Source organism: Zingiber officinale, chromosome 8A, assembly GCF_018446385.1.
Source record: "Zingiber officinale cultivar Zhangliang chromosome 8A, Zo_v1.1, whole genome shotgun sequence".
NCBI lineage: Eukaryota > Viridiplantae > Streptophyta > Magnoliopsida > Zingiberales > Zingiberaceae > Zingiber > Zingiber officinale.
The window spans coordinates 69,536,061-69,652,059 of NC_056000.1; the positions used below are offsets into that span (position 1 = coordinate 69,536,061).

The 115,999-nt window shown below is 38.3% G+C and overlaps 8 protein-coding genes across 21 annotated transcripts; 4 read left to right on the forward strand and 4 right to left on the reverse strand.

Annotated features, from left to right (window-relative positions):
* Positions 1-36,122: 36,122 nt before the first annotated feature.
* On the forward strand, positions 36,123-47,446 carry LOC122009420 (flowering time control protein FPA-like). Of its 2 annotated transcripts, XM_042565567.1 has the most exons (7): positions 36,123-36,602; positions 37,239-37,484; positions 40,602-40,718; positions 40,824-41,100; positions 41,167-41,764; positions 41,845-43,276; positions 47,149-47,446. In XM_042565567.1, the coding sequence occupies exons 1-6, from the start codon at positions 36,297-36,299 to the stop codon at positions 43,256-43,258; spliced, it is 2,958 nt and encodes a 985-aa protein (XP_042421501.1). In that variant the 5' UTR covers positions 36,123-36,296; the 3' UTR covers positions 43,259-43,276; positions 47,149-47,446. The 2 variants fall into 2 exon arrangements, with proteins under 2 accessions (XP_042421501.1, XP_042421500.1); XM_042565566.1 differs by having other exon boundaries at positions 40,824-41,764.
* Positions 47,447-49,891: 2,445 nt separating this feature from the next.
* On the forward strand, positions 49,892-62,488 carry LOC122009422 (putative RNA-binding protein Luc7-like 2). 6 transcript variants are annotated; one of them, XR_006119562.1, is made up of 13 exons: positions 49,892-50,144; positions 50,743-50,795; positions 51,921-52,089; positions 52,167-52,230; positions 53,912-53,991; positions 54,142-54,298; positions 56,114-56,175; positions 56,351-56,413; positions 59,008-59,066; positions 59,268-59,349; positions 59,562-59,618; positions 59,698-59,805; positions 61,161-61,202. XR_006119562.1 is itself a non-coding variant. In XM_042565568.1 (13 exons), the coding sequence occupies exons 1-13, from the start codon at positions 49,998-50,000 to the stop codon at positions 62,112-62,114; spliced, it is 1,251 nt and encodes a 416-aa protein (XP_042421502.1). In that variant the 5' UTR covers positions 49,892-49,997; the 3' UTR covers positions 62,115-62,488. The 6 variants fall into 6 exon arrangements, 4 of the variants coding, with proteins under 4 accessions (XP_042421502.1, XP_042421504.1, XP_042421505.1 ...); XM_042565568.1 differs by lacking the exons at positions 59,562-59,618; positions 59,698-59,805 and adding exons at positions 61,294-61,539; positions 62,096-62,488 and having other exon boundaries at positions 61,161-61,210; XR_006119560.1 differs by having other exon boundaries at positions 59,562-59,805.
* A 610-nt stretch (positions 62,489-63,098) lies between these two features.
* On the reverse strand, positions 63,099-70,539 carry LOC122009425 (protein-L-isoaspartate O-methyltransferase-like). 6 transcript variants are annotated; one of them, XM_042565576.1, is made up of 5 exons: positions 69,952-70,204; positions 67,898-68,012; positions 67,742-67,804; positions 66,692-66,856; positions 64,957-65,467 (listed from the first exon to the last, which is right to left on the reverse strand). In XM_042565576.1, the coding sequence occupies exons 1-5, from the start codon at positions 70,129-70,131 to the stop codon at positions 65,217-65,219; spliced, it is 774 nt and encodes a 257-aa protein (XP_042421510.1). In that variant the 5' UTR covers positions 70,132-70,204; the 3' UTR covers positions 64,957-65,216. The 6 variants fall into 6 exon arrangements, with proteins under 6 accessions (XP_042421508.1, XP_042421510.1, XP_042421514.1 ...); XM_042565574.1 differs by having other exon boundaries at positions 63,099-65,467; positions 67,742-68,012; positions 69,952-70,222; XM_042565580.1 differs by lacking the exon at positions 69,952-70,204 and adding an exon at positions 70,232-70,539 and having other exon boundaries at positions 67,742-68,012.
* Positions 70,540-70,706: 167 nt separating this feature from the next.
* LOC122009423 (two-component response regulator ORR26-like) lies at positions 70,707-73,256 on the reverse strand. 2 transcript variants are annotated; one of them, XM_042565573.1, is made up of 5 exons: positions 72,928-73,256; positions 72,346-72,498; positions 71,879-72,268; positions 71,737-71,810; positions 70,707-71,584 (listed from the first exon to the last, which is right to left on the reverse strand). In XM_042565573.1, the coding sequence occupies exons 1-5, from the start codon at positions 73,052-73,054 to the stop codon at positions 70,877-70,879; spliced, it is 1,452 nt and encodes a 483-aa protein (XP_042421507.1). In that variant the 5' UTR covers positions 73,055-73,256; the 3' UTR covers positions 70,707-70,876. The 2 variants fall into 2 exon arrangements, with proteins under 2 accessions (XP_042421507.1, XP_042421506.1); XM_042565572.1 differs by having other exon boundaries at positions 71,737-71,813; positions 72,928-73,231.
* Positions 73,257-78,457: 5,201 nt separating this feature from the next.
* On the reverse strand, positions 78,458-80,951 carry LOC122009426 (glycosyltransferase family 92 protein Os08g0121900). The gene is made up of 2 exons (XM_042565581.1): positions 80,560-80,951; positions 78,458-80,178 (listed from the first exon to the last, which is right to left on the reverse strand). The coding sequence occupies exons 1-2, from the start codon at positions 80,705-80,707 to the stop codon at positions 78,575-78,577; spliced, it is 1,752 nt and encodes a 583-aa protein (XP_042421515.1). The 5' UTR covers positions 80,708-80,951; the 3' UTR covers positions 78,458-78,574.
* A 1,694-nt stretch (positions 80,952-82,645) lies between these two features.
* LOC122009428 (uncharacterized protein slr0889-like) lies at positions 82,646-99,875 on the forward strand. Its single transcript, XM_042565584.1, has 12 exons — positions 82,646-82,968; positions 84,719-84,847; positions 85,815-86,009; positions 90,753-90,800; positions 90,878-91,006; positions 91,829-91,953; positions 94,617-94,727; positions 96,580-96,688; positions 96,826-96,944; positions 97,187-97,340; positions 99,010-99,154; positions 99,574-99,875. The coding sequence occupies exons 1-12, from the start codon at positions 82,849-82,851 to the stop codon at positions 99,627-99,629; spliced, it is 1,440 nt and encodes a 479-aa protein (XP_042421518.1). The 5' UTR covers positions 82,646-82,848; the 3' UTR covers positions 99,630-99,875.
* A 742-nt stretch (positions 99,876-100,617) lies between these two features.
* Positions 100,618-103,825, reverse strand: LOC122009427 (serine/threonine protein phosphatase 2A 57 kDa regulatory subunit B' theta isoform-like). 2 transcript variants are annotated; one of them, XM_042565583.1, is made up of 4 exons: positions 103,637-103,825; positions 103,372-103,460; positions 101,852-103,253; positions 100,618-101,271 (listed from the first exon to the last, which is right to left on the reverse strand). In XM_042565583.1, exons 3-4 carry the CDS (start codon positions 103,037-103,039, stop codon positions 100,921-100,923), a joined length of 1,539 nt encoding a protein of 512 aa, XP_042421517.1. In that variant the 5' UTR covers positions 103,040-103,253; positions 103,372-103,460; positions 103,637-103,825; the 3' UTR covers positions 100,618-100,920. The 2 variants fall into 2 exon arrangements, with proteins under 2 accessions (XP_042421517.1, XP_042421516.1); XM_042565582.1 differs by having other exon boundaries at positions 103,372-103,539.
* Positions 103,826-104,839: 1,014 nt separating this feature from the next.
* On the forward strand, positions 104,840-111,933 carry LOC122009429 (guanine nucleotide-binding protein-like NSN1). Its single transcript, XM_042565585.1, has 10 exons — positions 104,840-105,032; positions 105,873-105,911; positions 105,988-106,232; positions 107,479-107,572; positions 107,661-107,834; positions 107,943-108,166; positions 109,768-110,032; positions 110,788-110,967; positions 111,039-111,253; positions 111,377-111,933. Exons 2-10 carry the CDS (start codon positions 105,893-105,895, stop codon positions 111,734-111,736), a joined length of 1,776 nt encoding a protein of 591 aa, XP_042421519.1. The 5' UTR covers positions 104,840-105,032; positions 105,873-105,892; the 3' UTR covers positions 111,737-111,933.
* Positions 111,934-115,999: the final 4,066 nt, after the last annotated feature.

Here is a 115,999-nt window from a genome sequence, read left to right on the forward strand (position 1 = left end):
AGGTGTTGGATGCTTAATTTGATGTTTAGATTGCTACTTCTATTCTATGTTGATGTGAATGAATTCTTGAAATGGTTGTTGAAGTGATTGAAATTAAGGATTGTATGTAGTTTGGTCAATTAATGATTTTATGATTCTTGATTGATGAGAATGCCTAATAACTTTGTTAATGTGAGAAATCAATTTTGAATCAAATCTAGAGTTCACACACATTTTGCTAGTAACCCTTGGAAAAAAATACGACTTGGGACTCGTTGCTACAAGGCTTGTATTAATTTTAATGAGTTTCAATTTTAATTAATTTGATGTGCCACGTGACATGCAAATGGCTAACACCAAATTTTGACGTCGTTGCCGGGGAACATAACTAGCAATGTGTGTTTATTTTGGATTTGTGTGATTTTAATTGGTTAGCATTTTTCTTGGTTGATTTGATTGCTTATTCTTTTTGTATTTTCATGTTGATTTGTTCTTGAATTTTTAAGTGCCTTTACGGTTTATGTTTTCATGTGATTGAAACTTTATGCTCTTGAATCTTCTAATTTTGATTGTTAGTGTATAGTGTGAAGAACAGGAGATTTCTTTAGCATGGATCCATATTTTCAGAATTTTGGAGGTGGAATGGAGAGTTATCAGTGTTTTCAACCTGAGTACCAGTTTTACCCAAATTTGGATCAACAAAATAGGTATGAATCATTTACAAATGGTTTTAATGCTAATTGGGTGGATAATTCATGTTTCAGGTATGAAAGTGCACAAGGACCATTCATTGAGCCATATCCAGCTTTCTAGAGTTCATATGGATTTCAAGAAGTTTCAACATCATTTGAACCATATTCTTTTCAACAAGACAATTCTCAGATGGATGAATTAACATGGAAACTCAAGGAGATCATGCAACAAATGAGTGAGCATCAAGAGCAACAATTTTCAAGGATTCAGAACATACAGAGTCAGATAGATCAAATTGCATCAACCATCAATCAGCTGCAAGCACAAAACTCTAGTGGAGAGATGGAAAGTAGCGATTCTGTCAGGCCTTACCCTACTTCCATTAATTCACATGATTTTTCTAATATTTTTTGTGATAATGATGTAATTATGCAAATTTCTGATCCTAATGATTTTATTTTTGAGGATGTTGTTAGTGAATCAGGTTCTAAACATTATTTTGAAGATGATTTAAGTGTAGGGGAGTGTTTACTGGAAGCATTACCTCAAGAATCACCAAGAGTTGAAGATGTAAGTGTAGGGACTTGTGCTATGGAGTCAAGCACCCAAGAATCACTACATGAGGATGAACATTCACCAGAACTAGAGCTTGAGCCATATATTGATGAAGAGGAGGTAATAAACACCACTCCAGGTACCTTTCAAGATGACAAGGTAAATATTTTGTATAATTTGTCAGAAAATTTTATAGAGGTACCAATTGTTGATTTCATTAGTTGTGATTCATTTCATGATATATTTTATACCCACACTAACATTCTCCTATTTTCTTTTTACCCCACATGCGTGTGGGAGGTATTTTCTTTTATTGATGTTGTAGGAGAACATGAGCTTCCGGAGTGGGTGCTTAAATTGAACCGATTAAGACCTCCAGAGAGAATTTTGAAAGGAAAAATGATTAATAAAAAGAATTTAAGTGGAACCACAATTACTCATTTTCCGGGGTGGCTACTACTTCTAAACCTTCTTCAACCACCGGGAATGAAAGGGGAGTTGGTTTCAATTTTGTTTTCTCTTGCATTTTAATTCATGCTTTGTGTTTAGTTTTTCTCTAATAAATTAGTTATACATTTCTTTGGTTCTATACTTTGCATTTGCACTTTGTTTTTACATTTTGCATTTTATTTTGCATTTTACTTTCATACATTGCATTTAGTTTGGTATACATAGCATTTCATTTAAATAAAATTCTCCATGAGAATTTTTTTAAGTAATACTTTTAAGATGGTAAAAGTCTCTTAAATTTGATCATCAAATTTAGGTCACTTGGAATGATTGGATGTTTTTTCTTACATGAAATTGGTTAAAATGGTGGTGTATTTCAATTTGATTAATTGAGCTTGTTTGCATGAATATTACCTAGTGAGGTCCACTTTAAGCCTAATCACTATTTTATTTTTGTGTGGCATGCACTCATAGCAATTGAAACTCTAGAACTTGCTTAGTTTCTTTTCAAAGTCATAATAGCATATGTATGCATGGAAAGGAAGGATATTTGTCATTTTTTGTTCCATCATATTTTCCATTTCTTTCCCCACAATTTTCTTGAACATTTTCCTCTAGTATTTTAACCTTTGATTACCTTTGCTTGGTCCATTTCAATGAGGGTTTTGGTTGACTATCTTGATGAGTTAGATTGATCGATGATGGACAAAATTTTTAGGTTAGGGTGCTACTGTTTTAGAAAATGTTGAAAATATATTGCAATGAATGAGTGCTCTTAAGATTGTATGCTAAATGAATTAATTTCTTGAATTTTATCATGTCAAGAGCAAGTTACAATTGCTTTGGATTTAGAGGCTTGATACTATCTTGATACATTCAAGACTATGTGGCAAGAAAGTGTTGAAAATGCTAAATTTGCAAATTCTGTTGGAGTTGCTGATCAAGAGCTTTGTTATAGCTTTTGGAGAATGTGGATATTGGGAATCCTCAACTGAGATAGGAGATTTGAAGCAAGGAAGTTGAGGAAATTGTATGACAATGATTCTTTGTTGGATGCTGAAAATTAGAAGTCTGCAACTTGCTGTCTTGATGGAGATTACTGCATTTGATGAACTCAAGGATTCAACTTCAATTTTGAAATTCTTTGGCAGTGTCAATGATCTGAATTAGATCAGGTCTTATTATGAAGTTCTTTAAGCTCCATTGGATTCAATTTACAATTCTTGAATCTTATTGAATGTCATTGAAGCTGTACACAGAATCTGATTTCAGAGATGATCAAAAGATGCAGAATTCTAAGGAAGCAGGATGTAGGAGCTTGTATAAAAGCACCTTAATGAAGCTGTTGTGCCAATTTTGAAGCTGATTTGTAGGAATCAGAAATGGAAGTTGAATCATTGATATGAATTCAATGTTATTATCAGAGGATAAAGCTATATAGCAGTAAAAGCATTTCTTTGATCAGTGAAACTCGTTACTAATCTGATGGTAGTTGTCATGTGAAGAGTAAGTGGCACACAAAGAGATGTAAGTAAATTCAATTTGGCTCTATTTAGAGGTATGAATTTATGAATTGCTCTCAGTAAAAGTGTCCAACAAACTGAAACAGAACACAGAAATGCTGTAAATAGAAGCTAGACAAGAACAGAAGCTAGACAAGAAACTAGAAGCAAAAAAGAATTAGTGCCAGGCAGTACCATATTATTAAGTCCATACCTCTTTAGATGAAATCTTTGTTCAGCTGAATTCCCCACACTTAGAATACCAAGTTGAGAAAAATCATGGATGTTTGAATTATCTACAATTCTGTCTTATATACAGTACAGAAAAACCAGGAAGTTAGTGTGGCATTTTTGTGCCAAATTTGGAAGAGATGCTGGAATTGGGAACAGAATTACTTGGCTAGAATTAGAAATATGCAGTGGTGGAATTCTACTGCAGCAAGGAGTTTGGAATTATGAATCACTGCCGGTTTGTGCCGAGCTTCCTATCAAAAAGTGAATCAACACCAATTGCATTTTGTAGTGGCACAAAGAAAGTATATCAAGTTGAGAACCTAGTACACGTGGCAAATTCAATTTGCAACTTTTGATCTTTGGCAAATTCTTTTGATGTGAAACATGAACTCCTTGGAATCTAAAATCAGATGACTATTGTTCACTCTTTGAATTCTTGAACCTGTGGTAATGTTAAATGATGTTTGCAGTTTGTTCTCTTCTAAGCTAAATTTTTCATGGATTACAATGAGATATCTTTGGATCATCAACACTGAAGTTGAAGCTTAAAAAAAAAAAAATTAAAATGCAGTTTTGTTTTGTGTTCAAACATGATTTATGGAATTGATTCTGAATTCAGTTCCTTGCTCGAATGTTCACTGCTGATGAGGTAAGGAATGCTGAAATTCTGGAAATGAAGTCAGCTGAATTAAAGTATTTCATTGTAATGCACTGGTGCATAATTTGAACTGAACAGATTCTAGTGTCTGAAATTGAATTTCTGGAAAGTTGATAGCTGTGCCAATGAGTCTCTGAACATAATCTGTTACAGAAATCGAATTCAAGTTCAATGTCTGTTTTGCAATGCTATTTGATGTTATTTATTCAAAAGTTTGGAAGAATGCAGTTGTTATTCTTGAAACTGCACAACTGGATTAGCACAGAATTGTTAAAGTTCCATTTCCATATTAATCCGGTTGTGAACCATTGAGATACTAATCAAAATTCAAGAAGATTGTAAAGGATAGGTGTCAGCTATGATTGTTGCTGACTTTGTTTTCTTTAGACATGCATGAACAATGAAAGATATTGCTGAGCAAAAGAGTGAGCCTAATTGTGGTTGCAAGTTCTTTATTAGCAGGAAATTTATGCACAACATTTAATATCTTGGTATATTTGGTGTTGTCTTCTCTTCATGACCTTTATGATTCAAAACAGGACATTTCAGTTGCCATATCAGATTGACACAGAAACAGAGTAAGAATGGACAAGAATCTGCAATATAAAAAAAATGGCTAGAGGTATCAAGTCATTGGATAGCATATTGAGTTTCATTGTCCGAGACGGCAAAATTTTAGGTGTGGGGGAGGGGATTCTTGTTGATTAATTATTGTGAGATGGTTTTAGCTTTGAAGTGATAGAATTGAAGTGAAAATTCAGTAAACACAGTGAAGGAAAGGAAAAATGGCACATCCAAAGAGTGTATCAAAAGAGTATCAAGATTCTTTGTTTGCCATCAAATTGAAGGGGAGGTTAGCTTGATATGTTGAATTGTTAAAAACAAATGGTATTCATCTCTTTTCACATCAAATGGTCAACTCATCAAGTATATTCCTCCCATACTCTCATTCTCTCATTTTCTTCATTTAAGCATTTTCCTTTGCCACTTCATTCACTTAAATTGTTCTTATTGCTCCATTTTCAATTCTTCATGATAAATTCCTTTTGATTCATGTATTCTATGTTTATAGTGGTGGAGAATTAGAAAATAAGCAAGCTTATGGTAGTGAAATGTTGTGAGTTGCATTGAGTGAGCTCCACTAATACATATTTTGAGTGTGAGAGCTAGAATAGGTAAATCCCTTATGAGATTGCAACTTGCTTAATTCTTCAATTGGATTGAAACCACCATACCTACTGATTATTGTTTGAATTGTATTCATGAATGTTTGTGATCTTTAAGATGATCTTAGTTAAATTCTTTTTACTATTTTTTTTAGGTATTGCTAGAGAATTTTCTATGGAGATGATTTTTAGTTTTCTTTACTTCCACGGGACGTTCAAGAGTAAGTGTGGGGGAATTTGATAACCATGATTTTACTATACTATTTTCATTCATATAATCATGGTTTGATGTAGTTTTCATATATAGAACTCATATTTACATTACATGTTTATACAATGTATCAATTTTGGACTAAATTGCAAATTATGTTATTATGGCTTAATTTGATGCTAATATTTGATCCTTATTTTGTAGGCATCAAAAGGATCATGGACCCGATCAGATCAGGCTGCATTTGAGCTCAAATCAAGGGCTAATCAAGTCGATCAAGCCTCGGAGCATTATAGGCCGTTCATCCAAGATTAAGCAGATCTGAGCCATCCGTTGAAGATCTGGCCGATCCAACTTAATGGGGAGCAGATCTGAGCTATTTATGAAGATCCAGAAGTTTTGATCCAGATCTGAGTTCATTCAGCCATTGATCCAGCCGGATTAATCTGGACCGTTCATTGAAGACTGGTCGGATCTGGACCATCCAGTGATGATCTGATCGATCCGACCTACAGGAGAGTAGATCCAGACCCTAAATCAACATCAGTACCTTCAGATCATATTTTGGATGACTTTTCACCGTTGATTTAGCCCGGAATCATCTCAGCCGTCTGTTCAGATCCAGATCTGATTTAAATCTGAGAAGCTACAGTGTTTTCCAGTGGACTCGGCTCGCGATTTTCTCCACAGTGTCGTCTTCTTCGTCGCGCGACAGCCGCAGTTCCCATTCCTCAATTCAAGATCTGAGAGCATCATTCTTCACCGACGGTGATCTCCAAGCTTCGGCGTTCACCTTACGAGATCAAAGAGTGGCCGAGGGGAGGTTTCTTCAGCTGCGTTTGGGATTCTGTTTCATCGCCGCAATCTTGGCAGAGGGAGTTTTCTCGACCAGCGATTTCCGCAATCAACAGATGCTTCAAGGGAGGTTTCTTGATGTTTCTGAGTCCGTTCCGATCTCCATTCCACAGCGAAGCTAAGTAGATCTGATCAATTGAATTAGTTTCGCAATTCATAGGATTTTAGCTTTGTTCTTCGGTTGATGAGATTACCAATCGGGCGTGAGCTTAAGGGGAGGTTTCCAAGAGCTGTGAACGTCACCTGGTAATAGTTGGAGCTTGTACATTGTTCGTTGGGTGTTGAGGGGAGGTTTCCGATGCACCTCTGTTTCACAGCAGGGTGAATGAAGATTGGTTTCGGTTTTGGGATGTGGAGTGTTTAGGGTTTTATTTTTTTTTCTTTGTTGTGTCTTTGAATTGTTCTCAAACTCTGATCAGATCTTCGGATCTGAAACCTTCATTTGCAATTTCAATTTCTATTTGAGAGTTTATGTGTTTGATTTCAATTTCTTGCTTTTAAAACCCCAAATCTTAGATCTAATTCTAATTAGTTTAGTGATTCTGATACTAACAGGTTGTAGAGTTTTGTGATTTAGTTAGCAATTTAATCTTTGTGACTATGATCTTGTTTAGGTGTTGGATGCTTAATTTGATGTTTAGATTGCTACTTCTATTCTATGTTGATGTGAATGAATTCTTAAAATGGTTGTTGAAGTGATTGAAATTAAGGATTGTATGTAGTTTGGTCAATTAATGATTTTATGATTCTTGATTGATGAGAATGCCTAATAACTTTGTTAATGTGAGAAATCAATTTTGAATCAAATCTAGAGTTCACACACACATTTTGCTAGTAACCCTTGGAAAAAAATACGACTTGGGATTCATTGCTACAACGCTTGTATTAATTTTAATAAGTTTCAATTTTAATTAATTTGATGTGCCACGTGACATGCAAATGGCTAACACCACCCGACTTCCTTGCAGGTTCGCCGGAGGTCCGTACGACCAGTCGGGGATCTACATCAGCAACGCGGAGAGCGCCACGTGCCCAGCGTCTGTTGATTCAGCGTTCGGACAGGATCAATTTGGCGCCGTCTGTGGGAACGCTCCTGTATCCGATCGGAAGCAATGGATGAGGCTGGACGACCGCACTCGGTGATGCTCTCCACAGAGGAGCTCGACGCTTTGATCGAGACAAGAGCCGCTAAGCTTGTGGAACAGAGACAAAAGTCGCAAGCCGAGCGGGTTGAACAGCAAGCAACCTCAGCATCAGGGGGCCGAGCGGAAGCACCTCATGCCACGGTTCCATTTCATCGGGCCTTATTCCGCACGCCCCCTGAAGTCGCAGCAGTGAATCGTGATCGAGGATCTTCGTCAGATGAAATACCAATACGGGACAACAGAAAAGGCAAGGCCCCCCGAGCGGACGCTTTTCCCGAGCGGATCAATCGGCAATTCTCGGAGGTCATTCTACGAGACCCTCTGCCAAAGCACTATGTGCCCCCGGCGATCGGTGAATACAATGGAACCACCGACCCTGATGATCATTTGGGTAAGTTCGACAACACGGCTACCCTTCATCAATACACAGATGGGGTGAAGTGTCAGGTTTTTCTAACCACCCTCTCGGGATCGGCTCAACGGTGGTTTCGGAGACTGCCGGACGGATCTATCTCAAGTTTCAAAGACTTCCGAACGGCCTTCCTCCACCATTTTGCAAGCAGTCGGCGCTACCAGAAAATTAGCGTGAGCTTATTCGCCATCAAGCAAGAGCCCAGAGAGTCGCTCAGAGCTTATATCCAGCGATTCAACCAAGTGGCCATGGACATTCCAACGGCCACCTCCGAGACAATGATGAACACATTTACGCAAGGCCTCGTGGACGGGGACTTCTTCCGCTCGCTCATTCGGAAGCCGCCCCGAGACTACGAAGGAAGGAAACTCCAACCGAGCGAGCTCCCATTGCCGAGCGAAAGCCGCACACGGCACATCAGCCACCCAGAGGACCGCGAGCTGAAGCAGCTCGCCCCCTGCAACATGTAAGATCCCACGCCATTCAAGAAGTGTCTGCCGAGCGGTCCAGGCCTAAAAAGAAATGGACACCTATGTTCTGCTCATTCCACCGGACGGACACGCACAATACAAGAGATTGTCGGAGTCTTCCTCTGATCGCCCACCTCCCCGGAGTGGCGGTCGTCGATCGCCATCATCCGACAGGCGACAACGCCCTCGTGAAGCCGATCGGATGATATCTGATAGACGACAAAGACAGACTCCCGAGCGGCACCATACTCCGAGGCGTGAGGACAATTCCCGGAGGTCTAGGGAGCAGCCTAGGCCGTCGGCTCGGGAAGAAGAAAATAGAAACAACACCTCCCGAGGCGAAATCAACATTATTGCTAGTGGGCCGACCGGAGGCGACTTCAACAGGGCAAGGAAGGCGAGCGTCATACAGCTGCAGATCCATGTGGTCAGCTGCAGCCAAGAAAGGGCGAGCGGACCCGAAATCAGCTTCGGGCCCCGGGATTTGGAGGGAGTCGAAGTGCCACATGATGACGCTCTCCTCATCAAAGCGGTAATAGCCAATTACACTATTCACCGCGTTTTCATTGATACAGGAAGCTCGGTCAACATCATATTCAAAAAGGCCTTCGACCAATTGCAAATTGATCGAGCTGAGTTGCTGCCCATGACAACCCCCCTCTATGGGTTTACGGGCAACGAAGTTCTGCCGGTCGGACAGATCCGGCTGGCCATTTCGTTGGGAGAGGAGCCGCTCAGAAAGACAAGGACTGCAAACTTCGTCGTGGTGGACTCTTCGTCGGCATACAACGTAATATTGGGACGACCGGCTCTCAGTGAATTCCGAGCGGTCATCTCCACTTTCCACCAGAAGATCAAGTTCCCGGTCAAAGACAAAGTGGGAGAAGTACGAGGAGATCAACTGGCAGCTCGGCGATGCTACGTCGAGATGGTACGAGCAGAAGCCAATTCTGCTCGGAAGGCGCCCCGGATTGAGGTAAATGCCATAACTAAAAAACCTCCCTCTTTGGTGTATGAAGAAAAAGAGGAAGTACATATCCATCCAACCTGATCGGAGGCCACCACATTCATTGCGGCCGATCTGGAGGCAAGCCAGAAAGAGGAAGTGGTCAAATGCCTCCAGAGAAACTGTGATGTCTTCGTCTGGTCGACGCATGAGCTGCCTGGAATTTCACCGAGTATAGCACAGCACGAGCTCCACGTCCGACCGGACGCTCGGCCGGTGAAGCAAAGGAAGAGGGACTTCAGCGCCGAACAAAATGCAATCATCCGAGCGGAGGTCGAGAAACTCCTGGAGGCCGGCCATATACGCGAAGTCCAGTTCCCGAGCTGGTTGGCGAACGTGGTACTAGTCTCCAAGCCGGGCAACAAGTGGAGAGTGTGCATCGATTTCCGGGATCTTAACAAGGCGTGCCCAAAGGATTTTTATCCCCTGCCCCGGATCGATCAACTGGTGGACTCCACAGCCGGCTGCGAGTTGATATCGCTCGCCCGAGAAGATCAAGAGAAGGTTAGCTTTGTTACAGCTGACGGCGCGTACTGCTACAATGTGATGCCGTTTGGACTGAAGAATGCGGGAGCAACTTACCAGCGCTTGATGAACAAACTGTTCAAGGAGCAGATCGGGCGAAATCTGGAAGTATATGTGGATGACATTCTCATCAAGTCGGTCCGAGCGGCCGATCTCTTTAAAGACATGGAGGAGACTTTCCGAACGCTGAGGAGGTATGGAGTTAAGCTGAACCCTCAGAAGTGTCTGTTCGGAGCAAAAGGCGGGCGTTTCTTGGGATACATAGTGACCGAGCGGGGCATCGAGGCAAATCCCAGCAAAGTGAAAGCACTACAAGATATGACGCCCCCAAGAAATCTGAGGGAAGTGCTGCGCTTGACCGGTCGGATAACTGCTTTGTCCAGATTCATCTCCAAGACTGCCGACCAGAGCCTACCTTTTTTCAAAATCTTGCGCAAAGCCACTAAGTTTCACTGGGACGAAGAATGCGATCGGGCGTTCGAAGATCTGAAAACATACTTGAACTCTCTGCGTGTGCTAGCCAAACCAGCTATGGGTGAGCCACTTTGTATCTATTTATCTTCAACTGAGCATGCAGTCGGCTCGGCATTAGTAAGGGCGAGCAGAGAAGAACCCGTGTATTTCTTAAGTCATATTTTAAAGGACGCAGAATCTCGCTACACTGGGCTCGAGAAGCTGGCTTTTGCTTTGGTCCTCGCCGCTCGGCGCCTCCGTCCCTATTTCTTGGCCCATACTATCATCGTCCGGACAAATAGCCCATTGGGGAGAGTGCTGTTTGTTAGGATCGTTCGTACTCGGCTAGAGAGGGGGGGGTGTGAATAGCCGCCCCAAATTCTCGCGTTCTTCCTATAGTTAGGGTTAGTCGCAGCGGAAATACAAGGAAGAAACTGAGGAGAAGAAAAACAAACCGATGTAACGAGGTTCGGAGATTAGGGCTCCTACTCCTCGACGTGTCCGTAAGGTGGACGAGTCCAGTCAATCCGTCGGTGGATGAGTCCCCGGAAAACCGGCTAATATGAACTCCTTCTGGGTGGAGAAACCTCGCCACAAAACTTGCAACAACAAGAAATACAAGTAGAAAGACAAGAACAATGTACAAACACTAACTCGTCTTCTCGTCGACTGCCTGTGAAGCCGACGACTGGAAGCTCACGCGAAGCTTTGGAAGCGAGCTCAACAAAGCTCAGAACCTCAGAGCACAGAAGCAGAAGCTTCAATCCAAGGAAGAAGAAGTAGTTCTCAATGTAGAAGCTCTCAGCCTCCTTTTATACCTGCAGAGAAAGAAGCACAGAAGAAATCTAGCCGTTGCGTCGCAACGGCTAGTGCCCTGATCGGTCTGTGGACCGATCAGGGAACCCACTGATCGGTCCCCAGACCGATCAGGCTTTGTGCTGATCGGTCCCCAGACCGATCAGCCCCTCTTGCGCCTCGCTCCTGTTCGGCTTCTGATCGACTCCTGATCGGTCACCAGACTGATCCAGGTTTAGAGCTCCCAGCCCTAAATCCTACCTGGTCCTGAGACCGAGCTACCGAGCTACCGAGCTCCCGAGCTACCGAGCTCCCGAGCTCTCTCCGACTTCGTCCGGAGACCGAGCTACCGAGCTACGAGCTCCCGAGCTCCCGAGCTACCGAGCTACCGAGCTACCGACCTACCGAGCTCCCAAGCTACCGAGCTCTCTCCGACTTCGTCCGGAGACCGAGCTACCGAGCTACCGAGCTCCCGAGCTACTGAGCTACCGAGCTCCCGAGCTACCGAGCTCTCTCCGACTTCCCGTGCCAAGTCTCCAACTTGGTCTTCTCCGTGCCAAGTCTCCATACTTGGACTTTTCCCGTGCCAAGCTCCCTGCTTGGACTTTTCACTAGATGTCTGGTCAACCTTGACCCATCTGGATTTCCCTTGCCTGGCTTCACTCACCAGGACTTCCACCTGGCTTCACTCACTAGGATTTCCACACTGCCTAACATCCCAGTTAGGACTTTCTCACTGCCTGGCTTCACTCACCAGGACTTTCCAACTGCCTAACATCCCAGTTAGGACTTTTCCACTGTCTGGCTTCACTCACCAGGACTTCCACACTGCCTAACATCCCAGTTAGGACTTTCTCACTGCCTGGCTTCACTCACCAGGACTTTCCAACTGCCTAACATCCCAGTTAGGACTTTCCCACTGCCTGGCTTCACTCACCAGGACTTTCCACACTGCCTAACATCCCAGTTAGGACTTTCCCACTGCCTGGCTTCACTCACCAGGACTTTCCAGCTGCCTAACATCCCAGTTAGGACTTCTCCGTGCCAAGTCTCCATACTTGGACTCTTTCCCGAATCAGGTCAACCATGTCAACCTTGACCTACGTTGCACCAATAATCTCCCAAACATTTGTTCCATATCAAGAATACAACTCTTCCACGAGTGTCAAACATCAAAATACAATTCAACTAGGTCAACCTTGACCTAAGGTTGCACCAACAATCTTCCTAAGTCAAACATCAAAATACAATTCGAGTCAGGTCAACTCGAGTCAGGTCAACCAGATCAACCTTGACCTAAGGTTGCACCAACAATCTCCCCCTTTTTGATGTTTGACAAAACCATAATCAAGTTTGGTTAATCCGATAACCTAACTTAGGTTTCCCAATGTTCTTCAATGTTCTTCCTTGAACATTATCTAGAACATTCTCCCATTCTCCAACACTCTCCCCCTTTCTAACACACATCAAAAAGAGAGAATCAAGGTCAAGAGTTTCCTCCTAATGAAAGTCCCATACCTTTCATTGAAACTCTTAATTTCCCCCTTTGATACTAAACTCAACAGTCAACTTAGTGACAATCCTATGTCACTAATCCTCAAAAGTCTTAAGGAGTAAAAACTCCCCCTAAGAGTCAACTCCCCTTGACAATTAGGTAAAAACTCCCCCTAAAGGTCAACTCCCCCTTGACCATTGCACCAACAATGTCTTGGAGAGTTTCAAACCTTTAGAAACTCGAAACTCAACTCCCAAAAGCTGAAATTTCAGACACCTGCTGAAATCAGAAACTGGCACGCACTGATCGGTCCTAAGACCGATCAAAAAACCCCCTGGATCGGTCCCCAAACTGATCCATGCTTCATTGATCGCACTGGATCGTCACTGATCGGTCACCAGACCGATCAGGCCTTCACCAGATCACACCAAGCTCTCTGGATCTTACTGGATCGGTCTGCAGACCGATCCATGCTTCACTGGATCGGTCCGTAGACCGATCAGGACTTCCCTGGATCGGTCCCCAGACCGATCCAGACTCTGACAGGAGATTTCTGAAATTTCCTTCCCGAAATTCAGAAACTCCTAGAAAATTCCAGAAAATTCGAAAAATTGTGAAATTTTGAGGATACATTCCTCATAACATATACTATCATGGAAAAATAGTTTTCTATGAAAATAACTTCCATTTTTCAATCTTGATACAAAGTTCAAAAACTTTGAAATAGTTCAAGTTTAACTCAACTTTGTATCACAATGTTCAATGATGAATGCAATCACTAAGATGGCTTCATCAAGGTTTTCCAAATCAATTTCAAAATGATTTTAAACCTTTTAATTTAGGACCATAATCTTAGGGTTGAATGTACATGACTTGTACACAAGCTTTCCCTATGATCCTCCATTTCTTGAATTAGGCTCATCTAGGTACAAGAACTATGCACCTTGATCCTAATTCATGATCCTAATATCTCACACACATCTAAAGTGTATCAAACACATCCATGGCAATTTTAATGTGAGATATGGGTTTAGGTATCTTAGACTAAGGTCTCATGCATTTTCTAAACACAAATTTGATCTCAATATCAAAATGTGTTTTTCATCCTTAAATCAATTCAATTGATTATTAATGCAAGAGATGATGACATGGCATAAAATGGTATCATAAATGAAAACATGTGCCAATGTCATGATGTCATGGCATAAAGTTTGAAACTTAAATAAACATGACATAAAAACTAGCCTAAGCATTATCATGACTTTTCAAATGATAACAAAACTAAACATGATGTCATGACATGTGAGGGCAAACAATCATGGCAAGATTTAGCATAAATAAATATACCTAGATTACCTATCTAAGTATTCTTAACCACTTGGCTAACTTCAAATTTAATCCTAGATTGCCCCAAAATGCCAAAAACCTAATTTTGACACTTCTTGAACTCTAGATTAATTCATGCCACTTAAAGATCAAATTTATCCTCAAAACTTGGCATGTTTCATTTTTTTTTCGAGAGTTCTCTAGATTTTCCCAAATTGTGCCAATTGAAATTAAAAATGAAATTTCCAATCTTTAGGTACATTTAACTCTTCAAAGGAGTAAATGATAATTCCATTTCATTTTCAAAAGTTCTCAAAACCTTGAAAATGCTCCTTGAGTGTCAATTTCCTCAAAGTTGGATTAACTACCCTTCTAATCAGAGTTGACACTCTCTAACCCATCTATGGGGTAGAGAAGATGCTCCTAGGAACCCAATACCTATTAGAGCTCATTGGGTTCACTAAATATTCACTAGGGATAACTTCCCTAGCAACCCTCCTAATGACCCTCCTAGGCTTTAAAGCCTTGATCATTTGGGACTCATCAGGATCAACTCTAGGGGTGACTCCCCTTGTGACCTTGGTGGTGGTCTCCCTAGCCCTAGTTTTTGTTCCATAATCGAATGGAACATTATGATAGGTGGGCTTGACCATTTGAGACTTAGGTTTGTGACCCAAACCTTTCTTGTCCTTGGGCTTTGAAATTTGACCCTTAGACCCTAGAGTCAAATCCTTAAGAGCCTTTTCTAGAGAATCAAGTCTTGACCTCAAGACTTGATTTTCTTTCTCTAATACCTCAAGTTTTGATTTATCATTTTTCTTTGAGGTATTCCTAGGCATGTGTCTAGATGATTTGGGATTTCTATCTAGATTTTCCTTAGCCTTAGATGAGTTAATTCTAGGGTTAGCATTTCTAGAATTGTTCTTATCTAGGCTAACATGCTTGGCTCCTAAGCACATGTATCGATTTCTAGTGTTAACATGCTTATCATTATTGACAATGGCAATAAGACTACTAGAATGCATCCTACTAGAATTGCAAGAATGAGCTTTAAATGTTACCTTAGGGTTTGCCTTAGCTCCCCCTTTACATGTGTTTGGCCTCTTGTCCTTGTGAGGTTGCCTCCCCCTTGGACATTGACTCCTATAGTGTCCCCGTTGCTTGCATTGGAAGCACACCACGTGCTTCTTGCTCTTGCATGTCGGGACTCTGGCTTCCTTGACCTTTGGTGTCGGTGGAGTCTTTCTAACCCTCTTTGGACACTTACTCTTGTAGTGCCCAAACTTCCTACACTCAAAACACATTATGTGTAATTTGCTTGAAATCACAGTGTTTGAGTTACCTAGGGTTGTGGATGTAGATGAGCTTTCTTCTTCATCCCTTCCGGAGGTAGATGCCTCTTCTTGCTCCGATCTTGAACAAGAGCTCTCCTCCTCTTCTTCCTTGGATGTTGAGTAGCCCTCAACTCCCAATTCGCTTCCTCCATGATGTGAGCTACTTGGCTCACTAGGCTCCTCTTCATGGAATTTTGCCAAATTGTTCCACAATTCCTTGGCGTTGTTGTACCTATCTATCTTGCACAAAACACTATTAGGTAAAGCAAATTCAATAATTTTTATTACCTCGTCATTGATTTCGGATTGTCGGATTTGCTCTTTCGTTCAGTCCTTCTTCTTGATAGGTTTTCCTTCCTCATCCATCGGAGGGGAAAACCCTTCTTGTACACAAAACCAATTTAACATATTAGTCCTAAGAAAATACATCATCCTTACCTTCCAATATGTGAAGTTGTCGTGAGACTCGTAGAAGGGTTGAATCGTGACATCTTCTCCATAGAGATCCATCTCTAGCCCGTGCTCCCCCGGGTGTTGATCCGTCGAAGAGCGGCCTCGCTCTGATACCACTTGTTAGGATCGTTCGTACTCGGCTAGAGAGGGGGGTGTGAATAGCCGCCCCAAATTCTCGCGTTCTTCCTACAGTTAGGGTTAGTCGCAGCGGAAATACAAGGAAGAAACTGAGGAGAAGAAAAACAAACCGATGTAACGATGTTCGGAGATTATGGCTCCTACTCCTCGACGTGTCCGTAAGGTGGACGAGTCCAGTCAATCCGTCGGTGGATGAGTCCCCGGAAAACTGGCTAATATAAACTCCTTCTGGGTGGAGAAACCTCGCCACAAAACTTGCAACAACAAGAAGGAGTACAAGAAATACAAGTAGAAAGACAAGAACAATGTACAAACACTAACTCGCCTTCTCATCGACTGCCTGTGAAGCAACAACTTCTCGGACAACAGCAGCAGCTGACCGTCGACTGGAAGCTCAACAAAGCTCAGAACCTCAGAGCACAGAAGCAGAAGCTTCAATCCAAGGAAGAAGAAGTAGTTCTCAATGTAGAAGCTCTCAGCCTCCTTTTATACCTGCGGAGAAAGAAGCACAGAAGAAATCTAGCCGTTGCGTCGCAACGGCTAGTGCCCTGATCGGTCTGTGGACCGATCAGGGAACCCACTGATCGGTCCACCGATCAGGCTTTGTGCTCATCGGTCCCCAGACCGATCAGCCCCTCTTGCGCCTCGCTCCTGTTCGGCTTCTGATCGACTCCTGATCGGTCACCAGACTGATCCAGGTTTAGAGCTCCCAGCCCTAAATCCTACCTGGTCCTGAGACAGAGCTACCGAGCTCCCGAGCTACTGAGCTACCGAGCTCTCTCCGACTTCGTCCGGAGACCGAGCTACCGAGCTACGAGCTCCCGAGCTCCCGAGCTACCGAGCTACCGAGCTCCCGAGCTCCCGAGCTCCCGAGCTCCCGAGCTACCGAGCTACCGAGCTACCGAGCTCTCTCCGACTTCCCGTGCCAAGTCTCCAACTTGGTCTTCTCCGTGCCAAGTCTCCATACTTGGACTTTTCCCGTGCCAAGCTCCCTGCTTGGACTTTTCACCAGATGTCTGGTCAACCTTGACCCATCTGGATTTCCCTTGCCTGGCTTCACTCACCAGGACTTCCACCTGGCTTCACTCACTAGGATTTCCACACTGCCTAACATCCCAGTTAGGACTTTCTCATTGCCTGGCTTCACTCACCAGGACTTTCCAACTGTCTAACATCCCAGTTAGGACTTTCCCACTGCCTGGCTTCACTCACCAGGACTTCCACACTGCCTAACATCCCAGTTAGGACTTTCTCACTGCCTGGCTTCACTCACCAAGACTTTCCAACTGCCTAACATCCCAGTTAGGACTTTCCCACTGCCTGGCTTCACTCACCAGGACTTTCCACACTGCCTAACATCCCAGTTAGGACTTTCTCACTGCCTGGCTTCACTCACCAGGACTTTCCACCTGCCTAACATCCCAGTTAGGACTTCTCCGTGCCAAGTCTCCATACTTGGACTCTTTCCCGAATCAGGTCAACCATGTCAACCTTGACCTATGTTGCACCAATAATCTCCCAAACATTTGTCCCATATCAAGAATACAACTCTTCCACGAGTGTCAAACGTCAAAATACAACTCAACTAGGTCAACCTTGACCTAAGATTGCACCAACAATCTTCCTAAGTCAAACATCAAAATACAACTCGAGTCAGGTCAACTCGAGTCAGGTCAACCAGATCAACCTTGACCTAAGGTTGCACCAACACTGTTGAATCCAGAAGCGTCCGGACGGCTCATTAAATGGACCACGGAGTTGAGCGAATTTGATATTCAGTATCAACCCCGCTCGGCGATTAAGGCGAGTCCTTAGCAGATTTTATCACCGAAGTACAAAAGCCAGAGCCTGAAGCCATGTGGAAAATATTTGTGGATGGATCCTCTACTCGGCTCGGAAGCGAAATTAGGGTATTATTACTTTCTCCACAAGAAGAACGAATGCATCTGTCCGTTCGGCTGGATTACAAAGCCATAAACAACGAAGTGGATTATGAGGCACTTATAGCCGACTTATAGGCCACCCGGCATGTGGGGGCCGGACGGGTGACACTGCACTCAAATTCGCAGCTTGCCGCTCAGCAACTCTCAGGCACTTTTGAAATTAACAACGCTCGGTTCAAACTCTACGCTGAAACCTTCGAAAAGCTCAAAGCCAATTTCAGAGAAGTCATTATCCAGAAGATACCCCGAGCAGAAAATCAGGCGGCAGATGAGTTAGCCAAACTCGCAAGTTCAATAACGTCGGTTGTCATCCAGCAGCCAATTGAACAAGTATCTTTGGTGGCGCACGTCGACCGGATGGAAGGCCTCGCGTTTCCGAGCGATTGGAGGACACCCATCATGGAGTTTCTCCGCTCGGGTGCTACACCGTCCGATCGGGATGAAGCCCAGCTGTTAAGAAGGAGAGCCGGTCGGTTCACGCTTATCGGAGACCAACTCTACAAGAAGGCTTTCTCTTGCCCGCTTTTGAAATGCGTGAGCTCGAAAGACGCGGCGTACATCCTCCAAGAAGTACATCAAGGATCGTGCGGAGGGCATCCGGGCGGACGGTCGTTGGCTAGGAAGATTTTGTTGGCCAGATACTTTTGGCCAACCCTGCAAGCAGACGCCGCTCGGACCTTCACGACGTGCCTTTCCTGCCAAAAGTATCACAACTTCTCCCACCGACCGGCATAGGAAATGAAAGCTGCTACCGTCTCATGTCCGTTCGACCAATGGGGGATGGATATTGTGGGTCCATTTCCTATGGCGACCGGTCAGCGGAAGTTTCTACTGGTGGCTGTCGACTATTTTTCCAAATGGGTGGAGGTCGAGCCACTGGCCAGGATCACCGAGCATATGGTCAAAAACTTTATATGGCAACACATCATCTGCCGGTTCGGCATCCCCCGTCGACTTGTTTCCGATAACGGGCGGCAATTCGCAGGAAAGTTGCTCGAAGATTGGTGCAAAAGCTACGGCATCGAGCAACACTTCACGTCCGTGGCATATCCCCAAAGCAATGGTCAAGCCGAAGTAGCCAACCGGGAAATTCTTCGCATTCTGCGAGCTGGCTCGACAATTTGGGAGGAAGCTGGGTGGATGAAGTACCAGGTGTTAGGATCTTTGGATGGCTAGAGAGAGGGGGTGTGAATAGACTCCTCTAAAAGCTTAAAGAATTTCTTCCTACAAGTCATTAGCGCAGCGGAAATATGCAAACGAAAATATAATACAAGAAAAAGAGACAAATACCACTAACACCAGTATGTACGAGGTTCGGGGGTAACTTGCCCCTACTCCTCGGCGTGTCCGTAAGGTGGACGATCCCTTGATCTTTCGGTAGATCACACCCCAGATAGATTCAGGCTAAAGATTTCCTCCTTCTCGGTGGAGTAACCTCTCCACAAAGTCTCAGAAGATATGTAAATAAAGCACAAGACTTACAATGATCAGTGGCTAAAGAGAATGAAGAATATGCTCACAGCCACACGAAGACGACAGTGAAAGCAGAGCGCAAGAAGGAAGCAGCTTCTCAGCCAAGAGCTCAAAGCTTAGCACACATTCGCTTGATCGACAGAGAGTTTTTTTTTCCTTCTTCTTATGCCTCTGCTTTTCCACTGCGTTCAGCCTGTACCGAATCGCTGTCAACCTGCACCGAATCGCTGCTGCAAGCTAAGGCGTCGCCAATCACTCTTCCTCCTCATCTGGTTCTCTGAACTCACACCAATAGAACCCATGGTCTTCACAGGTGTCTCTGAGCTCGAACCAATAAGCAGGAGTCAAGCTGATTGCCAGCTGATCGCAGCCAGTAAACGTTGATGCTCCAATTGCACCATTTGCAGCGAAACACAGTAGAAAGAACACTTTGTCTTATTCTTCTGACGGAGCTTGATTTGAATTTAAGCATTGGCATGATACCTGCAACCTGCAGATTTAAAAAGCTCACAGCAGATGGTTAAATCAGACGAATCAGAAGTTGCAGAGAAACAGCAGAAACTACAGACATTATTGTGGATCGGTCGGTGGGCGATCCACGCCTGACCAATCGGGCTACGATCGGTCGAGAGGGCTCGATCGGTGCGTGGACCGATCGAGCTATAGGTGGATCGGTCTACAAACCGATCCCCTATCCTTTCTCCCGAACTCCGTTGCCTCCGATCGATCTACGGATCGATCGGTCGTGAGTTCACGAGAGTTCTTGATTGTTCTTGATCGGTCGGCGACCGATCGAATAACCATAGTATCCGGATCATCCGGCACCGATCCAATGCCTATGTAGGTTTAGAGCTTCCCAGCCCTAAACCCTAAAGCCTTCCTGGTCTAGAGAACGAGCTACCGAGCCCTCTTTGACATAATCCGGAGAACGAGCTACCGAGCCCTCTTTGACCTAGTCCGGAGAACGAGCTACCGAGCCCTCTCCGACTTCGTCCGGTCCAGAGAACGAGCTACCAAGCCCTCTCTGACCTAGTCCGGAGAATGAGCTACTGAGCCCTCTCCGACTTCATCAGGTCTAGAGAACGAGCTACCGAGCCCTCTCTGACCTAGTCCGGTGAACGAGCTACCGAGCCCTCTCCGACTTCGTCCGGTCCAGAGAACGAGCTACCGAGCCCTCTCCGACTTCGCGTGCCAAGTTTCCATACTTGGACTTTTCCCTTCCACCTGATCAACCTTGATCAGTAATCAATCTAAGTTTAATTAATATCTGATACAAACTTAAATCAGTGTCAACATCAAAACAACAGCTAGGTCAGACTGTATCAACAATCTCCCCCTTTTTGTTGTTTGACAACACGATTTAAGTTTAGATCAGAAATGCTCATATTTCCATAGTTTTAGGGGAATCAAGATCCTCCCCCTAAGACGGATACAACACTATGTAAGGAAGTCAATAATCCTCAAGGTTATCCTCTCCCCTAAAATCAAAACTTCATTCATCTCTAAACTTAGTCATCTTCTCCCCCTTTGTCAAACACCGAAAAGGTGCGAATTAGGTAATAAGACTTAAAGGACCCCCCCCCTTAACTCATATTGTCTCTTTCTTAATCCACATAGAATTCCCTCTAAGTGTATTATCGGACAGTAAGTAAGAGACATACAAGATATGGCATATGAAAAGCATATAAATAGTCAATAAGAACTGAAACATAAAGAGAAGCAAGTAATAGAAAAATGAGTAGCATAAATATATGAAAACAACTAATATCCATGTCAGACACATGTATCTATCAAACAGTATCCGAAATATAGGCAATCAAAATAACCAACATAAAACAAGGTGTATCAATCAACATCCTCAATATGAGGGGCATCATCATCATCAGCTGGAGGAATGAGTCCCTGAGGCGGCATGCTGCTGCTCGAGGGTGGATAGCACGAGTAATACTACGGAGGTGGGTAGCTGGCCATCCATCGCAGAAGCACCTGCTGCGTCGCCAAATGCTGACTGCGTAGATCATCGTAACGCTGGTCAATCCGAACGCGCAGCCCATGGAGCTCAGCAGCCAGCAGCTCATTGTGCTGATCGATGCGGCTCTCCAGCTCAGCGATCTGCCAGCGCAGATCAGGATCTGCCTCTCCATACTCAGCAGCAGCAGCAGGAGGAGCAGCATCAACCTGTCGTGGAGGTGCCCGTGGTAACTCACCTAGTGCTCTCCCGTCCTTCCAACGAACCGCCCCATACTGTCCTATGATGCCAGATTTGGAAAATGCACGTTTTCCAAGTCTGCAGTCCTGCCTCACCATCTGGACTATCCTTCCCTTGGAGACATCAATCTGTAGGGTCTCGAGTCAATCCATAATTATATGCCCATAAGGCATATAAACGGTGAAACTGTTAGGCTCACTATAGGAGATGATAGACGAATAAATGCTCGACATGATGTCAAAATCAAGACGCCGTCGCAATCCATAAAGCATCAGGCAGTGATATGGTCGGATCTCTGACAAGAGTTTAGATGTGATTGGCAGAAGATAATTTGTGACAATCTTAAAGAGAATGTAATCTGGGGCAGATAGTCTTAGGGCTGCAAAGGTAGGAAAATCAACATCTAACTCATCTTGTCCACCCGGTCTAGGATGTCCGAAGAAATACTCATAAATGGAGTTAGATGAGACATCAAAGGGAGAAGGTAAGGGGTCTGGTAAATCAGGATATATGGAAAAGACATTTTCTGAACACCTCCGGCAAGCTAGATAATCAAAGAAGGCCGAGAAAGGGAAATCAATAGTTTGCTTAGCAACTCTAGTTCTATAATTAACATCATTAGTTTGATGAAGATTATTATAAAACTCAGATACTAAGTCATAATTAATGTCCCGTTCTAAATAAACTAGAGAATCAAGTTTGTAATAGGCAAGTATTTCCGACACAGATGGACAAAATTCATCCATGAATTTTTGATCCACAGACCTACAAGGAAGCAGTTTGAAGGTTCTTTGTTGAAAAGCTTGTTCAAAGTGATGGTTTGGAAATCTTCCAGAAACGGATGGTTGAGGTCGGGAGAGAGCCTTAGATTTAGATTTCTCAGTTGACGACTTAGAGGTTCCCTCACTAACTTGTTTCTTCCTAAAGGTTAAAAATGTGACACGAACGGGGCAAATAGGTGAGCACGGAAGCCACCAACAACCGAGAACCAAGCCAAATTAAAAAGATACGGTGAGAAATGAAAATGAAGTGCCAAAATGAGTAGAGCTCGGGGAGAATGGAGTTACCTTGGTGCAATTTATGTATCTTTCGGATAAAGGAGAGAAGAGTTGAGGCGTAGGAGGGTGTTGGCTAGGGCTTCGGCGTGCAATGGGAAGAGAAAGGATCGAGAAGAGTTAAGAGGGATGGGTGATCGATCCAGGTGTTGATATGATCGGACGGCTGTCCGATCAGGAGAGATCCTGACCGATCAGGGAACCTCCTGATCGGTCAGGGAATACCCTGATCGGTCGGTGGACCGATCAGGGAACCTCCTGATCGGTCCCTGGACCGATCAGTAAACAAACAGAGAGTTATGGATCGGTCGACAGACCGATCCAGCCTCTCCTGATCGGGTTGTAGACCGATCAGTGTCTGACAAATTAAAGATTCTCCATTCAGTAACTAAAATTCATGGAAGTTTTCTATCGAAAATTCTGAAGATTCAGAACTCAAGAAGTTCATAAACTTCCAAATTCAGAACCTAGAACCTGAAGAATCTACAAACATAAATATTTCCGAAAGATGAGCTCTTACGGTCTGAAATTGTTCAGAACCGAAAGGTTCCAAACATTAAAAAAAAACTCAGGCCAACTCCAAACGCATAGAGTTCAGACGTTTTGAACTTTAAGGTTTCAAAACCAGAAAAACTTCTGAAACTATGATCTATAGTGAACCAAGATATTAATCAAGACTCAGGCTATTTATTACCTGGTTCAAAACACATCCTTGCTATGATCAGTTTCGAGTTTGTTAAAATATATTCAAATTGCTATCATTACTTCAACAACTTGTCCTATTTTCAATCAAAATCATGAAAGGTATCGATCAAAGGTATCAATCAACACATCAACCAAAGTTAGTTAATTTCTAGGTAAAGGTCCAACCAAGTTTTCTTGGTTGGAATATATGAGTAAGATCTAGGAACCAAATACAGATGAATTATGTAATGGTCTTCCCCATACTCGATTTATGTCTCTTCAACCTAATTATTCAAGGGATGCATGATACATTTTGAATAATTTGGCTGATCCTAGCATCTCACCCCATTTCTAGCAAACAAAAATAATTTGTTAAACCTTATAGTTTGTGTGAGATGTCCCCAAGTTGCCCAAATTAATTTTCCAATTTCTCTTGTCGTTTTAATTGTCCTTATTGATCATGATGAAGTCCTAATGGCCTATTGAGCCAAACACATTCCCAATTCTCTCCTTAAATGACTAAATTCATTCTCCGGAAGGGGTTTGGTGAAAATATCGGCTAGGTTTGATTTTGACTCAACATATGTGAGTGCAATGTCTCCCCTAGCTACGTGATCTCTAATGAAGTGATGACGCACTTCAATGTGTTTGGTCCTTGAATGATGGACTGGATTTTTCGTTAGGTTTATTGTGCTGATGTTGTCACACAACACTTACACTCCCTTATACGAAAGCCCATAATCTTCTAGGGTGTAGATCATCCACAACAATTGTGATACACTCTCTCCCATGGCAATGTATTCAGCTTCGGTCGCGGAGAGAGCAACGCAATGTTGCTTCCGACTTGACCAACTAACCAATGATGAACCTAAAAATTGGCAACCCCCACTAGTGCTTTTCCGATCCAATTTGCACCTAGCATAATCGGAGTCGGTATAGCCTATCAAATCAAAAGACTCAGTACGAGGGTACCAGAGACCTACTCTAATTGTGCCCTTAAGGTATCTCAGGATTCTCTTAACTGCAATTAAATGAGATTCCTTGGCACATACTTGATATCTAGCGTACATGCCCACAGCAAAAAGTATGTCCGGTCGACTAGCTGTGAGATATAGAAGACTACCGATCATGCTTCTATATTGCGTTAGATCAACTGATTTTCCATCCTCATCATTGTCAAGGCGAGTGTTTGTCGCCATTAGAGTGGATACTTCCTTAGAATAACTCATTTTGAATTTCTTGAGTATCTCTTGAGTGTATTTCGTCTGATGGACATAAATGTCATCTTGAGTTTGTTTGATTTCAAGTCCAAGGAAGAATGTCAATTCTCCCACCAGACTCATCTCAAACTCACTTTCTATGTGAGTGATAAATTCATTCAAATAGCCCTTGTTATTTGAGCCACAAATTATGTCATCGACATACACCTGGGCTACAAATATGTTTTCACAATCTCTACGCAGAAATAGTGTTGGATCTATTTGACCTCTTACAAAATCCTTTCCTAGTAAGTAAGTTGACAACCTTTCGTACCAAGCTTGAGGTGCTTGTTTAAGCCCATAAAGAGCTTTCTTGAGCTTGTACACGTGGTTTGGAGCTTCGGTATTCACAAACCCCAATGGTTGTTCAACAAAGACCTCTTCTTTAATGAAACCGTTTAAGAAGGCCGATTTAACGTCCATTTGATAGAGCTTGAAGCCTCTATGTGCAGCAAAAGCTAGCATTAAACGAATGGACTCTAATCGGGCCACGGGAGCATAAGTCTCATCATAATCGAGGCCTTCGACTTGACTATAGCCCTTGGCTATAAGTCTTGCCTTGTTTCTTACGACTTCTCCCTTTTGGTTTAACTTATTTTTGAAGACCCATTTGGTTCCAATAATGGTGGTCTTCTTAGGTCTAGGAACTAAGTCCCACACTTGGCTCCTTTCAAATTGACCTAACTTATCTTGCATAGCTATGATCCAGTCAGGATCGTGCAATGCCTCACCAACTAATTTTGGTTCGATTTCTGAGATCAAGGCGACCTCATTAGACTCATTTCTAAAGAATGATCTAGTCCTAACCCCTTGTTGGAGTATCCAACAATCTGGTCTTGGGGATGACTAGAGGCTATCCTAGATTGCCTTGGTGTTGGCGGTGTCTCATGAGTGGTCTCACTAGGCACAGGCAAGGACTCAGTATTAGGCAAAGGATCAGCCTGAGCCCTTTGTTGCCTTTGCTCATCATCATCGGAGTCAACTTCGACTCTTTCTATGTTTTGATCATTCAAACTTAGACTTCTAGGTTCAAATTGAATTTCTCCTACATCCCTCGATTGATCATTTGATTTAGGGATTTCTTCAAATGCTACATCCGAGGACTCTTCAATCAATTTAGTCCTATTGTTGTAGACTCGATAGGCTTTGCTGATGAGAGAGTACCCGACCAGTATCCCTTCATCAGCCTTAGCCGTGAACTTTCCAAGATGATCCTTGGTGTTCAAGATAAACACCTTACAACCAAACACCCTAAGATGTTTAATTGTAGGGGGTTTCCCAAACCAAAGTTCATGGGGAGTCTTTCCTAAAAACCTATGTATCAAGACTCGGTTTTGCACATAGCAAGCTGTATTTACAGCTTCAGCCCATAGGTAGCTCGGTAGTGAGTACTCATTGAGCATGCTTCATGCAGCCTCTTGCAAGACTCGGTTCTTTCTCTCCATAACCCCATTTTACTGTGGGGTCCTTGGAGTAGAGAACTCATGCATATATCCTTTTTCTTGACAAAATTCTAAAAATCTATGGTTTTGAAATTCTCCATCATGATCACTTCTAATTGTTTTAATTGTTATTGATTTTTCATTTTCAGTTCTTCTACAAAAAGAAACAAAAATATCTATGGTTTGATCCTTATTTTTCAAAAAGAAAGTCCATGTATATCTAGTAAAATCATCAATGATCACTAAGCAGTATCTACTTCCATTCAATGAAATGACATTACTGCAATCAAATAAATCCATATGCAATAAATCTAAAGCAGTAGATGTACTTACAGCGCTTTTACCTTTATGAGACGCTTTTGTTTGCTTACCCTTTTGACATGCATCACATAATTTTGTCTTTTGGTACTTGATGCTTGGTAGGCCTCGCACTAATCCTTTGTTGGCCAGCTTTCGAATATTCTTCATGTTCACATGGGCCAACCTCCTATGCCAAAGCCATGATTCTTCTTCTTTTGACATGAAACACTTAGCATAGGCATTAGTAGCACTTTTAAAAGATACTTGATAAATGTTATCTACCCTTGTGCCTACTAGTACCGTGTCAAGTGTGTCAATGTGTTTGACCAGACATTGACTTGAATGAAACTCAATTGTGTAACCCATATCACATAATTGGCTGACACTTAGGAGATTAAATGTCATCCCCTTGACTAGAAGGGCATTCTTGATTTGGAGAAATTCGGATATATGAATGTCTCCAACTCCTATAACCTTAAGGCTACCATTATTACCAAACGACACATTACCTCTATTTTTGTTTTGAAGGGTAGTAAAAAGAAACCCTAAACCCTAAACCCTAAACCCTAAACCCCGGTCATGTGCTTGGAGCATCCACTATCAACAAACCAAGTTGATAGATGCTCCCCCTTGACCAATGCCTACAAGACATGAAGATAGACGTTTTAGGTACCCAAATCTTGGGACCTAATGCATCTACAATGAAAGACCTAGGAACCCATGCCTTGGTCACAATCTTCCTAGTCTCATGAACCCTAGAAGCATGTGATCTATGAAATTGGGTTCTAGACACTAGCGAAATGAAACTAGACTCCTTAGGTTTATATCTTAATCCAGCCTTGTTGTAGACCGCCCTTTGGGCATTTAGAATCATATCTAAGGTCTTAGAGCTAGTTGAGAATTTTTCAAGCATTTTCTTGAGTTTCTCAACTTCATCCTTTAAGGCTTTGTTTTCATTCTCAAGGGCCTCTTGATGTAGGTCATCAACCTCATCTTCCCTAAGGGCCCTCAAGTGCTCTACTTCATCTTTTAATGATTTAATTTGAGTTTTTGATTTCTTAAGTAAAGTAGATAAATGTGCAATGGTTTTATAACATTTTTCTAAATGAGGAGAAGTTACCTCTTCATCATCCGAAGATGATGAACCCGCGGCTGAGGTATCACTCGTGTCACCATCACTCCCGGAATCCGATTCCTCCCTTGCCATGAACGCTAATTGACGTGTGCTTTTCTCCTTCTTCTCTTCCGCCGATGAGCTTGAGGAGGATTCATCCCAAGTAGCTTTGAGAGCTTTCTTCTTATTGGCCCTTTCCTCTTTCTTCTTGAGTTTTGGACACTCGCTCCGATAGTGTCCTTTCTTGCTACACTCAAAACAAGTGACATTAGTTTTATCAACATTTTGATCGATAGATTTACCTTTCCCTTTGTATCTCCGACTCCTTCTCATGATTCTCCTTACAAAGTTGGCCATCTCGCTTGATGATGATCCACCTTCATCATCGGACTCGGAGGAGGATGAGGATGAAGGAATCTCTTTTTCCTTCTTCTTTTCTTTCTTCCTTCTTCCATCTTTGCTCTTTTCTCCTGCAACTAAGGCAATACCTTTCTCTTTTTGACACTTGTTAGCAAATTCATGGATCTCCATTTCATAAAAAAATTCATCTAATTTAACAATTGAAAGGTCCTTGGAGACCTTGCAGGCATCTACCATAGATGACCACAAGGCATTCCTCGGAAAGGCTGTGAGAACATACCTTACAAGATCGCGATTCTCTACGCGTTCATCTACGGAATGAAGACCATTGATAATTTCTTTGAACCTTCCGTGTAGTTCACTTACCGTCTCGTTCTCCTTCATGGTGAGGTTTTGTAATTGATTTAAGAATAAATCTCTCTTGGCGATCCGAGAGTCTCGAGTTCCTTCTTGGAGCTCGATGAACTTGTTCCACAAGTCTTTTGTGCTCATGAATGGACCTACCTTGATGAGTTGATCCTTGGCTATCCCACATTGTAGAGTGGCCACTGCCTTGGCATCGGCTTGCCCTTTGCAAGTTTGCTCGGCGGACCACCTTGATGAGTCTAGTTCCTTACCTTCTTCGTCCTTAAGAGGTGTAAACCCTTCCTTGACGGAGAACCACATTGAGATGTCGGTCTTGATATAATATTCCATGCGGCTCTTCCAATATTGAAAGTCCGCTCCGTCGAAGTAGGGTGGACGATTGATGCTAAACCCTTCCTTCATAGCCATCTTCTTGCTCTTTAGGGTGTTAATCCGGATGAAGAGAACCTTGCTCTGATACCACTTGTTAGGATCTTCGGATGGCTAGAGAGGGGGGGTGTGAATAACCTCCTCTAAAAGCTTAAAGAATTTCTTCCTACAAGTCGTTAGCGCAGCGGAAATATGCAAACGAAAATATAATACAAGAAAAAGAGACAAACACCACTAACACCAGTATGTATGAGGTTCGGGGGTAACTTGCCCCTACTCCTCGGCGTGTCCGTAAGGTGGATGATCCCTTGATCTTTCGGTAGATCACACCCCGGATAGATTCCGGCTAAAGATTTCCTCCTTCTCGGTGGAGTAACCTCTCCACAAAGTCTCAGAAGATATGTAAATAAAGCATAAGACTTACAATGATCAGTGGCTAAAGAGAATGAAGAATATGCTCACAGCCACGCGAAGATGACAGTGAAAGCAGAGCGCAAGAAGGAAGCAGCTTCTCAGCTAAGAGCTCAAAGCTTAGCACACACTCGCTTGATCGACAGAGAGTTTTTTCTTCTTTTTTTTTCGAACAACTCTTCATCCTTCTTCTTATGCCTCTTCTTTTCCACTGCGTTCAGCCTGTACCGAATCGCTGTCAACCTGCACCGAATCGCTGTTGCAAGCTAAGGCGTCGCCAATCACTCTTCCTCCTCATCTGGTTCTCTGAACTCACACCAATAGAACCCATGGTCTTCACAGGTGTCTCTGAGCTCGAACCAATAAGCAGGAGTCAAGCTGATTGCCAGCTGATCGTAGCCAGTAAACGTTGATGCTCCAATTGCACCATTTGCAGCGAAACACAGTAGAAAGAACACTTTGTCTTATTCTTCTGACGGAGCTTGATTTGAATTTAAGCATTGACATGATACCTGCAATCTGCAGATTTAAAAAGCTCACAGCAGATGGTTAAATCAGACGAATCAGAAGTTGCAGAGAAACAACAGAAACTACAGACATTATTGTGGATCGGTCAGCAGACCGATCCACAGCCTTTTGACCGATCAGGCTACAGCCTGATCGGTCCAGGAGGGCTCTGATCGGTCTGTGGACCGATCAGGCTATAGGTGGATCGGTCCACAGACCGATCCCCCTATCCTTTCTCCAGAACTCCGTTGCCTCTTGATCGATCTAGAGACCGATCAGTAATTCTCGGTGAGTTCACAGAGAGTTACTGATTGGTTACTGATCGGTCTGGTGACCGATCAGATAACCATAGTATCACTGGATCGGTCAACAGACCGATCCAATGCCTATGTAGGTTTAGAGCTTCCCAGCCCTAAACCCTAAAGCCTTTCTGGTCTAGAGAACGAGCTACCGAGCCCTCTTTGACCTAGTCCGGAGAACGAGCTACCGAGCCTCTCCGACTTCGTCCGGTCTAGAGAACGAGCTACCGAGCCCTCTCTGACCTAGTCCGGAGAACGAGCTACCGAGCCCTCTCTGACTTCGTCCGATCTAGAGAACGAGCTACCGAGCCCTCTCTGACCTAGTCCGGTGAACGAGCTACCGAGCCCTCTCCGACTTCGTCCGGTCCAGAGAACGAGCTACCGAGCCCTCTCCGACTTCGCGTGCCAAGTTTCCATACTTGGACTTTTCCCTTCCACCTGATCAACCTTGATCAGTAATCAATCTGAGTTTAATTAATATCTGATACAAACTTAAATCAGTGTCAACATCAAAACAACAGCCAGGTCAGACTGTATCAACACCAGGCGTCTTATGGGCCATCTGAACGACCCCAAAGGAGGGAACGGACGTCACGCCTTTCCATTTGGTGTATGGCGGCGAAGAGGTTATTCCTGTCGAAGTCGGCGTCGAGTCCGTCCAGATCCAGAATTATGATGATGATAATAATGCCGAGCGGAGGAACATGGAGCTTGATTTGGTCGACGAAGAGCGAGCCAAGGTGTCCGTCCGGCTGATGGCGTATCGGCAACGGATGAAGCAAAACTACAACCGGCGCGTAATCCCCAGAGCATTTCAGGTTGGCGATCTTGTCTGGAAGAAAGTAAAGCCGGTCGGCGACGTTGGCAAGCTGGAAGCTCCTTGGGCGGGCCCCTTCAAAGTCATCGAGAAGCTCCGCTCGGGTGCTTATTATTTGGAGGATGAAGACGGACGGCGGCTGGACCGACAATGGAGCGCAAATCATCTCCAGTCGTACCGAGCTGGATGAGAGGTGCGTTAAATGTAATTTTATATATGTTGTGGGTCGTCCATGTCCTTGTAATGCATGAAGCAAAATGATATAAAGGATGGCAAATAGCTTCGCCGAACGGCAGTGTCAAAATTAGCCTTAAAGGCCGTCGAGCTCCGACGTTAAAAATCGAGAGACGAACCGACATCTATAAACCCTCCGAGCGGAAGACTGTCGAGCTCCGACGTTAAAAACCGAGAGACGAGCCGACGTCTATAAACCCTCCGAGCGGAAGACCGTTGAGCTCCGACGTTAAAAATCGAGAGACGAGCTGGCGTCTATAAACCCTCCGAGCGGAAGACCGTCGAGCTCCGACGTTAAAAATCGAGAGACGAGCCGGCGTCTATAAACCTTCCAAGCGGGAGACCGTCGAGCTCCGACGTTAAAAATCGAGAGACGAGCCGGCGTCTATAAATATTCCGAGCGGAATACCGTCGAGCTCCGACGTTAAATATCAAGTCGCATTGACTAAGACAATAAAGTCGACTGAGGGATAGTTTTGCCGAGCTGCCAAGTAACCAAAGGTACTTGGCGAATAGCTTGCGAAAAATTCCATTTGCGAAAAAGTATACCTTCAGCCGAGCAAACTAGTCACGCGAAATACTTCGTAAAAACCCCTTTCGAACACAAGAAAGGTGGGATGAAGGGAAAACTACGAGGTGAAGCAGGCGAATATAAACGGTAGTTAGCGAGCCGAGCGGACAACATGCATATGGATTAGCAAAGGGAAAGGCAGCGTTATAGAAAATAAGGCCGAACGACCTAGTTACAAAAAGTGATAGTTTTTTAGCCGAGCGGCTAGATTACATATAAACTACTCCAAATAATCATAAAGCGTCGTCGGGATGTTGTTGAGAAGTGTTGCCTGGTCCTTAGCCGGGATGACATGCGGACTCGAGAAGTTGCCCCTTGGACTTCAAGTATTCCGTCGTGGCATTCATGGCAAGCTCGAAGGCCATGTACATCCGCTCGCAGACCTTCTTCGAAAATTCGGCCGAACGGATGTATTTCTGTTTCAGGATGGCAACCCGGCTTGGTTCGGCCTCCTGGTACTCTTTAAAGGCCGCTCGGGAAGCATCGGCGGCTGCCATGTGTTCTTGTACAGCAGTCTCGAGCTTTGCCACCTCGTTTGTTCGGGCAACCTTCTCGTTAGCCAGTTGGTCCATCAGCTCTTTAACCTTCTCCTCCAAGCCCCGAGCCTCAACATTCTTCTTCTCCAGGTCGGAGATAGTTGTGTTCTTCCGCTCGGTCGCCAGGCTTATCTTGCGATCTAGAGATTTATTCATGCGCTCGAACTCGGCCAAAGCGTGGGCCTGATCGACCGTCTTCTTCTGCTCGGCCGCCAACAAATCTTGAGCCTTTTTGAGCTCTTTTTGCAGCTCGGCGTATGATGGACCTTGTGAGCCGGACGGACCGGCTGCAGCCTTCAGTATCCTTAATTCTTCGTCCACCATCGCCAGGCGGTTGGAGACAGCTATCTCCTCCACCCATCTCTGACGAAAAAGAAAGAAAATAGAAGTTGTTAGTGACCGATCGGAAGAAATGCATACAAAACTTGGAAGAAAACGAACTTACCCCCGTGGCCTCTTGCATATGGCTGTTAGCCAAATTGCGGAGGGGGATCATCGGGAAGCGCGCCCGAGCGTCGGCCCACATCTCGGCTAGGGGCCCCTTCAGGGTGATTGTGTGCTCGGGCGTGGTTGGACGATCGGCCTCGGGTAGCAATTCTTCAGTCGGAAGGTGAAGTGTAACCCTAACAGTGCGGCCATGACCAGGGGTCGTCCGGGCGGAGGTTGGAAGAGGATCGGAGGTCGGCGCCGAAAATTGAGATAAAATTGTTGAACGCTGGACTCGGTGGGGAGCGGGTGGAAGAACGCTGACAGGGACGGCCTCAAGAGGATCTGCCGGTGCGTCCAATTGAGATGGGGTCCGGTCAGACGAAATAGCCTCGACCTCTGCAGCCTTTCCGCGAGCGCTTGTAGTGGGTCGGGCGGACGGCTGAACCGCAGACGTGGCTGACCGAAGAGGAGTCTCCACTCGGCGCCTCTTTTGTTGGAGAGGTCGCTCTTCTTCTGGAACGGAGTCCTCTCCCCGCGCAGAAGGCTCTTGGCTAGCACTTGCGCCAGCCGCTGTCTCTGGGAGAGAAGCCTGAGCGGCCGACTCCCCAGCATTTGTCCCGCTCTCTTCTTCGTTAGAGCCGACCGGCTGGATGCCGAGCGTCTCCATTTCCTTGGCCGCCGCGGCTTCAAGTGCCACCACCTTCTTTTTCAGAATTCCAGCCATCACCGACTCCATGACAATGTTTGCTGCAAAGGAAAAAGGAGGAAATCAGTTAGCAATCAAAGCGAATGCACAAGTAAAATTTTTACCGAAGCCGCTCGGAAGGGGGGTTCTGATCGGACTCAAGCCGAATATGTACATAACCCCTTCTGGGAGGAATTTGTTGATGTCAAACCGAAGACCGGCAAGCATATTGGCAGCGTGTAGATAATCTGGCCGGGTCTTGAATCTTTTGAGCTCTGGGGAGGTTGGTGGTCCGATCTGCCACTTCGTCAGGAAGGGGGCCCGCTCGGGCATGCGGAGGTAGAAATAAAATTCTTTCCAATGCTTATTGGAAGAAGGAAGTTTATTGAAGAAAATTAGACCGGGCCGAGCCTGGAACATATAGGTGCCCAGCTCGGACTGTTTAGGGTAATAAAAATAATATAAAACCTCCGGTCGGAGGGGGATATTATGGATTTTGAACAGGACAACGACGCCGCATAAAAGGCGGAAGGTATTGGGGACTAGGCTTCCGAGCGGAATGCCGAAAAAGTTACAGACGTCAACGATGAAAGGATGAATGGGAAATCGCAGACCGGCTGTGAACTGGTCGCGGAAAACACAAAAGGCTCCGCGCGGCGGTTTATGAGGCCGAGCGGAGGGACCGGGTAAAATGATTTCGAAATCAGAAGGGATGTCAAAATTTTCTATCAAAAGATCGGCGTTGCGCCGATCGAAGCGCGACTCCATGGTAGTATACCATGGACCGAGGGCTTGGTCTTGTGGTTGGGAAGAGCTAGCCATGGTCCGATCGGATGAAGTCAAAAAAGGCGAAGAAAGAAAGTGGATAAAAGGAAGATGGCAACGAAACAATACTTCGCGGGCGAAAAATTGGGAAAGAAATGCAAAGAAAATGCTAGAACCAAAGAGAGAAAGAAGAAGAACCTTATAACGCTGAGGAGGATCGAGGGAAGAGCACCGGAGATCGTCGGAAATAGAAGCGCAAGATCGCCGGAAGTCTTGAACGCAAGAGGAATCGGGAGGCACGCGACAGCAGATGTGAGGCGAAGGAAAGAAAATGAAGCTTTTATAGGGTGGAGCCCGAGCGGCCTCCACCGTTGGATCCAGGTCGCGAGAATCGGAGCACGCATCGCGCCGTTCATTTCGAACCGCCTCGATCCCATCAGAACACCACGCCGCCGCCGTACGATGACGGCAGCACCGCCACGTGGCATTCAACCACTGGAACGCATTTAATGAGCGCGTGCTAGACCTTAATGATGGAGATTGGCGGAAAATTCGAAGAGATGCTGAGTAATGGTGGCGTTGACTGGCATTTTGGCTGCCCCTGGTTTCCGAGCGGATGGTAGTTGCAGCACGTCGCTCGGCTCAACTGATGGTCCAGTCAGTCAGATTAATCGCCTCCTTCGACTAGACTTGAAGGGGAGGCAAGTGATCCGGCGGTAAGAACAGGGACCCCCCTTGGGGGGAAGTCAACGTCACATGGAAGTCAAAGGGTCGAATGGCCGACCGGAGAAGGGGAGACCGGTCAGCCGAATGGGGTCTCATCGGAGTCAAAGGCACCCGGCGAGAAGTCAGGGTTCCGACGCTCATGTTGAACAGGGTCGTATGGCCGAGCGGGTGGCCTGCTCGGCCGAAGGCATAAAATAACAATACTGCGAACAGTCTCCACAGAGTACACTACCAGGAATCTCCTAAGTGGACCAACACATATGACCGGCCGGATGAAAGGGGACTGCGACCGGCCGGACACTCGGCATGGAGTGAGGAGACAAAAGGACAAGGGAACATCTTCTGACAACGGGTATGTTCGATGATTGGGCCATACGCAGAATCTTATGACAGAGGGTTCCCTTATCACATCAGAGACGTGCTCGGACTATAGCAGTATGGTGTCAGGTAAGCTTGTCTGACAAGCACATACCGAGGTATGGGCTGAGGACACGTATTCACCTCGGTATGTGTGCGTGAGCTCCTTCACAGCTCTATATAAGGAGTCTTATACTTCGCCGGAGGTACGCATTCTACGATATTCGGAGCCACTTCTTTGTTGTCCACTTACCTGACTTGAGCATTGGAGGGTCGTCGCCGGAAACCCCTTCCCGGCCCGACTTCCTTGCAGATTTGCCGGAAGTCCGTACGACTAATCGGGGATCTACATCAGCAACTCGGAGAGCATCACGTGCCCAGCGTCCGTTGATTCAGCATTCAGACAGGATCAAACACTAATAAATTATGTATAACAACTATAAACTATAATTACTATAATATGTGTACTTTATTTATAAATCCTGGTAGTATTATATTATAGCAATACTTTAACTCTATCAACATTGATAATATTATTTTGTAACACCTATAATTTATAACTCTTATAAAATGGATGCAACATCTTTAATCAACATAGTCAATATAGGGCAACATAATATTATAACAGTTACAAAATATAATTGTTATAATATAGATAATTTATTTATGATCAATATTAGTCTACTATATTGTAACAACTATAAAATTATAGTGCTATAAATATAAAATTAGTTTTGTAAAATATGTATGAACAAACCTTTGATAATAAATGAAACAAAACCCTTTACCTATTTTTAATAAAAAAAGACATCCTTTTATTTTTTTCAGAATTTAAAACTACTAAAAATATTTTTTAAAAAATATTAAAATGATATTTTATTTATAATTTAATATTTGAAATAGCTTTCGATACTTCACTTTAGCACTGCTTTAATTTTAAATAAGTTATTATTTCAATAAATTTTAAAAGAAAGTCGTTCTAGGAATTTTGTCATTTTTATTTAATCTTATAATTAAATAGCTTTCTAATTATATCTCAGAATACTTGCATTTTGATTCAAATAGTTTCATCATTTTCTAATTTTGGCCCTTTATTTATTTATTTTTTATTTTCTCATTTATACAAATAAATTTATAAAATTAGCTCAAATCGAAAATATATGAATCCATGTGAATAGTTGCTTTTCCAATTTTGTATTAAACTATTTATGAATTCTAAAAAACAAGAACGTAAAAAGAGAATATTTAGGGGGTGTTTATGTAATAAATTAAAAGTTGGAGACGCAAAAGATAATTTCCAACTGTACCGTTCTATCTACTTTATATAGGCCGCGACGCGTAAGGAATGCTTCTCCCCCGAAGCTTTAGGGTTTCTTTTGCGTTCTTCTCCGCCTGTTTGTAGATCCGCTCTGCGATCGATTTCTGCGAGCGAATTTGTTTTATCCTTTTTGTTGTTGACTTGTTGTGGATTTCCTTCTGTCCCTCTCGTGTATCTGCCAGAAATCGTTTGGGATTCAGGCGGAGCCGGCGATGCCGATCAACAAGTCTGCCGGTGTTTCTTCCGACCACCGGCGCCCATCGTCCTCCAAGGATCCGGAGAGCAGTGAGTCTGCCTCGAATACTCTCTGGGTGGGGCAACTCTCCGCTGAAACCACCGATTCAGATCTGATGGATGTCTTCTCCAAGCACGGCGCCTTGGATTGCACCACGATGCAATCGGCGAGAAACTATACCTTCGTGTACTTCCGGCAAGTCGAGGAAGCCAAGGCTGCGAAGGAAGCCCTCCAAGGGAACTTGATCCATGGGAGCGCGATCAGGATTGAGTTTGCCAGACCGGTTAGTACAACCACTTCTACCTCTGCGTAGATTGATATGGATGCTATATGGGATAATGAAATAGGAAGATCTGGTTAATTTCTGGTTTGTTTGTTTTGGCTCGTTGTTTTGTCTTTGCTCGTTGAATGTTCAGTTAGACCTTTCGTGTAATATAGGTTCCAATGCACACTATCACTAAGATAAGGAAACGATGGGCAAAGATTTGTGAGCTAGACGTCTTTAAGTTGTTGGATCATGTGGTTGATTCAAACCTGGCATTCCCTCTGCCACACGATTTTTTCTAAGGAAACAATACTGCCATACCTGAATCATCGTTTCACTGTATAAGTGAAAAAAACTGAAGCGTTTATATTTGTTATTTTACCAATAACATTAGATTTAGTTTCGGTGAACAAACATATGTTAGAACTTTGTCTTCCCTTTAAGATTAGAAGGATAAATAGATCAACTCATCCTCTTATGTTTCAACGTGCTGAATTCATTGTTTACTGATAACATTGTTTAACTGTTTTTTAACTATTTTCCCCCTTTATTTAGTTAGTGTTTTGCTTTGTTTTTTGAAAAGCTAAAGTATTGGGATCAAATTCTTGAAAGTATAGTAATCAAATTAATGCTGTGTTCAATTTTCTCATGCAGCCAAGAGCTGCTAAGCAGATATGGGTTGGTGGGTTTGATTCATCTGTAAGTAAGGAGCAACTTAAAGAAGAGTTTTTGCAGTTTGGTAAGATTGAAGAGTACAGATTTTTCAGGGATCGAAATTCAGCTATTATTGAATATTATAAGTTGGAAGATGCCATTGCGGCTCATAAAAATATGAATGGGAAGAAGTTTTCTGGTCAACAACTACGTGTTGATTTTCTGCGCTCCCAACCTCCTAAAAGGGTATCTTTCCTTACACCTACATCTGTTTATTTTTTCGCTCATTCCTTGTTAGTTATATTGATCAAGGTTTGTCTAGGATTTTCCACGGCACCCAAGGCTATTAAAGTATATTTGGGGGTATGAAGTTAAGCTATTGCATCATGCACATGCAGCATGCTAATGTGTATGCTGTCCATTTCTTCTTTTTTAAAAAACCAACATTAGTTATTATGTGCAATAATGGTGATCATCAATGTTGAAAGATATAAGTTTTATCTTCAATATAATATGTCATCTCCAACAACCTAATCAATCAATATAGACCAAATTATTATTTATCACTTAATAATTAATTAGCTTTCTTAAGCATTATATAAATGGATATGAGACCTACATTATGCTATGAATGATCTGAAAAATTGATATATGGTACATCAGGAATCTCACAATATACTATGTAAAACGATTAAATTTAATTCCATGCAATCAATTAAAAAAAAAAATCAGATGACTCTTTACTAATATTATCTTGCATCTTAGGAGTACAACTTTATTTTACAAATTAAATATTTTATAAAATTCCTACAAATTAATATTCTATATCAAATGATTTTCTGTGAAAAGAAATATGACATTGTATGAAGACTGATAAAATGCTGCAAATATCTTCTCTATCAACCAGTATCACCAATTTTGACAAAAAAAAATCACCCTTAATAATCAGATTGAAATCCTAAATCTTGAATCAACATCATCAAAACAACCAAGCTGGTGAAAAAGTAATAGAGGTTGTTCATTCCAATTTGTTTTTAGAGAAAAAAATTATAGAGGAAATACCTTTTTGAGCTGCATGGATAATAAGTTGAATCCAATGACCCAGCGCCAATGTTAATCATGTCGAGGACACCTTTCCCAGTGCATTTTAATATGGGATCTGACGATCACTACACAGAGCTTGAGGGTTACTGGTGATCATAGAGGCTCTGCTAGTTTTGTACATCCCTATAATGAAAACACAATTAGGGAAAAAATCAATGTTTATAGGTGCATCTGGATGCTCTTCAATCTTCCACCAAGGCATCACTGCCCTGTGTATCCCTTTTCATCACCACTGCTATCATTAAACGGGCCCCTTGGTTACCAGGACATCTATCTTTGTCCTCCACCTTGGCTTAGTCTTTTTCATTGACCAAAAAACTTACTGCAATTCCCGTGCAACCTACTTTGTCTCCTTGTCCTGGTTTTACCTCTATCTCCATTTGGTGGCTTTGCATCCCTAGTAATGCATGCTTCCCTCACCTCCATAACTAGTTGTCTCTTGGAGTGCTGTTTTTCATCCAGCAGAAGTGGGATTAGCTGATTTTGATTTTTGTCACTTTTGTTTCTCACAGTGATCCTAGATTAAGCTATTTGATTTGTGCCATTTCTTAAATTGATCTTGTGCAGGACACCAAGGAGGTGCCATCTCTTTCTAAGAATTTTTAAACTGACACATGACTATAACTCATCAAGTTATTTCCATTAATAAACACCAATAAGCATTACATGTGGATTTATGGGACTATCAGAAAGATTTGAGTAAAAATATTCTTTGGAGCACTCAGATGCCTTCAAAACGCTCAAAATATTATAAAGTAGATAGATTTCAGCAGGAATTTGAGCTCTAATTGAGAGCATCTAGGGAAGCCACTTTTTGTACCCCTTGACTCTTCTAGGGGATGTGAGAAATATATTGATGATTCTCTTTTGAAAGCCATTTGAGGTAGAATCTTTTCCAATTGGTAATTCTCTTCTTCTAGAACTATATCTCTAACGATATTGATAATCACACAAGGTTCATTTGTTTTGTGTAAATTGTTTTGCTTGTGTGAAATATTTTTGGAGAAAATTTCTTGTGGTGGAATGAGAAAGTATAAGAAAAAGTGAAAGAACAACAAATAGCGTATAAGAAATTGTATATTTGTAAGAACGAGAAAAATTTAAAAAAATATACAATAGCTAAGAAAGAGACTAAGAAAGTTGTAAATGAAGTAAAGAATGAAACTTTTGAACAATTATATCAAAAATTGGATATAAAAGAAGGGGAAAAAGACATTTATAAAATAACTAGTGAGAGAACGGAAGACAAAAGATTTTATCCAACTAAACTGTATTAAAGATGAATGTAATAGGATATTAGTAGACAATGGAGAAATAAAAAAGCGGTGGAAGAGGTATTTTCATCAAGTTTGTAATAAAGGTTTATGTGACCAACTTAACTTAGATAATTTAAGTAGGTCAAATGAGTATAGAAATTTAATTTTTTACCATAGAATTCAAATTTCAAAAGTAGAACAAACTTTAAATGGGATGCACAATGAAAAAGTTGACCGGATGATATTTCGATAGAGGTATGGAAGTGCACAATGAAATAAGGTATTGAATGACTTACAAAATTATTTAATATAGTATTTAATATGACCTTGCAGACCCACTCTTCCGTTTCTTTATTGCTGCCTATGTGCTCTAACAAATACCTAGGCTTTTTATCACCATTTATAATATCACTTTCACTCTAGATCTTTACACAACAATTATTTCACCTTGGGTTTATATCTTAGTGGTTACTTTGAGGAAGCTAACTTAAGTCACCTTTTTGATAGATGGTGTGCTAATTTGACCATATATTAATAGTGGTGTCCAGATAAATATATAGGTATAAGATTCATAACAAGAGATGTATGAGTACCAACATACAAATCATCAATCAGGGATGGAGGAATTAGACTATCAATCTTTATCTTTTGAAAACTTGTTATCCAATTAATCTGTCCATATAAAATAAAAATGATATGTAGATTCAAGCAGTACTAGAAAATGCTTCTTGTTTTTCCATTACATGAAAACTTTTTTGAACAAAATCACAATTATCTTGAAAATGTTTTAGAATTCTGACAACCCAGGGACTGATATATAGCCCTTGTAAACTTATTTGGTTGATTTTCATGCTTCTTGAGAGTACTTATGCTTCCCAGACTGATACTGTTTTAATCTCCATGAAGTGGCATGCACAAGCAATATTTTGTTGTTTTGTACCTTTTTCATTCATCATTAAGATTATCTAGTTATTGCCTCTAACTGATGCTTTCAATGAAATAGGAGTGGCCTGACCGCCATGATTTGAGGAATGGGCATCTGGGCAACCTAAGATCTTTGCCATCTGACAGCTTGAGAAATTTTCATAATTCTTCTTCCCTCGGGTCTAAGTGGGATATGGTATATTTTTCGTCAATTGCAACTTTACTATTGTTTTTTTTCCACTTCACCAATGTAGATTTTATGAATCTTGTCTCAAACTTCTTTGCTTTCTTGAAATTTCAGCTTCATGGGGTGCTTCAAGATGGTCCTCCAAGCAATGTTCTTTGCATAAGATATCCACCTCCGGTTCAGATTGATCAGAAGATGCTTCACAATGCCATGATTCTCTTTGGTGAAATTGAAATGATAAAATCATTTCCAGCTAGACACTATTCTTTTGTGGTGTTCAGAAGCATTGATGAAGCTAGGCGTGCAAAAGATGGTCTGCAGGGTCGCCTCTTTAATGATCCTAGGATACAGATTCTCTACTCCAATGATGAACTTTTAGCATCTGTTTCAGGTAATTCACTTTCCTTCTATCAATTCAAAGTTATAGCACAGCGATCTGATATATTTTTCAATATAGGCCCATTTGGACCTCTTGAATTGTTAGGTCATGGTCATCTGATCCCACCAAATAATTTACTTGGCTCCCTGCATGCTGGTATTCTGCCTGGAACAAATATGGTATCAAGGCCATTTGGGCCACAAGGATTAGATCCCCGCCATGCTGGTGCTGGGCTCCATGAACTTGGTATTCTTCATCCAAATCTCCTTGAGGTTGATACTGGTAAATCTATGCCAAGGATACGTCGGTCTCCTTCAGCTCCAGGAATTCTTCCTTCTCCTCCAGGTATTTTTCAAGGTGTCCGTTCCATGCCTGATGCATGGGATGGAGTTGATATGAGAGACCCTAAGAGGGTTAGGTTAGATAGTCCTCCCAGCAATGATGATTTTCGTCAAAGAAAATCTGCTAGCAGCAGTATGGAGGAGCAGCGTTTTTTGTTATCTCATCCAGATAGAGGTGTTTCTAGTCGCACTCGAGTTGGTTCTGCTCCTCACCACCGCCCTAACTTGCATTCTCCTGATAGAGACTATATTTGGCGTGGTGTTATTGCTAAAGGAGGAGCGCATGTTTGTTATGCTCGCTGTGTACCAATAGGAAAGGGCATCGATTCACCAATGTAGGTTTTAGTTTCTTGCACTTTGCTGGTTTTAATAGATTGATATTTGTTCTAACTAATGTTATCTGACATTTTGCCAGGCCTAGTGTTGTCAACTGCTCGGCTAGAACTGGATTGGATATGCTCACAAAACACTATGCTGAGGCAATTGGTTTTGAGATAGTTTTCTTTTTACCAGATAGTGAAGAGGATTTTGCTTCTTACACTGAGTTTTTAAGGTACCTTGGCCTAAAGAATCGTGCTGGAGTTGCAAAGCTTGAAGATGGCACAACTTTATTTTTGGTACCTCCATCGGATTTCTTAACCAGTGTATTGAATGTGAACGGCCCTGAACGTCTGTATGGTGTTGTTCTGAATATGCAGCAGCAGTCACCTGCTGCTCAACAATCGCAAATAGCTATTCCTCAACCACCCCGTCAGCTTGATCGCCGGGAAGAACCTTTGGAGAAAGGGTATAATTTTGTTCGCCACAATGAAGAGCAAATACTAAGAGGTGATTATAACAATGCTTTACACGAGGAAGTGGTGCGACATTCTGCTGTTGAAAATTTTCCATCAGCTCACAGGGATGAACAACATATGGCACAATTAGCACCACTTGACCAAGATGACAATTCTTCTTCTGCTGCTGCTTCTCAGTTGAAAGCTACCTTAACTCCAGAACTAATAGCAACTTTAGCTTCTCTTATACCCAGCAACAATCAATCATCAGCTTCTGCTGCTCAGCTGCCATCTAACTCAGCTGCGAGACCTACTTCATCCTATACCCCTGCAATGCCTGATGGATCAGCTCCATTTCAGAGTTGGAGGCAAGAGAATCAGATGGCTCTTTCTCTTAATTCCATGGATCAACAGAAGCTGCCACCGCCTTTAGGTCAAGATTTCAATAGCCAGGGGCCTTCGGTCACAAATACGGCGATTCCATTTCAGTTTCCACCATTCACAAATACGACAAGTGGGACTGATCCTGCCACACAACCATTTTATGGTGGCCTTCAGATTCAAAATCCGATTCTTACGATGCAACAAGCACCTGCAGTTTCAACAAATCAGTTGAATAACTATGAAACATCACAACGTGGACAGTTTTCTGTCACGCAAAACAATCAACTTTATCAGTTTGATAACACCTATGGTAATCGTGACAACTATGGAAGTTCAACAAGTGTTACGGATCCATTTCCTTCTTTGGTTCAGCAGCAACCAAGACTTGGTTCTTCATCTGCTCATAGTCCATTTGGAAATGTATCTCAGCACCAACCTGCCATGTCAATGCCAAATAACAAAGGGAATCTGGAGTTTACTAACCAAGGGCAGCGGCTAGAAAACATATTACCGGGTTCAAGCCAGGGAACAACCCAAGGTGATGCTGACAAGAACCAGCGATATCAGTCAACCCTACAATTTGCTGCTAATTTGCTTCTCCAAATTCAACAGCAGCAGCAACAACAAACAAATGCTAACACTGCACCTGGATCTGGAAACCATCAGTGAGACTGACTTTGGTATCAGGTACTACTTGCCTTTCATTAGAATCTTTTATTGATATGCTGAGTTTTCTTGCTTAGTTTGGTCCAAGCATCTACTATTTTAAAGGTTCACCCTCACTAGAATGCATGGCCTCGTAGGATTTTCATGTCACTTTGTAAGTTAACAATCAAAGTCTTATTTAGATCCACAAGTACAAGAAGGTAAAATTGTAAATTAAAAAACATATTCTAGAGCTCTCTTAATGGATGGAGCAAAAAATTGAAATTCATCACTCATTAGACTGGCCTATAGATTTTAGACTAAAGAGAACTTCTAGTTGACTGTGTTGAAAGTATAGTGACAATATTGCTTAGGGTTGAATGAAGGGATTAGATCCAGGTACCTAAAATAGTTGGAACTAACTTGGGTGATCAAAGTTGGATTAGGACTATGATCGTGTTTACATCCACACCAATCCTTTTCTTTATTGGTCGCAATTAGATTCTACCTCTGCTACAGAAGTAGGAGAATTAATATCCATCAACTATAAATTTCAGTAGCTGATTTAGAAACTATTAAGAAAATTAGAAAACCAAGGGAATTGTGTATGCTAAAGGGCATTTTCTTGTTGTAACAGAAAATATAAGATACCTTGGATCATACCTTGTAGTTGTATACTTAAGTAGTTGTATTTAGGATATGATTATTAATTTTCATGGACGCATGTTAAAATAATTAGTTAGTCATGTTGTATTTTAAAGATTTTTGCAGGTATTAATGTGCGGCAATTATTTTATTTTGGTTAATATTTAAGTGCAAATTTTCTTTCATGGTTTGGTGTAGTTTTAGAATACAGCTATAGTAGTAACTAGAAATTTTGAATAATTGTTACTTAATCCAACTTTGATTTGAAATTTTATATTATTATTAACTTTGAAAGGAACAAACTAGAAAATTCCTCCCAGTCTAGTCATGGCGAAAAAACAAAAGAAGAAAAGAACAAAGAATAGGAACCCCGACTCCTACTTCTTTTCTTTCCTCATCAAAAGAAGCCAATCCCAGGCAGCTTCTGTAACATCCTGGCCTTCCTTTGACCATCCTCCTTTCTTCCAATAGCTAATTCACCACATCACTTCATATTTCACCTAGAAAAATGAATATAACAAATGTATATGACCTAAAATGTTGTGCAAGAGCTAAAATGGCGAAGAATTGAGTCGCAAACCCATGAATGAGTAGCTGGAAATTCTGCACCCCTTAGGAAGTGGTTACAGTAGTGGCAAACTAAAAGATGAAACATATTAAAAGCTTCAGATTCCTTCCTGCATTACTTGACATTCACACGTCTTTTTTGATTGTGTCATGCATGCTCACTGTATGAACAAACATGAGCAATGTCACATCTTGTTTCGTTGTCATTTTTTTGTCTGAAATTTTAGAACTTATATTACAGTTCACATTTATGATCTGAGTTAGCCTAGACCTTGATGAATATTTATGTTGACCCTGCACTTGATATTATTCAAATATATTTAGGGCGGTACTTATTCTTTGTAAAGCGAATTATCCATTCTTAAATTATCATCACAATATCGAAAGTATTCTTATTCAAGTACGGCGTCTGTTCTGATTGCCTAGAACGTCAATACCAGAACGTCAAATACCAAAAGGCCTAAAGTGAACGAAGTGGAACTTTGTCAAGGAGCTAAAATTAATTTAGTAATCCTTCAAACATGTGAAAGGAAATGAACTTCCCTTTCGAATGCGTTTACGCCTCTAAATACCTATTCTATCCTCAGAAAGCTGAATTTCCCTGTCGCTATTTTGGATGAAAAGCTAAGGCATTTTAGAGGTTTATAATTCGATTTCTCCAATTTGATGAAACAAATTGAGGGGTTGCTTTAAAATTCTGGAACTTAACATGTCTATATAAATAAGTGGATAATCAGGATTGTGGGTTGCCATTCGCTGTAGAAACACAATCTCTAGTACTAAAATAATGCAATTTTTTCATCCCTTCCACCCAATACCTTCCTGCTGTCAATTCTTGCAAATATTGGATTTCTAGTATTTTTGCAAAGCAAATAAACTTGTATAGCATATTTTCATTGTAGATGTTTGAACTACGAGGAATCCGAGCCAAACATTCTTTAACAAGTAATGACACCACTCGCTTGTAGTTAGATCAAATGACTCATTTAGAAATGGCAATGACAAGCTTGTAGTATCGTGAAAATCAATGTGAATTGATCGGCTAGATTTTAACTTAATACAAATTGCTATGTTTTTAGAAATTTAAAACTGCCAATAATGTAGGTCGACGATCAACTCAGGCCTACATCATGTCTATGTAGATTAGAATTCTACTCGCGCTCTTAGCTAGCAGATTTTGATTGGTCTCATCTTTAGGAATTTAAACCTCTAAATTGATGTTGTTATGGCTTGCTAATTTGTTTTTCCTAATATTTAATATCAGTACATTGGTTTCCAATGGGAAGGAAAGATTTCGAAAATGAATGATTGGTAGAGATGCTTACATGGTGAAACAACTAGTAAACGCAAATATTTTTTTCCCTAAAATTCTTTCGACAAGTTACTTCGTCTGAACCCAGTGTTCTATTGTCATTTGGAAATTATATGCTTCCTTTATTTGTTCCCACCTGACACAAGTTAGTAGCGTGCATATACTTCGAAAACTGCTCCTCGTTTCAGTGTTCATTTCACCGCCTAGAAATTTCTTTAAGTTGTGTTATGGCTGCCATTTTTTGCGCACGAGTACGTTTTCATACCCTGATCTATGAATTTCTGGCACTCTCGGTAGTTTCTATGCGTACAAACGGTGTTAATTTTTCTTGCAAAAGCACCCAAATAAGTTCCTATTTGGATTCGAGATGTACTCAGTGCTTCGTCCTTGTCACTATAATGGCATTCGATTGGCTCATCAGTCTTGCCCAATTTTCCTCCTGATGAGTAGCAAGCCATGGAGCATGTGATAATGTAGGAGGTAGGAATGATACAGTTGAAAATAAAATAGAATGCGTTGCGTTTGTTAATGGTTGATGTGCTGAAGTAGGGTACAATGAGCGGGTGAGTTAGACGTGGCGAGAGCTCGAATTCTGGCACGTGAATTAAGGTTATGAACTAGATTTTTTCTGGTGAAGAGGTTTCTGAAGCCACCTTGGAGTTTAAGATCTATATAATATTCCTTAATTGATCAAACATCATTTTTTAAATTCAAATTGATGCATTTAAATTACAGAATCATTTCGATAGAGAATGGCCAATCAGTTTGGGAGGCCTCATGAATGGTTACTAAGTGCTATTGAAGACCTATCTTTAGTATGGCTGTTGGATGCCAAGTAGGCACTCAATGGTTGGTGGCCAGGTGAGATTCATTGTGCAAGTTGCAGCATTCATACTGTGGCAGGGCCTGATGGTTCTCGTTCGGTAGGCAATGCCATAATTAGCGAAGCCAGTCTCGCGACAGATGAGTTTGTTAGATAGATCTGATGGTCTCGTTCGGCAGACAATGCCATAGTGAGTGATACCAGTCTCGTGACAGATGAGCTTGTTAGATGAGTTAATCTGAACAAAATCTCCTTTTCCCCTCTTCCCATGCCAGTTACTTTTCCTCTCCACCCGCTTATCCTGCACCTGCAGATAATCATTCTGTTAGACGTTACAGAATTGAAACACTGAAATTATAACTAGAAAGAAATCAGTTATTCGTTTTTGTTTTTTTTTTTTTGGGTATTTTCCCTTCTTATTCGTAAATGACAGTAAGCTATTTAAGTCTACGCTTGTCAAACGCAGCGTGTCTCCTCTCTTTTACCGATTAAATTAATTGCTGATAAGCCTTTACCGATAAAATCTTAAGTTTTTGTAAATCACTCCTTATTCTGCCCATGCTGTAGGTTGGTCGTCATCGATACGCTGCTTATCGAGGGGCAAACAAGCTATTTGTTCGTGCGACGCGATACCTTTGCCGAAGGTTGTTTATGCAACGAACGAGATTGAAAAAAATTAACTTCTTTTGTTAAAGAAATAAAGTTCTGTATTTCGTGTTACTGAACCGTCGGGGACTCGTGAATCTGTGGCTGTTAAAATTTGGAACCATTTTATCCCTGTTTTTTTACCCCTCCAAAACATGTTATGGAAATGTTAACGTGGCATCGAAAAACCTTGTCGATGCTCTTTGTTGCTTGCCAATTACGCCGATTGACTATGGAGTAACCGACGACTGAGTTTTATTTTAAAGATTTTTATGAAGGAGATACGTGAGTCCAAGAAAACTAAGAACCATATTTTTGCAAAATATTTATAATAAATTTTCTTTGCGGTATTTGAGATCAATGATAAAAAAAAAAAACATTCACCTCGTCAAATATGATGTTTCGAAATAAACAAGAACAGAAAGAATGAAGCTTGGTAAGCCATAGGACGACTTACGATTTAAATGACTTCCAATTTAAAAAAAAACATGTTGGCATAAATTTAATAGAATTATTAAATTGAAAGTTTAACTTGTAATTCTTATAATTCAGTATGTTCACCCTGGTGATGCTCATGAACGGCTAGCCATTAATCTATTCTTCAAATGCCTTATCACAAGTTTGTTACGGGGAAAAGGTTGGCTTCATATGTAACAAAACAAGGGATAACTATCTACGAGAAAGTTCAGAGTCTTGGTACAGTAGACTAAGACTATTAAATTTTAGCTAGGGATGGACATTTAATTATGGCACGTATAATTCATCATGTGGATAACTAAGAACAAATATACTTGGGACAATGATGTGATAGTTAAACGTTCCAACGGATAATTAAGGAATTTAAAATATAGGAATTTTTTCTTAATGAGAAGCAGGCCTAAGAATTAGGATCTAAATGACTTTCAATTTAAAATAAACAAGTTGGAAAAAATTTAATAGAATTATTAAATTGAAAGCTAACTTCTTATTCTTATAATTTAGTATATTCACCCTAACTAATGATGCTCATGAAGGACTAGCCATTAAGTCATTTATTCTTCAAATGTATTCATCTTATCAGTGAATATCGACGAGTGAATTATTATTAGATTGATTTTATCATCAATTTAATTATCAATCGCACGATAACTACAATAATAATGGTATAATTTGAGGAGCCTGAATGAAAATAAGTTAAAAGAAAAAAAAAGTTAGAATGATGGTCAAGGGTTTCGAGCATAGCTACTTCAACTCTCAAGTCAAAGAACGAAGAAGAAGATGAATATTAGAATTTTGATATATGTATATGTGCATATGTACCTTAGATGTCAGGAATGACTATCTTTTATAAAGAGACATAAGTCTTTTTCCACTCATCTCAATGTACACGTTATCATTATTTAAATATATAATACAAGGCTTATTTATAAATACACGTTTTTTTCCTAAAATAATCTGAGATTTATGTGATGATTATCTTTTTTATGAGATGACCCTTATTTCACATCCAATCACCAAAGAGACAAGAGATCAAGGAGTCAGAGGGCCTAGAAGCTGGGATGCTAAGAAATTGAAAGGCCAAGAAGCTGAAGGTCCCAGGAGCCAAGAGACGACTCGACTTCCTATTTATTGGAACCACTTTAGTAAATTTATCAATCTTTCTTTATCCATGTGACACCCGCTAATCACCCTAGGATCACACCTTATCTCTAGTTTGTTAGGAGAAAAAGTTGGCAAGTTGGCTTCATAGGTAACAAGGGATAATTATCTAAGAGAAAGTTCAGAGTTGTACTAAGACAATTAAATTTTAGCAGGGCTAGACATTTGATTATGACACGTATAATTCATCATATATAAAAATTCAACTATATATATATAGTGATTTTTTTAATCCTTAATAATATCAGCGTATATTTTCTAGAATTTAAGCCATAGAACTAATTGGATAATTGACTCATTGTATATTTAATACTTTGTGAAATAAAATCTTATGACAAATGGCTAATTAAGAAACATGTATTTTTCATAAACACTTTAAAATAGTTATTAAATGTGAAAAAGTAATTGATGTTTTTTTTTACAATGAGCAAATTTATTCATGAATTTTATTAATCTATCTATTTTATCAAATTAATTATAGAGATCTTTTGGTTGTGTAGTTTGGAAAAATCAATCTATTTTTTACTTTTCATATAAAATCTGAGTATTAAAAAGAAAAAATAAATAAAATATTTTTTTAAAAAATATTTTTATTCAAAAAAAAGAAGAAAACAATAGTTCGAGGAGATTGAATTAATTTTTTTATTTTTAAAACCACTACTAATAATTTTTTTGAGAAAAAAAAAATACCTTTTTAAATAAAATGTTAAAATAATACTTCAACATACTTCCCACTCTTTATTTATACACTTCTTATATTAAATCAATTTAACTTAATTAAAATTATTATATTAAAAATACTTTTATAAATATTAACTATGATAAGAAATTTTAATTAAGTTTAAATAATTTTCATTAAGTTAATAAAAAAGTATTTTAATATAATAACGATATAATAAGTATTAGTTTTATTTTATTTTTAAATGTGTTTTTTTTCTTAAGTTGGGCCATAATTTTTAAAATTATAATCTTTATAATATATTAAAAAAATAAAATTTAAATATATCATAGAGAGAGAAGAAGAGAGAGAGAGAGATTTTATCTGTCCTTCGAACTCGAACGACCCCAAAACAAAATTGTTCGGGAAGAGCCGGAGAAAACCTCGCCAAACCCTAACCCTAGTGGAGGTGAGGATGGACGCCATACGGAAGCAGCTCGACGTTCTCATGGGGGCCAATCGCAACGGGGACGTCAGGGAGGTGAACCGCAAGTACCATGACCGCGACGTCTGCCGCCTCTTCTTGTCCGGGCTTTGCCCCCACGACCTCTTCCAACTCACGGTGCTTTAGCTGAACTCCAGACCAATCTATTACTTTGGACTCTGTCTGTTCGGTTTTACGATCTGTGATTTAATTCTAGGGTGTTTTTTTTGGGTCAATTTACACTTGCTGTTTTGGGGCCTCGTAGGGGCGTCAAAATCTTGTCTTATTTTTGATTAGTTTTGGTGCTTGGCTCATATCTTTTGGTACTACGACATGTTGCCTTACCTCAAGAGTCCATTTTTGTTAGTACTTTGAGCTTGGTTTTTTGGTTTTATCCTCTATGTTTTGAATATCATTAATGTGATTAACTCGGTGAAGAAAACTCATAATTTATGTTCTGATATTGGAAGGGAACTATGCTGGGCGTATTAGGTTTTTCCTCTGTGTGAACTGTTGACTGTGCAGTTTCGTATTTTCTACCTTGTTAATTCTTTTGAGCTCTCATTTTTGTGTTTATTTTCCTGCTCTATGAAATTCCTTTGTTCAGATACAATATCTTCTTTAATACATTAGCTTGTTTTGGCTCTTGTATTCCAACCTTTTACCTTCAAATTTTATCTTTGGTCATTTGCATTTCCACTTTCCACACTGATATCATGGGATTGGTTCGTAACAGAAAATGGACATGGGTCCTTGTCCGAAGATTCATTCCTTGCAGCTGAGAAAAGAGTATCCTTTGTGCTTGCAGAATAATGATCTCTTTAATTTGTTTAATCTCCGCGGTATGAAATTTTTTGATTTGGATTTCTAGCAAAAGATTACAGCATCACAAACAAATAGATTACTGAATCACTGTTGCTGTATATATAATCATGGGGTAGATTTTACTTGATGTGCATGCATGGTATCATTCATATCTACCTTTTCTGCATCTGACACTTCTAGCTAGGTACTTTCCAGATCAAAAGCAACTGAAAGTCTGAAATCATGATTTTGAAATGATTCATGTTATGGGCTGATTGCAGATTTCTTATTTTTTACTAGTATACATTGTATGATTATCAATCATCAGATATCTCTCCTATTTTTTCTATTCAATTCTCGTCTGTGTTATCAGTCAGGCACTTCAATATTGGTTTTGTGCTAAGTTGGTGGATTTTGAAGTGAAATAAAGGATACTTACAAATTTTATTGACATGTAATTTCAAATTCAATTATCTAATCTTGATGCAATGCGGTATAATATAATGTATAAAAGTTTTGAATTTTGGAAATACATGAGATCTTTTTGACAAGTTGTTGTAGTTGAGTCATATGCTAGGGAATGTTCTAAAACTGGAGTAGATTGATAGGCTCGATTGGTCAACTAGGAATTAGCCCAAAGTCGAGTTTTAGCAGAAAAATAACATTTTATGGTTGAACCAGTGATGATGGGAATCAGGGTGACAATTGTATGGTTTTCAAAAATATTGATACTAGATAAATAATTATATGAAAGTGCTCTCATGGTTAAAGTTTCTATCTATTCTTAAGCACATTCACTCACTTCTTGTTTTGGTTAGAAAGACATCAATGGAATCAGGTACACATGGTCTTTTAATATAGCAGTTGCTTCTACAAAGATAATTGCTCGTTTGTTAATTTCTTTAGATAGACCTGGTGAAAGTATATTTTTACAACTTTTCCCTTCATTTTTTGTATAATTCATGAATTTCTCTAGTTTATATTGTGAGGTTTGGTTTCTTTCTTATACATGCATCAATACATGAATTCTATTTACATAATACAATTCTTTGATTTCTCTCCTTTTTGCTTCTATAGTACAAGATTCTTTTCTTCCTAAACTTTTCCTAGCTATGAAGAAGCAAAAGCAAAAGGTGATCACAATTTTGATAGAGAACTTGAAGATATGATAGAACGGCTTATTGTTGAGTGTGAACGAAAAATTCAAAGAGCCCTCAAGCGTCTTGAAGATGAGGATGCTAAGGCTGCTGTGGCAATATCTGTATCCATGGTCACACAGGTACGCGCTTCATTGTTTAGTATCTAGTAATCTAATCCGACAGCTGGAATAAACCTATGTAATGTTTTCTTATGTAGTCACCTGAAATTATGGAACTTTCAAAGCAAATAAAAGAGAAACTCAAAGAAGCTGATGCATTTGGTAACTTCTTTTCATTCTCATTAATTTGTAATATTAAGCTGATTGTTGTACTTGTGATGAGGATGCTATGATCAGAAATGAATTCATATTTATCAGTATTTTTGCTGGCACAAATATGCTGGTTGATAATTTGTAAGAACATAAAAATTAAGTCATGGATGACAAGATGTTGCCACACTTGTGAACACAATTTCTTTTTTTGATAGTTTTCTCCTAGAGATGACTAGACTAATTGCTATTTGTTGCAATTTGTCAATATGAATTTATGAATTTCATGGCTTTACTTATAGCTCATATGATTGTGTGCATTTTGTTGTGTACTTTGTGCATTTTGTTGTGGTTAGTGATTCCTTGCAAGTTGTGGTGTGAAATATGATGTGTTTTGTTGCTGTTGTTATTTTCTTATTAATTTCCGCTTGTGTACTTATGATTGTTATCTTGTTTTGATTGATTAATATATTTTGTTAGATGTATACTTAGTCATTTTAATGTTAATATCACTTTGTCAACATAAATCAATTATATCCCCCCATCTATTGCCTATGCGCTATGCGGTGAGGGATCATGTACCATATGAAACATTATGACTCCAAGGCAAGATTCAAAGTTTGAATTTAGAGTTGTCTCACAGCTTGCACCAAGCAATGACTGAGATGCAGCTTCATGAAAGCAACTTCAAGAGCTATGCTGACCAAATGTATATGCATACCAATTCTAGGCACATTGTCAATCACTTAAATTATGTAAAAATGCCTAAAGAAGCTTGGATATTGTTAAAAATGGCTAAAGAAGCTTGGATATTGTTAATAAGTCTTTGACTGACCTGCTTCTTGATTTGTGCTTTGATAAAAAAAATCCAGGGCAAATTGACAAGTTAAATCAATCTGGGTTTATGGAATGTAAATCTACTTGACATAATTGTGACTCAAATAAAGATCTAGATATTAGTTTCTAGTTTTACATAGAGTTCAATGGCAAATAAGATCTCTCTGTATAGCAGGTCCCAAGTATTTTGAATTCATGGTTTGTTATTCTTGTTGGTAAAAAAAAATTTCAAAAAGTGGTAGTTAAATCTTTGCAAAGATTTCCTAGATGAAGATAAAAATGGGAAGGAGAGGGGAACCTTACCTGACAAGATGATGAGGGGCCATTTTCTCACATGTTTTAATACTAGAAATGTTGTTGATGTCCCTTTTCTTTATCCTTGTCAGTATTAGTTTATTGTCGTTGTCTTATTTATGTAATTTAGTCACTTATGCCTTTTGTTTTAAGTAGATCCAGTCTTCTGTTTAGTTTGAGAAGATTTTTCATCAGGTGTAAAATCTGTTTAGATTCTGTAAAATGACTGAGGCATATTGATTCATTTTACTGTTGGACAAAGTAACAGAATTTTTTATTGTCCTGTTTTGGTTAATACTGGTCGTGTATCCTTGTATATTGGAAAATTGTGATCTTACGCATCAAAATTGGTAGAAACCTTAGTTTCAATTGCTGACTCACACTCAATGAATCCAAAGAACTCTTCTGCCTGAAAGCCCTTATGTATCTATAACAATTCTTTCTTCAGTTATAGGTGCATTTTATCATGTTAGAATGATCCTCAGTTCATGCGCTGTGCAAATAGCTGCTTACTTGGATGCTCTGGTTTTCTATAGGTTAAACTTTGGGTGTGTTATTGCAGATTTTGAAGGAAAGACTGATAGTAAAATACGAGTTCTAGAAGTGGTGGAAGAGCTCAAAGCTCAAAGAGCTGACAAACAGGTACCAGTTTCCATGGTTGTTGTTTCATAGTTTCACTGCAACTTTTCTTCAGACTAAATATCTTGAATTTATGAAATTCAACCATTAAATACTAAATTCTCTTTACCTACGCCAATGTCTAGTTCTTTATTATTTTTTTTTTTTCTGCAGTCAGTTCTTCTTCTTGACGCTTTCAACAAAGATAGGGCTTCTCTGTCACTTCCTATTCAGAATCCTACTCAACTACCATCCTTGCCTGTTGTCAATCCTCCAGATCCTCGGACACAAGAAATGATAAATGAAAAACTTAAGAAAGCAGAGGATCTTGGTATGAACCTATCCTTCTCATACTCTATTTCTACTGTATCTTGTGGTTATAATCTGATTTTCTACCTTTACTTTACAATTTTATTTACACGAGGATATTTCAGGTAATCTAAAGCTTTGTATCAGTTTTATTATTATTTCTCATTTTATTTATCATGATGTATGCTGGCTCATTGCATTCACAGATGGAACCAGCATGGTAAGCATAATCTGGATCTTGAAGCATGATGCATCATTTGAGTTTTAAGGGATATTATTGTACGGTCTTTGATTTGTGGGATCCACCTCTTGTTCAATCCTATATTTAAGATCATACATCATTGAATTTTTCTTTATTGTAAATGACAGAGTAGGGTATCTCACTCTTTGGTTGACTTTATGTTTCTGTTGGCAGTATAGTTTCAAATCTTTTGGTGACTGTCCAAGAAGGGCTAGGTTGGAGGAAAATATTTTCCTTACAAAGTATCCTAGAGCCATCTTGATATTAAACTATTCTAGGGATTATTAGTACAATATAAAATAAACTAGTTTATCACTTCTTTTCAAGTTGAAGCTTAGATATCCATCATAGCTTAATTGTGAGCATAATGAACGAGAAACCTAAAAAACTTAGTGAAGTTATCAGATGCATTTTAAATTCCAAGTTCATAAAAAGTTGCATGATCATTGCCTGTCAACAAAAATATAATTAACATGATTACTATGTCAAAGATAGATAAAATGACAAGCACTCCTTGATATATATATATATATATATATATATATATATCTTTGGTAATATGGTAGAGTTTTCATGCTAGGTTGGGATTTTGCTTCAGTCCGTGAATTCTCTTCCAAATTAATACCTGTCTGTCTATGTGAGCAACATTTGAAGAGATTGCTCCAAGTAAATAGCTCTGACCAACTCACCATAGAGGAAGCCATTAGTAAAGTCTATTTGATATTTTTGCCAACCTTGAATAATCCTTTTCAAATTGACACTTCCTTGTAGTATAAATGTTAGGTAATTCACCGCTAACATTTGTTCATCATTTAACTACTAGTCTTGCCTTGCAATGATCTACAGTGCCGTCAAGATTAAATTTGACAAACTCGTCCACAAACTAATTGGTGGAATAACCATATCCTGACCATTAACAATCAAGGCAATCATCTCTGAAACAATACCTGTTTTCATCTGGTTCTAGAACTTCTAGGTGTAGAAATTAAGGAGAGGAACATGATATCCACCTAAACGACCATATGGCAAAAAAGAAACATGAGACAAAGTAAGATGTGTCATGCATTTACTCCACATGAGTTCAGCCACAATAATGCAAAATTAAGATTATAAAGATACTTAGGAGTCTCATTATATGAAAAATCATCTTTGGATAACAACAATGTTGGTGGAAGAGATGATGATGTGAAATGAAAATGGAAGGTCTAGAATGACTTGGTTCTTTTTGGTTTTTATTTCAACTGTGTAATTGATCACCCTAATTGGTACTGGGTATAGGATATGGAGATGGTATATCAAAATAGCACATGTGATATCTGATCAACGCGGATGTAGAGCTTCAACAACACTTCTGTCTTTGCTTATGGAGATCCTGAAAACACAATGGTAGAGCAACAAGTAACACTAGTTTATTGATTTTGTTAGAACTGCTTACTAAAGGAAACCGTTCAAAAAATTATGCAAAAGAGGTGGGTGATAGACATGCTAACTTTGGTTGGTTTATTTATTAAATATGTGAACTTTTGCATTCTTGAACGTACCACCATTATTTATTTATTTTTTTGAAACTTATCTTTTCCTTTTCAAAATTGACAGGTGAGAGGGGAATGATAGATGAAGCTCAAAAAGCTCTAGAAGAAGCAGAAGCTCTGAAAAAGGTTATTCCTCTTTTGCCACTCTCATTTGTTGTCCAGACTAAGCATGTTTTGCTATTATCATCATGATTACAGTATATCTTGCTTTATTCACAACATTGCATCATGTGACAGTATATTTTGTTTATTGTGAATTTGTCTCATAACATCGCTGGTTTTCTCTCCTCTTTTTGTTCAGCTGGGTGCTCGACAAGAGCCAGTCCTAGAATCCTCAAAGTATAGTGCTGCTGACGTTCGAATTGTAAGTTTGGTTGCCTCTGAGAAATTTATTTGATATACTCTTTGTAACATGAGTTTTTCATTTAATATAATTGAGAATTTTGACTATTAAAGATGCTTTCATGTCTAACTATGATACTTTCAAGGGTGGTTATAGGTTCTAGTTTGTGTATTTTTGTTAGTAATCTTAATATTTTAGTTATCTAATTAGGCCTGTCTATGGAGATAGTTCTATGCAAATACCAGCTTACATGCTATCCTCAAAGTCCTGCTAAAACCCTCTCATAAAAGACCTTCCCTTCGTTTCCTTTTGGTGGAAAAAGAGGGCGGGGAGGAATGAATTGGGAAATCTTTCCCCTGTTCTCTATTTTGCTTCTGTCCAATCTGTGCAAAACACTCACTATGCTTTATGCAATTATTTGTGGTTGTTTAACACTCCTATTTCCATGGAGATAATATGGCATCAAAATGGTTTAGATTGGTAACATAGTCTTGCAGTGCAACTTATTATGAAAACTTTATTGGTTTTCATTAATTATTTAATCAGTTAAAGGATATGGCTTCACTAAGTTCCAGGAAAATAGTTTGGAAGCCTAATTTGAGTTGGGCCCATTTTAAAGGGAATGAAACTTCTGTTTGGATAAATAAATTTTAAGCAGTTTCATGCTTAGTTTGATGTTTTGATAATGCTGAACACAAAGAGGAGAGAATTTATAAATGATTCACTGTCTATTAAGCAGTACCTTTGACATAGCCTGTTGAGGGAATTAGTGGTCTTTTGCTGGCGATCTCATCAGGTCTCATGCTTTAGTTGGCAGTCTTGTGCCAGGGAAAACATCTCTTGTATGAGAATGTGGCATTGTATAATAATTGAATATTCGAAACAATAGTAGAGGCTTTTTTTATAGGCCTTACATTATCCTAAGCTCCCAACAGTTGGTGTTTTATTTACCAGGTTGTTGCTAGAACAGTCAAATAAAAACAATATATATGTGTGTATATATATATATATATACTTAAATAGGGATTTTATTTGCATCTTTGACCTTCATCAAGAATAACTCAACTCCTAACAGGTTGTCATCATCTTCCTTGGATGCCCCTTCCAATGTACAAGGAAAAATTGCGTCATCATTTCCTTCTTGGTCATCCATCTCAATGAATGAGGAAAATTCTGCATATTCCTAGTTTGAGTTATTAATGGCTCTTTTGGAGGCCCGGTTATGGTCTTTAGTGTCAAAATGTGGATCACTAAATGAGGTTGCAGATTTAGTTATGTGATTTGTAGCATGTTGAATGTTTCTTTAACAAGGTATGTTAATAGGGAGGCTGGATTCTTTCGCCTCAAGAGAGGGATCATTGAGGCAAGGTCTATCTCTTGGGTGTTAATGTTGGTTCCATCCCTAGGTATCTAATTTTGTCCTCTAATTGAGTTTGAGGCTAGTCATCAAGTAACTTATCTAATGACTTTTCTAGAGTTCTCTTGAGGCTGATTTAAAAGTTCTTTAATGTAATAGGGGGATATGTTGTTGAATTAGGATGAAATTTCTAGATGTGTTTAAGATAGAGTGGTAGAGGAAATACAATCTGAGGAAGAGATTGGCTGATCATTGTCCCTGGATTGCTGCCTCATCCATTGCTGCACCTGCATAGACAGTTAACTGTTGTGGCATTAACTCATGTCTGAGTTGGTGATAACCTTGCTCACATCTTTTATTATTTTCATGTTTGTATCTAGTTTTCACTTTCCATGCTGCCATTGCTTTTCCTTTTATTGCCTATTTCTCTCACTATAATTTTCTTTTGACTGGTACTTTGCCAGCATATCTTACATTGATTTGTTGGTGGTAATCTGCCTTTTTATTCATTCTTGATTGGTATTGATTTCACACTGACACTATCATTCTTGCACCTGGCTAATGTTGATTGTAAATTTACTTTCTGCATTAGAAAATGAAAAGGCTCCTCTTTCATGTATTTATTTAGAATGTATCATGTGAAAATTCAAATTATTTCTAGACTACTTGATTGATTATTTCTCAAGGTAAATGTTTCTTCCAAGCAGAAGAATAAAAACATTGACATTTCAGCTTAAAGGTCAAACAAGATACCAATGAGAAATTGATTGATTTTGTGTTTGAAACCTATATCTGGGAACTGAAGTGGAAGAAAAGTGTTTGGCTATAGATCTTTGTTGTTTGATGAAAGCAATGGAAAACAGGTTGAACAGGAAGAAAACAAATCCATGCTACTGTTTCTGTTTGAATACTTACTTTTTAAAATAACCAGTTTATTTATTTTTTTGGGAGAAAGCTTCCATAAAATAGGTTTTTTTAACACTCATCAAAGTTTTTAAAGATGACATTAGAAATAAAATGTTATCTTGGAAATAAAAGGTATTTACAGAAGGTTTAAGTCTCAGTTCACTGTTTAACCCTACAGAATAGTTGTTGGTTTCAGATTCTTAGCAAAGCAAAGTTCAGATGCCTGTTTTTTGTTGCTATTATTTTAAGATTTAGCTGCAAATGATCATTAAATAGATAATCTTTTTTAAAAACCAAAAGAAGTTAGCTGTACATGTCATGTATGTTAATGCAATCTGGGATTATTTTGCAGACTGATCAGAAATTGCGTGTTTGTGACATTTGTGGAGCATTCTTGAGTGTCTATGACAAGTAATTCTCTCACATGAAATTTATGCTTATGTTCCTCGTGAATATTTATGTTAGCCATTGTCGGTATTGGCATTTTACTGAGTTTTATGTTCTCATTCTTGTAAGTTATGAAGTGATAGCATGCCCACAAACCTGCAAGAAAGTTTGGGAGTTATTGCCTTTCTAATCAATTTGTTAAATTCTCATTGTTGTGTTACCTAGTGATCGTCGTTTAGCGGATCATTTTGGAGGAAAACTTCACCTTGGATATATGCAAATCCGTGAAAAACTAGCAGAACTCCAGGTAATCTTGGGAACTTCTCTACTGGTACACTTGTTTTCTGAACTATTGTTCTGTTAGTACTTGGTCCTTTCTACCTTGTTTTACTAAATAATACACACTATGTACACTTGAGAATTTGTTTTTTTTCTCTTCACAATCTTAGCTGTATTGTATATTCAGTTTGTCCTTTTACTAAATTTCTTTGAAGTTCAAACTTTGAAAATGTTGGTCAGGTGATGGTATAATGTTTGACATTCTGCAATAAAGAGTTTCGCTTATTTTTGGCATCTGTGAGTTTCCTTATCTCAGTTGAAAGATCACCATGTAGTTTTGTTGAGTTTGTGCTTCACTTGTTTAATTGGCTAGTAGACTGATTTGGGAGGGGACCATTGAAGTAGCGAAGGGTGGTCATATATGGAATCAAGATTACTTATGGTGGTACCCTCATGAACAACTGCTATTCCTAAGTCAAAAGCTGTAAGCTGATGAATAGTATCATAAAGCATATTAAAATTGGTAGCAAACAATTGTGTTATTTTTGTTTCATGTCCTTCATTTGTTCTTCAACGATTTAATTTTAATTTTAGGTTTGATACTAGTAACTAATAAATTAACAACTTTTGTTAGGTTAATTATGATCATTCTAACAATACAGCATTTCCCTATTTATTTGAAGCACCTATTTTGTGCATTGAAAAATCTTTTTGGAATTTTCATTTTCGAATGGCATTTTTTATTTTTAGAATATCAAAGTCTGCTAGGAAAGGTAAGAAATCATTTTGTATGTCATATTATGAATATGTTGAAAACTCATTGTTGTGCTGGGAATATTTTCTGTGAAGCAACAAATGGCTAGATTTACTTGGACAATTGTTAATAATGGCAATCTAACAGCATTCTCAAGATCAACAAACTAGTTTCTTGATGAACTCATCATCTGGTGTTCTTGTATTCTCTCTGAAAGAACCAGTTGCCTGTTAGATCTGTTTTCATTTGAATGACTGGGTTTGAGATCTATTTTGCAAGCAGTTTTAGAAGGTGATTATTTTGTCTTTGCCACATGAAGATTGTGAAATGTGCCCTTTAAATTGTAATTGGAAATATTTTGTAGGCCTAAATATTCTTCACCGCCTTTCTTTTCTTTATCCATTTTTTTTTGTTTTCCATGATTTTTTCCCGAAGTTCCTATTACAGTATCTCAGTGTAGCACATTAAGTTATCAGTTGAAAAATTGGTCATGCTGTTGCACATTATTTTTATCTTCATTTGGTTTTCCCTAGACAGAAGTAGTTTACTAGTCTTGTCCAACATTTTGTTTTTTGGAATAAATTGTTCATGAAAAGAGGTCGCACCATATGTTTTGGGAATTTAGATGCACAATGTTCGAGTGCTCCAGTGCTGCCTCAACCAAGTAGAAGCTCGAGATTCAGTTATACTGTATCAGAATATGATCAAATGGAGTGAGTTATATGTAAAGCTTATGAGCATTGATGCTTCTTAATGGTGATTGTCCATTCACCCATTAATGTAGCCTTTTTCATAAACACCATGAGTAAAAAAGGATACTATAATTTCTAATAATGATCTTATAGATATTGTATATGCACTCATATGCGCTATGTGCAATGCCATTGCTGGTCGCCACTTGCCTGTTTCAAAATCTTGATTTTAGCTTGTGCAAAAGAGTACCGTGGGCCTTTTACCTGTTCTTTACTCTCAATTCTTTTTAACTTGTTAAAGTTTTGTTAGTTTGACCTTTCTGGAAATGAATCAAATGTGAAGATTTTTTTTTTCATTTTTAAACCCATGCTTCTTCACGATGTATTTGCCAGGAAGAGAGAAACAGGAAGCGAAAGGTTGATCGGACTGAAGATGATACAAGGTATTCTTTTTCTTTGCCATTTTCTTTCCTGGATAACTTAGATCATTACTAATTGGCATATTGTTTCTCAATTTGTGCTTTAGATCGAAAGAAAGAAGTAGGGATCGTAACAGGTCTGGAAGCAGGGATCGAGATGCAGAGAGAGATGCTCGCATTGATAGCCGAGATAGAGGCAGAGAACATGACCGTCGGAGCAGGGACCAGGATCGGCATGATAGAGATCGTAGGGATCGAGATAGAGAATCAGATCGATCTCGAAACTATGATTCAAGGAATAGAAGATCACGTTCTCGCTCAAAGGATCGTTCTAGAGATTATGACCGGCATAGGTAATTACATGGCCTTTCTTTCAAGTTTTGGATGTCATGGTTTTAGTGCTTCATTAGCATCATACATCCTATAAATACTTTTTGGGAGTGGTTTTTAAAGAAAACATGTGGCAAATAGAGATCATTTTGATGTCTCTCATTCTAATAAACATTTTTTTAAAATAATCATATGAAGGTTTTTCCCTTTTTTTCCGTGTTAAAAAGTGATCGAAGATGAAGATTTTTCTGTTCTAGTCAAACCTCCTCCATGCCAATCTCCAATGTACTTGAATTTTCTGTTCGCTTTACTCTTTGATCGACTAGGCTATTGTTTTTTAACTCGAAATAGATTTTTTGTAGCACATACCGTAAGTTGGATGACTTCGTGTGATGTGTTGGAGCTGGGTTATATTTGCCACGCCTCGTTACCTTTCGGTTTTGCAATTTCCTACTCGCGTTGTTCACGATCAGCTTTTTGTATGTCTCAAGGGCAGAAGGAATGGTGTTTTAGTCAAATCCAATGCCTTTTTCCCTCTACTTATGATAAGAATGTAATATCTTCTTCTACTTGTTGCAGGCGTCATGGAAGGTACTGAGAATTCGAGAAACTCAGTTTTCCGCTGTGGACCGCGTAGGATCTGGATGAGTCAACAGGGTTGCAATGGTGATACACTACTATATCTTGTTCTCGCTGCAATGATCAATGTTCTGAGATCAGGTGAAATATCGAATGTCTAGTATTCAGAATTTGTTAACTGATTAGGAGGCAAATGAAACCGAAGAACACTGTTCTAGTTTTTTTTTTTTTCCTTTTGTTGTTTAAAAGTCTAGTTTAGATTTGGCATGAAATGTGGTTGCGGCACACATTTGTGATGTTTAGGGTACCAGTGGGGTTTGCTATATACTCAGTTATGACCTAAAAAGCTTATGCATTTCCTACCTTTTGTGAATTCATGGGGTTATTTACAAATGAACGCTGTTAAATATTTCTAAGTTTATTTATTCGTTTACTTGAAAGTTTTGGATCCAAAAGTTTAAAATTGTATTTGTTTTCGTCCGAGTTTGTTCATTTTGTCGGCGTGTGGATTTCAATTTAGAAGCTTGATTATCCGGTCGCACTTGTTTGCTTTGAGGTAGGTCATCAAACAAGATGGGTTAATCAATTTGGACCAACTGATTGACTTCGTCGTCGTGTGTTGATTGAATTAGGTAGTTTGGGTTGGTCTTGTACTAGTTGGTTTTGTAGGATGGTTGGTTGGGTATCGATTCATCTTGTAAGGTTGACTTGCCCAAGATCAGTTTGGCGGCTGAGTACTATAGGTTGTTAAGTCGTGGGTTGGTCGGTCGGATGGGTCGGATGGACCGATCCAAGTGGGTTGGTTGGTTTGACGAGCGGCTCGAGTTAGCGGGTCTGGTAAGACTTGTTGGTTGAGATATGTTACGAGAAATTAGAGACGAATTAGAACTTGGTTTTGCTCAAGTAATACATGTACAGCATGGAAGTGCTCTGTCCATAGTTCATTTACAGTGCTGCTTGTATTCATTTTTTGGAACGAAACGTCGAGCCCAGAGGTGTTTGCCTTCTATCACAAACTTCACCTTGACATTGCCATTGCCATTAAGAACTCGCACCAGGGTGGCCGGCGAGCAAAATGTTACGTGAGCGTAAAGCGGAGGCTTGTTATCGGCTCGCTCTGGAGCATATACCCTTTCAACATCTCCGAAGTGCCTGTGTATCGAATAATCATAAGAAGTCTATAATCAGAGTTTTCTCAACTACTGCATAACACTCAGTACCTCATGAAAAATGCTTGAAGCTGTTCTTCACTTAGTGGATGCCCGTTAGAGAATGTCACGAATAACGTTCGCTCGTCGCGTGGGATCTTACGGTTTGTCGATGATGATACATTGGAAGAGAGGCTAGAGTTTGCTACATCCTTCGTGGTAGAATGATACTGCACTAGATCTTTGCACCTCGGAAAATCGTCGTTTGTGTGAAAACTATTTCGCATATTATCAAAGAATCGATTCCGTGCTTTGATCTTGTTCAAGTCCAGAGGTGTTAACTCCTTCTGCATCATATAGGAATTACCTTCTTTGATTCTACTACCATCAGTAAAATTTTTGATCCGAATGTGAGAGCATCCGGTCTTCCTGACAGACTCAGAGCCAAAATGAACTCGACCCATTTCTTGGACTAACTTCTCGATGTACGATTGATGGACTTGCTTACGGATGTCTAGTAAAACCTTATGGCACACATTATCGAGATAGTAGTTGATACCGCAAATAGCAACATCTCGAAAAGCTTGTTTGAAGTGGCCTTCACAAGGATAGGCATGATCCATAGACGAATAACTAAGTTGAAGGGAATCCAAAAATGAGTTGGCGACATCACAAACGCTAAGAAGATACCTATCGTCTAGGGAGTTAAGCCTTTGGACGACATCTTTACATTTGTTTTCTTCTAACCACAACCAAAAAGCTATGATCTTCATCGATAAATTTGGTTCCAAGCCAAGGATGAACACCATGCGGGAGAAAATCCGACGTTCTTCGTCATGGTAAGCATGAAGGAGATCGACGGGGATGGAGTCCATGAAGAGTTGAGGATCGAGAGATGCAACAAAAGGTAATATAGATAAATTTTTTTTTTTGGTCTCAAATTCGAATAAGGAAAATTGAAGAGATACACTCTGGGGTTCATTTTTTTGCTTTATTTTGGAAAGAAATAATGGAAAATTTTGAGAAGATATTGCCAGATACATTGGAAGGTTGTTTGTCTCTCTTTAGCTTTAAAGATAAAAGATGCATGAATCTTTTACTGTATTCCGAAAAAGATTTTATTATACGTGTTTTTTTGGGAAAAAGTATTTGACTTGAGCGTCGGAAGACCTGATCCGGGGATTTTTTTCTTGATTTCTGGTCTCTAACGATTGGTGGACTCGTCTGAGTGTGCGCAGAGTCGTAGTGTCATCATCCTAGTCATCTCCCTTCATCATCCGCCCATACGAATCTTTCCGAGGGGTGCCAAGTAGATCCGACGCCGCGGCAACTTTCCGTCAACTTCCAGTACATCAAAGTTCGTCTTCATCCGACTCAGCTTCCGGACTGGATCAAAATCTTATCCTATATTACAAAAGACCACGACAACTTCATTGTTGCGCTAAAATTCCTCTTCGTTTTTCTTTAACAATGAAACACTATAAAGAAAAAAAAGAGAGGAGATATTGCGATAGCAAAAACACAATGTGAAAGGTTGAGTCTTACCTCTAGGATCGACTCATCCAAACTAATTGCCGAGGAGAAGGGGAAGCTCGCTTATTGGCTAATGACTCCAATGCCATAATTTTAAACCTAAATTATTTTCTTCCATTACTACGGCACAGTGACTGCTAAGCTTATTTCGATAATGACTCAGTTTGAATCAAGATAGCATGCATCTCAACTTTAATTCAGTAGACCCTTTCTCAATCATAATGGAGCAAGGTACTTCCATACTAACACAAGCAACCATTCTCTATCGACAAGGAAAAACACGACAATGAAACTATATATTGCACACAGCGATTTTGAATGAGTGCATACTCAGTGACGATTTTGATAAACACCGACAGGCTAACGAGACGAAAGGGTTTAGCTTATCGTCACAGGATTCTTTCTTCGAACACCATTTCATCGTGTTGACCACCGATGAGCTAGTGGTTATGCAACTGAGCTGCTTTACTGGTCAGCGGAACGTAACGAACCGATGCTTCAGTCCGGATGTTGACTGAGCCATCCATGTTCTTGTCAACCACTTGCAGATCCTGGAAAACTGATCCTACAGGGATCACCAGCCGGCCGCCTGGCTTCAACTGGTCAATAAGCATCTGAGGAATTTCATGAGCAGCCGCACCGACATGAATGGCATCATACGGTGCCTGTTCCGGCCACCCAAGTCTCCCATCTGCAAATGAATTAGTAAAGTGATTATAATAGGCTAAGATGCATCTGGAAAATATTGTAAACTGTAAATCGTTGACGTGTGAGCCCCTTGTGCAGTTCTGGCCCCGAGTGAAAGTGGACGGTTTATTGTGAGTGAAACAATCCATTGATTCACGTGGCAAAAGACGATTCGCTTGCCCCTAGTGCCCCCCGCCAACTCGTTGCTCGGCTAACACGGAGGAGGTAAATCACAGGTGAGAACTAGCCATTAGTACAAGTGGCCAAAGTATGGGGAAGACATGCTTGGAGGCGCCGAGTTTTGACCCTAAGACTTCATGTAACAACACCCCATGTCTCAACCACCGCACCGTCCCGAGAGGACACAATCCATTGATTCACGAGCCAAGATAGGCAGGTCATTGCTATTGTACGTCTTCCATGAGGTGCTAGGGCAAATTTGACAAAATAGCAATAAACTGCTTCCTCTTCTTCTTCTCCTGCAAAACTCCACTCTCCTCATCAGTGCACATCCACACCACGTCTTGGGATGCCGGCATGACAGTTACTGTTTCATTATGGCCAGAGACTGCACTAAATTTTAAACTTACGGAGCAAACCCTGGAGCAACTATATTCATCGAGCAATCAATGCTCAAAGGCTGAAATTCAATGTGAAACCATGTGTTCGCACATGATTAAAATTTCAATTTGTAGCAGTTTTCCTTAGACGAATGAGATGGAGACTCATACTGGATCAATATGATTCAAGACTTTCATCTCAAAATAGTTGCTTCAACCAAAACTCAGATTAGAAGCAAACTGCTCTGACTTCCTTTTTTGTTTGAAATGAAATAGTTAAACATTTCTGTGTTTTCAGATATGAGCCCCATTAAGAACCACTAATCACTTTATTTCGGTATTGTTCTTCGTACCAAAACTTAGCAGTGATGTCATCATAGATGCGGAATCGGAATTCCAAAAGAGAAAAGTTCAAGAATGTTTCAGTTGCATATTCTTCTATGGAAAGTTAACTACAGAAATCATGTCTAATAACTCTAAACCACACTGACTTTTGAATATCCGTAGAGAGATGAAATACCAGATGAATTCAGACAAAGTTATAAAGAATCTAAAATATAAAAGAATAAGATGAACCTCTATACAGGGAGTTTTCATCCAACATTTATCAAGCAGTGCTCTATTTTTTCCTAAACAAAAGAAAAGAGGTCGAGTCCAGATGCACTTACCACCGACATTCAAGGACAAGGAACCTTCATTTAAAAATGATGCAGCTGCACTGTTCCTGATGTTATTGGTTGAAAATTCAACTAGTTCAGGTATGTGTTCAACCCCTACAGCAAGACCTTCTGGTCCAACCATCATTGCAAAGCAAGCTGTTAAATAGCCAGTCCCTGAAAAATGGACAAAAAACAAAACAAAACAAAATTCATAGGTTCCTAGAATTAACAAATAGAACTTGGATCAAATCAAAGGCATAATGGAAGAGCATGTATTGGTACAGAGTATTAGAAAAAAAAAATAATTACCTGATCAATATTGGAACACTATGTATTGATACATAGTATTAGAAAAAATGACCTGATCAATGCTAAATGGTATCCTGGTAACGGATAATACTTGTCCATGCAAAAGACATCTTTATCCAGCAGGGAATGAAATTTCAGCAGGGAGGACAAATTCGTTTTAAATCCAATGTCTAATATGAGATACCTTATCTTAACCATTAAAAAAGAAGCTAATAATAGTAATTATGTGATAAGTTCGTTTTGAAGAACAAACAAGTAAATAAAAAATTTATCTAATAGAAGGCCACTAGAACAGCATATCCGAAGATAAGTATTCCACCATCAAATAACATCAGTAATAATATATGAAAACAAATCCTATAAAAGAAAATAAATGATAATCTAATACGGCAGATGATTTTTCTTACAGATTAATCTTCAAATTAATTAATTTATTTTTATTGCATTAACTACATGCCTATATTATCTCAATCTATCGTCTCTCATTTTGTCATCTATTGAAACTGCACCTAATAGCTTTTGAATATTAGTATTTTTTTTTTATTTTATCCTTTCGCCATCCCGCACATTTATTTTAGGATTCTCATTTCTGCTACATTATTGTTTCCTAAGCCCAACACTTTGATTCACAAAAGTATCGCAGATCGTACCACATTTACATAGAGTAGTGAGTGAATAAGTAAAACGTTAGAAAGAAAAAGAATGAGAAAAAAATGATTGATAAATCACAATAAGTGCATAAAATCGAACCTGAACCAACATCCAAAGCTTTCATCCCTGGCTGTAGATGATCTGCCAATAGCTCTAGACAAGCTGCATGCATATGAGGTGCAGAAATAGTCGCATTATAACCAATTGCCATGGGAGAATCAACATATGGTGTACTCCCAGGAGGTACAAAATGACCTCTGTCAATTGCCTCCATTACTTCTTTCACCCTTTTTGATTTGATAATTCCATATTGCTGCAAACGATCTACCAGTTCTTTGTTTCTACCAACTGATCCACTGGTCCAAAGTCGCTGTCATACCACAGCTGATATCATTAGGAAATCATTAATTGAAAATTGCATGCCCAATATTAAATCCACATGCTGACATACAAGACTAAAATTACACAACCAATAAGAACACAAGATTCGGGGGTTCATTAGAAGCTAACGAACACAATGTGGACAGGAAAACACTAACAGTAAATAAACTAATATTAATTAGCCTTGACAAGCGAATGGCCTCCTAAAAGGGCATTAATATTGTATTGATATTTGCAAGATAGAAAGCATAACACCAAATGTCTAATTTCCAGAGATGTGGGAGTGTGAATTATCAGACGTGAATATTGAAGATTGTAACAAATTACCCAAGTAAAGCATGAATACATATCACAACTACCAACTTTGGTGAACACAAATAGAAGCCAAACACTGCTTGAATGATGAAACATATAATTTATCATAAAGAAATCAAACTGATAACCTCAATCAAAATCTAGGTTGTGCCATCATTTCAGGAAACAACAGGGAAATAACCAGATCATTCACTTTATTTTCCCTCTCCTCTCTCTTTTTTTTGTGCAAAGATGAAGCTAGTCTAAGAATTCAGTTATAACACTTTGAAACCTCCATCTAATAAGAAAAGAATTTCAGTTCTACATTAGTAATAAATCAGTAGAGATAAAATCTCAAATCCTGTGATTAAAGGAATAGGAATAGAATTTAGTTTTATTAGAGCATCTTACTAAATCATTGTTATATTTTTTTGGTGTATTAATTATTAACCATATAATTGTAAATGTGGACCTAGAAATATTGTAGAAAAGGTAAATGTGGTACATAGAGACCCAAGCATTTGTCAAGGAGTTTGGATATTCCACACTTTTTTCCAAGTAGAACCACAGTTGCTAGTTTAATGATTCCAAACAAAGGAAATTATTAAAATTACGAAATTAGAATGCAAAGTTTTCAGGGAAAAAAAAATCAAATAAGATAGTCAAAATAGAATAATTGCATCTAGTTTTTCCATTGTTGGTGACTTGGTGTGGCACCTTGGGTTAGACTCACATAAAGAATTGTGGACTAATATAGAAGATTTATAAGCTCATATAAATGAGCCACTATTATCCAGGAGTTAAGCATTTTAGACCAATGGTTAGAGCTTAAATATTCACGGCTCAGTTCTCACATATATGCAGGGATCAGCAATTGATATCTGAGAGACTTAATCCTAATGATGTGATGGTAAAATGTTGATAGTGGATACTTAGAACATGGAAGAACCACTATTGGGCCTATATTCCACTGATCAGGTTTGTTACAGGCAGTTGGACTCTAGGTTTTGACAAGGACATGAAGCATTGTGATGAAGCTTATGACATCCTACTTTAGTCTACATAGAAGTATAGACTAATAAAGATTGTTTATAAGCTTAGATGAGTGAGTCACTATTAATTTGGCCTTAAGCATTTTAAGCCAATCATAGTGCTTGACAATTGGTTTATGGTTCTCCTTTTATTCTATATTCCTTTCTTCATAGTCTCTCTACTTATCCGTTCTCACTAATTATTGAAAAAAAAAGACAAGAAAACAATATTAACCTTCCATTCAAATCATTTATTGCACCTCGGTTAAGACAATTCTATACCAGCTACTGAAAAAATGCACCTCGAATAATCAGAATAGATCTAATGGCCTTAGAAGGGAAACCGACCCCATGCCCCAAAGCTACTCGGCTATATGATTGAACTGAAGCGGCCATGAACATGTGCTCCTTGTCTATTGAGCACAAGTAACCTCGATTTACACAAAATAAAACAAGTTCGTTTCAAATATTGGACTTCGTTACAAACCAATTCTGCTAGTTACCGTCCAGATTTTTTTTTCCCTGGAATATCAAAAGAAACGAAAAAATCGCAACAGCTTACTACTTCCCTCCCATAATAGTCAAAACAGAAATAGAACTAACCCATACTCGAACATGAAAGGGGTAAAGGGATTTGGGAAGGCGGATCTTGTTGTTGTCGTCGTCGTCAATTTTGGCAATTCCTGTACAGAGTTCTCTCCAATTGTTACTGCTTTTTTTTTTTTTCATGATGCAAGCACAAAAAACCCGCTCATCTTCCAGTGAACGCATACCCGTCCACATGGACGATCCAAATCTTCTCGCGAAGAACAAAGTCGAAACAGAGAAAACGAGAAGAAGAAGAAGAAGGGAAAAAAAAAACTACTGAAGAATCAGAACTTACGCGAACGAAACGGGGGAGAAGTAAGCGAAGTAGTACCTCCATCCAGTGGAGGATGCGCAAGGAAGAGCTCCTCAGGAATTGAAAGCAGCGGCAGAGGAGAGTGGAGCGTGGGGTCCACCGGAAGAGGCAAATCGGCCGGACGAGGCGAAGGAAATCGTTAGCGGCGGTGCGCGTCGCCGTCAAACCCGCACCGGATTCCGCAGGGCGACGGCGAAGGAGATCGTCCAAGTAAGCGGAGATCGAACGCAACCTCCTGTTCCATTTCCATCGGTTTTTCTCTTTTTCTTTAGAAAAACCAATTATTTTTATTTTACGGTTCCACTTTTTTTTTTAAAAAAATAAAATTAAAATAATTTAGTAGAAAAAAAATTCTCAATAAAAAAAAAATTGACTATATACAGTCGCATATATATAGTCGCATATATACACTCGCAGAAACCGTCTCTCGCAAACCCAACCATTTGGAAGAATAGAAGAAGACGAAAGGAAACCTTTTTGTTACCTCCTTTGCAAGTTCTTGGATTACACATTATTGCAATTCTCTCTACGATACATCCTTGTTCGAAATAACTGGATGGAAATCAATGTCTAGTCCATCCTGTTGGTGTCATTTTGCTAATGCACCAATAAATATGCAAGAACAAGCTATGCAAAAAGGTATTCATCCAGTAGAGAGTAATCCACCACTTGATCATATGAATACTCACCATTCAGCTCAGGGCAATCGTACCAATTACTTTCTTCGGCATATCGAAGAATCTCCGTGCCATCGAACCCCAAACTCTCAAAGCAACCAATCTTCTGAACTGAACATAGATGCAAATCCTCAGGCAAAGAATCATAAGTGAGAGGAAAGCATCCTTGGCTGTGTTTGTCGTCGATGTAACGGTCTTGTAGGCTCGTCGGTCCTTCAAGCTTACAAATTGCTCCGATGTCTTGAGCATTTGCTGTTCCTCGCTTCACTTGAAGAGATACTGAATCAATCTTGCATGTTGTTGGAGGTATGGCAGTTGAGTGCCCATTTCTGTAATCTGTTAGGAACAGATCTTTGGCATCCTCCGGGGCGAATGGCGGTAGAGTGGACGGATACTGACAGAAAGAAGTATCGAATTCTCGATCGACATTAGTTCCACCAAGTGAAGGCTTGTGCTTTGGGGACATCTTGTCATCGAAAGAAAGCAATACATCACTTGATGGGGCTTTCTTTGTTTCACCTACATGAACACTTGGAACAATTCCTTGAGTTTGGAAATTCTCGGTTTGGTTTGAGCAATTCAACTCATAGTTTCCTCTACTTTCACCGTTAGGCCCTTCGTTCTGCTTCTGTAATCGACTCAAGTAAAGGCGATATTTCTGCAATCGAAAATGATGTATCTTCAGAGATCCGCTACAAGTACTTTGATGCAAAGGTCACAATTGTTTGAAACTTGACAATGAAGATGAAGTATATAGTTAATTCGGTTTATAAACATAAGCATTTCCGGCGGGTATCGAATAGATCATACCTGAAGATGGCTTGCAACATTTTCTCTCGTGAGCCCGGGCACATTCATCAAATCGAGTATTTTCTTCGGACCGACTTCTGCAAGAACACTCAAGTAACTAATCATGGAACTACAAAAACCATCTGTAGCTTAGAGTACTCACTTTCGAATCCAATTTGATTCACAGCATTTACAAACTTCTGATGAAGATCAACAGACCAAACTACTCTCGCTTTCTTCACCGTAGACGGATCGTTGAATTCGAGTTCAGTAAGCTCTTTACCGTCTAAGTCCTTTCGTTTCCGCGCGGGGCTCATCTCGGTCCTGGCTACAAATTGTCTGTCATCAGGGTCTTCAGATCCATAGCATAGAATGTTGAAATCCTCATGGATGCCATGAATTTCGATATCTTTCAGCTCGTGCATTTTCTTTCGGTAAACATGTTGCCATATATTTCTCAGCTCCTTCATTCTCACAGGTTTAAGAAGGTAATCACAAGCACCATGTTGAACACCTTTCATCACCCTACTCGTCTCCCCATCGATCGACATCACTGCATAGTTATCGAGAACATGGACATGAAAGGGTGTGGATTTTGAATGCTGAAAGAGCGGGAAATGGACAACTAACTTATCACAGGTAGATCCATTTCCAACCCGACGTGCTCGAGAAGCTTGAAGCCATCCATGTCGGGCATGTTCACATCGCTAATCACAATGTCGAACCGATCTCTCCTTCCTCGGAGCATGTCCAGAGCTTCTCTTGCTAAACTGCATGTGGTCACTGTAGTTGCAAGAAAGGAACACGAGCAAAAAACAGTTTACCAAAAATGACTTCCAAAGTTTGTGAATGAGAGATCATACCGAGAAGAAATTGAGCAATTAGTCGGAAAGTAAGGATCTAAGTGACTTCAATCTTGCAAATTATGTCGAGAAATAGTGAGAACATGACTTTTGATAGCACAAAGTAAACAGATTCGGCGATACAAACATCATATCTACTCTTTACTCAACATACTTTTCAACAAAGAGTTTGAACTACTATTTGGGACATGAAAAGGTTCCTTCCTCTTATCAAAGACAAAAGAACTTTAAGGATCACTAAACAATGCTCTCGCGATAGTAAGATAGGTGTAGAAATTGTTTGAAATTTAAGACTATGAATTAGATCATTGGAACAAATGAAAACAAGACTCATTTCAGTAGAAACTACCTTCATAAGAGCACTTCCTGAGCATCTTCTCGAGGATCTTCAACCAGGTGGGATCGTCATCGACTATGAGCACCCGTAGGCCGGCTGGAAAGGCCTCCGCTCTGGAAGAATGCAATGAGTTCTCCATCGATTCGCGGTTGCAGTAGAGAAAGGAGAGGGGGGTAGACTTAAGTGTGAGATATAGAGTTATTTTTAAACTGAAAGTGTGAGGCCTTTTGCAACGAATATTGGCGCGAGTCAGTTAACTGTCCTCACAATCCATTCACTATATCTAAAGTTGCCCACTCCACAAACTTGTTTGCACTCGTTAGCTCTTGCAACACTCGATATAGCAGAGAGTCCCACCAATCTCAACTTTAGTTATCCTCCCTTAAAGTAGGTTCTCTGTTGATGCTCTGATATAATTCTGAATGTCTTATCATTGCCTTATGGTGCCTCTTTTCTTCTATATAAAGGAGGCAATGAACTACACATAAACAAAGCGATCGATTCGCCTTAGTTGCCTTAGTTTTGATGATAAGGAACTAGGACTACTGTTTATTGGAGTTGTTCCTTTGCTCAAAATAGACTAAGAGTTGTTTTAAGGTGTTTCGGCTCGAGTTTGATGTGCGATATTTGAATTGTGCTAGATATTAACTTACTCAGAAATCTAAGAATGACAAAGAAGAATTCATTCATATGCTCTCTTTATACTAATATACCTCACTTTCATAGTAGGATTTCCAAAGAGAAGAAAGGCAATTAGCCGAGAATTTGGAGTGTGACCGAGCATTAGTGAACCCACTCGAAAAGCTTCTAATGGAAAAAAAAAAATTGTGGAAGTGGGGAAGAATGAATGTCCATTTGTTAAATAAGCACTCACTCATCCCTATCACTTGGTGGATTCTCTAATAATTCATTTCACTGGATTGATGAACTCGAATAGCCTTTAACTGGAATTGTTTATGCATCTGAGTGTATAGGCAATCAGGTCTTATAGGACTGAAGGGAGTACAGACTCCACCCAGCTTTGTAGCCAATGAACTTATCGGTTTTCGGATTCCTCTTTATCTTCGCTAATCCTCTTCGTCGGTCTTACTCATTCTAAGGGCATCTTTTAGACCCACTTGAGAGTGGATATCTTTCTTGTTTCTTATTCGTGTCGAACGAGGAAGTAGAGCTTGTTCTAGTCAAATAGATGGAAACTTGCTCCTCGAAGACAAACTTACAAACCGATCGAGAGGGAGAGTCGGAAAGGTTCAAAAAGAATGATTGTGCCTAATTCGTGATTCTTGAATGATATGAGGACTAACGTTGGATTGATTGTTTGTTCTCAAATAGTACATGAAATAGAAGGTTAAGAGTTGACAAGTTGAAATTTGTGGTGCTACCATAAGGTGTCCATATGTGAATTACGAGCTTTTTTCCATGGTAATTAGGGTTGTAAATCAATCAAACGTTTGTGAGTAAATTTAGTGTTTGACTTTTATGTTCGTTCAATATATAAGATCAATTAGATGAATAATCTTGAACACATGCATTTAATTTGTTAATGTTCATGAATAAAGATTATGAATTGTTCTTGAACAATGCTCACAAACAATGTCCATTAACAAATTTTATGAACCGTGTTCATAGATAAAACTCTCAAAATGAAAAAATAAACTTGCAATATCAAACTTCCTAACCAACCAAATGAGCTTAAAAATATAAAAGATTCAAACAATGAAGATAATATCTAAACGAACCAACCTCAAACATATCAAAAAGAAATCAAACTAAACTTGAACAACCGTTTCATCATCTACAACTCTAATCGCAATATGTTCGACAAATACAAGATCGTTGGCACTAGAGGCACAATGGGATATGCCCACTGCCTGTCCAATTAAGCAACCAGTTAAAAGGTTTGGTATTGCTCAAGTTTCAAGAATAAATCAAGCAAAAACAAAAGAGAAACACTTTGACTTTAAAAATGAGGGAGGCAGAAAAGACAGCACTATAATCATCATATACACTTTGATTAAAGGAAGGTCTGCATGGTTGGAGGAGAAAAAGGGATTGATCAGGAGAAGCTAGAAAACAGGTTTCTTATCTGAAAGCTATTCTATTCTTTGAGTTTAAATAACCGAAAGTTGGAATACTTCTTTGCCCAACTTACTTTCACATGGGGCTGCATAACCTTTTTGAAGTGGCAGTGAACTTTTGCAGTCGAATAGTTTATATCCTTCCTATAATATTAATGTCGTTAGTCTCATACAATACATTGTTCGGAGCTGAGATTGTTGGTGCAGAGTTAGTTGAAGTTTATTCTTTAGATAGAGGAAAGCTCATGGCCCTTCTATTCTTTGTAAGGGGAAAAAAATCTCTCAATTGTTGTTTCTTGTTGGAGTTTAGTTTGTGTATTCGTCTCACTGTTTAAATTTCTAATGGTAAGTTAGTAAAATTCCATCGGCTCTGGCATAGAATGAATATCGAGCGAATTGTTGGTGGTCATCCATTTGCAAGTTAGGAGTCGGAAGACTGTGAGAGACAAACAAGACAACCAAATAAACTAAATGTGTCGTGCAAAATGAACGGGTGAGCTATGCGAGTCAGGTGAACTCATCAAGCGCATCAGGTTTAGTGGATCGATGGATAGATTGTGCGAGTTGGACGAATTGAGTATGCGAGATGGATTGACTAGATAGATAGATGGTCTAGAAAGGCCGATGAACTTAAACGACCGACAAATCTAGCAAGTGGATGAACCGAGTAGCACAAATGAGTAGGACTAGTGAGCCGGATGGACTGAGCAAGCAAAGCTTACCTAGTGTAACTAATAAACAGATCAGCTAATTGTCAATTGCGTTCATAAACGGATCAGCTAATTTATGGATAAAAATTAACAAAGAAATTATCGAACAGCCAGATAAACAAACAAAATTTCTGTATGTGAAACAAAATGGTTGATGTTTTCTGTTAAGTGCAGTGCATGAAAGCCAAAAGACCCCAGAAAGTGCCTTGTACAATTACTAGTTTCTGACCAGACAGAGATACCAAAATATATGGAAAAGCCACCATCATCCAGATCAAAGACCTACTGTGCCAACGCACCATGTCCCATCAAAGGAGAACACAACAGCGTGGTGGCATTTGGTCATCATGTCTGCCGAGATCAGGAGCCCCAAAGACCTGCTAGAGAGGCATCAGCAGTAGCCCCGCATGGTTTTTGGCATCATCTAGGCATGTTTGGAACTGTTCCTGGGCATTGGAGATACCAAGGACCAAATCATAAGGTTCATCTCTAAGACGTTCTTTCTTCTTAATCCGCCTACTGAATAAATTCAGAGCATAATTTATAATCATCGATCAAAAGTTAATCTCTAAAATATTTATTCCAGTTGGATCTTAAACTTAACCTCTTATTGTTCCTCCGAATATTTTACCACTGTATCACACTTTTCACTAAAGAATTCATGTAAAACTTTCAAGACCCTTGGACCCTGTCACTCTTCATTGACTGAGTCAGTGAGTTAACTCGAGTCAGGGGATCAAGTGGTGTGACCGAGAGCTTTGGTCGCAACATCAATTGGCTAAACGAAATCTGACACGACACAATCTGATCTTTTTTGTGAGCCATGCCGAGCAAAGTTCAAACTGGATCAGGTTAACCGGATAGCAGGCTGTCAACACATTTTACACCTCTATCTCCACAATGACTTTCATATTTAAGAAAATGCATAAAAGGAAAAGACCTCAAGTCAGTGGTAGGCCAAAGCAGAATAATGCTTGTTAACTTTAGCCTGCTCACATGTATGGAACTTTCCGAGCTTATAATAATTTCACACGCAACCTTGGCTTGGATTGCTCCCATGTGAGACGCAATCCCACATTAAGTCATTAAAACTATCTTAAAAGGATGCCCACACCGACTGGCATCACTTCTTGTTGTTATCTTTATCAGTTGCTTCAGTACAGATAAATAATTTTATTTAGAACCATTGATACGCTAAGTTAGTTTTAATATGATCAACTAAATTAGATTAGGTCTTGTTATATTTAATCATATATCTAAGTATACAGGAACTTAGAAGCACATGACGTCAAGCAAAAGACGCAGCTAGAGAGAAGAATGACATGGGAGAAAGCCGATAGGTTCGGTACGTCTGAGGGACGAGGTGCTACGGAAGAATACGCAGGCAGACGAGGAGGCGCGCGGTGTTTCTGAGAGATGAGAAGCGAACGAAAACTTGCTCGAGAAGGCCGGAAGTTGGGCTCGGATGAGCTATATTCCGGATGGTCGAAATCATCCAAGTGAGCGGAGCCGGAACGGAAGACCCAGATCGAGGCAAGCGGAACCGAAGGAGGAGGTTCGAACCAAAAGTCAGCAAAAGAATGACTTCTGGTGGTCGGGGCGCCTTGACCGAGGCGCCCAGAACCCAAAACTCATCCAGATCAATGTGGCATTTGAACGTTACATTGGGGATAGATTTATATCTCATTCCAGGGGCCTGGAATACTTCCAGACACCCCGAGCAGGGCTATATAAGCAGCCCTGCTCCCAGAGCTAAGTACAACAAGAAATATTCAAGCAATACTAGTACACGCTTCTTTGTCTGTTTTAACTTCGTCTTTCTATGTTTTCATTACTGTAAAGAGGATTCTCCGCCTGAAGGAGATTGTTTATTGAGCTCCACCTTTCTTGGATTAACAAGCTCCTCGGTTGTAATCAAGTAACATTTTCGTGCCTTTGTCTTTTAGTTTTCTTTATTATTTCTTATATGCAAGTGTTATCTTATTCAAGTTATAAGTTCGAGAAAAGTTCCTTTTTTAAATTTGCAAGGGTTATTCACCCCTCCTCTCTAGCTGGCCGCCAACGGTCCTACCAAAACAACTCTCATGGTATCTTTGAACAGCAAATAAAAAACAGGTAAAATAATAACACTGCCTTAATCCTGCCATTATATTTGTTTTATAAGGTGCTAAGAAAACATAAGTCCCACCATGATATAAGGATTATGTGAATGCACCATAATTTATGCTTAATAAAATCCTAAAAAATATAAAGCCAACCAAAAGATAAAGGTTTAAATCTGTGGCCTGCAAATTTCCATCTGGATGACCACCCATCAGATGCTCAGGATCTTCTGGAGACTGTCTGGCATTGTCTTTCAATTGTTTGATGGATATAGAGCCTTGCTACATAAATGCTTTTGAAAAATAGAGGCAATTATATCCTGCTATGATGGTTAATGATAGCACATAATAATGGGACAAAAAGGCAAAGGTAAAAAAAAAGAGATAAGGTTGTCCCAAGTGATCATCTTTAGCTTTGGTTGGAGCTAGTCTAAATCTTTTATTTATTTATTTATTAACAAGATATGCAGCAGGACCATATTAGGTGCAGTATCCTTGTCTTGAACACTAGATAGGTTAACAATGCCCAATGTGGAGCCAACCACACAAATAGGTGTGCAAGATCATTCATCAAGTGACAAATTTAAGCTCCCATTCAATTCATCCCTACTGTGATTGCAAGAGGTGGTATGTCTCTATCTACAAAAGAATGAGTCTTCTAACTACTAAGTTACAAGCATGAAAAGGATACACTTGGTAATGAGTGGATAATCAATGAAAAACAAAGAGGAATTAGGATCGATTTAAGATTCAAGATTTGCCAAAACACCTATTTCACCAGTTGGATCTCATTATCAGCCTTCTCTGTATTGGTTTGATGAATAAAATTAAGTTCTCCCTCCTGCCATGGAAGAAGGCCACTTCTTGGGTCAACAAAGTTGAAAAAAATGGAATCTCTGAGCCCTGTGTCGTTAACCTCGCAGAACTGGCTCGACCAATCAGGTGGCTCCACTGCCTTTGTGCCCAGGCCTGGAGCCCGGTCCTTGGATCCCACATTCTCCTCATTCTGCCAGTCTGCAACGTAGGTAGCAACTCTACGGTGAAACTTTTCCTTGAACACCTCCCACGCTTGATACTTGTAATGGTTGATCGCCATGAGTCCCTTCTCCATGTTGACGTATCGCATACCTTCTTTCAATCGAAAATGGTGCACTACGTTGGTGAGAGAAGGATCCAGTGCCTCTGGCCGGACAATTGACTTGTGCCGCTCCGGAGCCAACAGCCGACAAGTGTATCCCAAAGTGACACCTTCCAAAGGTGCTGTCTTCCTTCCGGAGGGGCCAAAACTGTAGCATGTCGTCCGGAGCTCCCCTATCCGTGGTATGCTCGAGTAGTTCTGGAGAACATCGTGCAGTGTGACATTGGTGGGGAGGTACAAAAACTCGTCGACGTCAATGAATCCTACCCACTCGCAGTGGCTTCTGGCTCGAAGAGCGCAATGCGCGAATCCTGCCTCCTGGGTTTTAACCCAGGGCCACAAATGGCGACTGATTCTGTAGTTAGAAGACATGGTTAATGATCCGATGGCTTGCTCGATGTCGTCGTCGCTGTTGTTGTCGTATATGAACCAGCGCTCGACCCCTATGTGGCCGTGGTAAATGATCCATTCTGGCAGGAACTTCGCTTGGTTGCGCAGCATCGTGCAGACGCACATGGTGTGCCGCTTTTGCCTTGGGCTTGCGGGGAGGGTTTCAGGGCGGGCGATGGAAGGGAGAGCGGTCGCGCCTGGGTCCTTTGTCTTGACGGATATCAGAGGAGGATCGAGGTGCGGTCGGGAGCCGAGACGGAGGAGGATGCTCGGTGGGGTGCTGCAGCGGATAATTTCCTGGGCTGCTGTTAATGCAGGGGAGGTCAGAAGGTACTTAGGCGTCGAGAAGTTCCAGCCAAAGACGCACTCGAAGCGAGAGGGATCGGAGAGGCGGGCGGGGCGGAGGTTGAAGCCTTTGGCGAAGACGATGGTAGAGTTGTCATTGGGGTCGACGAGGGCGGCGTAGGTGAGGTGGTCGGAAGGCAAGGGGTGGAGCATGGGGAGATCAGGCGAGATGGAAACAGGGAAGCCTTGAGGCCCAACGGGGCAGATAATGAAGGGAGTCGTCCTGGAAGGGACGACGGCAGGGAACTGGACGTGGGGACTGCGTGAGGAGGGGTGGTAGTAGATGCAAACAAGATCGGATTGCGGGAGGGAACTGGGGAATCGGAGAAAGAGGAGGACCTCATCTGGAAAGGAAATGGCTTCTTGGATCTCGATGGAAGGGTGCTTGCTGCTGCCATTCTTGGAGGTGGTGGCGTCTCGCCGGAGGAAGGGGTGATCGGAAGCAAGGGCATTGATGGCCGATGTCTGCCAGGTCGGTAGCAACACCGGTCGAGATGAAACTGTCAAAATTCAGATCACCGACGCATCATAGACCAATTTTCAACAAAAAAAAACAAAAAATCAAAACAATAGAGAAAACATAAGATAAAACTTTTTTGCTGAAATTAAAATAGAGGATTTCCACCCAATAGATGAAGATTGCTATGAACACCAAACATTGAATTTCCATTTCAACAAAAAAAAGAACGGCACGTTGGGAAGGAACACAGAAGACAAAGCGTAAGTAAAAAAAGGGGGAAAAAAAGCAAATTTCACCGACGCATCATAGACCAATTTTCAACAAAAAAACACAACAGATGATACGGATCGCGAACACAGATTCAGAAGAAAACACAAATCAAACAAAGAAGAAGTGATATTTTCTGATTCCGACGACTAACCTGCAAAGATTCGGAAGGTGGAGTAGGCAACGATGGCGAAGAGGGCGCAGCAAAGGAAGACGAAAATGGCATGCCACGAGAAAGAGGCGGAGGTGCCCTTGGACGAAGATCTCCCCCATCCTCCAGCGACTCTTCTTCGTTCTTTCATGGCCTCAGAGGCGGTGGCGGCGGAGCGCCACCAGATCCGAGACGAGGCGGCCTCCTCCTCTTCCTCTTCCTTCGCCTCTTGCTTGCGGCCAGTCGTTCATAGGAATCAGAAATGAAGCGGACGACGACGCTGGAGCGGCGGTGCCTGCTCCAGAACCGTTCGACGGTTACAAACGAAGAAGCAGGAGAAAAAGAAAAGAATTGTGGTCTGGATAGAAAGTTGCAGGCTTGTGGTTTGGATTCGCCACCGAGCGAATTTATGCGGTTAATTAATTAATTTATTTATTTTAGTAATGGAAAATTCCACTTAACTCCAATAACTTATCTTATTTTTTAAAATACATCCATAAAAAATTAAACTGCATCATCATTTTTGCATTATCCTCCAAAAATTATCCCTGTACTCGACCAATCCAATAATAACATACTAACCATTTGACCATCTTATTAGACGGATCAACTATATCAAATTTTTTATACCATTAAATTATTATTAGAGTGTAGTGCAGACGATAAATATATGACATCTAAATATAATGATTAGGATTCAATTCAAATTTCATCATGTGTTTAATGCTTATGTATTTATATTTATCTAATTTTATATTATGTAGTATTTATTGACCGTCATATGAAAAATAAAAATATTTTATAATGAATTGATATAGATTTATATAATGGTTTAAGTAAAATTGCTATGTGACATTGAAGTTTTTGCTAAAACTGCTATATCATTATCAGATAGAGCAAGTAAAGACGAGGGAGAATTGGAGGGGGGAAAAAATAGAAATGAGATGTCCTTATTTTTGTAATGTGAGGCAGCTTTTAAACTATGAATTATAAGTTACTCTGGTAATTTAAAAAATTTAGATATTTTAACAAATAAAGAAAATACAGGTATTGAAATGAAAATTTGCCCAAAAGTAACTGAAATTTTAGAATTTAACGGTGAAACACTGCGGCTGCCAGCCTGACCGCTACGAAAGGAACAAAGAGAGGGACCCGCTTTCCCTTTCTATCCCTTTAACGTTCGAACCGGAACGGACCGAGTCGAGTTCGACGGAATCGAACCGGACCGGATGTTAACTCGACCTGCGGTGCTAAATTTGGAAATAGTCGCAAAAGGCAACGGTGCGGAAGGGAATACCGGTTCGTGCCAGTTCAGGATGGCAGAGCCCGCCGGAAAGGGACGGTGACTCGCTGTAACGGCTATTTGTGACCTGTTTACTTGGAGCGACCATAATAAGCTGAGAATAAGTAAGGGTGTAATTGAGCTGAGTCCAGTCGAATTCTTGGATGTTTGAATTTGACTCGTTTATAATCGAGTCTAGCTCGAGTTTTATTTAACGAATATATTCATGACTTATGAGCTTATTCGAATTTTTATCAAGCTTAAACGGGTTTAATGAATATAAATTATAAATTTAAATATTTATTAAAAATTAAATTATATATTTTTAAAAATTATAATATTCTGATTAAAATTTATAATTTTATTTTAATAAATAAATTCAATATATTTGTCTATATTTTTTATAAGTAGAGTGTAAAATCTATAAATTCAATATTAAAATTATTATTATTTTTTTAAAAGTTGATTCATGAGCTTAAAGAATAAGTAGTTATTGTACTAGTTATAGAAGTTTGCTAGGCTACACATCATTATTATAATAAAAATTGGTTATTTTAATTTCAGAATTATGGTATCTAAATAGTTAATCATTTAAAATCTAATAACGTCGCTCTATAATATAATTCGAAGAGTATTACTTTTTATTACCCGCCAAATGTTAATTTGTTGATTTGAAAAAAAAACTAGATATCTATATTAGAAAAAAAAATTCAATTTTAATTATAAAATATTTTTAGACTTATCACATTTATTTTTTTTGAAAAAAAATATTCTAGAAATTTATGCATAAGCCACTGACAGATTGGTGACGCGAACGGGCCTACTGGGGTTTCGTCGCCGCTGCCGAAGCCACAATTTCTTCTTCTTCCCTTCCAAAATCTGATCCCTTGGAATCAGACGTAACCACCCAATCCCCGACGCCCACCGCCATCGGCACCGCCGCTGCTCCTTTACGTTCCTCAGCCAAAATCGCGCCGGCGCTCTGTAGCCCCCCTGGACTGGCATTTGAGATGCCTGTGCCCCTGCTTGGCCTCCACGACTTCCGGGAGAAGGTCGCCGCCCAACTCGTCCCTTGGAGCCGCTCCATCCAGTTCTGGGCTCGTGCCATCGATGTCTACGCCGGCTACAAGGTCTCTACTTTCCCCTCTCTATGGCGCAAGCCATCGTACAGGTCGCCTTCTTGCAATCTACGTCATCGTTCGGTCAAAGTCAGGAAGGGTAGAATTTGTATCTAGTATACTGACCATGATATCAACTCTTATAATATTCACGTTCATCCAAAGATTTGGAGGTGATGTATGCTGTCAATCTTTTAGATGGTACCAGAGCCATGGCACCATTTGGTTAAAAGTTCGGCACTACAGCCAAGGCTATAAAATCTTAAGAGAGCATTGGTCTGCTTGATCTATTGAACTCTCCATTTTTGCAACTTCATCAGTAGGAAGAAATACCTAATCGAGTTGAGCTGCTGCTATACTAAGCCTTTGAAAATCCTTCCTTAACTCAAGATTGTAATAGAAGATTTGTCGTCAAAGTCAGTAAGTTGTGATAGAGAAGAAGATAATCTATCAAGTTGTGGTAGAGAAGAAGCTAATCTATCATTTAGAGAAACACACTCCTCATTCTTTCATACCTATTGGGTCCATAGTCCTTAGAAGGATCTCAAAATTATTTTGGTTTATGTTGCCTCAGCAGGCAGAATTAGCCTACCCAAGCAAGAGATATTCTCTACTGTCCAAGAATAAGTTAGGATTTGTTAGTGGTTAGGTGGAGAAACCTATGCAACATGGAAGGAATTGTTGGAGTTGCAAGGTTACAAACATAGTCCCACATTGAAAATACATGGGAAATATCATGGGTTTATAAGAAAAAAGATATCTTCATTGACATGAGACCTTTTGGGTAGTGCTCAAGAGCAAAACCATGAGGGCTTAAGTCTAAAGTGGACAATATCATACTATTATGGAGATATCTAAATTCTTTTCGATCTTACAATTGGTATCAGAGCTTCTTTTCGATCTTACAATTGGTATCAGAGCTCGGACTGCCAGACACCAGGCAGGAAGTCCTAGTAGGTCGGGTGGATCGAGGGGTTGTTTGAGGGAGGGGAGGGGGGGATTGTTGGGGTTGCACAGAAATGTCAAAAAAATAATTTCACAAAGAGAAATGGAATCTCACATAGATAACAAATTTCACAAAGAGAAATAATGTTGTAAACAATAGAATATGCATTACATGGGATTCTAACCCCTGTTAATAACATAATAAGATTAGGTCATCTAAAAAATTATCTAACTTATCTTATAAAGTTATAACAAACTTTGAAACTTGATATAAGTTTTAAACATTAAACAAGCAAATAAAACTTTCAAACTCTAAACTTTAGAATAAACTTCTAAGTTTAACAATGATTTTTGAATCACATCAGTTTTTTTTAGCTTTTACAATCCATTTTAGGCATCACTTATATATATATGCTCCAATTTGAGGTGGGGTATTAGACAAGTCACTTACCTCCAATTTTCATCATTATTTGATTAAAGACAACATCACATTGTGAATGGTAAAATTTGTATCCAGTATATTAAATGTTGTATCCTCAGAAGTTGCATGAACTGCAATCCTTGCAACATTTTCATTCACCCAAACTCTATATAAAAAGATTGAGGTGATACAATTCAGAATTGAAGAGTTTCCATTTTAATTTTTCCATATTTCGTTCACTTTTTTCAATTCTTTACACCCTGTTCTCCCGCCTCCTTTTTGTTTACAAATCTCCAATCTTTATGGGGTCTTTGTTTCTTTTGGCTAGGTTCTTTCTTCCCACTTCTTTCTTTCAGCAAAGCTCCTATTAATGTGATCTTTGCTTCTTCTAACCAGGTGTGTCAGTTTCGGACGGGACTCATCAGCAATTCCGCGAAACAGGAGGAGATGTGGGAGAGGCAACATGAGCTCGCAGCAGAGAAGATGTATTCTCTCTGCTCTGAGCTTGGCGGGCTCTTTCTCAAGGTATACAATTGGTTTCCTGATAACCAATTGGAGCATTTGTTTTCATGGATTGATGCCCCTTTTCAAAGATATCATATAGAAGCAGAAGCATTTGATAATACAGTGAATAGCTTGGAACACAAAAAAATATGCATTGATAAATGATAATTGACATAAAGTTCTCCTAAATTTCATCTGTCTTTGCCTATCTTAATTTCTTGCAAGAGTGCTCATTGCCTTCAATTTAAGTATCATGTACTTTGCGCTGCCAAGAATCCCATAAGAATCCCTGAATTGTCTTCCCTTCAGTTAGACCATCCATGAAAAACCTTCCCTAAGGAAGCTCTCAGTAAGCTTATAGATGGCTACTTATACAACAAAATACAGATATGATAAATGGATAAAAAGATTAGTAAATAATTTAATAGGGAAAATAAAAATAAAAATAATATGTGTTTCTATTTGAGATAAGATTTGAACAAGATATTGATAGTCTTGCGCTAGGTACTTTTTAATTAACCTTATCATAGGACAATATATTAAAATAGCATTTATTTTGGATAGATGAAATATAGTCATTTTAATGATTTCCTTATTGATTATTTCATACTAAAAATAGGAGTTGTCTAACTCTTATCATTATTGAATTATTGAGTAATAATTTTTTTAGGAAACATCCCGTAAGCATCCCAAACCAGAAAGAATGACCTTTTTTGCATTATTAAAAAATGAATTATATGCTCAGATTTGAGAGTATCCAAGTAATTTCTTCTGTATATTTTCTGAAGATGTCAATATGTGATCTCGACATTGATAGTCAATTAGATACATACGCATCATAGATTTTCTGTCCAAACTATCCCAAATATTTTCTTCCCATCTCATTCAGCATTGTATGTTATTTGATCTCCGTTAAAAAGAGCAAATTCTGGATGGGAAGAAAATATTGCTTTTGGGGGAAATGTAATTTTTTTTTATATATAATCAGGCTGCACAAGTTCTGGGAAAGCCTGATTTAGCTCCAGCAGCATGGGTAAGAAGACTTGTCACATTATGTGATAAGGCTCCTGCTACTCCAATTTCAGCTGTACAACAAATAATAGAGGAGGAATTGGGACAAAATTTCAGTGAAATCTTCGAGCAGTTTGAAGTCGAACCTATTGGATCTGCTTCAATTGCACAGGTTTGAATTAAATAAATTCAACATATTGGATACATTTAAAGAAGACAGAAACTACATTACTTTATCTTAAAAAAAGAGAACAGAGTTTGAAAAGGTTTGTATTATTGATTCTCTTCTTAGTATGTAGCTTTTAGAAATGTGTTCGATTATCAAGCTGATGATAAAGCAACAAATTAAATAGCATTTTTTTTTTCTGATCTCGAAGATAAATTTCAGAAACAAGACCAGGGGAACGGGAACTTTGTTTCCTTTCATAGTTCCTAATTAGGTATCATTGTAGGAGGATCAAATAACAGATGAAAGAAAAAAGAATTCAAACTATATCTGCAATCATATTATCTTTACTTTCTATGGATGTTTGAAAATTGCTAAAGACATAAGATTTCAATGAGTTCTGTAGCATTATTTTATAATAGAATACTGAATCATTTTTATTATTATTTTACTTTATCAGAAGCTTCCTTTAAGTCCGCCCATGATCACCAGCCATGGCCAGTACCAAGCCCGAATAAAGGAGAATTGCGTTAAATTGTCAGCCAACGTTAAAACTATGACAAATATTCAATGAATGGATCTATTAAACTATTGTGTTAATGCTAGGTTATTTCCTTGAAGGAACGCGTTGCAGGGTTCGACTGTAACATCTCCTGAACTCGGTGTAATGCTAAATATGCAAGAATTTGCGTTGCAGGGTCCGATTGTGATGTATCAACGAGGACTGCTACATTTCCATGAGAAATTGGGTGTAGTGTTTAATAAACAAGAGTTCTCACATCATCGGTTGGATAAGAACAAATATGATAGGAAAACTAATAATATAATATTTAGAACATAGAACATAGGAACCCGCATTGGTAAATCAATGTAGGTAGTAGATACAATAGTTAAGAGAAGCATTAATATTTTGTGTATACAAGAGACAAATAAGTAGGTGAGAAGACAAATATGATGGAGAACTCGGGTTTTAATTATGGTATACTAGAAAAAGTAAAGCAAAAAATGGAGTGTGTATTGTTGTAGATAGTTCGTTAAAGGCTGAAGTTGTAAGAATAGTTAGAAAGGGGGATAAAATTATAGCCCTTAAGATAATAGTGATGAAAGAAACTAGAAACATAATTAGCGTATATGCACCGTAAGTAGGATTTGATGAAATTACCAAATCAAGATTTTGGGGCAACTTAGATGAAATATTACAAAACATTTTGCCAAATGAAATGATTTTAATAGGAGGTGATCTAAATGAGCATGTCGGAGTGAAAAATGAGGAATATGAGAGAGTACATGGGAGTTATGAGTTTGGAACGAGAAATAAGGAAGAGAAAACTATATTAGATTTTGTGATAGCATATAACCTTATATTAGCTAATACGTTTTTTAAGAAAAGATAAGAACACATAGTCACGTTTAAAAGTGAGAATAATAAATCGCAAAGACTATCTGATAGTTAGGAAGAAGGATAGAAAGATTTATAAAGATTGCAAAGTCATCTAGAGAAAATTTAACTACCCAACATAAGTTAGTAGTGTTGGATATACGCCTTAAATATAATAACAATAGAAAGAAAATATATACGACTTCTGAATTAAGTGGTGCAAGTTATAGAATAGGAAGCAAAATATATTTAAGGAGAAGGTAGGAGTACAAGCATTAGGTGAAATACACAGCTACTCTAATACGACATGGGATAAGATGGTATTAAAGTTGAAAATAGTAGCTAAGAGTGTACTCGGTGAGTTAAAGGGACATGCACTACTAAGGAATTTTGGTAGTGGAATGGGAAAGTACAAGAGAAACTGAAGGAAAAATGAATAGCTTATAAGGAATTATATATTTATAAAAATGAGGAAAACTTAAAAAAAATATACAATAGCCAAGAAAGTAGTGAATGAAGCAAAGAATGAAAATTTTGAACAATTATATCAAAAATTGGATACAAAAGAAGGGGTAAGAGACATTTATATAATAACTAAAGTGAGAGAAAGGAAGATAAGAAATCTTATCCAAATAAAATGTATTAAAGATGAATGTAATAGGGTACTTGTAAACGATGGAGAAATAAAAGAGCGGTGGAAGAGATATCTTCATTAACTTTTTAATGAAGGTTTAGGTGACCAACTTAATTTAGATAATTTAAGTAGGTTAAATGACCATAGAAATTTAAATTTTTATTATAGAATTCAAACTTCAGAAGTAGAATAAACTTTAAATGAGACGCACAATTGAAAAGCCGTTGGACCAGATGATATTCCGATAGAGATATGGAAGTGCCTAGAGAAACAAAGTATTAAATGACTTACAAAATTATTTACCATGATATTGAAAATGAAAAAATGCATGATTAATAGAGGATAAGTATTATAGTTCCCTTGTTCGGAGACGTAAAAAATTATGCAAACTATAGGGGTATTAAGTTAATGAGTCATACTATGAAACTTTGGGAAAAAAGTAATAGAAAAAAGATTAAGGAAGGAGATCACGGTGACCGAAAATTAATTTGGGTTCATGCCTGGAAAGTCGACAATAGAAGCTATACATCTTAGATAATTAATTGAAAAATATCGAGAGCAAAAACAAGATCTACACATAATATTCATTGACTTAGAAAAAACTTATGATAGAGTTTATATGGAGAATTCTAGAAAAGAGAGGTGTTAGCGTAACATGTATTAAATTAATTAAGGATATGTATGAGGATGTATCAACCAAAGTAAAGACTTCATGCGAAGTAACCGAAGTATTTCCAATAAAGATAAGGTTACATCAAAGATCCCTATCTTTTTACACTAATTATGGATGAACTCACTGTGTACATTCAAAATACAATACCATGGTGCATGTTGTTTGCAGATGATATTGTTTTGATAGATGAAACACGTGAAAGAATAAATACTAAAGTAGAATATGTTGGGAAATACTAGAAAGGAAAGGTTTTAGGCTTACTAAAATAAAGACATAATATATTAAATTTAAGTTTAGCAATATTAGATGTAATGAGACAATTGTTAAGATAGGAGATGACGAATTGTCCGGAATCGAGAGCTTTAAATATTTAGGATCATTTTTGCAAAACGATAGAGAGATTGAAAGAGATGTCTTGCATAGAATACAAGTAGAATGGTTGAAATGGAGGAGAGCGTTGAGTGTTTTATGTGACCGTAAAGTACCTCTAAAACTTAAAGGAAAGGAGCTAGCACATGAGTAGAAGATGAGAGTTGCAGAGATGAGGATGTTAAGGTGGATGTGTGGACATACGAGAATAGACAAAATAAGAAATGAGAGCATTAGAGAGAAAGTTGGAGTTGCATCTATTGAGAAAAAAATCCAAGAGACACGTTTAAGATGGTATGGACATGTACTTCTATGACCAATAAATGTTCCAGTTAGACGATGTGAAACTATGACAAATACACATATCAAATGAGGAAGAGGAAGCCCAAAAAAGATTTGGTTAGCAACAATAAAATAAGATAAAATTTATTTAAGTATAGATGATGATATAGTAGGAGATAGAGCTCAATAGCGTAAAAAGATTCATATAGCCGACTCCACCTAGTAGGATAAGACTTGGTTTTTGTTGTTGTAGTAGTATAGAAGCTTCCTTTAATTATGAACTCAAGTGTATTTATTTGTCTTATGGCCTGGAAGCATCTTCTAACTCGTTACTGGGCATTTAATACATGCTAACAATATTAATTTGAAGCCTCGGACAAAAGTTTGCATTCTTCTGGTTTTGATTGATTGGAATGCTACCATACAGATGACCATAATAATTGATGATAATAATTAAATCATTAATTGCATTCTTCCGTTTTGCATTCTTACTGGGTATTTAAATAATCCAATATAGGTGCTGATCTTGTTATCAACCTTGCCAAAATAATTGGAGTGCTACCATGACCATAATAAGTAATTGTTGTAGTTTGTGTTTTTTTCCTCAACCAGGATAAACGTAGAAGGGAATTGATCTGATTTGAAGTGAATCAACTATATAATATGGTTTGTCCCTGAATACCAAAATATCTATCAGAGAGCAAGAAGGAAACATCAAATTCCAATAAGAGAGACTGATTGAAGGGTCAAGGTGATGGATGCTGATATTGTGGAGAAAGGGCCATTTACAAAGAACATCAAGCAGGAATCACCAAGAAAATTAGAACATCAAGCATAAGAAGACAATCTGGAGGAATTAATGAGTCTATTATAGGTCCATGATGTCTTGGTACTAAGTGTTTATAGCCCATATTATGGTGCAATGGATAAGAGAGTAGTTGACAAACATGGATGTGGGTTTGTGAAGGGTTAGGGTTTTATGCCTTTACTCACTCCAACACCAAACTGAGACAAATGATGAAATAGGAAAAATTTAAGTTTTAGTTATTGAGGAGAGCAACCAGGTATATGTCGACCCATGCTTCATGTACAGTGTGCCTTCAAGATCATAAACTACAAACAAAATAATTTATGGCACAGACATAATAAACTGTTGAATCTGAATGTAGAGAGAAAGTTATTTGATTTTAGAATTTTGCATTTGTTTCTTAGCATTCGTACATGTAGAATTGTTTATTATTTAATGGACTTGTGTTTTTGAAGTTCTTATTCAATGCAGAAAGGTTTATCTTGATTATTGGTATCTATTTCCTGATTATATTGTATTGTATGCTGAGGTTAAACAAAAACCTTTTCCTTCTGATTTGAGTGTGTTCCTTTTGAATGATTGTTGATATTTCTTTATCATCACAGGTTCACAGGGCAAAACTGAGAGGTGTTAAGACTGATGTTGCTGTGAAGGTTGGTGACAACAAACATTGCTATACATGTTCTGTTTTCGACCACCATTAGTTACTGATTTGACAGAAATCTTCAAGGTTCAACATCCTGGAGTTCAACAGTTGATGTTGATTGATATCTGCAACTTGCAAGCATTTGTCTTGTTTTTGCAAAAGACGGATATAAACTTTGATTTGTTCTCAGTCACTAAAGAAGTGGAGAAGCAGGTACATGTATTTTGTCTCACTTTCTGTCTGTTCTAGTTATTCTAACAAAGAACTTGTAGTTACATGCTAAATGCATGATTCTGTAATAAGCTTTTTTTAACATCATTATAAAATACATGACAACTTTTGATGCATTCTGTTGGAACTGATAAAACTGGCATTGCCAGAATTGGCTTAAACAAGGTAGAGCTGGTTGTGACAGTTGGAATTTGTCTGAAGATTGTGTAGCATCAAGTAGAATTAATCTGATTGAGTTTCTCTGGATCATGCTTGGTTTTAGGTTTTGACCAGATGGGTTGAATGGCTTTGTAACTCTTGATATGGCTTAATACATTTGACTTGTAAACTGTTTTTTATCAATAATTCTCCAATGCATATTTAGTACCAAGTTCAAAATCTTCTACAGTCACTAAGATTTAAATTGTAGCATGTTAACTGATATCTATCAGTAAACTCTGTTAATGGCTAATGATCCATAGACATGAAATACGTTGCCCATGTTTCTACTAGATTTTATTGGTTATAAAAATCAATTTCCAACAAATAGTTGGCATAAACACGACTTGCTAGTGATGATGATGATTTATGTAAATGGTGCAAGCACAAACAAAATTTCTCTAAGATCTAGTTTAGGTTTGTAGCCATCATGTGACCCTTAGATATTATAATGATTCTCAATTTGTTGGAGCATTATCTTTCTCTGTGTTCATACAGTACAGTTTTCTTATCCTTTTAATTTGGTTTAGAAGGTGTAGTCTGAATATAATCTTATTCAATTATTTACTGTTTTTTTTTGTTCTTTTCTTTCACTTGTTTCTCTAGATTGCTTATGAGTTTGATTTCCTGAGAGAAGCTGCTGCTATGGAAAAACTTAAGAAGTTTTTCAGCAATAACAATAAGAAGCCTCCTGTTTTAGTACCACGCATCATTCCTGGCATGGTAACCAGGTAAAGTTTTGGAGTGGAGAAAATATGATTGTATATGCAACAATTAGTTTCTTTCACCAGTTATGATACAAAACTTTATTGTAATGCATTTATTATCAGGAACCTTGTCCATTGTGGATTTGGTCGAGTAGAATATTGGAGTAATAAGGGTTTCCTTTAAAGAAGCATACACTATTAATAAATTGTTGCTGGCATTCACAGGATTTATGACAATGTTACTGCAGAATTGATAGGATGTCTAGCAAAATTATCGCTTTGTTTTTGTCTTTAGTTATCATGTGAAGAAAATTTATTTAATTGAAGAAACTAAAGAAGCCCCTAGTATAGTTGGTGATAGACCTTTAGTTAATTGTATCATCCATTACCTTTTTCCTTATAATTTCTTTACATGATGCAGAGCGGCCTTTGCCATGAAGTTCTCGTCCCTCTTATATATATATATATATATATATATATGGTGGTTAACTGTTGGTTAAAAATTGAGTATTAAACTTGATTTTTGATGTTTGTAGGGTACTTACACAGGAGTGTGAATAACGGATTAAAAAAACCCACAAGAGAGATGCAAAAAAAAAAAAATCTTTAATATACTTATTATTATGAACAAAAAGATTTTTCTTTCTATGTCAAATTAGTGGGATTGCACCTAGGTGCTTTTCCCTCGTGGAATTGGGAAAATAGAGAAATGAACTAGTGTGGAGGGATTATGATTAGTGGTGACAATTTCAACTCTTGGATCCTTTAGGGAGATTTGTAGGGGAAGAGATGCAATGATATGGTTTTGAGAGAACAGGAAGAGATGATGTTGGATCCACGTCGAGATAATGCACCCAACAGGAGGCTTTTTTTTTCCATATATATTTTAAGTTATTTATTCTCAGCTAAGGAGGGGAGACTTGGCACAACGGTAAAGTTCTTGCCATGTGACCAAAAGGTCACGGGTTCAAATCTTGAAAACAGCCTCTTGCAAAAAGCAGGGTAAGGCTGCTTACAATGGATCATTCCCCGTGACCCCTCATGGCGGGAGCTTCGTGCACCGGACTGCATTTTCTTTTTATTCTCAGATAAAATTTTAAAATTATTTTTTTATAGTAGAGAAGCTTTGATATTATTTTATAAGAAGGTCATCTAAAATCATCATTTAGGGCATCCGCATTGGTGTTAATGTGTGAGTGTTATAACACCCAAATGATGTTACAATCAATGTGGATGGGTGTTATTAACATCCACACAATAACAATGTTCAATTCTTTGAACGTTGTTAATGAACAGATTTTATTAAAAAAACCAAAAATAAGAAAATAAATTTTGGATATAAAGAATAAAGATGACTAAGTGAAGAGTGAGATTCACAAATAATGAGTATTAATGTTAAAATGGATGTGGGTGTGTGTTAATAAAGGGGTAGTGTTAATATAATAAGTATGTGACATGTTTTTTGAAGAGGTGACATATATTAATATTCAAATCAATAGAAGGTATTTCAAGGTTGTTGCTTCTCTTCATTGGGCATGTTGCATGACATGCTCAATGAAGAGAATTTTTTGTCACATGCTGTCATAAGAGGTCTGCCTGGAAGTTTACCTAAATTCTTCACTTCAAATAAGTTACATAAATTTTTACTCATTCAATCCCTGAAACAAAATTGATATATAAATTTCTAATTTATTTATTCATTTTTTCACCTTAAATTGAATAATAAATACCTTAATAATTTATAATTTTTATCTATATAACAAATCACCATTATATTTTTTCAAATATAATTTCCAATATTTTATTTTTTAAAATATTAAAGTAACATTTTATTTTAAAAAAAATTGAAATGAACATTGTTTAAGTATTCTTTTATTGAGCAGCCACATGACAGTGTCTTGTTTCTTCCGTGAGGACATGTGATGCCATATTTCAATTGAAGAGAGTGTCAAAACTTGAACTTTAATAATACAATATCTGCCCAAGTTTATGCCTTTTTTTTCAATGAGGAATCCACTACACAGACTTGTGTATTTTCATATTGTATTGTGTTTGTTTAGAAATGTGTACATTTTATTTTCTTTGGCTTTCATCAACTAGTAATGCCTGGTAATGATGTCATGTTAAAGGAAAAGTTTTTTTTGTGTGTTCTTGATGCTTATTATAAAAATAAAAAATGACACTGACAAGCAATATGCGAACTTTCCATTCACAACTTTTCTCTTTTATTTATGTACCTTTTCCTCTTTACCAGGATTTTTGTAAATCTCTACAGATCCAAATAGCATAAAGCCTTCTTGATTACATTTGTACCAATGCTTTATCACAGAGTAATACTAGGCTTCATTTGCTATTAGAAGTTTCTTTTCTGTTATGGGAATTAAACTAAAACAACTTTTATAGTTACTTTTGTACATGAATTTTTCTAGCGATGGGTCAAACTTGCAAACCTATCTATATTCCTAAGAAATGAAATTTTATACGGTCATATTATTATCTTCTTACTTTAATAGCATCAGAGATTCAGAAGACAATTGCTACCATGTTTTTTGACTTTTTCATGTATGTACAATTTATGTAGTTTTGGATTTATATAGTTCACAATATGCTTATATCAGACCATTATTTAATGTGTGTGTGTATATATATATATATGACATTCTTATTGGTTGATTCCAAATGGTTAGGAAGGTCTTGGCAATGGAATTTATTGATGGCATTCCGATAATGAATCTTGGTGAACAAATAGCAAAACTGGGTATTGATCCCAGCAGCAAAATTGCAGTTATTGGAAAGCAGTAAGCTCTTGCATCATTTTTTTTTATGTCTTCGTACTGCAATGTACCACTGAGATATATATTTAAAGTTTGTAGATGCAAGCAACTATATTTTTACGTGCATATGCATAGACATCTATACAAGCGTCTTGCATCTTTGCACGTTCAAATTTGCAGGGGAAGCACAAAAAAAGTGCTGTTATAGTGTTAAATAATGGATTCCTCTAACAACTATCAAATGCCATGTAATTATGTATCGTTTCTATAATGTATAATTGCATGTGTCACTATGGTTGAGTTGATAAAGTTATATTGTTGTATTAAAAAAGAGAACTAATATAACCCGACTAAATAGCAAATACCTCATGTGGACTAAACTCAGACATACTAATAGTTGTGATTATTAACTAATACTCTTCCTCAAAATGGAACATATACATTAATTCAAGACAGAACAATGATTTTGCACATTTATGCAAACTTAGAATTATAATTGACTGGTCTTCAAAACCATGTTGGTCATATCCTCGGACTAGGGCAAATACAACTAACAACATAAAACAATAAATATTTGAGCTTAACACTTAAACACTCACTAAACTAGAATCTGTGTGCTACTGAGTTTTACTTGCTTGCTGGAGCCCAGAAAGTTTTCTGGAACTTTGAGTTGTATCTTGCTAAACATTTAAAGTTAACCTTTACTGGAACTTTGAGTTGTATTTTGCTAAACATTTAAAGTTAACCATTTATATTTGGAAATTACGAAGAACATAACAAGGCGTGTTAGTCTCAATTATTGTTGTCAGCTATATAGATATTATCCTTTCATTTGAACTCTATATATGGTTATAGTACCAGCAATAGATCTTTAAATTAATTTTAATTGTGTTAAACTGTGTTCTCTTTTATTTCACCTTCCTCTGACACCTTGGATATTCATTTCAATTTGTCTAACTATAGTAGATACTAGATATTTGTTCTCTTTCAACTTATCCACACTATCTTAACTAATGTTTAAAAAACATATGCAGGCGGTACTTGGTCAAGCAATTGCATAAGTAGAACCGACATGCTCTCCATGCTTTTCAACATACATTACTTATATTGACAATAAACTAGAATGTTGGTTAAAAAATTATGGGTTTACATCTATTATATAATATCAAATATTAAACTGTAACCAATGTAAACAAATCTTACATCTATTGCTTAAAATTTTTTGCATGTGAGGATGTGAATCTACAATACATATAGTACAAAACAGATAACTTGTAAAAATGCATATCTTTCAGCTGACACAATAAATATATAGAAAATTTTATTTGTGGACGTAGACACTAGATAAAAATATGCTTATTTTTTTCCATTTAGAAAAACTAATTTTATCACATCCATATTAATTTAATATAAATTTGAACTTATTAAGTTTGGGATTCACTTTACTTGCATAGTATCCATAAAACCATAAGCGGATGTTATGCTATTCTTCATTGCATAAGCTTATACAGCTGCATAAGCAGCTTATGGGGAAGCTTTTTGAAACAAATAGTTTTAACATATTTTCCATTTTATCATTTGTTTGAGCTATATCTATTTGTTCCAGTTTTTATTTTATTATATTTTGAGAAAATGCTATTCTATTGACAATATGGTTGAGTGAAAACATCTATTTTGAATCATTGTTGCAGGGAAAAGGAAACCTTTCTCCTTTTGGATTGGTTTCCTTTCAGCATGGTTTTAGCATCTGTATGCTTAAGATTCTTCAAATTTATTGATTCAATTCCTCAAACATCCTTCTAATAATTCATATAACTAAGAGATGCTTTTAACTAAGATGAAATCTAATTTCAGTTTTTTTTTTGCTGTAATGCAGGAAAATATTAGAAAGTTTGACACTTGCATATGGTCAAATGATCCTAAAGGATGGATTTTTTCATGCAGATCCTCATCCTGGAAACATTCTTATTTGCAAGGGCACAGAGGCAAGGGTGCTTCTGATTTGGATTTTAGAAGTTATCCTTGTTTGCCACGTGTATTATATGTTGCAAAAAGGAAGCTTTCTTACAAATTTAAACTTTAATAGATTTTCCTAGTTATATTTATTCTTGTTCTCTTGTAGGTTGCATTGCTTGATTATGGACAAGTGAAGCAACTTCCAGATGACCTGAGGCTTGGATACGCAAATCTTGTGCTTGCTTTGGCTGATAATGACCCTTTAAGGGCCAAAATAAGTTACAAGTATACAGATTTTCCCCCTTTGATATGTTTTAGTATCATTTTGAAGGATGATGCCAACATAAATATTTGCCTGGAACAAATGTTTAGGTCTCTCTTGCAGAGATTCATAAAAAAACTCCCCAAAGCAAGAGGATAATCTGCCAATAGTTTAGAACCTCTCTAGTCAAGTACCCATTATAGTTAATTAGATTCATTCTTTTGGATGTGCTGCTTTTGTCCTAACAACTGATTGAATCAATTAGGGAGCTTGGCATCAATACATTGAGCAATCATGCAGATAGGGATGATGAATTTTTGAAATTAGCACAAAGAATGTTTGACACTAAGCTTCCTCCTGGTGTCACTCTTATGTCACCATTTGCTGAAGACTCTTCGTTGAAGAAAGTCTCTGTTCAGGTACACAATATCCTTAAGATGGTGATTTTCATAATCTTTCTGGCTTCATGTTTAAAGATATGCTAACCACTGAATTGTGTTAATATTCAGATGGGCAATTGTATTGGTGTATCATGTATGAGAGGATTAAAGACAATTCACTTAGTTACTAAAGAAGTTAAAGATAAGCTAATAAAAATTCTGAACTGTTGATCCATCCTCAATTTTGTTTATGGTATTTTTTTTTTATTTCACAATAGGATAGATAATATTGTGAATGGAAAAAAATGAGGAAGTTTTGTTTAACAATTTCTATAGGATGCTTGTAGTGGGCGGGGACTTTACCTTCAAGATCTCCGAGTTGCAGTCCTCTTGTAAGGATGTGTTGATTTGACCAGTAATATACTTCATGTGTGATCCAAATCTATACTAATTATTAGCCCTAAGAAAAATAAAACACAAGTTTTGAGGATTCATGTCACGATCTTTAGAAGGAAGTTTTGAGGATTCATATCACGATCATTAGAAGGAAGCTTTGAGGATTCTGCTCCAGTAAAAAGTCACTTATATCGTTATTATATTTATCTTTAGATTGTAGATGCAGATTAGGCATATCATCACATAGATATCACAGATAGGTGATCGAGATTAAACTATTATGTTTCATCAAGCAAACTGTAATAGTCAGGGCAAGTGAATGTCTAATGATCAGTTAGCAATTTTATTGATCTGTCTTTGAGGTCCTATTATCATAGGAATTAAAATTGGACTAAACTGGTGGTTGGATTGAAAAACAATGTAACATTTTATATTTTATGTTACAACAAAGAAACCAAAAATTACAATAAAATATAAAATTCAATTATTCATAATCATAAATTCAAATTACATGAAAACGTTGAAATAGTAAAATATAAATAAGATAACTGATATCAAATGAACTAACAATTTATTAAAAAAAAAAAAAATCTTTAGATTAGTTTGGACTTGTCAGGGCTGCATAAGCTGCCTTGGGGATCCCCTGGATTGCTATATAAACGACTCACCTATTAACGGTTGCCTAGTCACTAAGCAGGGTGGCCCCTTAGTGAAATCTCCTAGGCAGCTATCTATGCGGTCATCTAAGTTGCGTTTTAAAACTTTGATTTTAACAAATTAAAATTTTATTAATAGGTTTTGAACTATCATGAAGTAAGTGTTATAGAGTAGAGACCTAATTGTAGATAAATAAAGATATATATTTAAATATACAAATCAAGAATCTAAGTCTAAAATGTTGATTAAATAATAAAGATTAGGTGGCAGGGACTATTTGAAGGAACAACCTTAATAGTCTTCCTCATTACAACCACCTCGGATACAACAACCTTTGGTTCTTTTTACATAAGTTTTACTCCTTTTACATGAATTATTTCCTTTAAAAATTGAGAGAAAGCATAATACAAATATCGAATTCCTATTAAGATAATTGGAAACTCCAACCATCAAGAATCTCAATAAGTCTAGAAAAAAGACGTTCTATGTATGCTCTGATTTCCAATTCAAAGCATAGAAGGAAAATGAGTGACTTTGGGTGTTAGGATGATGATGCCACACCTGAATTGGATCATTAATCCTTCTCTTAACAGCTTGAAGAAGTTGGTTGATTATTGTAATGGTCATCCTAACAGGAGTCCTTTTTCCATGACAGAATTTTCCGGAGGAACTTTTCTCGGTTCTTCGAACTATGCAATTGCTGAGAGGGCTTAGTGTCGGGATGGGAATCTTCTACTCATGTGCTGAGCAGTGGAGGCCAATTGCTGAAGAAGCTCTCTTCAAAGCTGGAAGACTTGAAGGTAATTTAAGCTCATATTGTTCATTTATTTTCTTGGAAAGCTTATTATAACTTGTCGTCGTCTAGCAATATTTGTTCCGTGACGCATTAATCTTATCCTTCCATTGAACTAGGGATCAAGATCCCAAATGGTGAAGTTCTATTGTGTCACTTAAAACGATGATCTAGCTTTATGAAAACATAAGATTAAGATTCATGATCATACATTTAGATAATTTTAGTATCATCTGTCTGGGTATAATGCAACTATTGATCCTTTGCAACCCGATCTAAGGTTGACATCGGTGGTTCTATATTATCCTTCGAAATATGAGCAGAATAGCATAATTTCATAACCACTTGAGACTTTTTTACAAATGAATCAACCTTAAATAGTATCCTTATAGTATTGACATTACAATCTAATCCTACATATTTCAGTTGGGGATTTGAAAGATCGAAGGCGCAGTGTGTTTAGCAGAATATTCCGGAGGTAGTAGTACTTCAACGACTTGTACAGTTTAAAGCAAAGACCCCAGCCTTTGCCGAAGCTCTTTTGCTCAACATTCAACAACATTTGTTATTCATGTTTGTCACCGGTCCAATAAAAATTATATATGATTCTTTTTGCGCCTTGTACTAGCTATATTGAGTAAATTGACTGAGTTCTGAAATATTTTGTAGTGAAACAATTTGGTTCGAAGATTCAATTGGATCGGACAAAAATCTGGTTCAACCGTAAACTTTCCGTTGCTTGAATTGAACTAGATCAGCTTCTGGTTATTGAGTTAGTCAATTCAACTTGCGTTTTTGATTCATTTTGGTTCAGAGGTACCTTTGACTGGTTTGCCTAATGCCTCAGCCTCTTCCACACGAATTGCGATCCTCCTCGCCTCCGCTCCTTGTACAGTCCTTAGTGTAGTTGTTGCTCATCATCGCCCATCAAGAGTACCAAACTGGAGCGGAGTTGTGATTGGTCTCCCATCGAGACTGAATCCAGATCAACTCACTAGCACTTGTTACGACTCTCGCTGGTTGAAACTATCGCCGATCATTGCTCGTCACCCGACATATGAAGCTGCTGGTTGTGCAGGATCTATTGTAGGGCTATATTTCCGGGATCGGTTGAAGGTGGATATTGAACAAGATCTGAGCAAGCTGCCACTCGAACTCCGGGTTCTATCTTAGGTTTCAAGGTGACAAAAACGACTATGCTCTTCTCAACGCCCTGGCCAATCCGTTTCAACCAACACGGAGGAGGTAAAATCAATCTTAGGTTTCAAGCTTCGGAACAAAGAGGAGAAAAATGGAAAAATATTTTTCTTGTATCATATTATCGAAGATTAAATAATTAACGCCCCTCTTAAGTTTTTCTTGGAAAAATATTCAAACAAATACATATTTTCTAAATCAATGAAAAAGGAATGAATCAGTAGCTTAGAAATCACATCAAAGTTCATGCAAAATTTAAATTACATTGAGCAATCATAACAAACAGAGCATTAACACATCAAAAACAAAAAAATAGTACACAGCTGAAAGCATTCATGTCTTCGTATACCAGTAATCCACGAACTCCAACACTGCTATCGCATGACATTCTTGATAAACTTGGTATTTACATTTTTCAACCTGTACAACTTTTCTAAATCCTCCCCAAAAGAGCCAACAATGCGGAAAGTAAGCCTACATCATGCACTAATCTAACTATAACCTTCTATGGACTCATGTTACCCAATGTCGATCCGATGACCTCATAATACAAAAAGGAACTTGAGCTACTAAGGCTTAAATTGGACGATGTACTATTCGCGGAATAAGCACAGGCTCGTTGCTCGCGGCTTTAGTAGCAGCAATTTCCTCCAAACGTTTCCATGTTGATTCGCGTTTTGATTGGATCTCCTTGCTTTTGAGTTCATCTTCCTCGAATCTCTTCAGGCACTCAGTGAATAGGTCGGGATCGTTATCAGCAAAGATCTTTCGAACATTTAACGTCAAGCTCTGAACAGCTGGGTTCCAGTGACTTGTGGCGTTTCTTTCGAGTGCTGGAAAGATTATGGGTAATAGTACCTTGACATTTTGTTTGATCAGGTTCTCGATGTGATCGTTGTTCCATAGGAACAATGCCCTCTCGGCTACCTGCAAATAAAAATGGAAGAAGCCTCTGGTATAATATAATTGCAAACCGAAATCCTTACTCAATATCCACTTTACAATAATTTAGCTAAGTTGGAATCTGCATTATCATCTACTTAAGGCCAAACATTTAGCGCTTAAATATCCCAACTGGATGTTATCTTCTATTTCGCAAATCAATCCAACTTTCATTTTTCCATTTGAGTAACATAATGGCCTTAGGGAGTCTTACCCTACAAGGTAAAACCCCCTGATATAGTGATATTTGAGAAGGTGCTTGCAGTCACAAACAGTTGAATTTGAATGATTAATATTCAAAAAGGAGATTTACTTCTTATGCAACATCATGTTCTGCTTGAGGTGACGCTCGTGTCACTTGAGGGAACGTGCTGCCAAAGTAATAAGCTGAGAATTTTCTCATTCCATTAGCATCAAAATTCACTCATGCTAATTATGGTTTACAGGAAAGCCAGCATTAGAATGTAAAATAGAAAACAAAGAACACAAACTCACTAGAAGGTAAAAAGGAATAAGTTTGATTACTATTCTTGAGCAATCAATGGAAGGATGAACTGTTTCTTACCTGAAAATGAGGACTATTCAAGCAGCGGGCTATCTGGTGGAATAGTGGGACCATACATCGCTGGAATTCTGGAAGTTGAGTTGCATCCAAGACCTCTTCTAACTCTCCCAAGAACATAACTTCCTTTGAACTGTTGGTGATAGGCCAAAATTTCAACAAGCCCCTTATGACACTATCTGCAAGCTTGCAATCTTTTTCTATAAATTGGGTTATGCAGTATGACAATTGCTGATGGTATATCCCCATACATTTTGGTTTATGGAGTGGGATTAAAGCCCGAACAAGGAACAATTTATGCTCTTCCTTTAAAGGCAATGCAAAGCCATTGATAATACTTCCCAATACCTCTAGCAGCTCTGCAATCCCATTATGTTTTTCAGTCTCGAAGATAAATTGATAGAATATATTATTAATAGCTTTTCTTATAAATGGTCGATACACCATAAATTTTCCATAGATACGGTGTAGAATTGTCTTTAAATACTCCCTCTCTCTGACGTCCTCAGAGTCAACTAGGTCGATCAGCTTAAGAACAAAGGAATGATCAATATATCTTTTTGCCAGCTTGGCATCTGTCTCAGGTGATTGAAGGAACTTCAAAAAGAAGTCATAAACAAGATGGAGGTGCGGCCATGCAGGGTCCATTACAGGTTCATCATCCTCCAAATCAAAGCCTTGTAGAACCTTGTACTCATGAGGTGGGGAACTGAGGGTCCTAAACAAGTTTAAGGACACCATCTTGATGATCTCTTGCATAACATTCTCTGGAAACTTGCCACTGGCTGAGGTCACATAATCAACTAGATCTTGAAGAGTCTGTCTTTTTATTTCCTTCTCTTTCAAGCTCTTTGTGGAGTCTGTGAAGTCGAATACCACACAACACAAATTCACCTTTCTGATGAATAACCTCTGCCTCTCGGAGCTCGATACATCTTTGAAGCTCGGCAGTGCTTCATAGGGCATGATAGACAAACCACCATTTCGCATTCCAGCATGGTTCTGCTGAGTTAGATGAACTAGCTCAGAATCCTGACCAGGAGGGAGAATTGTGACCCTGTTGTTTGACAAATCCCCATCTCGTGAACTAGTCGAAGTTGCTGATGATGGGCTAGCGCCTGCAGCCAAATCTCGTTTATCACCTGACTTGGACTGCTTGCGAGGGATCCGGCGGAAAATTTGCTTAATCATGCTTTGCCGCACACATGCAAAGGACAAAAATCAGGATAAATAGAAATTGAAGTAAGCCCCTATTTGTCTACTGCTTGAACCAACAGCCCAACGAATGGGATATATATATCTATATATTTTGGCATCCAAAAGATGCACTGCACTTAAAATCCTTCCTTTTCTAAGAATCAACTGATAAAGAAAACTCTTTCCCGCATCAAGCTTCGCAATTCCCCTGGGAAAAAAACAGTAAACAAAATCAGATCCAAGGACACACCCTAGGTTGTAAAATTTCGTGACAACGCCGTCAATGACGAAGGCGAACCCCGAAAATAAGTTTCCCACTTTCGTACCTGTTCTCCGTAGCACAGAAGGCACACGATCTAAGGATTCCTTTAGCCAAATTCGACCTTCGACACAAAATCGACGGGTGTGAAGCAGACTTAGAAGAACCAGATATCCGGAAACAACGTTTAAAACAAACGGATCAGCAAAAACAAAATCAGAACTTCAAAATGGAACTGCAAAGGGGAAAGGATCAAGCATCAAAGACAGGTTTTTTTTTCTCCTGGTATCACAAAACCCACTGCTGAAAGAAGAAGAAGAAAAAAAACCTACCTTTTCGAGACGAAGAGAGCGCCGCCCCCTCAGCGTCCTACACAAGATCTGCCACTGCAGCCTCACTCCGCTCCGTGGTGGGGAATGGGCGGCGGAAAAGGACGAAGGAGAAAGGCAACGTCTTTGGATCGATCAAATGGAAACAGCTCTCCCCCCCTCCGCCTTTGCTTATCTATTGACCATGTGTAGTGCAGTAGTAGTTTCATTGCCCCCGTTAACGGTAACTTTTAAAATCGCCCTTAACTTTTACTGACATTTTCATCATGACCCTTGAATTGCTACTAATATCAAAACAAATTAATCCGAGCGTTTTTTTGTAATTTTTTAATTTAATAAAGCGTTAGGTGAAATTTTAAAATGAATTTAATATTTAGAGCATTTTGAAAATAATCTTCCGTTGCAACGTGATTGTTAGTTAGGTAATGTGGCACTTTACATGTACACGCTTCATGTTTAAAAATTATCAAGAACAATTAGTTTAGATCAAAAGTAGACTAATTTTAGATACTAATCGGGTGAAGTTTGGAATTTGAATTACTATTTTAAAACTATTTTTCATTTTACTTATTAGCTATCGACGTTATTACTTTAAAATAGATTAAAAGTTTAAAAAATATTTTTTATTATATGATTGTTAAATTTTAAATATTATAACTATAATATGTAGATATTTATTATTTAATTAACATTAATTCTCAAGTTAAAAAAGAGTTGGAGAATATTTTAATGAAAAGTGTTTAGGTGGTGGTTTATAATAATGGGAGAAAATTATATTTTCAGTCGTGTAATTTGTATCTTTTTTAATTTTAATCCTGTTATGAGTTAATTTACGTTCTTAGTCTTGTAACTTGTAATATTTTTCAATTTTAGTCATTTTTCCTCTAAAATTGAAAATTTTCAATAAAAAATGTCTAGTTTGTGATTGGAATATAAAAAACACATATATCATAAAAAATCAAAATCCCCAAATTCAATTTACAACTCATCATTTTCTGTTGAAAAATTTTAATTTTAGAGAAAAAAAAGATTGAAATTGAAAAATATTATAAGTTATAAGATTAAAAATATAAATTGACACATAATAAGAGTAAAATTGAAAAAAAAAATATACTAAAATTGTAACTTTCTCTAAGCTCATTAACCAGAAAAAATATATATAATTATTTGACATTATTCTAATTTACCATGAATATTATAAATTGTCCACGCCGATAAACCCTAATTTCTTGCGGCTCCCTCGCGCCGGCGCCTGCACCTAGCGAGCCTCGCTCTCTGACGAAGGCCCATCTCTTTCGCTCGCCGGCGGCTCCACCTCTCTTTAAACCCATCTCCTTGCTGACGAGCATCCTCCCGGCGACCTTTCCTCACAGAAAAGAGTGTTTTTATTTTTTCGTGGGCGAGTTTCCAACTCTTCTCCGCAAGTTTTTCCTCACATGTTCTTCCTTCTTTCCTCCTTCATTTTCTTTTATTGTATGATTCTTTGTTCCCATCTTCTAAAGTTGTGATAAAATTGCATTTTTGATCGGGTGATATCTCATCGGATTCACGTAGATGTCTCCGTGAATGCCGCTAGAAAGCGGACGTGGGGATAGACTGGTTCTAGAAATTAGATTTCCTCCACTATTAAAATCTATGTCATTGCATGTGTCTCACTGAAAAATGTCTTCTTTTGTCTTGAACTAGTTTCTAATGATTCTGATTTGGTTAGTGCTTCTTGATTAGGGTGGCTTCCTTAGCTAATTTATTTGGAGTTGTTTCACTTAGGGTGAATAGAGACTGAACAAAATTTTAATCCTTAGTTCATCTTTTCCTGTCTTAGTATACATTCTTGCCGATACATAATGACAATGTTGAAACGCACAGTTAGGATCACGTGAATGGAATGAACAAGTAGGCCTTCTAAAATCATGAGTGGAGTGATCAAGTAAGCTTTCTGTTTTTATTGTTAGTTCAATTTATGTTGTTGCCATCTTTTATTATGGGATTATGGTATCTAGGTCTGGTCCCTGGAATCTAGTCGTGACCCAGATTTTGGTCTGTAACATTGTAAATTACATCATCCATCATCTATTTTTCTCTGGGCGTTCATGTGAACTTGTAAAGTAAAAAAAAAAAAAAGCATTTTTCCCTGTTGAATCAGTGTATGAAATGCCATTTATTTCTTAACCTGCTAATTTGTGACAACAAAATATTGAGCTATCGCCAACTGTTTTTTATACTTATATCTGTTGTGCAGGTTACTTTTGAGCAGCAAATATGGTGAAGAAGAGCAAAAGTAAGTATATTTCTTGACCAAATTATCTTTTGATTGTATTTACTCTCGAGCTGTATTAGTTTTAACCTCCTTGCAGAGAGCAAAAGTAAGAGGGTATCTCTAAGCAAGAAATACAAAATAATAAGAAAGGTGAAGGAACACCATAGGAAGAAGGCAAAGGAGGCAAAGAAGCTTGGTCTGAACAAGAAAAAGAAGGTAGAGAAGGACCCTGGGATTCCGAATGATTGGCCTTTCAAGCAACAAGAACTTAAGGCACTTGAGGATCGCAGGGCTCGCGCCTTGGAGGAGTTGGAGCAGAAAAAGGCCGCTAGAAAGGAGAGGGTAATATTCTCTTCCTACAACTATAGGCACCATTTTTTTCAGCCCTTTCTTCCTTCATTTAGAATATCCTGTTTAATTCTATTTGTGTTTTGTATATGCACCTTAAAACCAATGAAGAAATGAACAGAGAAAATAATCTAAAGGGTCAACCTGTGCTATTCATGACTTGAATAGAGCTTGTTCTCATTTAGCTACTTCTAACAAAAGGTCAACCAGAGCTATTCTTCTTTCTTCCAAAGTTCTCATTGCTTTTATTTTCCCTTTGTCTATTGTGTGTTTCTGTATGCACCACTTTAGTGAGGATAGCCTACACAGGAGATCTCTCTTTATATTTTTATGCTTCTTGCTAATTTGAGATGAAAGACATTGTTGTCTGCATTGATCTCAGGTGAACACATCACTGACTTATTTGAGTGATTAGTTCATGTGGTCGCTCTCTTTGTTATTATTAATTTTTTCACTTCATTTATTCTCTCTACCCTTTCTAGTTGTCAATGCATAGATTTAGGTGAAAGGCATAGTTGGTTTTGTGTTGACCTAAGGTGGAATGGATTGTCAACTACTTGCTTCATCATCTCTTTAAGTGTTTTGGCTAATTTATGTTATACTTATGAAATTTCTCTAGTTTATGTTACAAGCTAGACACCAATAATATCTATTCTCCAACTTGAGAGTAAGTGCTAAAGATATTTGGTTTATTATGTAATAGGTATGTGTGAGTTGTGCTTTTGATTTACTATTTCGTTATGTCTATATACACCTATGTGATGGCCATATATAATGGTCATTGCAGAAATAAGGTAATATGATATCCTCCTTTCCTTAAATTCTACAATTTATTATACTTATTTTATTTGAGTTAGAGTCATGTAGGTAAAGTTCTTTCTACAATTAGGCCTAAGGAAATTTATGTCCATGTGGCTTTGGTAACAGTATAGGAGTCTTATTATTATTTTGTTATTGTATTTATAGAGTAAGTTGTACTAACTAATATACTTTTCTTTTGATGTGTTATGTAGCTTGATGTCTATGAATGTGGGGGTTTCCTATCCTCTGTAATTAAAATTCCTGTTACTGTAAAAATAGTGATCATAGTATAAGTGAACTTTCTACAATTATTCAACCTGTTCATCTGTATATGCCAACCCATCATCATTTCGCACAAATGTTAGATTTTGTAATGTTGTTTTAATAGACATCTGATTTTTTTGCATTCAAAGTTCTTTTTTGTTGTTGTTGTTTACAGGCTGAGAAGAGGAAACTAGGCTTGATTGATGATTCTGATGTTTCACAAAACAAGCCTATCATAACTGAACTTTCAGCTATAGCAAAGAGCAATGGTACCAAAAACCATACCTTCAAAGTCCTTGTGTCCAAAGACATATATCATTTATTTAATTTTTTTTTGTCTTTGCTAATTTTCTACAGATCATTCTGAGAGAACTTTCTATAAGGAGCTGAAAAAAGTTATTGAAACCTCAGATGTAATATTGGAAGTACTTGATGCAAGGGATCCACTTGGTACTCGTTCCGTTGACCTGGAGAATATGGTATTAAAGTCTGATCCTAATAAGCGAATTGTGTTGCTTTTGAACAAGATAGGTATTTTTTTTTCTTTTTTTTTTTGTAAAATGATATCTTTTAGTTTTTAATTGTTTTCTGATGTTTTTTGGACCAACATTTCTATTCTTATATTTGCAATATTTGCAGATCTTGTTCCTCGGGAGGCAGTGGAGAAGTGGCTCACATATCTTAGAGAAGAGCTTCCTACTGTAGCTTTTAAATGTAGCACACAAAAACAAAGGTCAAACTTGGGATGGAAGGCATCAAAGAGAGCTAAGGCTGAAAAGGCATCTAATATTTTGCAAACTAGTGATTGCCTTGGAGCTGATACTCTCCTAAAGTTGTTGAAAAATTATTCAAGAAGCCATGAGGTAAAAAATTAGGCTTCTTTGTTTTTTCTTAAGTAGCTAGGTTAATTTATCAAGAATATTATGTTGTCCCAACAGGAGGCATTAGAGATGAATCTTTGACACTTGACATTGCTCAATGAAACCTACTTACATGCATCTTTTAGAGTCTTCTTAGAATAAGAGATATGTATAATAATATTGTTACTAATACTAGAGCTATCAAGTGGGTGTCAAATAATTTTTCTATAGTTGTGGGTGTACATCCAAGTTTCAATAAGTCCTTATCTTGTTTTACATTGGTACTTAGATAAGTTGTTCAATCACATATGCTGGATAGCACAATCGAGTTTTTTCATTCTGACCAATGACTGGAACACTACTGGACAACACAGGTAATATACCTCGTGCCACTATAGTGTTGCTCTTGTTGAGTGGGTACCGCATCAAATACCCTCTAATTCTTCTTGTTGGTCATGGAGTGAAGAAGGTAAGAGAAGAGAGACTAAAAAATATGAGAAATTGGTGTAACAAAGAGGTAACAATGAACATCAAAAGAGGTGGCAACAGAAGGTGAAGTTCGTGTCAGCTTGGGGAAGCATGTGTGCTTGGCAAAGGAATCAAGGAAAATGGTTATTTTGATGTTGAGGGAGGGAGGGCATTAACTTCGTTAGCATCCAACATATGCCACAGGTTGAGGACAATGATCTTTGGGGTCAGGCTCTACCATCGAAGATATTCTATCTATTATAAAATGATATATAATTTATATGTTATATATTATATGAATTTGTGTACTTATACAATGTGTTAATAGTTTAATTTTTTTATTAAATTTAATCAAATTGAATTTGATACCTTAACCTGCCATCTAACCCTTTAACCCCATTATATTTTTATGAATTGATTATTTCCTTGGTTAATTGTTAAAGGTAAATTGGGACGATTAATATTTGGGATGCAAATTGTATTTTTGTTTAATTGAAATTGATTTTGCAATTAACGTCGTCGATTTATGCACATTAGCTCTCTATGTTCACTTTACAACTATAGTTAATTTTGTGCAAAATGTTAGTGAAGTAAAATTGGCATGTTAACACTGCATCAAAGAATTATGTTCCTTTTGTATATTTGTATGCAAATTTGCATGATAGATTCTGTAGGTAGATAAATATGACGTCCATTATAATTTTATAACTTAATGATATGCAAATTTAAGAATTGATGTTAAAAGTTATTTTAGGCAATGTATTAAAATTTGATGGTTGATCAGAATTGATAAATTTAATCATGCATGAAGCAAATTATAAGTTCTAATTTATTTAAATCCTCACATTAGTTTACGAGTGTTGTATGCCAAATTGGTATTATAAACTGTTAATGGCAGTTACATTTGTTTGAATATGCATTATAGTACATTAGTACTAAGTTCTAAATTGTAATATACGATTTACTAAATTGTAAGACACGATTTACCTGCTGAAAGGTTATTTATTGTGCACCTTCTCCAAAATGATGCAATTTTGCCACATGCAAACATAGGATATTTCATTTCTTTAACTTGGGCAGCCAACAGATTTGTACCTTTTTATGATGTTAATTGGAATTTTTTGCTTTCTTTGCAGCTTAAGTTATCAATCACTGTGGGAATTGTTGGACTCCCGAATGTCGGGAAGAGCAGTTTGATAAATAGTTTGAAGAGGTCACATGCTGTTAATGTTGGTGCTACTCCAGGATTAACCAAATCAATGCAAGAAATTCAGTTAGATAAAAAGGTAAAGCTGTTGGATTGTCCTGGTGTGGTAATGCTCAAGTCTGGAGAGGCTGATGCATCTATAGTGCTTCGCAACTGTAAGAAGATCGAAAAGTTAGATGACCCTGTCAGTCCAGGTATTTCTTCTCAATTGTTCGGTGGGTTGCAGTATATTAAAATTGTTAATCAATTAAGCATTTGTTCTTTCAAAACCTCTTGCCCTTGATGAAGAAAATTCCATAATTTGAAAACATCTTAATCTGATTTGGATTGGCCATAGCCAATCTGATTTTGCCCAATTTCTTAGACATTTTTTCAAAATCATGAGATGGAACGAAGAGCACAACAAGAAACCAATTCCCATTGTTCAAAAGCAATTGTTCAATTATGATTTTAAATGAATTTGTTGTGGATGACCTTTGTACCAATATTGATATCCATATGGGTTTTGTAAACTATGGAAAATTCTACTGATAATTAACTTGAGTGATATCAGAAGATGTGTTAAAAAGTGAACTATAGATTTGGTTATCTAAGGTGCTATTAAACCAGAGTAGGACATACAATTTTGATTCTATGCGATAGGCAAACATAGGTTGCTGTCGTAACCTTTCTAGATTGGGCTAGGAAAATACTCATGGTTACATACATGTATAGTGGCACATTAATTCATATTTCTTTTATTTTTTTATGACTTTGATTCTGTCATTCTTCCTATTATATTTGGCGATAAGTAGGGTCTTGAGTTATTTGAGTAATTAACTGAGAAATTTATTATGGTTAATCGATAGCATGCCCTTTAATCTTTGACTGCTACTGACTCTCGTTGCCTCAAACATCACTTGTGTCAGTACCAGTTGTAACTCTGTTGGTTCGTCATGAAACCTTGCAGTAAATGAGATCCTCAAGTTGTGTCCGGCTGAGAGGTTGATGTCTCTATACAAGTTGTCAAACTTCAGCTCGATCGACGACTTTCTCCAAAAGGTAGCAACTACGAGGGGTAAGCTGAAGAAGGGTGGAGTTGTGGACACTGAAGCTGCTGCAAAGATTGTACTGCACGATTGGAATGAGGGTATCTATTTCGTGTACTCTAACCACTATTTGATTGCTCCAAGACGCTGATTTTTCCGCCATGTTTTTTAGGTAAAATACCATATTACACTTTGCCTCCGCCTAGAAACCAGGGCGAGAATCTCGACTCTACTATTGTTCCACAGCTCGGGAATGAGTTCAATGTCGAGGAGGTTTACAAGATCGAGTCTTCATTTATCACTACCCTGGCATCACTGGAAGATTCTCGTCACATTGAAGTTCCTCCTCATTCCCCACTAAACTTCGATGCTCAGATGCTAGAGCAGGTTTTCACTATTTCGAATTAGATTGAGTTTCATCATGCTGAGTTTCAATTAGCAGGATTTAGATTATTCATGCGTCATGATATTCTGTATCTTATGTAAATCTATTTTTCTTTCAAATGTCAGGACGATGCGCAGCAGAAAGCGACAGTCGTTGAGGATCAACCGATGGCTGATGACATGGAAGTCCCAGAGGAATCCGAGGCCAAGCCTAGCGGCAACCAAAACAACAAGTTGTACACTGCCGAAGGCATACTCGATCCACGTAAAAGGAGAGCTGAGAAGAAAAGGCGGAAGGCCAATAGAGTAAACATCACGAACGAAATGGATGCCGACTATGACTTTAAGGTGGATTACAGAATGGCGGATCTTCCTTCAGAAAGTGAGAATGCAAGCGAGGATGATGATGATGATGAAGCAAACAAAATGGCCCCTATGACTGGCGTAGTCGAGGACGAAACAACCAAAACGACTCCCATGACTTGAGCAGATTGTGAAAATTTAATGGGTATGCTTGTGCAATGCCTGTGAGTAAGAAATCGGCATGTCAACATTTTTGTACTTTGGACCTAGCTTCTTTCAATAGTGTTAACGTTTCTCTAGACCTCATGTTTATTTTTCAGGAACTTATGCACTTGTATTTAAACAATGGCTTATCGATTTCTATCGTATCTTTTAAAGCATGTTTTTTGATTGTGTTCTTAAGCATTCCAAGATCGAGCTTGATATCAACATTATACTTGCAGTAAAATGATAGAAACTCGATTTCCTGATGCATCGATAGCTGACTCAATAAACTGCTTGACGTTTTGGTGTAACGAGGTGCATGCTGCTGAAGAGTACACTAATCAGTTTCTCAGATAATTTTGCCATTAGTGACCGTAACAGATTTAGGAGTGTGATATGCTGGGCGGCATATGTGCTGCGTCCAACGTATCACTTCTAAACAAATTTATGTTCAATCATAAGAAAAAAATTATAAAATACCTCATTCCTCCATCATATTTTGGTAAATAATATAAAATTTAAATCTCTATATCAAAATCCTTTGACACTTTTGGATTCTTCTCTTAGTTACTATCCAATATTAGATAGAAATTAAAATAAATAAATCAAGTGCAAACTATAGAGATAAATTTTAAACAAAGTTGTATTAGCTAATCAGTTTTGGTCAAAACTACTAGAGATAAATTGGTATTTAATTACGAGTGAATTGTCTGTTTTGATAATTTCTAAAAGAGGCGTATCATTTTGATTATATAAATAATTAGGGGTGCCTTTTAATTTCCGACTAGTATTCTATTCAATGTAGTTTAGATGAATGGGAGTCTAAGTGGAATTGTATAATTTTGTGGTTAGTATTTGAGTTACGGAAATAATCTTTTATAATGCAAGATGTGGAATCGTCGTATCAATGACTCTCTTAGAGCTGGTCACACATATATGAAAAAAGGTAAATTCAAGTATATAAATGGAAGATGCATAACAGGAACTATCACATGCAACTACATTCTGAGAATCAATCTCTGACACATAACTATGTGTCCACTATCTCTGCTATATCCTGAGGACATCTTTTACAATGCAAGATAAGGGCATCTACAAGCTCCCATTGTGACGTGGCAATGAAGGAATGGGAGGGAGCTCTTTGGTTTTAACGAAGGAGCGGTTCTGTGTTTATAGAGCCGCTCCCTCGTTCATTTTTTTTTAAAATTTTATTCTTTTTCAATTTCTATTTTAAAAAATAATAATAACATATTAAAAAAAAGTAATGTGGAATCCATATGAAGGAATTGTTGAGAGGTTTTTTATAGTCAAGAGATATATAGAATTTTTTTTTACTTTTGACGTGACGTGGATGTGACAACAAAGAAGTTCTCACCGAGTTTCAACCATTGTGGATACTCTAAAATTATTTACAATAGATCTAAAGTTATTTAATCCACATTGACAGGAACTTAAAGGCATCCACAGTGGGAGCTCCTTCAGAACTCCCACGATCTATGTGGCTACGGGGAGGGAGCTCTTTCCCATAGAGGGAGCTCCTTCGATTAAACAAAGGAGAGACTCCATGGTTATGGCGTTGCTCTTTCATTTTTTTTAAATATATATTAGAATATTTTTTTAATTTATTTTAACGGAACTACTGAGAGATATTTTTGATAGGGGATATAAAAAAAAGTTATTGAGAGGTCTCTTAAGAGTAGAGAGATGTGTAGGGTTGTTTAATTTTGACATGACGCTGATGTGGCATTGAAAGAGCTCATGAAGAGGTTCCATGACTATGAAGGCGTAGCGTAGACGATTGACGCATGACATCTTTAGCGTAATGGTCAGGGGTCGATTCTTAGGAACTAATGACTTGAAGTTTACCCCACCATGCACCTATAACCTATATACCTGCATATACCTTCCTATACGTGGAGTCGACATTAAAGAACCACTAAAATAACGGATATACTTTTTTTTTTTACTAATACACCCAACTAGCTTTTAAACTAAGTCTACCTTCATACTAATTTATTCCGGAAGTATCTAAATATTGTTAAATATTCTCGTGCATGTATCTAATATAAAGTTCTCTGTTTACTTTTGCAGAAAGAAAGTTTAGTCGGGTATCTAATTATTTCTATACTTTTTACACAAGTAAACACATTAATTGAGATATTCAATTTAATATGATTCAATAACAATGATTAGTCGGCGCATCTTATTTAATTACCAAAGAGAGAATTTGATGACGTCAGCTTCAATCATATCTAAACTTAAAATACCATTTTATATATTCTTTAAATTACTATCTAAATCATTCATTTGTTAATGGAAAAGGACATTTTGGCAGCGAATTATAAACTTTAAAAGTAATTTTATATTAATAACATTTTTTTAAAAGGCTAATAAATATTATTATGGGGCCTATTTGTTTGGAGTCCGGATCTGGTGTTTTTTTTCCCTCGTCCTCTCCCTTGATCCGTTTTATAATTACAGTCAAATTTTGATTAGAATTTGTTCACAATTGATTACAATTTCTTTCTAAATTTACATTCCTATCTAAATTATAATCTGAATTGAGACAGACGTTCAAAGGTTGCCGGCTACAGACTACCAAGTCGGGATGACCTCCGGGCGACCTCCAACTTAGATGGAAATGTAAACTTAAGAAAAGATCATAGTTAATTATGATCCAATTCCAGACCCACCCCACAAAGCTCCACCAAACTCTACTTACCTTTATTTTGAATATAATCCCGGATTCAAGCCAGATTAGTTTTTTTATTGTTTCGATCATATTAGATCATATATTGATGGTGCGTTGGATTTTTCGATTAAATTGTCCATAAAATTCATTCGATGATAAAAGATAACGAAAGAGAGAGGGATCATATATCTATATTTTTTTAATATCGAAAGTTCTAAAATCTAATTTTGCTTAATAATAAGATCTCACATAATGTCTGAAATTTTTTGCTTCGATGTGATCTAGCTAAAAATGCATAATTGATGACTTGACGCAACTTGATTTTGGAACACAAATATTGAGTGCCCTTACTTAATGTGTTAATAGAACACTTAAAGAATAAATAAGAGGATTAGAGTTTGTCTTCATAAAAATAAAATAAAATTATATTATGAAATAAACACATAAGGACATCTTATTATATTTTAAATATTGAAAATGCTTTTATTTCAATATTATTATAGAACATTAACAGAAATATATATTTAGGATGAGAAGTATTATTATTTTTTTAATGATTAAGATAATTAAAGACATCTAAGATAAGATACAAAATTAATCGACCTCTCGAGCATGGGAAGGCCGTCAATCTACAAGATTAGTTGAGTCCAATGCTACATCTAGATTATATATATATATATAGATAGATAGATAATTAGTCACTGACTTATTCATTTAATTCCAAAATTAATGATGAAAGCGAGCCTTTAAAGTGAAGAAGAAGAAGAGGAGAGGAAGGAAGATAGTTAAACTAAAGGAAAGGCAAAGGTGGAAGAATGTCATCAATTCTTGTCGTACGCTGACTCATTGAGATGCTTCCAAATCTGCCTCATGTGACGAGCACAAGAAGCAAACAAATGCGAGAGTAGACCTCAAGCAAAATCACCCTCCCTTTAATTAATTAATTAATTAATTAATTGTGATTCCCTTCCCTTATACCTTGTTTACTTGGGAGGATGAATTTAAGAATTGATGAAAGTTTTTCACTTAGATTTTTTTTGGCATTTATTTCATGACAATTGTTTGATCATCCCTTTCTTTTTATTGTTTACTTATCATAATCCAAATCAGACGGAAACGTATTTCCTTCCTCAATCACATCTCTGTCCTCAATCTATCACCTCATTTTACCCTGCAAGGGTGGCATTGCGCGGCTGCTTCATGCAGGGCGGCACCAACAGCCCACACGACCGCAAGCCGCGGATGGCCTAGCTCGCAAGCACGAACAACTTCAACCGCTGGCGAGTTAGCCATTTATTTATTTATTTTTCTTTCCATATGTTTCTTTTTCTTTTCCACTTCCTTTCCACACGATTCTTTACTCTTCCCTTTGTTTTGTTTTCTTTTCTTTCATCTTCCTTTACTCCTTTCCCTCCTCAATTCTCACATAACACTAAACATAGCTAGCCTTATGATCTGTTTACTCAGAGACCGAGATCAAAAAGAGAAAGGAATTCACCATAGAAATATTTCCCTAAGGAAAGGAAATGGAAAGATGAAGAAAATAAAGT

Coding starts and splice junctions, on each gene's coding strand:
- LOC122009426 (XM_042565581.1), bottom strand. CDS start 80,707: ATGAAAGAACGAAGAAGAGTCGCTGGAGGATGGGGGAGATCTTCGTCC. Junction 80,179..80,559: donor CACCTTCCGAATCTTTGCAG/GTTAGTCGTCGG, acceptor GAATTTTGACAG/TTTCATCTCGACCGGTGTTG.
- LOC122009420 (XM_042565566.1), top strand. CDS start 36,297: ATGCCGATCAACAAGTCTGCCGGTGTTTCTTCCGACCACCGGCGCCCA. Junction 36,603..37,238: donor GGATTGAGTTTGCCAGACCG/GTTAGTACAACC, acceptor TTTCTCATGCAG/CCAAGAGCTGCTAAGCAGAT. Junction 40,719..40,823: donor TCGGGTCTAAGTGGGATATG/GTATATTTTTCG, acceptor TTGAAATTTCAG/CTTCATGGGGTGCTTCAAGA.
- LOC122009423 (XM_042565572.1), bottom strand. CDS start 73,054: ATGGAGAACTCATTGCATTCTTCCAGAGCGGAGGCCTTTCCAGCCGGC. Junction 72,499..72,927: donor CAGGAAGTGCTCTTATGAAG/GTAGTTTCTACT, acceptor TTGCAACTACAG/TGACCACATGCAGTTTAGCA. Junction 72,269..72,345: donor AATGGATCTACCTGTGATAA/GTTAGTTGTCCA, acceptor ATAACTATGCAG/TGATGTCGATCGATGGGGAG.
- LOC122009429 (XM_042565585.1), top strand. Junction 106,233..107,478: donor AGGCCGCTAGAAAGGAGAGG/GTAATATTCTCT, acceptor TGTTGTTTACAG/GCTGAGAAGAGGAAACTAGG. Junction 107,835..107,942: donor GTTGCTTTTGAACAAGATAG/GTATTTTTTTTT, acceptor CAATATTTGCAG/ATCTTGTTCCTCGGGAGGCA.
- LOC122009427 (XM_042565583.1), bottom strand. CDS start 103,039: ATGATTAAGCAAATTTTCCGCCGGATCCCTCGCAAGCAGTCCAAGTCA. Junction 101,272..101,851: donor TGAATAGTCCTCATTTTCAG/GTAAGAAACAGT, acceptor TTTTATTTGCAG/GTAGCCGAGAGGGCATTGTT.
- LOC122009425 (XM_042565574.1), bottom strand. CDS start 64,286: ATGTATCTGGCAATATCTTCTCAAAATTTTCCATTATTTCTTTCCAAA.
- LOC122009422 (XM_042565568.1), top strand. CDS start 49,998: ATGGACGCCATACGGAAGCAGCTCGACGTTCTCATGGGGGCCAATCGC. Junction 50,145..50,742: donor ACGACCTCTTCCAACTCACG/GTGCTTTAGCTG, acceptor GGTTCGTAACAG/AAAATGGACATGGGTCCTTG. Junction 52,231..53,911: donor CAAAGAAGCTGATGCATTTG/GTAACTTCTTTT, acceptor GTGTTATTGCAG/ATTTTGAAGGAAAGACTGAT.
- LOC122009428 (XM_042565584.1), top strand. CDS start 82,849: ATGCCTGTGCCCCTGCTTGGCCTCCACGACTTCCGGGAGAAGGTCGCC. Junction 82,969..84,718: donor ATGTCTACGCCGGCTACAAG/GTCTCTACTTTC, acceptor TCTTCTAACCAG/GTGTGTCAGTTTCGGACGGG. Junction 96,945..97,186: donor AGGGCCAAAATAAGTTACAA/GTATACAGATTT, acceptor TGAATCAATTAG/GGAGCTTGGCATCAATACAT.